The sequence below is a fragment of the Labrus mixtus genome, chromosome 13 (genome assembly GCF_963584025.1).
Source record: "Labrus mixtus chromosome 13, fLabMix1.1, whole genome shotgun sequence".
In the NCBI taxonomy this organism is placed as follows: domain Eukaryota; kingdom Metazoa; phylum Chordata; class Actinopteri; order Labriformes; family Labridae; genus Labrus; species Labrus mixtus.
Genome location: NC_083624.1, coordinates 8,612,228 through 8,756,406, shown reverse-complemented (window position 1 = coordinate 8,756,406; position 144,179 = coordinate 8,612,228). Strand labels below are relative to the sequence as shown.

The 144,179-nt window shown below is 41.1% G+C and overlaps 3 protein-coding genes across 4 annotated transcripts; 1 reads left to right on the top strand and 2 right to left on the bottom strand.

Annotated features, from left to right (window-relative positions):
• Positions 1-5,332: 5,332 nt before the first annotated feature.
• Positions 5,333-7,039, top strand: LOC132987551 (zona pellucida-like domain-containing protein 1). Its single transcript, XM_061054664.1, has one exon. It carries the CDS (start codon positions 5,427-5,429, stop codon positions 6,582-6,584), a length of 1,158 nt encoding a protein of 385 aa, XP_060910647.1. The 5' UTR covers positions 5,333-5,426; the 3' UTR covers positions 6,585-7,039.
• A 66,628-nt stretch (positions 7,040-73,667) lies between these two features.
• Positions 73,668-110,554, bottom strand: tbx15 (T-box transcription factor 15). 2 transcript variants are annotated; one of them, XM_061053544.1, is made up of 8 exons: positions 109,636-110,554; positions 101,738-101,945; positions 98,202-98,303; positions 90,165-90,336; positions 83,611-83,778; positions 83,002-83,066; positions 77,558-77,655; positions 73,668-75,512 (listed from the first exon to the last, which is right to left on the bottom strand). In XM_061053544.1, exons 2-8 carry the CDS (start codon positions 101,827-101,829, stop codon positions 74,680-74,682), a joined length of 1,530 nt encoding a protein of 509 aa, XP_060909527.1. In that variant the 5' UTR covers positions 101,830-101,945; positions 109,636-110,554; the 3' UTR covers positions 73,668-74,679. The 2 variants fall into 2 exon arrangements, with proteins under 2 accessions (XP_060909527.1, XP_060909526.1); XM_061053543.1 differs by having other exon boundaries at positions 109,329-110,553.
• Positions 110,555-114,976: 4,422 nt separating this feature from the next.
• Positions 114,977-141,106, bottom strand: wars2 (tryptophanyl tRNA synthetase 2, mitochondrial). The gene is made up of 6 exons (XM_061053542.1): positions 140,984-141,106; positions 127,311-127,571; positions 123,549-123,629; positions 122,379-122,461; positions 121,837-121,955; positions 114,977-118,152 (listed from the first exon to the last, which is right to left on the bottom strand). Exons 1-6 carry the CDS (start codon positions 141,086-141,088, stop codon positions 117,704-117,706), a joined length of 1,098 nt encoding a protein of 365 aa, XP_060909525.1. The 5' UTR covers positions 141,089-141,106; the 3' UTR covers positions 114,977-117,703.
• Between the last annotated feature and the right edge of the window lie 3,073 nt (positions 141,107-144,179).

The window sequence follows — 144,179 nt, the reverse complement described above, 5'->3', positions numbered from 1 at the left end:
ACTTACACACCCAAGTTTGAAAAAAAAAAAGATTGAATTTTGCCATAAGAAGCATTACTGCTATTAAGTCAATCCTCTGACTGGTTTTCCTGCTACCATATAATATGCAGAGAAATCACTGTGGGCCTATCAACCAGCTCTATACTCCAGGAGATTTAAGACGTCACACAAAAACTAATTTATCTTATTTTTCTTTATGCAACTTTTCCAAATAAATGTATTTTCCAGAGAATCATGCTAATAAACATTCAGCATGTTGCACCTCTGTGCATTAACACTTGTTCATGTGTGACTTTTCATTTCCTTAGCATAACAGTTGGCTGCTGCGTTGACTTCTATGGAGGCTTGCTTTACAGTGCGCTATATTATCTGGTGTGAACCAGGTCAGTGGATATAATGGCAAGGCAGCAGCCAGGAAATGTCAGAGTATGAAAAAGAGGAGCTTTCAATTAGCACAGAGCCATGCATTGGGAGAAGGGGTGTGGTATGTGGGCTTCAATACATCAGACCTTTGACAGAAACACCACTACTTTGGAATTGTGGGCTTGTAGTTTGTTGTTCTTGCTGAATTGTTTTATTATCATTTTACCCAAGTGGAAGGCAAATTCTCGTTGTACTGACTCTCTTTTATGTCATTATCAACATTTATTTCAATCCTTAGACAAACCCATTGAGGGAGAATTTACAATGGCACAGACAAGCACAGAGAAGATACAAATAAAAACACATTTTCACCAGCGCTATCGATGTGGATCTTTGTCACACACACACACACACACGAGAAGATACGAAACTTGACTTGACCATCTTTACTTACAAAAGACTTGGGGGGATTTTTTTTTTCCTTAAGGCGTTAAAATTGTTAAAGATCAAACTTGAGATTCAAGTTTGGTTGCTCACTCGTGGCTCAACTGAAGGATTTTCACTACAACTCAGTTCAGTTTTGGTAAGGGGTAACGCCTTACAGAAGGAGGTGTAGGAGGACTCGCCTCCAATAATAGCGGTTTTGGGGCTGATTAAATGCTAAAAGTATTTATTTGTATCTTTAATATAATCAAGAGCTGAAAAAGATGCATTCAGACTGACAGGAAAGAGTACAAAGCATCTGCACTCCATGCAACATATACATACATTGCATCAAAACACCTTCACTTGCAGTTAATACTTGGGACATTACCTGCTGTGATCACACACCTGCTCACTCTGTGACTAAATCTATTTTGTACGAAGGGGCTTACAGGTTAAGTCCATTTAATGTTCAGTACATTTAGACTATCACATGTAGCAGACATGCTTAGGGGTGCAGAAGAAGTCTGTAAGCGGCTCTCGTTGAACCCATACTATTTACTGTACTTAGGCTGAGTTCTGACCATGCTGGTCTGGGTTTTCTTTTGTTCGTGGCCCTTTGCTGCATGAGGACATAATGCCACACTTGCAAGTCGGTTATGACAGTTAGGGGCCGACCTGCATCCCGTAATAGCTCTGACTCCATCTTAAAACAATAGAAGCTTTGGTCAGAGCAACAGATTAACACTCAGCTTGTATTCCCTGCACAGTACAACTGACAGAAGGGCACTTCACATCCTCTGTCTTGAAAGCTATCATCACCTAACTGCTCCTCGCCGCCAGACAAAATAACCCATAAGGCCCAATCATAACAGAGAGCCGTTTTGTTGCAGCCTGTGCAGTAAAACTGCGACCCAAGGTTGTTTTTTCCCTGGAAAACTATATTCCCACCTTGTTTTTTCTCACTCCATGTTTCCGCTCCTGCTTCTCCTCAACACCACAGAGCCGCCGCTACATTTCGAGGCTCTGACCGTTAATCACAAAGCCAGAGCAGAGATGAGAGGTGAGCAGGAGAGCAGGTGACCCACCCTCGCCACTTTCCTGACCCTGTCACCCCCCCAAATCCAACTCTGTTTTTTAATAAATTCACAACAGGACCAAGTCTGAATCTGTCAGCCTTCCTTGCATTTCTTATCCATAAAGGACAACAAGGGATCTAACGGGACTGTGATCAGTGTGCAAGAAATACAAATCATTTTTCATTCAAACATATCTGCATTCATCTACAAAAAAGCTTCGGTCATTTTTTTAAAAACATTTTTATATCCTAAATCTTTAGAGACTATATCTCAATCAATGTTTTTTTGAACAACACCAATCATACGAATGTTATCTCAAGACACTTTACAATAACATCTGGTCCAGGTGGTACTCTTAAGTCCTGTATCTACCAAGTGGTCAGGTTCAGTTTGGAAGGGTACCATAATAACTGATCCGTATTGTCTGTTTTTGGTGCCCTTCTGTTGGGGGTGCCAAGCGTATCGATCCGACCCTAAAGGTCTACGTCCTAAAAAAAATACTTTATTGGATATTGAGCTTAATCTGAGTAGCTGTCTTATGTAACTTAACCTCCAACACATTCTTTCATACTTCTTTTTAAAGATATTGTCTTTAAAAAAAAACTTTTGCTTGATTCCATAACATAGCTTTACATTAAACATGAGTACACCGAAAGATGGGGAGAGGGGATGTCATGCAGCCAGGGGCCTGGGTTGGAGTCACTGTACTAGGTCAGTTTCCAGGGCGCGGTGTGTATCACTCTTATATCCTGTTATATCCTTTCAGTGTCTACTGTACTTACATAAAGGTAGAAGGTGTGCTATGACAGGGGGGACCTTTCAAAAAGGTCAAAATGATCGATGTCCTCATATGTAACAAGTGATGAGTAACATTTTCAATGCACTGCATCTACTGTATCTATCAATCTATCTATCTATCTATCTATATATCTATGATTTGAAATGATCATTTTGAACATGCAGTAAATGGGAAATGATCCTACAAACCAGCAGAGAGATAAAGTCATATTTACAAGTGATGAAACTTATTATGCTGAAGACACTTTCACAAAACAGGAGTGGGAACAAGTACAAAGTTATTCAATCACACCCCAAATATACCCGATTTTCTTTTATCATAAACTAAATTAAAAATGAATCTTAAAATTGTGTCAATATATATTTGATCTATTAACAATTGTCTTTGTCATGTAAAAACATATATTTCATGACTTATGTTTATCTCAATCAAATATATAATGTAATATCATATGAGCCGTTCTTAAAATGTATTGTAATATTACTCAAATCTGAAAATTTATTATTGCCTTTGTGTTCCACGTCTGCTCTCACAAAAAGTCATTTTTACAAGGTAGTATCGAGTGAGTAATTTCCATGTTGAAAATGATATTTAATAGACAATCTGGAGGTCTGTATAACATTGTTGTTATAATGTTTGACACAGCCATGGGTTTGTTTGTCCCATGTTTGGAATGATAGTCCTATATTTACTATCCATCACCTGATTAATGCCTAAAACGGCCAATTAGAAAACTAGACACATTTTTCATCAGTATCAGTGGACTTAAAATGGAAAAGAGTGGCCAGAATACAGGACGCACATGTTTGTAGTGCCATTGTCAAAAAAAATCACTATCTACGCTGACTGCATTAAAACCTTCAGCTTTATAAGATTAGAAAATGTTTACAAAGTGTGTCTCCCTTTGTGTGTTATCTCTGTCTGTCTAATTGTACTCAGGTTTGTTTATGTAAGTTTCTTCAATGAACGTTTGTAGGTTGTTTATAGTTCACTGCAGTGCTATTTAAGCCTAGCCTGGTCCTTGTCATAGTTCAAGTAAAGAGCCGCTTCCTTTGTCTCTGCTGACACTGCTTGGATTCTGTTACCTTAATGATACCCTGCAGGATCAGCTTGCCCTTTCATCACTTCAGTCTCTGAATATACGCTGGCGACAAAAGTTGACCAACATGTGTTTAACAACAACATAATAGGCTAATGCACCTCCCATATGTGACACAAATATGGAGCCTAAATCTGCCATTAACCCTTTGAAACTAGATGATAAATTACTATTAGGACAATAAGCACTAATTTGCTGAGATTGTATCCCCCTTAAAAGATTGGAGGAACCCACTTTAAGGTGGATTCATAAGTGCTCTTCTAATGCTTTGAGTTAAAAATGAAAGAGGACAATCAACCACCTAATATCACTGAGTGTTTAAGAGTTACATGATTAGCTGCATCCTGTCAATAAAGGTGAGTATACATCTTAAAATTATGAGACATTTCATCTTTTTCTTTGTATGGAGTACTTGTCAGGAAGCAAAAGACTTGATACAGTGACTAGTCAGAAATTAAAGTCTGGGGTGCTGGTTGTCTAGTGGTTGTACGGATGCCATAGTCCTCCAATTGGGCGGCCCGGGTTCAAATCCGACCTGTGGCTCCTTTCCTGCATGTGGTTCCCTACTCTCTCTCTCCCCAATTTCTGACTCTATCGGCTGGGTAAATAAAAGCATAGAAAGCCCAAAAACAAACCTTAAACAAACAAAAAAAGAATACTACCAAGATGTGTTTATGAAGAAATTAGGTGTCTATATCTAAATATTTTGTACATCTCATTTCAAGACCCTCAAGTAAAATGTGCTTGCTTTTTTTTTTTTTTTTTTACTTATAACTATCAATTCAGGCCTCATTTCCTGCTTTATATATCTTGAAATAAGAACTGAACTTGTCAGGTGAATGTGACAAATTAGATTTTTTTTTTTTACAAGAATTTAGACCAATACACCAATACAGATTTGTGTTCTTCCAGTGTGGCTGTCTTTCGTTTTATCCTTTTCTGTATGCATGTTCAAAAAAGCACATCAAACTCACTTAATTTGTTCTCGTCCCTTTTCATTTAACAACCATCTCATTGTGCATTAATAAACAACTCAAATGTCACAATTTAACACAGACATCATAGCATTACTATGAAGTTCCATTCCGCTCCACGTTGTTTTTGATAACGATTATTTATGTCAAGGAAATGCAAGAATTGTTCAGAGAATCCTGGACTGGATCCTCCAGTGGGTCAGTACCTTGCTTCTTGAATCCTAAGTAGGTCATTACTGGAGCTGCTAGGGCTCCAACCGGATAGAAAATCCTTCAAAGTATTGTGTGTATTATGCAGAATCCATACTATGTAGTGTTATGTTCACTTACTTCATATGGACATGGAAGACTATATTTTAAAGCAAACTCAACAAAGGAACACAGCCATTGTCCCTGTATTTCAAGACTGAAAGATGCTTCGAGTTTCAGTTGCTGCCCTTAGGATATGGTCCAGTCTTGAGCTCTCATACTTAATACAATGCAGTTGTTCACAAATAGCGAGGTGCTTGACCTTCTTTTGGACCAATCCCAGAGAACACAAATACCTATAAAGACCCCTAAATACAGCCTGAAGACTTCAAACAAACAGAGAAGATCTACCAAACCTCAGCAGCAGCAGTACAGAGAGCAGAGTTAAGATTTTTTTTGCAGAGAAGTTAATACATCTACGGCAAAGCTGAAGAAATACCATGAAGATCATTTTAATTTTACTATCCATTATAGCGAGAAGTACTCAACTTACGCTGAGTGACTGTGGCACAGAAGCAAGGCGGCCACAGGTGAGCGACATCGCGGTGCAGTGTGGCACCGCATCCATTGGTCTGGCCATTCAGATCTGCCCAGTCGTCTACACTGGCTACAATGATACTCTTCTGATCCTGAACCATATGTTGGACCTGCCCTGTAGAGCAACCCTTGACGAGTCTGTGAGTCCGCCTGTTGCTCGCTTTAACTTCCCTCTCAATATGACCCATGCCTGTGGAAGCACATTCAGGACCAGCAGTGCTGCTGGGACGGGTATATTCTCAGACTTTTCCAACATTCAGACAGTGAACATCAGCGGTGTTATTCGCTCTGTCGATCCTACAACAGGTGCGATCACTTACAATGCTGAGCTGAAGTACTACTACTCCTGTGCCTATCCCCTTGAATACCTAGTCAACAACACCCAGGTTGATGTGTCAGCCTCCTCCATTGCAATCAAGGACAACAATGGGAGTTTCATCAGCACCTTAAGCATGGAGCTCTTCAAGGATGCCAACTATACCAAACCACTGACCATTCCAAGGCTGGGGATTGAGCTGAGGACCAGCGTGTATGTCGAAGTCAAGGCCACCAACTTGACTGGGCAGTACAACGTCCTCCTTGACCGGTGCTACGCCTCTGTCTCCGCACTGCCTACCAACTCCAGCTACTTCAACCTCTTTGTCCCCTGCTCAAAAGATCGTTTCACCACCATGGTCGAGAACGGCGACAGCCAGAGTGCCAGATTCCGCTTCCCGGCCTTCCGTTTCATCGAGCAGCAGAACGAGACCGTGTCCACCTACTACCTCCACTGCATCACCCGGCTGTGTGAAATCAGCACCTGCAGCACCTTCAAGCAGTGCAGCAAAAGACGGAAGAGGAGCTCCCTGGACACATCTGTCGATGGCATAAGCAAGACGTACACCATCACCTCTAATGAGATCATCACCAAAGCTGACACCAATGAATCTAAAGAGAAGCCCCTTGTTGCTGAAGAAGAGGACTCTGCCGTTGGGCTTGGAGTTGCTGTTGGCATCCTTGCCTTTGCTTGCATTATTGCCCTTTGTGTTTCAGCTGTGTTTTACAAAAGGCTCAGGACCTAAGGAGGCATTCATGTGCTTAATGCAGAGTACTTGCCACAGGCCTTTGGGTAGAATACTTTTTGAGGGGTACTGTGTTTGCTCATTGATTTTACTTTTCTAGTGGAGGATAGGGGTCAGCTCATCACTGCTGTGAGATCTTTGTATGTCTGTAACTATAGCCCTACCTGTGTATCACTCCTGGAGAGATAGTTGGGAGAATGGTCTGTCTTTTGAAGATTCAGTAGATCTATTTGTTAGTGTTTAAAATTACTAAACCTCCAAATTGTCAGATAAAAGCTATAGGTGTTATTGCATGTCTGCACTTTATATGCTTTGACAAAAAAAATATAAAAAAGAAATGGTAACTGGAGGAAGAAAAAATATCCAAAAACATTACAGGGATCCCAGACTGTTTATGTGGAATGACAGGTGTGTGGGGTGTTTTGAAAGAGAAGTCAAAGTACCTTTCAAAGTATTATCTCTTTAATTTATTGAAATCCTCTCATTAATGGGGAGCAAATTAAGCTATTACATGACAATGTAACCTTGCCTAAATGGAGAATCAAATTGTGTTTGTCATTCACTTACAACAGATATATTTAGTATTTAATGCAAAACCATTCATCAAGTCCATAAAGCACCTTAGGCCCCACCACCCTGATGCATATCTCCTGCAAACACTCCAAAGTCTTAAAATACTGAAGTGTGGAAACGGCTCCATTATGATGTATCAATGTTTTAACCAGTGACTGTAGAACAAACCTTCCTTTGTTCGGTAATTCTCTGAAGTAATTTACTGCTGTAAAATAATAACTAGTAACAATTAAAGTGGAAAATAAATCGATGAAATCCAAGAGTCTGTGTCTTCTCTGTGCATGTTTTTTCATAAAAAATAACCATCAAGACCGAGGTTTCCATATTAAATGTGGATGTATTAAATGTGAAGGTGTCCTAACCTTGTAATACTTCAAATGGCCTGCAGGTGGCAAAGCCATTAGTTATACACAGAAGTCAAAATGTAGAGAATACTATGAGAAAAAGATGCTACTTTTCAAATGATGAATTACTTATATAAATGCTGATCTAATGATTCTATTGTGTCAACCTCATGATGATGATTCATCATGTATATATCATCATCATGTATATATATATATGTGTGTGTGTGTGTGTGTGTGTGTGTGTGTGTGTGTGTGTGTGTGTGTGTGTGTGTGTGTGTATGTGTGTGTGTGTGTGTGTGTGTGTGTGTGTGTGTGTGTGTGTGTGCAACATCTGTTTAAACAGACCTGTATTGAAACCAAAACAAAGATATTGCTAATAAAAACTTACAAATGATTCTGATAAACCATACATACATGGATAATGTGTGGTTAAGGATTAACAGTTAAACATTTTACGGGTTTTGCAGCTTTTTTTTTTAAGATCTCATTCCAATAAGGTGACATCTTACTCAAAAACTAAGACCCACCTGACAAAATGCTAAACTTAAACTTCTCAAAAACAAGTCTCAGATAAACAGCTGGTGATGTAATGGCGGCTCCTACCACTATTTATATATAGGGAGGGGTCGATGGCCCTGCTTTAAGACGATATTAATGAATGAATTTTCTAACCTTGTATATCCCTGGACTGTGGGGTAGATCGTAGTACCTGAAGAGAATTACATTTGATAAACTATGATAAACATTTATTTAATCCTTTAAACGTTTCTGTACATATCAAAGCTCAACATTTGCTCTGGTACATTAAACTATAAAGTACTCCCTCCTCATGCTCCTGTGTGAAAGTCTCCAGAGTTTTGTCCCCCCCCCCCCCCCCCCCCCCACCAAGGCCTGTGTGTATGTCAGAGGAGGAAACTGGCTGCCTATGTGGACACTCTGGGCTGTATATCTCTGACCCCACTGGGCCACAAACTGCCCTGTCTGTCTGTGATGAACTACGGAGGTGGAGGTTGATGAATGGAAAGAGGATGCTGAGCCCTCTCGTGAGGGTTATTTGACCACTAAAGTTTTCTTCTTGGTGCTTGTTTTAGTCCTCTCAAAGCAGAACAAAGACAGCTAGTTTCCTACTTCAGATGACAAAGATGAACATTGTTGAAAGATTGAAAGATTGTTCCTGAATCAGCTTTTTTTTCCATGCATCTAACAAGAATTCATGAAAAAAGTTACAATAACATGCCTGCTGAACGACTAAAACATTTGTCAAACAGGACTGTACTAACCGTCTCAGACCGTTTGAGGAACTTTTTTATTGCTCAGGAATGTAAAATGCCAAAAGTAGCTACTGAAAATAAAAGATTTCTTAAATTTTCAGACTTAGCAAACCCAGGAAATAATCTAATAGTGATAAATAATCATTATGTGTAGAACACTCGTATACATTCATGTTACAAAGGTTTGGAATCGATTATCAGAAAACAGAAATCATGACGAGGAATTCATTTAAAAACAAATTTAACACTAAGACAAAATACTTGTATGTGTATATCTACTTGGCAATAAACCTGATTCTGACTCTGATTGGAAAGTTTGCATTCATTTCAGCTGGCAGGAAACTGGTTATACTGAAGTAAAAAAAACAAGATATTTAACATATATATCTATATCTATATCTATATCTATATATTTACTATTAAACTACCTAGCTACCCGCCACAAAAGAGAATAATCTATTAGTGTATGATATGCTAGGCGGCAGCAGCTCAGTCCTTAGGGACTTGAGTTAGGAACCGGAGGGTCGTCGGTTTAAATCCCGATGCGGACCATATATGGATGTTGGTCTGGTAGCTGGACAGGTGCCAGGGCTGAGAACTGCTGAAGTGCACTTGACCAAGGCACCAAACCCCCAAACATCTTTCCACTAGTGCATGTCCACAGGTCCTGTTTGTGCATGTCTGTGTCTATGTGTGAGAGAAGCATGTCTCTCAATAACAGAGTGTAAAAAAAAACAGAACTTCCCTCAGGGATTATATAAAGTATGTAAGATAAAAAAAATAGAAAATGGTTTGGAAAACACACTAAAATCATGCAAACTCTTTTTTTTTTTTAATTCTCTCTAATGTGCTTTCTGATGGTCTTTGATGTATCTTTTGTGGCAAAGCCCGCCATCTTGTTCTCCAGAGAAGTACCTTAGTAGTTATTAGCAAATACAACACAGTATCACCTAGCTCTGTAGAGAGTAAGTCCTCTCCTAGCCTCACTTTAAAGAGTCACACTGAAAGGTAAAGACATACAGGAATAATGAGTTTCAGAAGAAACATTTGGCTTTGTTGAACATCTCACTGTAAATCGACCCACACACAAAGGTGATCTTCACATACAGCACATGGAGCAACTTATACACGGGTGTCATACTGCACCCATAACCCGATCAGATCATTATTCGTTGTAACGACGAGCTGATCTGGAATTGAACCGTTTCCCAGCGTCACGCCGGATTTGATCTATGGAAAGTAAGCATCCAGCGAGGTTTGGCAAAGAAAATGATAAGAGGAGATGGAGAGAGAGGCAGAGGGAAAGAGGCCCATTTTTTGATTGCTCTCCTGTGTTTAAGCGTTATATATTCTACGAGATGTATTCTCCAAGGCTTTCTTCAGGGGGTTTAGTTTAATGGGAAGTCTATTTGTCATCCTGACTGTCCCTGACTCCAGCTGGCATGTGTATGAGTGAACGCAGCAGATTGAATTTCATTTACGCTCAGATTGGAACTTTAGTCCAACCTTGCAAAGCAGAGCTCATCTGAAGGCAGAAAATCTCATCGGCAGAGTTGAACCACAAAGACTCACTGGCAGAGGTCAGAGGAAATATTATGAAGGGAGCAAAAGCTGCTTGGGTTGTGGTCAGAGAGAACGCATGGGTCCACTGACCAGTATGACCAGTTGACTACCCTGGCAGAACAAAATGTCAAAGATGACTTTTTGAGAAGTTGACTTATTTTTAAGTTTTGTTATGTTTGTTAGTGTTGAAGTGTACTTACTTTGGTTGCCTACACATACTGGTTACACAACCTACAAATGTACATTATACTATTTAATTCAGTGGTTCTCAACTCATCTAGCCTCAGGACCCACCACTAACTCAAATGTCAGATATAGATCAACCAATCAGATTTAATTGATTCAAAAATGTGCAGTTTGCAGCTTTCGTCCAATTTTTTGTAACTCAGACGATGCCAAACATCTGATGGAAGAAAAAAATAAACTGAACAAAACAAACATGTTTCAAAAAGCACTCTACAAACTTTGACAACATGCAGGTTTTGCTTGCGACCAACTTAAAACAGCTCCGCGACCCACTTTTGGGTCCGTATCCACCAGTTGAGAATCACTGATTTAAATCATACATTTTCCAAACCCTAAGATAGATTTTTTATCAAGTCTAAAATGAGACCTCCTTTATTTTCAGATTCATTCATACTTTCATTCAACTCCTCTCTCTCTGCCTTGATTTCATTGGATTATTTCTATCTGGACTTTTAAAATGACATGTGAGAGGACGAGACCTTTTTCCTGTAGCATGTTTGTAAAAGTAAATGCGTTATGTCAAGGTTCAAGTCAACTGGCTGATAGTTTCAGTCACAGAACATTTGAGAAAGAATAAACAACAGGAGATGTAGCATCAAAATCTACGATAATAGTCAGTAATGAAATCAGAAACCACCTGGCTTTGCCGACATTTCAGCACACATACTTTATATCAGTGTCATGTATCCTGTGATGGCCTTACAGACCTCATCGTGCTGATATGAGAACAGCGAGCGGCCTTGAGCAGCGGTAGTGAGATGATGGCGGGGCATGCTAAACATATTATGTGAGTTTACGAGTGAGCAGCAGGAGGTTGGCAGTCTGGAAGACGGAGGAAACAGGAGGAGGAAGACCCGCTGTCCATAAACATAGGAGGGTGTGCACGTGGGAGTCTGTGTGGGAAAACCCTTAAATTAATCTACCGTATCAGATGTAGTTCTGGTAACTTAACTGTTACTCTTTACATTTCTTATCTTCTGCTCCTACTATATTTTTAACTGTGTATCTGTGATGCAGATTTTCTCCCCCATGTTGCTTGATTTCTCTCAGCTTTTTTAACTATATTTACTCTTCTCATTGGGTGCAGATAAGTGAAAGTTTAAAGTATATATACAGGCATACAGTTTCACTCTATAAATCTGCTCCTCCCTGCAGCGAGAGATGAAACTACCTCCTACTGGGTTGGCATGGGCAGACAGAGGGAGCCTCATTCATCATATCAGCACCACATGGACGCCTGCTGTTCAAGCTACAGATTGAAAACCTTTACAACTTATCTCTGTATGTTCATTTATTGCGGTCTCAATATTCCAAATGTTCCCCCTGTCCCTCTGGCATTTCATCAGGCTATTCAATTAAAACTTTAGGTAACAGATTCACCAAAGTAGGGGTCAATCTGAAATGCTTTATTAACATAGATTGGATACTTTCTCTCAGAATCAGTTAAGACGATGATGGTTAGTTTGAATGTATTTTAAGTTTGTTGTATAGTAACAAAGGCTGTTTTTGACCACCGGCCCCGACTTAAGTAATGAATGAATGATTGAGTCCAACATGTGGCTCCTTTCCCACTCTCTCTTAAGATTGCCTACTCTATCCTGTCCTATCTAAATAAAGGCATAAAAGCCACCCACTTAGGAAGAGCAGCAATTTTCGTCCTCTTAAATCAGACAAAACTGAAGTTATCAAGCTTGACCCCTAAACACCTAAGAGACTTGTTATAGATAGATAGATAGATAGATAGATAGATAGATAGATAGATAGATAGATAGATAGATTGATAGATAGATACTTTATTACAGGAAATTACACCATCACAGCAGCAACTGCAATCACAGTCCAAACACTAGCTGGCAGCAAGCACCACTGTAAGGATTTACGTGGATTATATTATATCAGGATATGTCCTAAAACTTCCAGAATAACCAAAATCTGAAGGTGAGACTTTTTTTTTTTTGCACATGCAACATCTAAACGTTAGGCACCTCCTGTCTCAAAAGATGCAGAAAAACAAGTCCATGCATTACTTCTAAGTAGGTTAATTGCAATTCTCTATTCTCCATGAGAACCAAAATCTTGCAGCACATGTTCTGACGATAACTACTTGTCTCTCCGCCTGTCTTTATTCATCTCTCCATTCTGCGTCTTTCTACACATCAGTGTTTCCTTGCCACTGTTGCAAAGTGCTTGCTCAAGGTGAGTTAATGTAGGTGGTTGCTGGTATTAAATTCAACATATTTTTATAAAAACAATGACATTTCTCAGTTTCAATATTTGATATGTTTTCTTTTTGCTATTTTTAATTAAACATATGTTTTCAGTCTTCTGAAAATTTACAGACCTTAACAGTCTTCATTCTGTTTTCATTAAGATTTCAGACAACTGAATCAGAAATTGGGTGGGTAAATTAAATAAATGACAGATTGAATGAATATTAAAGGACAAAGGAAATACAAAGTACATACATGCATTAAACCCACATGGCAGTGATTGAGCCAAGCTGTCTGTTGGTCTCACAGTCTGCCAACATGCCAAGTCATCAAGCGTCTCACTTTGACCGTGGACTCCATGAACGTGACCCTCCAAACTGCAGAGAGATTTACGGTTCAGCTCAAAGCTTAGATCTTGGATCATGTGCTTTGGATTTCAATCTGAAAGAGGTTTTCATTATTATGATCATTAAAGAAAACGGGAAACGTTTCGATACTAAATGCTGCTGACCCCCGGCCCTGATCATGCACCGAACACAAAGAGAAATCAGGCCTAGGGTCTGAAATTTCACCCACTGGTATTCTCCAGCTGTGTGGGTTTGTGTGTGTGTGTGTACCGAGAGTTTTCTTAATTTCTGAGACCTTTTTGAGACCCATTACTGGCACTCTTTTCAAGATAATTTATATGATGATCACCGTATCTTTTACTTTTACGGATCGTGTCGCGTACCCACATCCTCCTTGCTCCATGTCCAATCGGGGTTATGATAGCGAGGCGTCATTATTATTAAGCTAATTATCCAGAGGAGGAGGGCAAGAATACTCCATTTGATGCTCATAGTGAAGGGAAAAAAAGTATCTTGAATATAATAAATTCAGTGACAAAGCAACGGAGCAGTGTTGTTTGGTGTCACAGAGACAAGACACACATGCACAGCTTTTATTCTCTGTTCTAAAAGTGCTTCATCCAAACGCTCCCGAGCACACAGTCAGCGATTTACTACCTGAAAAAAAAAAAGGCAGGTGGACACAGGCCCTAAATTATTATGATCTGAGGCTCAATACTGATACTGAAAAAGGACTGGAAACAAATCAACCGTGCAGTCTGACAACTCATCTTAATATTTAACACACTACAGCAGCACAGTGGAGCAGTAGTTAGCACTGTCAGTTCAGCAGTAAGGCACCTGGCTTGAACTCCTAGCCAGCTTGGGCCCTTCTGTGGGGAGTTTGCATGTTTCCCACTATATGCGGGGGTTCTCTATGGGTATTCTTGCTCGCTCTCACAGTCCAAAGACAAACTAGTTGGGTTAATTGGTGTACATGTAGGTGTAAATGTGAGATGTGAGTGGACCATTGTTTGTCTCTACATGTCAACCCTGTGATTGAAAGGCTGGGATTGGCTTGGCCCATTACAACCCTTTTATCGGATGGATGGATGGATGGATGGATGGGTGGGTGGATGGATGGATAGATGAATGGATGGATGGATGGGTGGATGGATGGATGGATGGATGGATGGATGGGTGGATGGATGGATGGGTGGGTGGATGGATGGGTGGGTGGATGGGTGGATGGATGGGTGGATTGATGGATGGATGATGGATGGATGGATGGATGGATGGATGGATGGGTGGGTGGATGGATAGATAGATGAATGGATGGATGGATGGATGGGTGGGTGGGTGGATGGATGGATAGATGGATGATGGATGGATGGATAGATGGATGGATGGATGGGTGGATGGATGAGTGGATTGATGGATGGATGATGGATGGATGGATGGATGGATGGGTGGGTGGATGGGTGGGTGGATGGATGGATAGATAGATGAATGGATGGATAGATGGATGGATGGATGGATGGATGGGTGGATGGATGGGTGGGTGGATGGATGGATAGATAGATGAATGGATGGATGGATGGATGGATGGATGGATGGATGGATGGACAAACAACTTGTAAAACAACTTCACTGTAAGGTTATCCAATAATCCAAACCACATTTAAACATCAGTGGGAATTTCCTAACATTCATTCAGACAAAATAAGTCTGGAACATTTCTCGGCAAAATTACCCATCAATACTAGGCCATCATTTGTACATATGATGCATTGTCTTGTTCAGCATCATTGAGTTCTGGTGCCACATAGATGTTGCTGCAACATCAATTTAACAGGACAGTTTATAAATTGCAGATGTCACAGAAAACCCATTCATGGCTTATTCACTTCTCTGAATAAAGAACAAGACAACAACTTCAAGGTCATGGGTGGCATGTTTGTGTCTGGGGCTTTTCATTTTGGAAGTCAGAAAAAGCCCCTAGGATGTTTCACATGTCAGTTTCATACCAACATGAAATATGGACAAATACTTGTGTGAAAGATCTGTTAACCATGTCTGGAAACACAGAGGTCAACTAAAGGATTTAAGAGGCAGAACTGAACTAAAATGGTTTTTTTTTTAAACAGTATCCATTTATTCTGATGTTAGTTTTGCTAGGTGGACAAATAACAGTAATCATTTTTAGTTTCCATAGATGTAACAGAGAACAGGAACAATGGTTGGCTTGTGTAAACATCTGATGGATCAGTAATGAAAGGATCTGTAACCAATTCAAACAAGCCGGATTATGTTCTCAACAATGCTTGTTCTTTGCTGTGAAATCAGCTGTTTATGTTGTAGTCCCTGTTGTCAGAGAACAGTAGACTTCCACCAAGATTTGGTATTCATAGTGTAGCTTTGTGCTCTGATTTGAAACTTTCAGGTTTGCTCATAAGGTATGCAGCTCACTGAAAATACGAGAGTATGTTGGCTTTTTTCAAAAGCTTTTGCTTGGCACAAAGACCTCACATTGTGATAACGTGAGGATTTTTGAGGATGAGGATCCACTTCTTAGTAATACATCCATGACTTTACATTTAGGCCTTTACCAAAACTCAAATTGCAGCAGACATATCACCAAACTTAAGAGTTTTAAATAGTGGTTCCATACCAATGGTTGGTGTGCAAGAGTCTCTGTCCACTTCTTATGCATAATTTATGTTGCAATACAATTTAAATTTGAGGGCTTTAATCTTACTTAAAGGATGATAATCAGCTTCCTCCCTTATTCTGTGATGGCAGGTAAGAGTTTGGATATCTATGAGCTGAAAATGTAATATGCAGAAAGGTTGCTTTGTAATCTTAGAGCAGGTTTGTGTTCTCTAAGTAAGTAGTGATGCATAGTGGGACCCTACAAAGATACAGGTGCTGACCGGAGCAGCTCTGCCCCCATTTTGACCCAACCATCAGCCGTTAAACCTACAGTATTACACCTATGAAAACAAGAGCAGACTACAGTATGTAATGAGGTGCTACTTGGGAGACACAGTTCAGGACGAAACAGCACTAATGTTTGGATTACTCAACAAATCCTTATAGGAGACGGGACACAGCTCACACTCGCACTGCAGGTGTTTCTGGCTTGTGTTGAGGTGAATAAACACTGTTCCATGAAAGTGTCTTGAAAACATATTAAGCAGCTGACACGAGACAACAGAGGTGATTTGGGCCCGTGTTGGGATTTGTATTCATTTGTTTTTAAAGATCGATTTACGAGGATGTAAAATATTTCCCAGCTCCAACAGGAAAACAAGAAGGAAGTCCAAATGTGTGAGAAATTTCAAGCTAACCAAAATGAAAACATCCAACTTAGAGCGAAAGGGCAGACAATACAGCTTGACCACAAAAACTGCCAGTTTCACCTCCTGGTCTGTGTTTACCCCCAAACACATCTCCTGCTGTCAGCACACACCTTCAGCAGAGCTAATATCTGTATGTGGGAGAGAGCGGACGTGTCAGAGCTGAGGGTGAAGAAGTGTGAGCGCACTGAGACGTGGTGAGTGAGGACTCCATGTTTATTCCTCCATGGGGAGAGGGCTGTCATTGCTGAATTCCAGTGAATGAAGTACGACGGCCGATTCCTGTGAGCGGGATAATTCGCTGTTATAGGGCTGATGTGTCCAACGTGAGCGTGTCGCCGCCACAATAGTGTTGAGAATTCCCGCAAGGCCCTGGCAATGCGAACCCCCCGTGGAGATCCTAACACCGGCACTTTTACGAGCGACAATCAGCAGCACGTATGACGGCTGGCTGCGAAAGGTGTTGAGATATTTAGATGACCAATTTAAAGTGTGACATTTGCAGATAAGTTTGAGGATGAGTTGTCTCACTGGGGAGCTCTCAGTAATAATTAAACAAGAGGTGAACAAGTGTGCAACTGCCAGAAAACCAACAGAGAAGTTGCAGTAGTCCATGACGACTACACAATGCGAACAAACTGTTGAGAATTTCTACTACTTTTTTTTATTTTAGGCATGGGTTTTCCATATTCTGTTGATGATATTTTAAATATGCAGCGTATCGAAGCATATTTAAAGGAGGACATTTTCAATTGCTTGGTGCATTTTGCATCATCCTGTATTTTGTCCCATGCAGACGATGCATAAGGAAACTGTTTTCTCAAGACTGTCTTTTAGACTTTAAAGGGCCCATATTATTCTTTTTCTGGTTTTATAGGCTCTTTAGTGTGTTTTCCATGTGTCCTGTGCATGTTTAGGCACATCTATTTGCAAAAATTCAAAGTCCGCAGAAACGCAGCTTCTCCTACCTCCTCCTGTTAGCTGCAGCATTAGCTGCATGTAACGCTCGGTTCTAGCCCCCCTCGAAAAAAAATTGCCAGTGTGACGTCTTGTCAGTGTGATATCACTGATCTAAGCTCCATTGGCTCGTTGTGGCAAGCCCAGCAGCTCATGTTGCACGCCCGTTAACTTCTGTAGCACGCCCACGATATGCCGCAGCCTGTGGTAGCATAGTAGTGCTAAGGTGCTAATGTTTTTGCTCCTCGGCCCTCAGAGCGGCTGAGCGACTGACCAATTACGGCAGAGCCGACAGGCCGACCAATCAGATCAGACTTGGCACACGTGGGGGCTCTGAACGTGGGCACTTCAGAGCCTTAGAGAGAGAGTCAACCCCAAAAAGGGCATAATATGGGCTCTTTATAACAATTTTAAACAATGAAGACCATCACAAGTGACTGTTGCACTGTCCTATGTCTGTTTGTCTGTTGTGTTTTTGTGTCCACTGCTGCAAATCAAATTTCCCTTCCAGGGACAATAAAGATCTGATCTGAACTGAACTGAAATAATGTGTTTGTGTACAGTTTATAATATGTCATCATGAAAATGTATTTTACGCCACCTAATCGCACTGAATGAGGATGTTAACAGGCACCTATAACTAGATTAGTTTTCATGCTGGATGTAAAGAGTGTGCTGGATAGACATTGATTGGAGTCGGGTATGGATAATAACTTTTTTAATTCTTTTTACAGGAGCCCTAAGCGAACATGCATCCATATGTTTTAATCACTCTGTTTTCTGGTGATAAGATTTTTGTTTTTTCTCAGACATCTTGAAAATTGGTATCCTCAAAATTGCAAAAGCAAACATAGAAAAAGGGTTCACTTACCTCATTGGTGTTGGCAATGGATTTCCTGGCCTATCAGAGTGACCGGCCTATTATTTAGTTTTATAGATTGCCAGTAAATTATCCTGTTATCACGAGAAAACCGCTAGGCCACAGGCACACCTAGAGCTTGGTGGTATACCATATACATTGTACCCAACATATTATGATATTTCATATCAAACAACTGCATGTTAAATGTAGCTTTAGCAAAAGTTCAGTCAAGCAGACTATTTTCTGCATGCTGGTTTTATTGTTCATTCTCATACTATGATGCATGCTCTCCTCTTACTTTTATTTACATTCTCAAACAAATGACCAGTGAAAGGTTGATGAACGTTTGAACCAGTTATTGTAAGGAACAAACTCTTCAGAGTAGGACAGACGTGTAGACAAACAGATTCCCTGACATGTTGACAGCCTGCTCACCACATGAGGCTTCCTCCTAATTTACTGTCTGCTGACAGCCAAGGTCGTCTCAAGGTCGCCCGGGCCGTCCTCATGAGCCCAAAACAAACAACTTCTCCCATTAAAGGCTTGTTATTGTTGTTCTAACAAATCAGTATGCTGTTTCCCAAAGACATCTTTACATATACACTTCTGAAAATGTTTAGAGAATTTCAGGAGGACCAAATACCAGATCAGGAGGACTGCCCCTGAAATCCTCATGATCTGGTTGTTCACACATGCACATCACAGCGGGAGACTACCCCAATTTCCACATACCCTGTGAGCGCCAGTGGGGCAGTCAGAGACCATCAATATTGGATCACTTCTTTTAATTAACAAAATGGCGAGGGAAAACTCCTTCACATTGTCTAAATTGCAGAAATATGCTGGCAACTTTCAAAAAGGTTGCAAACAGATTTAGACAATGTATCGGATTCTGGTTGCAATTTTTTAATGAATTCATTCCTCTCCCATACAACTGTCTTGTGTTGAAGTCAAAGTTTTTTTAAAGCATTGGTAATTTCCGATACTGTCATTCATTAAAATAAAAGAGACTGGATTGTTTATAAACACGGGGTTTGAAAAAGTAGGAAAGATTTTTTAGATTTTGCCAGTCTTAACTATTGGTTAAAGTCTCTTTGTAAAACGAGACCAACCCTGGGGGTTTCTATCTGCCCTGCTCTCAGTCCTCCAAAGTGATTATAAACCTGCTCAGGTTTTCACCTGCTGTGGCCATGAAACCCAAACTGGCTGTAAAAGTCAAAAAGAGAGAAGGGAAATTATTTGGCCTCTGTTTTCCCTGCCTGAGCACAGAGCAGATTAGACCCTGGTTCTGAGTGATATACTGTACACTCTGAATGTCCTGCCTTGCTTGTGGGAGGCCGTTTGGAGCGGAAGTGAAGGCTGAGCACAGGGGAACAAGAAATGAGCATGTTTCCAGTCATCTTCCTCTGCCTCACTCAACCTCTGGATCTCTATCAGTGTTATTCTGGTTTACGAGGAGAGAGAAAGATAGAGCTGTTCTCTATGAAAGTTATTTTAAAGGTCTACACCCCCATTTCCCACACACACACACACACACACACACACACGCACACACACACACACACACACACACACACACACACGCACCATCACCCCTTCATCCGTGGTATGTCGGACCTGCAGTGAAGCGTGTAATCGTAACACCATGTCCAATGTAGGAGAGAACTCACAGGCCAAATTGTCCATGTCATCGCCCGCTTCTGGCTGTGAAATACTGGATCTGACATCATCACAACTCATGAAGGGGTACGGAGTAAGGGGGGGTGGGGGGGTGGGGGTGCATGAGAAACAAGATGGAGTGGGGGACAAGCTGCTCAGAGTTTTGTATCTGTGGAAGTCATTTGCATTGAATTCCCCAGGTAGACCTCTAAAATTATTACCTGGTTCCCCTTTCCCTTTAAATGTTTCTTCCGCTCTCTTTTTCTTTTTTTCTCTTCCCACCACTTTGCTTCTCTCCATCATTCGGCCCCTCTTTCAACTTTATTTGTCACTTCCTGACCTTTTTTTTTTTTTTAGCAGGACGACACATCTGGACCATCTTGTCCAACCCGAGGGTGAGGATTTATCAAAGTCATTAGCACTTGTACTTCTCACGTCCTTTTAGTACACATCTGGCAGATACTTCTGTCCAAACTGCACACAGTGTGCAAGTAAGGGTTTTACTCAGGATACCACCAACCGCTGTATATGAAGGGTTCAACTCACTCTGAACTACGGTGGCCCTGGGGGTCAACACACATACAAATTTCTGAATATAACACATAAATGTAATCCAGGAAACAACACATGACATTTCAAAATAAATTTTATTTGTAAGTGACTTAACAAAACCTTTTTAGACTCTTTAAAAGACACCAAAAAATATCCAAAGAACATATTTGAAAAGCCAATATTTGAAAAAGCACAACAAAGTGTCACAAAGACAATATGTCCTGAACAAACAAAATAAACAAGGCTTGACACATGATGAGATACTGTATCACTTCACACATCAAACCAAAAACTTCAAACTTACAGTTTTACAAAACCAGGGATTTTCCAAATGTACAAACTGTAAACTTTCCTAAAACACATTACACAGAAAAACAAAAAGTTAATTTCATAACACATAGCATACACAAGTCTCAAACCATAAAAGAAAACAATACACACAACACTTTGTAAAAAGTCAAACATTTTTGTGAACATATCTTCTGTTTAAATTGGAGCATACAGGGGGCGCCGCATGGCATGGCTGTCATGCGCTCCAGGATATAGTCCATGTTGCAGCGGCTGTGGGTTCTAGTCGGGCATCAGCCGTTGGCTACATGACGTTCCCCCACTCTCTCCTTCCTGTGAATCCTGTCTCTCTTCAGGTGTCCTACTAGTTTTTCTTTTCTTTATCTGATTAACAGATATTTAATTTAGTTCATATTAAGTTATTATTGGCTGAAGGAACCCAACAGAAAGCAGTGTTGTTGTTTTGTTGTCCTCTCTAGATAAAGGATGGGGTCAGATTGTGTGGAGTCAGATTTTAGTTTTGTTGTATCCATAACCACACTCAATGATGATGTCATTGAATCCTTAGGTGCACCTGTTTTTACGACACAAAGGTGAAAGTTCATCCACTGTAGGTCAACGAAAACAACATTTCTCAAGGTGTTAAGTTACTCTATCAGCATAACAGAATCAAAGGTTAACTTGTACTAAAACACTTAAAAGTCAGAGTCAGACTCAAACCTCAGAATCATCAGGATATTTTTAAATGTAAGGATCAGTATCAAACAATAAACATAATAAATCAAATATTGTTGTGCACATGGTTGCACAAGGACAGATTCTTATTCACTGCATTCACCAGGTGTTAACGGGTGGGAAGCCAGTGAGGGATACGTCCTTGATGCTACATTTACAACTCCTACTCTTACCACGAATACATATCTAATAAATATCATGAAGGATGTGAGATTGTCCGAAGTGGCGGCATGCTTGTTTAAAAGGTCGGTCCGTATCATATTCATCATATTGGCAAATATAGTGTTATATTCATAGACTGTATAAACATGGACACAGTCTCAGTGACATCACACATTAGTGTCTGAAGGGGCTTTATGGAGCCCAATAATGGCGGTCCCCATTTAGGAAATGCTCACCCCAAATAATTTTCAATCAATCTAGAAATAGGCAACCAGGTGAAGCTGAGGGAGGTCTTGAGCCTCTTGGGGAACAGCTGCAATGTGCCCACCATGGAAACTTGTGCATAATCAGGTTTTACAAATACTGAAATTAGCAAATGAGAACAAAAATGGCGGTAAACAGGATTTCTCCTTCTGAAAACCTGCATGGGAAATAATGGGGATTCCATATCTTTTGCAGTCAGCCTCATGTGGACACTTGAGGAACTGCAGTTTTTTGCACCGCTGCATTGGCTTCATTTTTTAACACTGGAGGTTGCCGCTTGATTTTAACTCTGCAGTGATGTACGTAAACCTGCCCCCCTCCCTTTGGGGTTCCTGTGACAGAGGTTGTGGACAGGCAGCTTTGACCTCAGGAGACCCACCAGCTCGCAGGCATCTCTAACTGGCTCTCACCGGTTTGTTTTAAATGTGACAGGTGAAATACGACAAGGTAATCTCTGTGCCCCCCTCAGGGACACGGACAGAGAGAAAAACATTAGTCCTGACCTTGGAGTTTCAGATGCAAATACATTCTGAAGGAGACAACCAGTCGACCCACCCGTGACCCCCATAGTTTACTACGGACAAGCACACACACACACACACACACACCCACATGCAATTTTTTACCAGCAAACAATCAGTCACTTCTGTTGAAAAAAAAAAACACATGCTAATAAAACATCCCCAACACTCACAAAAACCCACATGTTGAAAACATAACCTGCACGGCTTCTTATTCATCCAACAAATGATAAAACAAATGATACTCGTAGAAATGGCGTCTAAATTTAGTTCATGTACAATTGTGAAGTGAAACCTTGTCTTCACATAAACACCTGAAATGTGAAACCAGCGCCGTTAAACAGCCAAGAACACGATGCTGAATAAATACTCACATCACTCTCCTATTTATATGACAGTTATTTTATTATAGTGGAATAGAGTCTGACTCACAGGAACTGAACAGGAGCTTCTCAGCTTTCAAGTTTATATTCAGCCACTGAAAGGGACACCTGACAACAGGGAATAAAAGCCACACTACAGCTCTAAGATAGACTCGATATAGTTCCGCGATATGAAACACAGAATCGCCACAGACGGCTTCAAGCCTCCACATACTGTCAACCGTTGAAACTAACTAAGGCCCTCTTCTTCCTTCTCTGGAGAGTAGCTCTTCCCTGGCAGCCCTGCAGCATTCTGACCCTTGGAAGACTTCCAGAGAGCTGGCCAATCAGAAGAGAGTGGGCAGAGGGGCAGGGATTCTTAAAGAGACAGTAACTGAAACAAACCGTTTCAGGCAGAGGCTGTAGTGAGGGTTTTTACTGACGTCAGAATCAGATAAATACGGAGCTTTTTGAGCTGCAAATAATGGAAAGCTACTCTTAAGGTTTCACAGACTGACAACATAAAAGGTTAAAATTAGGAATCTTTAATGTTCTTAAATATAGATGTAAACAATTTAATGATTTGTATTCATCACTGCTGATTTAATTTTACACTTGTAACATGAAGCAGGATGTATATTGTTGTAGATGTTCATGGGAAAAGCTGTCAGTAGAGGAGGTTTCTCCTCTATTTATTGAAGATTTAGAGAAAGATTCTTCTTAGGCAATCAATCATACTGTACCTGCCATATGGTTATTTGGCTAAATACAGTTTAATGTCAGATAATGAAAGGGTTAACATTGTCAGTGGGGGAAAATTAGGGCTTTAACCTATTAAACCCCCCACCATAACATCTCCCCCCCCGCTGCCCTCCCACACAGTTCAGTTTTGTGGGTCTGTAAAGTCCATTGACAAGAGTTGAGGGAAAGAAGGGCCGCTGGCTGACTCAGCTCAGGGCTTGTTAACACAATTTTCATTTAACCCACGACATGAAATCATGTTATTAAAGTCCAGATACATGACCTAAAACCAAAGACTGTAAATATTAAAGGATGAAGCCTGAGTGACATAACCCATCAGTTCCTGCAGGGGGCTTTGGAGTCCCATCGGTGGCAGCCGCCGCCATGCTGGAAATGCTGTCTCAGCCTAACTTTCAGTCAACCTAACAACAGGCTGAGAGCTGGAGCTGAGGCTGTTTTAAGCCTCTTGACAAACCATTACATCACACCCACCTGTCAATAATGTCAGCTTCATGCCTAACTATAGATAACACGTATGGTTCAACCTAACAAAAATACCAAACTATCCCATAAACACCAATCACCAGTCATCAATTAGGCTAAGTATTTGTCCCTATGTTAGTGGGTGGATGGAGCCAAAGAATGCAAATCAAGGAGATTATCTGATAAAAGAGTTCAAAACCGGCTCTGCTGTTGTTATGGTTTGATTTTTCAAGACAGAAAGAAATAATAGGCCCAGTAAAATGTATGCAAAGCGGGTACAGGCCCCTTTTTCTTAAGCAAAAAAATACTATCCTTGTATCATGTTGCCTTTAGTGATATCAGTCAGCACCAATCACAAATGTCATGCATTATTCGCTGAAAGAGTCCAGGAATAATGTGTTTGACAGCGCAGGGTGTGATTGTGTTACACCGAGTCTGCTGCTCTTTCTGTTCGGCTGACACAAAGAGGCCTTTTAGTAAAGAGTGTGTTACTTCAGGTCTGTTACAGAGAACAGGTGGTGGACACGTGCTGCAGCCGGCCTCAGATGCTCACATTCCTTATTATACGAACATCTCTGTCATCAAAGGACTTTTTTTTATAAATCGGGGTGTTTCCTCCTTTTTAGTTTCAGAAAAAAAAAGCCTGGACAAGGAAGGAGCCGAAGGAAGTTCTGCTATCGAATGTCTGCTTTTATCCTCTCTGGAAGTACAATCTGTCAGGATGAATATTGCAAACATGTCTGTTGTGTCTTTATAAAAAAAATGGAAACGAGTGAAGGAGGTATACAAAGGGAGAATAAAATCTAAATCAGGAACATGAGGAACAACGGGGAAGCTGCACACAGGAGAGAAACAGAAGAGGACGAAGATATCCAGCGACTGATAAAAATGAAGAAATCTTCACTGTCCTCTTGTTCGAACAAAGAGTAAAAGGTTGTTATCTTAGAGGACAGAAAGAAAGAAATAATAGCAAAAGGTTAGGACCACACAAAACCTGCACACAGCTCATGCTTGCTCTGAATCTCAGGGGACCTCTAAGCCATACAGTGAGCTAATTCAGACCATCTGCAGGGAGACTCGGCTGAAGAGGGGCCCTCCATTTTAGCAGGGCTCCAATAAAACCAGTTTGGTGGAGGGATTGAATCCATGCAGAAGTGATATTTACAAACTGGCTCTCAGAGAATTTCAAGCTCCATCCACTGGATAGTTTAGAACTGAAGAAGTCTTTCAGAGGAGAGGTGAAACGTCTTCAAGATCTTCAACCAAGTCCAGTTAACAGATGCCATCTAAACCCCTCCTCAAGGAGAGAACGTTTTGCCTTGCGAGGTGCATGAATGAATCATCTATGAGTACATCTGTGAAAAAGGCTTCAGGGTCACAATTGTTTGTAATGAAAAAAGAAAAGCTGTTAGGCTTTTTGACTTGTTGTTAAATATTAATTGAGAAAATGTAGCCGGATTGCAACTCAGTTGTAGTGCTTTCACACTTACACAAAACTCCAGAAAAACATTTTTGGAGTGAGGCGCATGTGTGAACGCAAACAGACACATTTTTTGCGCTGCCTTAATTTTAAGTATCAGCTGCCATTCTGGTTGTTCACTCATGAGGTGCATGTGTGAACAACCAGATCAGGAGGATTTCAGGGGCAATTCTCCTGAAATTCTCTGGAAATTTTCAGGAGAGTATCTGTGAAGACGGCTTCAGTGTCAATTGTGGAACACCACTTACATCTAATCAGGTTTCATTCAGACCGATTATAAATGTATGTATTAGAATGGTGGAGTTGTTAAAACATAATTATAAGAATTTGATGAAATACTGACAAAAATAATCCCAATTTAATTGAGTGAATACCTGACTGACTGACCAGACTGTGGAATTATACAGGATTTGTTTCAGATTTCTGGTAAAAAAGCTCATCAGCATCAAACCTTTGCCTTCTGTAGGTATACGTCATGGTTCCTTAAGTGTGAATGTCACACTTTTGAGCTCATTAACTCCTGTAAATTTCAAACACATAAGTCAGATATATCTGTGTCACTTTACTCTGTCAGTCGTCCTAAATGTGCGTACAGACACTTGCTCATTCTTGCATGAACACATGCATCTGTACAGAAAGAACAGAGACGCATGCAGTCACGCTCACTAGTTCTCAGAGCCAATCAGTGCCCCTCATATAGAGTGTCCCACACCACGGCCAGAAGTCACATTCAATTTGCTAGTGATCTGCTGCGGGGTATTCTTGGAAAAGAACATATAGTGAATATGTGCATACAAAGTGAAATGCTAGAGGAAAACTTAATCTCATTTTCAGGGGGAAAGGATTAGTGGTAAGGTCAGTCATGTTAAATTAGCGGTCAGTAAGTCCTTTAAGGCATCACTTTGGAGGATTGATGACGTCTGAAAGGCGGTTGGATCGGGACAGAAAGTTCTCAGGAGGAGTCAGGAGGCTTCCTCTGTCAAACAAACAAAGCTAAGACAGATATAAATACTCATAATGGGTCGCTTTGTTGAGGAAAGGCAACATTTGGTGCAAAGACATGGTGGAGTAAAGCCAGAGAAACTTAAATTTGGGCAAAACATTAATATACTTCGGTCTGGCATTTTAATCAAACAGCTTTTAATATCTGAAAGTTAATTTAATTCTAATTAAGTTAGATCATGTATCAGCTCTGGATGATTGACGTTAGCTCAGTTTACATGTTCTATTTTCAGCTTTGGTGCAAGCCAGCATATTAAGCTTAATTCAACATTAAAATGCTCTGGCAGTTCACCATGTTTAATCACCCAGAGCACCAGATGGACTGAGTTCAGATAGGGTTACAAGATTTAGAAGCTGACTTACAATATTAACTCTCAGAAATAACTCTGGGAATTTTCTCACACCTACATCATGTACCGGTACCTCGCTGACAAATTCAGAACAACTGATACTAAAATCATCATGGGTTTCTAAATACATTTAAGGGAATCTCTCATTAATTGATTTAAAAGTCGTTTGAACGATAACACAAATAACTTATTTTCCATAGACGCTATATGTGTGACAACATAACATTTGCAAAACAGCCACCACAACAGCAACTGTTCAATGGTTCTGATAAAAGCCACATTTTTGTAAGCAAAGATGAACACGTTCCCTGTACATTTAGAGACAGAGCAACTCCTCAGCTTTCTATCGAGCATGTGGGCAGACAGCCAAAGGGATGGTACCCATAGGGGCAAAAAACACTATTTTCCCACAAACTCCAGGGTTTGTTCCATATGAACCAAATATCAACATCCATTTAATTTAAATAGTGGCATACATTTAAATGTATCTAAATAGTTTCCATGTCTAAACTTAACCAAACATATAGAGTTGTAAAATAATAAAGCATAACTTTGAAGGGATGCTAAACGGTATCTTAGGTTTGTTTGTTTGCTTTGGTCCCAATCTTGGACCGATTTGTTGCATTGTTGTATAATTGCTTCCAAGGTTGGTATGTTTTCACGCAGAGTCATTTACATGCCGACCAAAATGTGGAGCGCGCAAGTAAAACGTTCTCTAATTGGCCTGGATTTTCTTGTGGGAAGGCAAACGATTCATTTTGAAAATGAGGCAACTGGGGCTCGAGAAAAATATGTTGATGTACTGATTTTGTAAGTTGTGAGCCAATAAAAATACCCAACCAAATCTCTACGAGAACCTTCAGCTCCTCATGACTCCACGTCTGTCCACCATTCATCATGTTGCTATTGTACTAGTGAAAGGCTAACAATCTTACCCACAATGCACTGCTCGACTGGCTACTGTAGCTGTTTGGTTTTTTTTTAAGCGCAATGCTTCCTGCAGTTGGGTCGGATCGAGGTCGGTTCCTGTTTTTACTACAAACAAATCATACCAGAGTCCCAAAAAGGCAGACCAAGATCAACCTTTACAAGCTGTCTCGGTACGGTTCTTTGGTGCGCACCAGGGTTCGACTGAAAGCTTTCACACCAGCACAGATGAACCACACAAACTTGACAAATGCAGTTCGTCCAAATCGAACCAAACAGGTCAGGTTAGAAACCTTGACACGGACTATGAACAAAAGTTTTCTTGTGTCTGAAACAAAGGCTCGGGAAAAATACACATTTTTGGGAGGTTGAGGTTAAAAAAGCAGTCGAGATTTATAGAAACCTGCAATAAAAAAAATGTGCATTCCTTTTTCGTATATCACACAACTGTTTTGAGAGACACACACATTAGCATGAAGTTGACTGCTTGTTTCTCTTTCTGATAAAACTACTAACATCCAACAATTTATAGGCTTTAGTGGTATTGACAGAAACAAAAAGGACTGAATTAATGTATAAAGACTAAAGTAATGTCAGTAACACAGCGATAGCCATGCAGAAACATGCTCATGCTAGCACATTAGCTTCTTCTTTGCTGTATGTATTGCATCACTGATTGCACATTTTTAAATGCTTATTGTCTTTTTTTTTATCAGTGAGCCTGCAAACACATGATGTTACTGCAGGAGATAAAGTCTCCTTTGAAGGAGCTTACCTTCCCCTGACTCCCCCCATCACTTTCAGACTGCGCTAAAGTCCCTTCTTATTCTCCGTTCCCACACTGATTCACATGAACCCGACAATGCACCTCACAGGAGACTGAACTCTTTTTTACAACAACAATGAATAAAGACAAAAGCATCAACTATGATCCAAGCGCTTTAACACCTGAACCCCAGCGAGAACAGTAAACGTCACAGGGTTATTTATAGCGCAGTATATGGAGGATGTCCAATTCCCCGCTCCGCAATAACACACTGCATCTGCTAACAGCATCAGAGGAAAAACCCCTCAGCTTCATCTGAGAGGTCTGACTGGGGGGTTTTGTGAAGTGAAAATAGAAAAGTGCATCGTGTCAGCTCATCTCTGTGCCACTGTACACTTTCTATTAACTTACACTTTAAGCCCCTCGTAACCCAAACCCCAGCCAACTGCAGGCCCCGCTGCCCTCCGGGGCCCCGGGACTCAGAGTTATTTATATCTAACACTCACCTTTATAAGTGCCAAGAGAGCACACCACACAGCTAGCTGTAACTCCATCACACCATACATGAGCTGTATGGACAGAGATCACTGACCTCAGGAAAACAACTGCCAGAAACGGCACAATACACAAATATGGACTTGAGCGATGACACATGGAGGGAGGGAGTGCTGCTTTGCCCGATATTAACACGACTGAGTTATTCATAGATACAATCAAAGCTATGCTGACATATAGTACAGACCAACATGAGGGGGGGTGATACTGCTTTTAGGTCCTGTGTGTTCTTCAATTGCAACTTGCAAAAAAAAAAAAATACTGGTGTGTTTTCAAATCTTATGCAACCAAGAATCTTTTGACAGTTCCCTTGCTGGTCGGTGTTTTGTCGAGATGTGCTGCCTTGTTGAAAAATGCTTACATAGCGCAAAAATGACAGCAGAGGCTCTTCATATCCCCTATCAAATAGTACTATACCAGCACAAAATAATAATATATTAATTCACTATTCCCTTCATATGCATTGTCACAATATTGGGAGTTTTGGTTCTCTGTTGTTGATGATTTCGGGGGAAGCGAATCTCCTATCAAATAATGCTCCCAGTACAGAATCACTTTAAAACATCGCTGCTCACTGCAGTGAAAAGCCCTTTTGTCAAATTATGCTCCCTGTACTGTACAAAGCTGAAAACAGACTTTGTTAGATGTGTGATTTCGACAAAGTTGAAACTGAGTCCCATTTTCTTTTGCATTGTAAAAAATATGATGATTTAAGAGAATTATTGTTTCATGAAGTAGCCCGTCAAAAAACTGAAATATTGGGGTGGACAGATGTGCAAATCTGGAATGGCTGTTTTAGTTTGATGTGTTTAAGCTAATTTTGTTTCAAAAGCTTGGAAAAGAAGACAGGATATTCTGTTTGATTAGCTTTTGCGTTCTCTTTTTGTTTCTTGACAATGGATATAGTTTACCGAGTGCACTCTGATCCTGGAACGATTTTAATTTATTGTGTCATACATACATATTAATGTATGTGACACCATAATAAGATTAAAAACTTAAAAACTGCATGGCAGCATATCTTGACGGGTAGCATAAACACTTGATCAATCTATGGTTAATTCATGGTTCATTATCAGCATTCAGAACATCTGAGGCAGAGTTATATAAGTTTAAGGTCCCTGCTGTCGTACTCTACTGTATATGAGCACTCTTTGACTGACTCTCATCAACTTAATCTATGTCAATCACAACTAACTGTTGTAAAATGTACACATTTACGACAAAGGTTTTATGTTAGTTCATAGAAAAGGTTTCAGGAGATTTAATATAAAAGCAGTGGGTAGAGTTTGTTTGGTGCGTCTGTGAAAGAAAGCAAGCTGATGAAAGGCCTCTCTCAAAATGGCGTCTGGGTATCTGAGAAAGTGTGGATGTGGTGTGAAAGTGACAGATCTGTGTCGCTGACAGCATCACACACAGATCCGTCTGTGCTCTTCCTCACTCGTCTCTGGCAGACTGACTGCTGTTCAGACCTTGTATCCTGAACTGACAAGCTATGTGCTAGATCAGTGGTTCTCAACTGGCGGGTCAGGACCAAAATAGGGTCGAGGAGCGGTTTTCAGTGGGTTGTAAATGTGTACCTGGTAAGAAAACTATCAAAAAGTTGATAAAGCACTTTTATAAAGAAGTTTGTTTTGTTCCTTCTCTTTGTTCTGTCATGTTTTACACCATGTGAGGTCCAAACTGCACACATTTTACTTACTTAAAAAATTTCTGGGTTGAAAAATATCAGAATTTTGGGTTGTGATTTTTCACAAATGCGTCGGTGGTAGGTGCTGATGCTAGTCCATTTGAGAACCCCTGTGCTAGATGGTGTCTTGATTCAAACAAATGCATTAAGAGTATGTCGACCAAGCTGTAAGCTGAGGTCCGTTCTCTAAACACTCGCTACACCCCTCTCCCTGCATACTTCTGCTCGCTAACGAACGGGTGAAACCGAACTGACGAAGAGAATATGTTACCGACGAGGTATCCAAGTTTAATTTACATGGTGTTTTTTTCATCACAGCAGCACATGCAGCAACAGTACGGAAGCTTTCAGTAGACATTTTCCTTAAGTAGCGTTTTTTGACGTAACATCTGGTGTTTCCACGGCAACAATAAACATTCTGTCAACACCACAACGAGACACGTCCCACTACAACTATGAAAGTTAGGATTTTTTCCTGGTTTTGATAAGTACTCAACGAAGTAAAATATATGACATGGGTTTAGTCTATTTTTTATTCATTCAGATATTTTATTGTCATAAATTTCACATATTGTACATTTGAAGTCCTGAGCACTGAACATCTGCAGAATAAGGAGCACACTGTAAATGCAAACTGTGACTAAACAAAGGTTATAATCTACTTACATCATTTAGGCTCTGTCACACACAAATGTGCAAATTGATTTTACAGTAAAGTATTCGTGTCATGTGCAGTTCCACTCCCATAACATGCACTTGTGTTTCACACACATTCACCCGTCTGTTGGTATTCCAGCTTCAAAAAGTGTGTGTGTGTATGTTTGTGCTGATGTAAATCATTTCAGCACAGCTGCAGTCTGCTGCTCCATCTATCCTCAGATAAGCCTTCTCAAATCTCCCTCCAACCATCATGTGGCCTCACGGCGCTCACAGGCTGGCTGCCTCTCAAACCTCTCACGTCTGGGTGTTGGTGTGTGTGTGTGTGTCAGTAAGTGTTTGCCCCTGTGTGTTTAAGAGAATGTGCAAGTGCACAGAATGCTTGAGAGCAAATGTGGGTTTGAGGGAACGTGTTAGTGTGAGTGTGTGTGTGATTATGGGTGATACAGGTAATCTGCTAATCCTGCAGGCTTTTAAAGAATCATCTCCTCCTTTTCTCTTAACATCAGCAGCTAATTTAAAGGCACTAACACTAAAGTCTGCGTATGACCACATGAAATAATAGACAAGAACTATGTCCTCCAACCATTGTAGGAGTATGCCATTACCCTTTCCTTGTGACGTCTTGAGAGAAAATGACAAACATAAGAATATACAGGTTATTTTGCGTATAAAGCAAACTTTACACTTACTGCTGCTATCTTTCTTAAGGTACTTAAGGTACCATGCCACATCTGCTAATGACCTTAGCTGTCATGGTTTTGATGATGTATGACTCACCTAAAACGACCACATCTGTGCCCTTCAGCCGCTGAATGGCCTTTGACCTTGTCTCCATCAGAAACTCTGTGATGGTGTCGATGGAGTCTTGGATTCTGTAGAAGGTACCTGGATGTACAACTCCCATGTTCATGAACATGAACAGGAGGGCCACTTTTGCGTAGCTTTCTCCACTCAAAAGGATGTTTGTTGCTAGCATGAAGTCAGTGACCATGAGGACGAACCTGAATTTTGTTTTGTGTCCAACCAGACCAATTACCAAACTTTGTCTGAACTGAGACTTGAACCTGCAACCCAATAAGTCCCAACACAAATGAGCTTGATGAGTTAAAACCGACAACTCGACTTGTGGAAAAGTGAAGAGGGAGGTTTGTGGAAGAAGGAAAGTAAGACTGGGAAGAAACTGGATGGGAAAGCACTGTTGAGAAATGGGAGTGGGAGTACTGTGTGTGTGTGTTGTGTGCAAAGGGGCCATTATAGCAGATGGAGTTTGGATTTAGGTTCCTGTAGACCGACCCGTCACTTTTCATTCTTCACTGCTGCTGAGTGGCTCTCTGGTGCACATCAGCGGACATTGTGCTCAAAGCCACAAATACACTCTCTCACATGCCAGTACTAAATACATATGCAAACATGTAAACCTATAGATGCAATCAACGGCTTAAGACTTGTCATGTGGATTTAGATGAAGATTTTTGCAAGTAATCAACCCAAACAGCCTAAGTGCACATTTTCTCGTCGCTTCTGACAACTAGTTGTTGATTCCTTTGCAGCATCTTTGGGTTCTTGCATTAGAATAATGTCTTAAGTTGGGTAAGAATAAGTGCTTGCTCTGTCTTTGATAAAAGAGATTTGAATGTTTTTGCTCCATCATCTTGGTTTGAGCTACAGGGTCACCCTAAACCTGGTTGACCCTGTAGCAACCTTAGCATTGTTTAGTTCAGAGGGTTCTAAAACCAGGATTAAGGAACAGTGTATGGACATGTTTAACAGCTTTACACTTGACAAGTGTACAACAACAATTGACTGATGTCATTGCCTTTTGTTGGTCTTGTTGTGTGAAACCTTTTGTACTGTTGTCTTAGCCATGATTCCTTGTAAAATAGATTTTCTTCTGGAATAATAAAGGTTAAATAAGATGAATTAAGTGAAACAGCTAATCTCTGTCAAAAGGCATTTATACATGCAATACTTTTACAAAGGTGAATTAAGAGCAGTTGAAAAATATTTAAACATTTTCTAACAGTGTCTCTATATTTTAGCAGATTTTACAAGTATGATAAATTGTTGTAATTAAGTCAATGTGCTTCTGTAAATACAAAAATAACATTGAGGTTAAATGAAGTAATAAAGGGTCATGATGTCATAAAGATTTCCTGGTGAGAAAATGCTGTTTGTGGACCATCACTCGTTAAGTGACAGATGTTCCTCCAGCTCACACAGAGCAACACTGCACTGTGAATCAGGCGACATTATCAGTTGTGCAGAAGAGACACACACTCAAACTCATATATAGCAAGTTGCCATATGCTTCTAGTTGAGGCGTTGTGGGTTAGAGCGAGTGGTTTTTGCATGAAGCCTTTTGCACGCGCCATATAGCTGAATGAAGATACATTAGCCGTTCCTTTCCCAGCCCAGACTCCCTAATGATCTGGAGAGAGAGCTCAGCACCACAATGTACAAGTAACACTTTCTGAACACAAACATATGCAGTAACACATTCAGGAATGCATGTGCATCTGCACATTCACACTTCGTTTAGTCCTGTGGGATTTGTGAGGTAGAAAGTGGAAACATGCTTGAGGCAGGGAAACTGATTCCACACTGTTTTTTGGTCAAATATACTGATGTAATTCTCCATAATCTAATAACCTAATCAACAGCAAGGGGTCTAGTTTATTCAGGCTCTAGTAATGACACCAGTTTTCTGTAAGGAGAGAAACAGACCCACAAGGGGAAATATGTGAGAATATAACATAGAGCCTCATGAGGAAAATGAAGAAAGTTCAGACCAAACGTTAAATGTTAAAAAACAAAGTAAGATATATTCCCTCCATCTTCAAAAAGGCTTATCCTTTAGATGTGTAGGTAAGGGTTGTCATGTTTTGATTGAAGTCATTGATTTTGGAGTTCCTCAGGGATCAATTTTAGGTCCTCAGCTTTTTTCACCTTTACAATCTTCCACATGGAAGCAGCATCTGTAGCTTTGCTGATGACACAGTTTGTTATTGTGATGTCTGCTGATGAATGGTATAGAGACTTTTATAAAGCTCAACCAGTAAAATCTGAAATTTAGTTAGCCCTTTTTAAGTTGAAGTAAGATGACTTTAAAAATTCTAAAAAGCTCATGGAAATGATTTATATTCACTTGAACAGGTCATTTTACATCGCACAGAACACATGTATGAGGCAGAGAATTCAACTGATCAGCACAAAGTCAAAAGACTTATCGCCCCTCATATTTAACCACTGCAGGCTGAGAGGCTATTTTGTTCCTTCCCACAGGTGTTAGGAGTTAATGCCGCCGGTCATGTGACGGTCGCTCGGCTCTGCTCCTTCAGGATGCCTCGAAGGCTTCGTGGCTGTGAACAACCAGCACGGCGGCCTTCATCTGAGTTAGGAATAACAGTGTTAACAACTTCTCACACAGCGCAGCCATACAGCAGCACTGGCTGCAAACAACAAGGGAGACGCTGAAGCTGTAGGTATTTAAAAAAGAAACTTGAGACATACAAAAGTGTTTCAAATAAGACCAAAGGCATGTAAGATGTCAGAGTTATGCGGTGTGTCACTCAATAAATGAGAAATGTGAAGACAGCAAACAGTTATTTTTACCTCTGAGAAAAGAAAAGGGGCTTTGCTCAAACAGAAGAAATATTTTCTAATGCTTTTTATATAAAAGTATAATATACCAGACTTTATAATACATGTACATGCAATGTATTGTTTTAACCTCATAGAGCTGCACAGCGATGCTGATGATACACTGACAAGACATTACAAGGCTACAATGCAAAAGGTCAACAGATCAAATCTTATCTTAAGAAGTCTCTTTATTACTTTGTATCCTGTCAGTGTTTAAGTATTAAGTATCACCAATTTAGTAGGAAAAATCAGGACATTTCGGTCCCTCTGAACCTTTGTCAGGTGTGTACAGAGGGACTGAAACGTTGTGATTTTTTCTAATAAATTGGTAATACTTAGCAAATGTTGTGTGTGGACTTTTACTCTTTCAAATGATAGTGTGTCGTCCTACACATCTACATCATGATATAGTTGGATGTGCTAACACCCTGTCATCCTCTATAAAAAGCAAAAATTAGGCCTAAATTGCTAGTAGTAAGTGAAAAACGCTGACAATGCAGCCAGCAAAAGTTACTTGTGTACGTTGAAATGAGATGTGATATTGAAATGAGTCATCACATATTCGCCGTGTGTGAATGTGTGACGAATCATGTTACAAAAGCAGAATTTCCAGTTAAATGTGATCCACATAGACATTTCATTAACGTCCTCAAATATGCAAGACAATCATTTTAACATTTGATCCAGTTTTAAACGTCTTTTCAACCAAGGGGCCAACGACTTCTTGTCTTTTCAACAAAAAAATGCTCCATGGGATGTCTCATTTAACAGCCTTTTAAAGATACATGATGTCTGCATATACATGATCTCATTATGTCTGTACATGCAAACTGCAGACCCACAACAACACCAATGACTGATACATACAAACAGCTCAATATATTTATTTTACACACTAAACTGAAACACACACACAGAGTCGAATGCAGATTGACCTTCTGCTGAGGTATCCAGCTCGTCTCATTGGTGAAGCCTCTCTCGGTTCGGGGTCATAATGGTGTTTCCAGGCTGAATCACATAACATGCTCTCAGCAGAGACGCAGGAAAAGGTAGATGAGGACAAAAGAAGAGAAATGGAACAAGAAACAGAGGGAGTGAAATCAAAATATGAAATGGAGTGATTAAAAACCGATAACAACTCAGAATACTCATACTATACTATTGTATGCTGTCATCTGGAAACAAAAACTCAAGGATTTAACAACACAAGTCTCCAAGTCTTATGTAAGTGGGAGATTGTGGCATCCAGCCCTTCTTTTTTAATCAACAAAACAAGTCAGCAGGAGGCCTGGGTGTTGGGAGTTTTTAAGTTTGCTTCAGGACAACAACACAACTCAGTGGCTGGAAACTATCAGAAAGTTGTTGTTTTTTTCAAAACAGAAACATACACTACTTTTGTGTGTGTGTTATATGTGCTACAGAAAAAAAGTATCTTAAGTGTCAGATGTGTAAATTTCTCAAATCCAGGGCTGGGTAGAGATGTTAATTCCACAAACTGTGGAATAGATTACATTTTAGAGCACATAATTAAACAAAAAAGATTAAAAATGACCAATTCAATTGTGATAAAAAGGTTTTGATAAAAGTATGTTATGTGACATGCTTATCTATGTATTTGTACACAATTCTCTTCCTACATACTGTGTCTGAAAAGATTGAGTTGTTTTAAAGGGTGCTTGTACAGAGGCAGCCACTAGGGGGGAGTTGTGAGTCTTCTCCTGGAGTCTGCAGGGCTGCAGAAAGCAGGATGCATTTGACTCAGTTTGAAGGAACCTGTCAGTCTGCAGTGTGTCCTGTTTTAAGGTTTTTTATGCCAGACTAAAAAAGTACAACTTCTGTCTTGTTTCAGAGCACAGGCCACACATATCCCCGTGTTCCCATGCAGGCCGGGGTGCATTGGTAAAGGTTTCCACCTCTGCTGGTAATAGCAACCCCAGCTAATTAACCACAGGCATTTAATTTGAGCCTGAGGAGACCTGAGCCTCGCTCCTAATGTCCCTGGAGGAAACACACATGAGGGGAAAGGCAGGAGGACCAATAAAAACGGGCAGGATTTAGGTCTGAGGGGCCTGAGCACCTGTCACGCGCAGCTTGGGAGCAATGAATGCTATTGATGAGCCGGGCAAGGTCAGACCAGACCGCACCGGGGGGGCCTCCGTCCAGCCTCTTCGGATCTCCGGCGCAAAGCCAGGGGGATTGTTGGACACCTGTCAATCAGAGACGGGAGGGAAACAATCTGCGCTTGGCTACTGTGCCTCAGCTGCAAGACGGTTAAGCTGTTCCGAGGCGAGCTCAGGACATTCTCACGGAAACCCCAGTAACAAGATAATGATCTTACAATATTACACCGACATGGAAGAACATTTTGCACACTGGCACGTTATGAAGGGGGGAGATGAGTAACATACCCCCCCAACACTTAACACACTTTTAATTGTTTGTTTCTGTGGTTTTTTGTGAGGAGGAGGAATCATTTTAAAAACAAGTGTTTGATGGAAGAGGAAACATACACAAGAAGATTTTTTGGAGGGTAAACTGTGTATTTATAGATCATCAAAATCAATCCAAAAATGTGTGTTTGCATTTTTGACAAGACAGTAATTCACACATCACAAACTAAATCTAAAGCCTGTTTTTTTTTTTGATCTGTTCCATTATGATTTTGACAATAAAAACATTTTACTACAGCTCTTTCTTTTATTTAGAGTGATGCATTTTACTAATGCGAGCTTTTTGAAGACCCACCCAGCACCCAGTTGGTTATTTTTGTTTATTTATCTTTAGGTCCAGTGTGCAAGATTACACATATGAGCTTTAAAATGTGAAGTAAATTCATATATTTGAGTTCATTCATGTTTTTAAAAATAAGTATACAACATTTATTCAGTGAACTTTTAACATATTTGAGTTTACAAAGCTAACATATATTTACATGTTTCAATATTTTCAGTAGCATCTGTAATTGAGATGTCGTTGTCATATAACGTTTAATCATCGTTGCCTCTGATTGGCTAAGGGACATGAGGACGTGAGGAGTAACGAGGAAGTGTTGTGGTTGTGAAGCTGAATCAATGTGGCTGACAGTGAAGTCCCCCTGTGAAAGTTATCCATCTCCATCCTGCAGTTCTTCTTAGGTAGAGTGATCCATCCAGCAATCACCAAACCCTCTCGTTACACAGAGAACTATCAGTAGAAAAAGAGAACATTAAGCCAAGCTGCGCCCAACTTTGACCTGAGCTGATCTGAATTAAACACCTGAACTCTGTCCGTTTCTCAGCCCTTTAAAACAATATTCCAGCAGTGTTACTCATGGCTGCGTTGACCTTCAGTGGGGCCAAGATTCAAAAACAGTTTGGACCTTTTTGACCCCTTGAAGACTCTTTGCTGTTTTCTCTCCTCAGTGGCTATTGTTTTTGGACACATCTTTTCCCCTTTTTTCATTTTTGAACTTATGGGAAACTGATGTTGGATGCTTGTAAACCTCTTTCACATTATGTTATGATAGTTTCAGAAGCTAAAGGTGACATTATTGTTACCTTTCCTCCCTGGTGAAATCCAGTCTCACTCATTTACTGAAACTTTCCTGGTTTTCTTGGACTACAGTTAGCTTTTAGCTTAGCCTTGCAAACAAAGTTCCTCCACTGGGGAAGACGATACAGTATAAATATGATGTCCCTAAAGTGCGGGAAAATCTTTGAGCATTTATATGTCTATGAGAGGATGTTGCAGCTTGAAAAGACGATTCAAACGCTGCATGAGTGTGAGCCGTTCATAGACTGTATAGCAGCCGCTGTAAAAGTTACACCCTTAGAAATATAAAAGTCCATGTAAGAGACTGACGAGTGAAAGACATTTTTAAACACTCACACATTTTAGTGTTGCAAGGCATGATCTGACTGACTCATGGATACTAAATTTGAATATTTTTAATTGATCACATATTAAATCAAACCAAAAACCATGATATACAAGAGTCATTTGGGGCCTGAGAGAATCCGAGCTGCAGCGACTCTCACCTGCTTTGATAATGAAATCCTGATCGGTTCTACCAATTATTCTGTGATGACCTTATTGTTGCAGTTGTTATGTAAAATATAGCATGTCTTTATTTTGAAACAAACCAACTGATGTATTGAATATTTAAGATTATTCGAGACTTTTGTTGTATTTGGTTAAATTTTTTCTTAAAATGTTGGCCTCATCTTTTATGGACCTTTGATAATGACATCATGCATCATGTGTGCACCTTAGTTAGTGTGTGGGTTGCTGATGTGGCCACATTCAATAGGGGGTCTCAGGGTTCTAGCCCTGGCTGCTGGCAAAGCCCCCCCCCCCCCCCCCCCCCCCCCCCCTCCCTCCTTAGGAAGCAGCATTAGTTCAGGGAAAAGTTGGGACGTCCTGTGAAACCCCAGTGATCCCCTCTGGGACTGACCTTTGACCTCTTGTCTGACCGGACGAGGGAGGTGGTGGGGGTTGTGTTGAGACGGGGATAAGAGAGCAAGGAGGACACAAAGATGATTGAATTTTGTTTTTAGGTTTAAGAAAGGGGGTTTGAGGATTTAGAGAGAAATCAAAACCCCCTCCTCTTCTTTCTCCTCTTCCCTCCGTCGTTGCTGCAGCTGTCCCTTTTCCCTCTAATTTTTCTCCGTCAGATTTCAGCCTATAATTAGCAGAAAGACCTCAGTGACTCTCCACACACATGTGAGTGTGTGCCCGGGCAGCCCAGAACTAATGGTCTAAATCCTCCCCCCTGCACAGACCCCCTCCACCCCTCACTGCCTCCAGATTGTGAGAGTGACAGGTTCACATGTAGAGACTTCAAGCTGAACTTGGTTCTCACTGGTCTTGTAGCCTTAAAGGGCAACCCCGCAGAGGTCTCCTGCACGGTGCCAAGGGGCATCTTTAAGCCCCCACAGAGTCCTTCCCATCACCCGACATTCCTCTGGAAGGCATGGAGCCCCCACCTGCTGCCCATCGTGTTTAAAGACTGGTTTTATAGAAGCGGCTGAGATTCAGGCTCTGTGAAGCTACAAAGAGAAGCTGAGCCGCCGACAGCGCACCGGCCGTGCCTTCAGTGGAAACAGGGGACGCAGAAAACACCCAGAACTTTTCCATTACAACCTCCAGCCTGAGCCCATCCGTGTCCAGTCCGGGTTGTGTAATGTAAGAGCAAGGTCATGTTGTCACAGGTCAGCGGTTTGTAGATGATGAGTGGAGGTACTCGTGCTGCTGCTGCTGTGACAGGGTCTTCCCAGAAATCCATCAATGTCACTGTGACTTAGACACCTGTTACTTTCTGCCTCCTTCGGCCAGAGAACACGTCAAGATGAAAAAAACAAATCCTGAACATCATCTGTGCTTCACTGATTGTGACCATTAGTCACTATGAGCTTCTCTTAAGTCCCTCTTCAACCGAAGTAATCCACATCAAATACTACTCACATTAAATTAAAGGCATACTATAAAAACTGAGATTTTGTGAAGTTAGAGGAAGTTTTCTGGATTGTTAGAGTTAGAAATCTCTTATAACTCTCACATAACTGAAAGAGCCAAGGATTGTAATATAGTTTACAACGATTTTGATTGAAGATATCTGGAACTGATTAATTGTGATTGTGTATTTCACTTGTAGGGTCTTAACAATGTGACTATACATTCAACTCACGAGACAATATGTGTCAAGGTTCTGTGTCACAGATTGATTGAATTCTGCACCGCCATGATGGTGGAGAAACCAACACTGTTGTGGCAGGAGTGTTTTTTTTTTTGTTGGTGCCAGTTTGGTGGCCAACATGGGAAATGCTGGTCCTCTTATTAAAGATACAGCAGGTTTACTATTAAAAAAAAAATACATATATATATATACATATATATACATATATATATATATAAAGAGTTAAAACCACCCATGTCATGTTCGGTAAAAGTGCAAAGGTTTGCCAAGTAGTTTTTTAAATTGCAGAAAATTCCTCACTTATATAAAATACAAACAACAAACAATTTAGTTTGTTACCTAATTTATCTTAAATTCAATATTGATATAAAAAAATATTCTTATTGACTGAATGCAACTGAATTACACAAAATAAAATACATTGAATCCAAGTAAAGATTTTTAGTTTTTTTATTTGTTGTTGCATATGCTTATTTTTATAACTGCATGTTTCTGTTGTTGCATAGCTAAATCTACTGCATGACAATGATTTATATTTTATAAGATTGTTAAAGGTGTTTATGTATTAAGGCTATATCTACAAAGTAGTCATAACAGTAGATTGTGGACAGTGTCATAAAATATAAATACTGTGTGTTTAAGTCGTAATCATGTCCTGTAGTTTAAGGTTCCAGCTGCACAATGTGAACAGAAGTGTCCTTGGTATGCATGTTGTAATTTATGAAATATTGTCATCAGGACATCAGACAAATGCTCTGAGCTGGGACACGTCTCAAATTCCATCCATCCATCCATTTTCTTCCGCTTATCCGAAGTCGGGTCGCGGTGGTAGCAGGCGCAGTAAGCAGGCGTCTCAAATAAAACTAGCAACTGCTCCTCGGAAACCCTCCCCCCTGCCAATGGGAATGCAGTATATATTTTTTTTATGGAAGTGGATGAAGGTCAGCGCGATGGTGCACCGGCTTGAAATCCAAGCAGAACTATTTCCAGTGTAATACCGAAGCGTAAGTCAGCGTGCAAAATGAGACAAATGCCGACCCACAATTTCGGACGCAGCGATATTTCCGCGGAAACACGACACTCATCCCTGAGTAAACCGTGTCGTTAAAGGTATTACAAAGTCGTTCTTTTCCCCCTTTTTCTCACACTTCATTTGGGCATTACTCTAGTTTACCAAGGCTTTCTGTGGTTATGGTGGATTTGTGTGGTTTATCAAGTTTTCCTGGCTTTTCTCCCCCTTAAACCCTCAACACTAAATCACACATTGGTCCAAACAGATGTGGTCTCACCCACCATGATGTGCGACTTGTACTGAGCACCTTTTTTTAAGGCAACCTTTCACCAACTGAGTAGTGTGACACTTCTCACTGGCAGCGATGGGAAGTGCTCACCGTATCTGTTGTCATATTTTAGACCAAAACTATAAATCATTCAGAGACTTTATAAAAGCCTGCAGGCCTTTGCTTTATAAACATGAAGCTCTCCCGCTTGGCTTTCACTCCCTCAGCACTGACTCACAGGCATCTAAAGCAGAGGACGCCTGTTAGCATAAGGAGAAAAAAACAAAACTTTGACCTGATGAGGCACCGAAACCAAAATGTCGTGACACAAAAAAAATTCAAATGAGGCTTGGAAGACAAGTAGAGGGGAAAACAAAACAATAAAAACATCAAGTTGCTGCAGCCTGACTGACAAGTTCATGTGGGGAGATCTTTACCATAGCAACACAACTTTGGTTGCTAGGAATAACACAAGCAGATGGATGGAGTGTCTGATTTTCCGCACTGACCCACAGTAAGAGACGACATCTGCGAGTGTGTGCGTCAGTGTGTGTCTGTCCATATGAGCGTGTGTATGCGCGGGGATCTTGATTCTCCATGCTCGGAGTTTTGGCACCGGGGGAAAAAAGTATTAGATTCAGGGGACAAATAATTAACTGACATCAGCTGGTGAGGTCCAGCAAAAGGTTGCCGCTACAAATATAGACGCTTTTTTTCCCAATAAATCGTTGAGTGTAGTCAGAGGCCTCCAGATTGACAGAAAACCCTGCGTGGCATCCACTGCAGCCCTGATTAATGTGACAGAGAGGTCTTTCAAGTGTGAGCAGAAATAGAACATCAAACGGTTCGGACAACAGCAAAACAACGCTGACTCAACCAGCCAGCCGGCCGGCCTGATATAACACCAGAGTCCTGACACACTGGAGGACACTATAGCAGTTTCACAATCACCTGCTTTTTCTCTCTACACATGGCTTCATTAATCTGACACTTGAATCAAGGATTACGCCGACTGTTTACTCTTCATATATGAGGAACAAGACACAGGTGACACTAATGAGTGCAATCAAAAAGGAGGGAAAAACTCAAAGGAAGGAAGGACTGGAAACACAGGGGACGAGAACTACAAAATATAACAGGAAACACTGAACTTCAGAATATTACAGTAAATAAAACCACAAGGAATCTAGGAACACAGGGAGGGTGAAGTGACAAAATAAAACAGGAAAACTTAAAGAACTAAACTTTTAAATAAAGCAAAAAAATACACAATATAGGAAACAAGCAACACTAACAGAGAAAACTACCGAATAAGAGGAAGTGACAGCTCAGTAACAAAACAAAGAATAACCTAACTAAGCAGGGGTAAAACATGAAGTGTGAGTCTCGCTAGTGTTTGAATTTCTTTATCATTGCCACAACATGGTAGCACCTTTTACTTTTTTATATACTAATCAAAGTATGGCAAGCTAAAGCAGAGAATTGTGATTTATTCTTTAACTGAACACTTTATAAAGGAATGAACATTATTACATTAACAATTCCTGAAGCCTCCAGAGAGTGCAGTCTGTAGGGCTTATGTTTGTAAAAGAAAATGGGCAAAACCGTTGCCAATGGATTTCATTCACTTCAAATTGATTTGATTGATTGACAATGCAAATCCTGCAGACATTGGGGCGTTTCTTTAGTCCTCCAAGCGGGCAGCCCGGGTTCAAATCTGACTTGTAGCTCCTTTCCCACATGTCATTCCCCACTCTCTCTCCTTGATTTCAGACTCTATCCACTGTCCTATCTCTACAATAAAAGCATAAAAAGCTCAAAATGAGTATTACAAAAAAAAGAATCATACTATGTATATTTTACTTTAAGTTAACACCTGTTTACTAAAGTTACAAAATCTTTATTCTACACCTTTGCTTCAACTTATCCGGTCTAATCAGGAAGCTGCAGATAAAGTTGGGTGCATACACCTTAAGAGATTATCAGCTGTAAAATCTGTGGTGTGCTCGTAGTAAGAGTGTTGTTAGAGTGGGCTGCCACAGCAGTGTGACCTCCTGTAATACACGTGTGAAGACTGTCAGTAAACACCTCAGTGGATGAAGGTGTTGAGAGACAGTGCTGAGGTGGTCCGGGCGCTGAGTTATCAGTCGGTAACAGGGTGATATGTGGAAAGCTGCTCAGGCACCCATGTCAGCATCACCGGCACTACAACTGCCACGAGCTGGGAAATGACCAGCACCCAGCTTTCCAATCAGGTGAATCCGGCGCTGAACTGTTTATCGTATCTGCAGGTTTTAGCGTCATAAACTTAGCACCTTTCTTAGAGGACAGCAGGCAGTGATGTTTGGAGAGGATATTTTTGCAGCTGCCAGCGCCGTGGTTAATGACGAAGCTGATGATATTTCTGCTTTTATTGACCTGTCAGTTTCTATCAGAGTCCTTAACTGTCCCCTCTGGTTGGGCTGCTGCGGGGCTCAGTGGGGGGATTTGTAGCTTTAGACTCTGATGGCCCCGCCTGACCTCGCTCCTCATGGCTGGATAAATGCAATAGTTATTCCAATATTTCATCACATTGTATTGTACGTAATCATTCTGTTGTGTTATATCTTTATTATAAAATCTCTGTGCTGCCCTATTATTAGGATACCAATATTGCATTAAGCCTTATGATTATTATTATGTCTGATGTCATGACCACTGTATAACTTTATTATTTTTAAACTATGGCATTATAGAAAAAATCCTGCACACTACTCTTCCTAAGCATCACCAATTAATTAGAAAATATCCAAAAAGTAAACCACAACTGAACCTTTGTCAAGTGTCACATGTGTGTACTCACTTGTTCAGAGGGATGTAAGAAGTTACTTTTGAAAGTTAACAAGCAGGAAGCATGGCAGCATATTAAATTCCTTTAGGTGAGAAAATAGTAATTTCACCTCCTGAAAAGGAAAAACCAAACTGCTGTGGTAATACGTTTAACTTGGGAGGCAGCTCACCCTGAATACATTTAGATCACAGTTGGATGTTTTAGTCAAATATTGGCCGCTCCTGTTGGCTTAAAATACACAACTACTGCAGTCACTACTGAATTACTCTTACTAAGCATTCTGCAATCGTATCAACTGGAGGCCTTTTCTGTTCCGCTTCAGAAACACATCCATCATCCAAGCAGCGTCGTGCCAGAAAGGCGCTTTCTTCTCTAAACTTACCTTTAAAAATATCTCAGTTACATTTCATAAAGTACAATCTGTATCCACAAGTTCAAGTGGTACAAGCTACTGTAGCTACACACTATGCACACCCACACAGACAGGTTCACAAACGGGTTATGCTCTGTAAACAAGGTACAAATCCTGACAACTTTGCACACAAAGTTGAGCTCAATTTTGGGGTCCAAAGTAAACTATCGTTCCTGGGCCAGCACTTGGCGCTCACAAAGGCCCACTGTAGTTATCACCTAAAGTGTGAACGGACTGCTCTCTCTGCTTTTTATAAACAATGTGGACGGCCAAGGAAAACATCATAATTCCATTTATTTACTTTGAAAAAGATGTAATCTCTGGCGCTGGATATCTCTGAGGGTATCTTTGGCCAAAAAAATGAGTGAACTTTGGTGCTGCACTTTTTTTTTTTATACGCCTCCTCCTACAACGCGGACCTCTCTGATTCCTCAGCACTTTTATTTGACTTTCACATTCCTGTCCTGTGGCTGGCTGAGATTGAAGGGTTTTTTTTTTTCGGGGGGGGGGGTGATAGGTATAGCCTAAAGGTTAGAGAAGTAGGCTTGATACCAAAGGCCAACAGTTCAAATACCTAGAAATGTGGATGGATAACAGCAAGTTGGAGAGGCCAACAGAGGAGGACTGTGGCGGCATCAGGCAGAGCTCCAGTATGAATGAGTATATCTGTGTGAATGTAAAGAAGACTAAGAAGTAGACGCTCCAATAGGTAACTTGACACTCCAGCAACTTGGTAAACAAGCAGTTAAGATTAATAACACATGCCCAAAATACTATGCTAGCATTAGCACATGTCTAAAGTCATCTTCCCTATGCTTTCTTATACTCTGATTACATCATTTAATAATTCAAGCTTTGCTCCATAATTGAAGTCTGGAAGTCATGCAAATGTTAGCTGCTATGAGGAAATTTCTGGTAAGTCCTGATTTTGGTACAAAGTAGGACAATTTATCTCTTCACTGAATTAAGTAGTGTTATCTGATGAAAACATGTCCTTTGAATGTCTAGTGTACAACTCACGATGCAGCTTTGGCGTGGAAAATAAAGCTGCAAAGTCTTCTGCAAAGTGCTGTTAATCGACACCTACCCTGCAGCAGAGGATACAAGCATTTAAAAATGGTAAATGGACTTGTGCTTGTATAGCGCTTTTCTAGTCTTCTGACTACTCAAAGTGCTTCTACACCGCAGGACAAACCTTAACATTCACACACTGATGGTAGAGGCTGCTGAGTAAAGTGTCCATCAGAAGTAACTAATCCCATTCATACACATTCATATGCCGCTCACAAAGCAGCGGGAGCAATTTGGGGTTAATTGTCTCACCCAAGGACACATTGGACATGTTGCTGCAGGAGCTGGGGATCGAACCCTCGACCTTCCTGTTGAGAGACGACCGACTCTACCACTGAACCACAGACGCCCCAAAATAACTAAATAGAAATAATGAATTTTCTTCCTGATTGTTTCTTTTGCTTCTGTGGGTCATATAGAGGTATCAGTAGTCATTCGGTTTTATACCAAGCTAAAAACAAATAATGGCACAGGAGATTTAATATCCAAATTTATAAGATCCCTTACTTTGTAGAGTAAAATCTGAAAATTTGGGCTGCACCAGTCTGTTAACATTTTTTATTTAAATTACATTTATTTCAGCTGTAAAATAAGGAATTATAACATGGGAACCCTACTGACATTGGCTTTTGCAGCCAGCCTCAAGTAGACACTCAAGGAACAGCACTTTTTGTACTTCCCCATTGGCTTTATTTTTCAACCCTGGAGGTTGCCATTTGGGAAAAAAAACGAGAGATGTATTTACTTGTTTAACAGTCAGCCATGTATCTGACACCCTCAGACACACTCCTTCTGATATACCCTGTACCACATGTAGTTGCACACACTGCTGGACTCCTGCTGAGAGATTAATGCATGCAATGAGGAATCTTCATGTGATGTGACAATATCTGGAACATGAGGCGGCTGCCCACCCACATGCCGGCAGCCACTCTCTCTCTCTCTCTCTCTCTCTCTCTCTCTCTCTCTCTCTCTCTCTCTCTCGGTCCTGCTTTTAGATTTCCACTGGCCTTTAATGTGAAAAGCCCACCCTGCTGTAATTTGCACTCCAGTAAAACTGAGAAGTGAGGCAATGACGGGAAAGGTTGCAGTGACCGTGTGAATGGCCCGACAGCGCAGTATTTCAATGCAACTGACCGAGGATGTAGTAACATAAACTTTATTGCGACCGCAAGTGTTCCCGTCCAGGAATACGCTAAGACCGGACAGTTAATCTTTCATCAGCTGACATGTTGCTTCACTCAAAACTGTAATAAAAATATGCAGATTTATTGTTTTAATATTGATTTTAGGGAACAATTGATTTGAAAAAAATTAACTTCAATGGACAGTCAGCCTATAAAAAGTTGGTTTAAAATGGAATAAAACTTTATTTAAAATTAATTACAATTCAAATAAAGCGGATACCTGATGGTGTTGCAAACATATTTTCTGCATGTTGAATGCACAGAAGTAACTTTTGATGAAATTATCATTTCAACAGCAAGCCGTATTACTATGCAGACTTTCTATTTATATAGAGTGTACATTGTACATATGCCCCTTTACCTTTTGGGCTATCTATATTTCCATCTGTCCCAACAGGTGCAACCTTACATGCAGTCAAAGCGTTCTGGAAATGTATCCCCGTAAATCAATTTAGATATAATTACAGACAACACTATTCATCAGTCAGCATGGGCTCAGATTATGTCTTCTGAAATGATTAGCATGCAGCGATCAGATCATCAACTACTTTGGTCTTCTCCTCTTTCACCCATGTTCAAACTTGTAACAACATTAAGACAACTTTTCATTCACATTTGCAGATGTCCTTAGGTAGATATGTGAAGTAGCAAGCCACCATGAACTATGTGTGAGATACTGATATTAGAGGTATCAGAAAACAGATCCGCACAAGTCAGATAATTGGCAGGCTATAAAATACCTGCATTACAAAACTGTAACAACATCTTGTAAGTATTTACATGACAACACATCCTTACTTACCTGATTCAGCCTTATACAGCAGCGTCTATAGGTTCAGATTTTTAACTTCAAGCTCCCTGACTTGCATGTAGTGGTACGTATAACATGTGAACTCTGTGGACAGAAAGTGCTCATTCTAATGTCACAAGATTCAAGTATTGTGCAAGACAATGAAATAGTGAAGCATCTCCCCGAGCAGCACAGTGCAAACACATTTGAACATTTTCTTTATTAATCCCCAGGATCAGATGGTCAGGCATTAATGGTTTGATAAGAGTGTGGGGCTGAACATGAGCAGTTGGGGGGTGGTGCCTTGCTTAAAGACTCCTCGGCCATACTCAGGAAGTTAGCTGGCACCTCTCAGCAAACAGTCGCTATTCCATACTTTGGTCTGGGCCTGCGACCCTCCGGATCCTAACCCAAGTCTTGACTGATTCAAAGCTGAAAAATAAATATATACTGTATAAAAAAACGTTTTTGTGGTTTAAAAACTGGCTAAATTAGGAAAGGTAAAAAATCTGCACTGAGGTTACTTATTTGGAAGTTACAGACCAATTAAAACATGTTTAGATAATACTTTTCTTGTTAAAGGTCGTAGGGAGCTGGAGACGATTCTGGATATCATTCAGTTATTGGAGGGAAATCTATGAATGCACAGAGAAAACATGCAAACACAGAAAGACTCTTGGATCAAACTAGAATCAACCAGCAAAAACTTCTTGCTGTGACGCAGCTTGCTGGCCGCTATACCTACAGTATGTTCAAATTCTGCCATAAACTTCTTTAAAGGATCCCCAGACTAGCACACTAGACTGTGTAGATGTGGAAAACAAACTTGATCGTATTTGCTGCTGTGTCATTCAATAACTAAAAAGTATATTTTGTAAAGAATACTTCAGGCTGGTGACCAATAAAATATAAAATGCTGTCATGTTTAGACCAACCGTAAAAGAAAGAATAGCACTGCTGTTCAGCCAATCCTATTAGGGTTAGGGTTAGCCAAGACCAAATGAAGAAAGATGGATCTCTCCCTCATTAGTGGACAATCATTGGACCGATGGTCTGGCTCTGTGGTGGTGACTGACAGATATTGTATGACACGTGGAATCAGGGAAAGTGCTGATTAATTAGAAGCCAACTAATTGGTGTTCGTCTGAAATAAACGTAACGACCTGGTGACACTCAGTATGAGCTGTGTAAACGATCAGGCACATGGCTCCCTGACAGGGGGGTGAGGGACGGTGGGTAGCTTAGGGGGAGGGAAAGTGTATAATATTACATTAGATGCACAGTTTACTAGTTGAACAGCAACAACAGGCACACTGTCCACCAGAGATGGAGGAAATCTCTCCTTAAATCTTAGAGGGGGGCTCTTGTAGATTAGTTTTAGGTTTAGCGCTTTGGCTGAGCTAGCTTAAATGCTCCTCATATCATAGAGCGTCTTCCCTGGAAAAAATATAAAGTTTCCAGCTCCAGATCAGCAGATAATACAATAATGAAGCTAATTTTGTGGGCATTTACAAACGTGTCATAGACTTAAAAACAATTTTCTTGATTAATTGTAAATACGTCTATGTTGGTTTTCCAAAAGGTCACCTTTGGTTTGGTGAATATAGGAAAACAAAAATGTCTTCTTAGCGCCAGAAATCTCTCAAAGATAAATTTGACTTTGACATTGGAAAACATGGTTTGCCTCTAATCTACATCCACAGACTTTTAACATTGGTGTCTTTAAACAACAAGCTCGACTAGTAAAGAACCCACCAGAAAAGTCCTGTGACTCTACTGTTTTATACATACCAATTTTGTACCTTCCAGAAGATTTTCTTGGTTTGTTTTAGACCTAGCTAGCTGCCACAAGAATCTTGTAAACCTAAAAGCTTGATACTTAAACTTCTCTCTAAATTTCCAGCACAAAACAGCTGACGGAAAAAGTGTTTGACTTGGAGAGACTCATGTATTTACCTCAGGGTTGGCGGAAACCAAACAAAGCTAAAAGAAAAGTCAGTACTAAGCTGTTTTCAAAAGTTAAAATGTCTTTTGTCTGCTGGCTTTTTAGCTAACAAATATGACTGTATTGTTCAGCTGCCCCAAAGTGGTGAAAATAACCGATTTAACGAAGACAAGGTTTAAAAGAAAACGCATCATAATGGATCATAATTGGTATAGTTTTGAAAGGCAATCCCTTACAATTTTCCTGATAATAGTGGCATCAGATAAAAGAGGTCTCAGGTGCATTGATTGAAAAACACAATCACAAACCACCAATTGGTGCAATGATGGAAAAGTAATTCTGCGGCCCTCACTCTCTCTCTCTCTCTCACTCTCTCTTTCCCTGATACTGTAACTCTATATCTGCGTCTCAGCCATCGCTGAGGTGATTAAAGCAGATCTGAGCCAACCGAATGAAATGCAGTATGCGGGAATGTTCCACTTGACTATCCAGAGCATACCAAGAGAGAACGATAGATGGAGGTGTAAGTTACACTAGACCTTCTAATGTTGTAGCAGTCAACCAAACATTCAAGCTCATAAAAAGCAAGATGGGCCCAGCGTCGGCCAAGATAGTCATTTGATGTGTGAACTGTCATTGTCATATAAATAACACTCTCCTGGCATTATACCATCAGACAACAATATCTTAAAATTAGCTCTATTTGCTCTGTTATGAATTATACTTACGCTAAGTGCTAAAGTCAGGCCTAGATTGGCATCCTTCTATGGCACTGAGGCCAAGTTTACTCAACATCGATTTTAGCCGAGAAAATAAACATCCAGTTTTCAGTGGATCTTTTGGTGTATACGCGACCTGAATTTAGTATATACGTTCCCATGTTCTTGAGTTTATTCAAAATAGAAACTGTCTGTGGATCAGAATCAGAAATCAAGCTCTTTCTACAATTCTACAATTCACTTAGCAGACGCTTTTATCCAAAGTGACGTACATCAGAGATTAAGTACAACACAAGCAAGGATCTAGAAAAAAGGGAACAATGTCAGTAAGAGCAAACGATCAGCTTTGAGTCCGACTGGACACACAGGTGCTGACAGGCATTGCACAGAGGCAAAGCACAACATTGAGGGCAGTTCTTGAGAGCTCTAATAAGTATAGAAACCATCTTATAAGTCGTCGTTTATCAAATAAAAACCATCATCACAACCATCATCATAATCCATAATATCGAGACCATCATCATTAAGTTAGTAGGTATTCATGAAAGAGCTGGGTCTTTAGCTTTTTCTTAAAGGTGCAGAGGGACTCTGCAGATCGAATGGAGTTTGGCAGCCTGTTCCACCACCGGGGGGCGACAGAGGAGAAGAGTCTAGTCAGCGTCTTAGGACCCTGTTGTGAAGGTTGGATCAAATGCCTTTCATTGGCAGAGGGTAGTGGGGCGGGAGGGAATGTAGACCTGGATGAGAGAGTTAAAGTAAGGAGGAGACGTTTTTGTCGCTGTTTTGTAAGCGAGCAGCAGAGTTTTAAATTTGATGCGAGCAGTAACTGGGAGCCAGTGTAAGGAGATGAACAGCGGAGTGACATGCTCTTTTAGGAAGGTTGAAGACCAGTCGTGATCTTTGTCAATGAAGGAACAACCAGGCAACAATTGTTTCCCAAAGCTTTGATTGTATAGCTTGTTCCAACCCAACATCTGATATTTCCTTTCACCATGGTTTTGGTTTGATTTTCATGGGAAAACTAGGGGCACACTTTTCATGAAACTGGGTACACGGTAAAGTAGGGGCCGAGAAGAAACCCATCTATTTTGGAGCCAATCCAGTTCCCACTCACAAACCAGAAAAAATGCACATGCAGATAACATCATGAGAACTGGACTACTGGACTTTGTGGAAGTATATTCCCTTTGAGTTTTCTTCAGTTTAGGCTGGAATGAAAGCACAACATGTGGCCATTAATTAGCATGTATGAAAGCTGATCAACTAAGAACCCATTGTTTTCATTGGTATTTTCCCTTATTCCAAAAGCCTCCAAACTCAACAGTTGTCTTGACCTTCATATACAATCAAATCTGTAATCAAACTATTTGTCTCTCTTTCCTGTACCTGGTACTAAGCTCCCAAACTCAAGACAGTTATTCCATTAGCACTGTATTGTAATGTCATCCGGCCTCTGTCATTGCTAATCACCTAATAGGGCTCAACACTACACTAGAACTGCCTCTGAAAAGTCATGACTTACTGTCTGTCATTATAGTGAACAATAACTGAGCACCTGCTTCTGTGCACTGACAAACACTCACACATTACACACTCTCCTTCATCTCGGGGTCACTGTCACATTCTTTGTCCAGAGGCAGATTGCTTGTTGCACAGGTGGTCTTCACGACCCCCTTTCTGGCACAAACACACACACGCATTCACATGCCATATACATAAGTCCTTGTGCTAGCTACAAAAGAGCATTCATCGTTTGAGAAACATACCATATCTACATGAAGTCATAAAACAGGCTCTAACAACTCTCTAGTTTGCTTTGTCATGAAAGAGAAGTTGTTATGATTAGAGGTATTTCTGTGAGCAACAAAGTGTGGCTGAAAAAACGCATTAAACCATCAAGAGGAATTTCTAAAATGGTTTCTGCATCATAATAGCTCAAATTATTTAGAGCACACTGAGCAGAAGGGGGACAAATTTGGCTAAAAACTCATTATGGAATCATCTTCCAACGATATTTGTGTTTCAGGTTAAAGGTTAAAGTATCTAATCAACCCAGTTGCACTAAGCTGTTCATAATGATAAAAAAAAAGAAATATTTTTATAATTTTCTTCAATTGTCCCTTCAAATTCCAACAGTCCTGAGACTTTCATTCAGCCAGAATCCACTTAGTGTTCCTGCCAACACGCCGGAACAGTTAATTAGCAAAGAAGACATCTCCAACCAAGACATCACCACACCCTGCAGACACCCCTCGCTGTGGAGAATCAAGGTGTTAAAACGGGGAACAGATTTATTAAGTTCTAATTGTTGGTGTGGATGTCTCTCCGTCAGACAGGGGCTGAGGTTACTGACAGACTCCGCTGAGTGCTAACTTTTGTCAGCTGGCAGATTCATGACGGACTGGAACCTCCCGCTGGGGCAAGAATATTTTTGAAAAGTCGCAAAGTTGTTGCCACCACTTGAAAATTGCCCCTTGTGTCCTGGAGGGGGTACTGTTTGTTTTTTTCACCTCCAGCGGGCAGATGATTAATGACGAAGGGGAATCACAGAAGAGGGAGGGAGGCAGCATGAACAGGGAGGAGGAGAGAGGAGGACAGTGAGGGGAAGAGCAGAGAGGGGTTGTGGGACTAAAATATCCTGGTGTGGGGGGGGTCGTCAAGGGCAGCATCGGGGGTCGCCGTGCTCCCCAGCGGGCCGAGTGTGTTCGCAGACCAGCATACATAATGCATGACTTTCTGTAGATAGCAGGAGATCTCAGAGGCTCAAAAAAGTGAGGCTTGTCTGGCTGGGCTATTTGTGGAGCTGAAATTCAGCTACAGACACACTCTGTCATCCAATGATGGATCAGCTGGAGAGGAGCAGATCAGATGGAGGGGAATGGAGTACATCTTGTTGCAACACAGCGGTTCTGAGGAAAACAAACCTCAGCCACCGAGTCATGTGCCTGAACATCAAGCCCTGGACAATCCCAAACCCTCTGTTGGGGTCTGATCGCAGCGATAGTTTGTTTACTTTGGTCTGAACCATAGATGGAAGGCTTAACTTGTGTATTCAGTTCCACATGGATTCCCTAGCAGCTTGTTCATTGGCTGGAGCTGTATTTAACTTGCATCTTGCCAAGTCACAGATTCAAAACAAATCTGACTCCAGACCTGTAACTTTATCTACATGTGACAGCTTTGTCAGCCCACATATTCTAAGGTGACCATTTCTGTTCTTGTTTTTTAATTCTAAGAACCATCTTTTTCACAAAATCTGGGGATTTCTTGACTGCGTGACACAGACACCACTCTCACGGGGCCTGATGATCCAGGGCCTGAATGGTTTATAGCATCAACCACGGACACAATCATGAGCCTTTTTGCAGACCACAGATCCGAGACAAATTTCCCCAAGGGAACAACAAAGTGTTCCATATAACATCGTAAGAGGTCATTTAGGGGGAGAATCTACCCACAAAGGATTGCGCCCACTGATGGCAACAGAAATTGGGCATTATTTGTTTCTGCGCCGTCTCAAGGTTTAATTCACAAAGCATATTGCTCTTATGATATCCAGTGCAAACACACCTATAAAGATGTCCAGCTCTGTGCAGTTTGCACTTTTTTTCACTCTGTCTGGCTTTTAGAGCCATGGTTTGTGAATCTGACATTGCTGATTTGCATTGAAAGGGAACAATTATAGCAGTTAGCCCTTTGCTTGTGTTTTGTGAATTCGACTGACCGTGTCTTTTTGATTTGTTTGCCCAAGCAATCCTTTTGTGAATCAGGCCCTATGTATTTACCTGTGGGGTGGAATTGACTCCCCCTAAGTACAGTGACACTCTCCTCCTCCTCCTCCTCCTCCTCTTCCTCCTCCATCTCTCCCTCAACTCTCCTTGTCTTCCCATCAGTTGTGGAAGAGCTGGACTGGGTTTGGAATAGCACCAGTGACCCCTGGGGCAGAAGTCTGCAGATCCTGTCATTGGGCCCCTCCAAGCTGTGCTCTCTGTGATTTATATATCTGCTCTGAATTTACAGCTTGAGTCGAGCAGGACCAGAGAGAATGGAGAAACAGGGTGGTGTTAGCTGGAGGAACAAGGGGCTCGTCCACTATGAAACAGAAGAAGTTAGTTCCATATGTTTAAAGAAAATGTGTGTAAGTTCATTGGGGGTCTATCTATATTTGTGCTTGCATTTTAAGTGCAATGTGCAAACACACATCAGAGGCTGTACTTATATGTTTCAAAATGCGGGTTTCTGTGAATGGCAAATGTCTGCAATGTCTGTGTGTGATTTTGTTTGTGTGTGCAAACTCAGACCACATGGCATGTAGGACGAGAGCTTATAAATTCCCATGATAAGGAGAGGGGAAGGGTCACATAGCTGGTTGTCCTTTTTTAAAGATGTGAGGAAATGCCGCCCAGCTTTATTTCCTTTTGAAATACAGAAAGGGTGAAAATAGCGATGAGTTGGCAAATCAAATCAAATCCTAACTCCACAGGTACATATATCCACCAGTATGTACAGAAAAGTATACACTACTGTAGAACATGCATGATCATATATAAATCTAAGCTAGTGATTTAGAGTTGGATACATACATTGTAAGGCTTGCTATGTTGCATAGATCAAGCAAACCTTAATCCACCTGATGACTTGACATGACTTGACATGATGTTAGTCTTGCAGAAACTGTATACTGATCCTAGCCTTGACTTTGTATTGTGAAACCAAAAATGTCACAGTTATTTCCCAAATGCATCTTCCTAAAATAACCTCATCAAATCAGCCGGTCATAATGGACTGACACGTGCAGAGTAAAGTGCACAACAACAGACTCACAGTTGGCAGTTCAGTTTCTTCTGTTCATGCCTATTGACTAAAGGGATGGTATTGCTTAGTCATCTATCCTCAGCACAAAACATGTGCTGTATCTAAGGCCCCATTGCCAATTTTGAATGAAGCTAAACCTTTGAAAAATAGTTTTGATTTACCAATCAGCCATGACATAGTGTCCAAGTGAAAGGTCAAGTGAGTAACATTAATGATTTTTCTTCACATGGGGACCTGTTAGTGGTTGGGATATGTCAACTAGCAAAGTTGGAATTCTTACATAAATGCACAGTACATACATAATTGGTGGATTGTGAGATGCAGTTGCATCAGGTAGTAATCAACAGTTGTTTGTTTTAGTGGACCTTTTTCCGAACCACACTTAGTTTTGCTGATAACCCTGTCCGCAGCATACACACCTGAGCTTCTATGTCTTTACTAAGGCTGCCATCTCCAATCAGGATTGGAGCTCATTTCTATCTACTGAAGGTTATGTACTCAGGACAATCTTAAAGATCATCATGAGCATGGGATCTTTGACATTCGTCTTGTGTTTGCATTTGAAAACCGTTGCATTCAAGCAATGTGCTGCAACTCATCCAAAAAGAAACCCTTTTAAGGACATTATAGTTAATCTTACTTTTCCTCGTCCCGTCTTGTCTTCTTATCTCTCTTATTACATGTAAGTTGGACTGTGCACAGTTCCAGAAAAGTTTAAATATGTGTTTTCATCAAGTTAATCCGTCGTTTTTTAAATTCATAACCTAATCTACTAACCAAATCTACATTAATAATCAGTACCAGGGCATATGAGAGATGACTGGATCTCTAAAGAGTCTTCATCTTGGTCTGCATACACCACTGAGGAAAACGTGACTCGTAAAAATGTCCTGCATCTGGTCACACTGACTTTCTGACACTGAGACGATGTTAAATCCTCCACTCAGAAATACTTGTCCTCTAATTTGCAAAGAAGGGCAATAAGGATTCCTCCAATATTTGCTTACTATATTTTTAGACACAAAACAATATTGTGATGCAGAAGTGATTTACAAAGTGAGTTTGGCCCCAATCCGATCTTTTAAATAATTGCTTTCATATAAAAGAAAATAAAACGTGGCCTCTTCCCTCTTTTTTGAAGCTGTAGGTTGAAAGTGTAAAAATATCAAAGCAACTTGATCGCCACAGTGGACGTGTACACCATGGCAGCTGGAGAAAAAGCCAGTGGTGATGCTAAGCAGAGCCAGACCTCATGCTGATTTTACTCTTTCCCTTCAAATGCAGTTTACTTTCATTAACCCACTCATGGTGAGGAAAGTCTCAATTAGTTTTCTATTATGGCTGAAATATAGCAGAACTGCTGTTGGGAAAGGTATTTGTCTGAGACTTGAACATAAATGTTGGTATGTTTTATAGAACTTTAGATATAAAGTCATACATCAGTAACCTCAATGTTTGAGTCAACAATCAGGGGATTAAATTGTTGTTTTTTTTTTTTCCAAATAAACGATTTAGCAAATCTTTGGGTTCAGACTGCTTTAACGTTTGGACGTGTTCAGCGATCAAAGGTTGGGTGGTATATGGGAGGTTTTAGAATATTACATTTTTGTCATTGTTTCTTTTTTAACTTGCTCGTCATGTTTTGTACAGTTTACCCAACAGAAGAATTAGTTAACTTTTAATTCAAATCGTGAAACCTCTAAGGCCGTACAATACGTGTTTCATAGATAAATTGTCCACATGGTGCAAAAGTAATTGTGGTTGGTTTTAAAACGAACCTAAACAGGTGAGAAACGTCTTTAATCAAGTTCACTTCAACAAGTCAGAACTCTGAAGAACACTTGGCTGAAATGGTTTCCAAAGTGTAATCAGTCAAAGGGTGATTAGCTTTTTGAACATTTTACAAATGCAGAGCAGCAAAATGTGCTGTTGGTGTTGTAGCGTGAGGCTCGTGGGTGTGGGCGGGAAATCTATCCATTGCGGTGAAAGTAAGAAGTAAACAAACAAACAATTCTGCTGAAAGTCATCGTCTCCCCGCTGGGCGTTTGTCGGTGGGGGTCAAAGGGGTATGAGGGAAAACAGGAGTGGAAACGTCATAAATCATTAGGATTTTAGAATCTGATGACAAACCTAATTCCTGTCTGAAAAGAGCCGAGCCGTCCCCCGCTGACTGTCATCGAAGCCGGCCTATAAACATCGCAGCTGTCACACAAGCTCGCCCGGCCTGCGAAGGACATGCCATCGTGCCTCTCACATGCTCTTTCCCCTGCGCCAATTCTGGACCGGAGAGGGCCGGCGAATTCCACTTTGCATTTTGTCACATTCGGCCGCAGTGGGTGCTGAACCGAAACCCCAACTGTAAACCACCTCCACCACCCGCTATCCCCTCTCGTGTGTGACCATCTGTTGAAGGGCATTTACTCCTGCAAACCCACTTTATCCTTTTATCACTCCAAAAACAGGTTGTGAAGCCTCAAAAAGGGAAATCTGAATAAAGAGGGGGGGGGGGGGGGGGGGGGGGGGGGGTAAGAATCACAGGGTGCTGACGGGTGAGAGAGGGGAGTCGGGGGTCGGTGCACCGTGCTAAATGTTGTCACTGCGAAAGGTGAGTAGAGGAGCTTTAGAGGCCATTTTCCACTCAACAAATGCCCCGCCTGCACACACACACACACACACACACACACACACACACACACACACACACACACACACACACACACACACACACACACACACACACACACACAGGCAGTGGTAAGAAGATAGCTCCCAGCGTGCCTGCTCTGTAACCTATACAACTAAAGCTGGCAACTCACTGACTAAAGATAAAAAAAAGAGAAATATAAAATTACACTGAGACATCCAGGCATCTGATGAGCATGTCTCACTGTTCCAAAACTGTTGCATTAACTTTAACCCACAGCGAGATCAGACCAATCGCTGCAGTAAAGCTCAGGACACGGTGGGTATAACGACACCTGTGAAGTCTCTGCAGAGTCCTGCTGATACTAAAACAAGTAAAAACATGTGAATTATATTTTACAGATGGTTTTCACCAACATTTAAAAGGTTCATAAACATTAGAGTATTACCACACAGTTAAGATTTTTACTCCTGCATCAAAGCAGCTGATGGTAAGTACTGTTGTTCTCATCCACAGAAGAATAGTTTGCAGCTGTTTTCAGGATATGAGTGCTTTGATTAGCCAAATGTTCTGCTCATATTTGTCCATAACAACAAGCAGAGTTTATTATAGGCCCTGTTTATGCAACGATATCAGCCAAAAACAGTAACCTTTTTGTTGTGTTTTTTTGCTGTTGGTTTACATGGCAACAGCGCTTTGGGCGACTGAAAACGCAGAGTTTTGAAAACGGCACCATCGTCGTGTAAACTGGCCAGTTCGAGTTGGTGGACTACAACAGCAATGGCTCACTCACCTGAGTTCTGTTAGTGAAAATGTCGACTTACATGACATATTCTACAGCGTTTGTCGTTTTGGATCTGCATGCACAGTGATTTTTTTAGACTTATTTTTGGCCATTTTGTGCCTTTATTGGAGAGATAGGACGGTGGATAGAGTCGGAAATGAGGGAGACAGAGAGAATGACATGCAGGAAAGGAGCCACAGGTCGGATTTGAACCTGGGCCGCCCACTTGGAGGACTACAGCCTCCAAACCGGTGGCGCGCTCTAACCACTGCGTCACCAGCGCCCGAGAGAAGTTGAACTTCTGCTGATAAATACAATTTATGGAAATGCAAAGAAGTCTCACTTCACTCCTTCAACATGTAAACCCACTCTCCGTGTCAGGTCCGTCAAACTCTCTGTCAGGTCCTACAAAGAATGTACTGATTGATGTTCCTGCACGATGTGATCCTTCACTGCAGTATGGAGTTTTGTTAGCGCTCAGTGCACCTGTAGTCACAAGTTGAGAGAATGAGGCAGAAATAAAGACCTGACACCCAACCAGCTGTCATCCATCTGAGCAGCTCTACGGATCTTAGTGCATTCTTTTTAAAAACTGGTCAGCTACCCTGTGCGGTTTGAAACAGCAAGCCGCCTCACTCTCTCTTTAATAGGAAGATGCAGAAAGCAGGTATGCACGAGGAGCATATGGATGTTTATTTTGTGTACACATTTCCCATTATTTTTTACAACCATTTCTTCTTCTTTTAATGTAATTCAATGCAAATCTGTTTGCATCTATGTTTTACTGGTTTCCTCCATCAATGCTGTTTTTTATATCAACAGTCTGCACCACACATCTTTGGGAGATGCTTCAGATGTTTCTTTGTTTTTGCACAATGACAATAAAGACTTTATATCTTGCATTTTTTAAAGAATCTATGCAGATGATGAGGCAACATGTGAAAGGAAGGACTAATAAAAAGGTACAACAAAGAACTTCAAGAAATGCATTTTTCTTAATGCCTGTGGCTAATAGACTTAGTATAAGCACAATAATGCACTCTCAAAGGTGTGCTGGTAGACGAGAATAATGGACAAGGAAACAGATCCTCCTTCTTTGAGTAAGATATTTTCTTTTATCAAGACATCTTGTACTGCTAACTTAAAAAAAATAAAATAAAATCAATCACACTTTTAGAAAGCAAGTCAGCTTCCTGTTCCTGAAATTAAAATCACTGCATTTGTTTTGATAGCCTTCACAGTGACTGAATGTTTTCCCCACACAAGTGGTTTAAATTCCTGACTAACTGCTGCCCTGGGTTTCCCCCTCTTGGTTGCTTTTCAGACGTATTTGACTGCAACACATCATAAATAAGAAGAAGAATGCCACAGGCCCGCTTCCTGTCTAATTAAAATGGTGTGTTGGACACTACGTGATGCTGAGATCGCCTGTGTGTGTGCTCACCATATGCTGGATGACACACAATCCCTCCGCTTTTGTCCTGTCTACTGTACTTCACACAACACACACACGAGTGAACGTAAAACCGTTTGTGTATCTCTTAATAAAGACGGCTGAAGGTTTTATTGCCCACCATCAGCAGGTTTAGGAAAAGTATCCTCGGCGGGCGCAGCTGGGTGTCAGATGGAGATAGGAAGGAAAATATACATCGACTTCCTTCAAGATTGTGTTGGGTAAGAGATGGGTGTCGTTACTTTTGAACAAAACTGACTAGCTTGCTAACATTTAGCATTATTTGACTCAATGATGGAAAGTTGTCCTCACAAAGTCAAGTAAAATCATAATTTAATCAGTTTCTTTCAGCTCATAGATTTTTAAAGGACTGTCACTATTAACTAGTTATTCACGATTAATTAAGGTCCCAAAAAATGCATTCATTGTTTTGAATCACTATTAATCACATGCTATTTTGTGCCTTCAGGCGCACCGTAGATAGTCTTCCTCAGTGTCTCCCTGTAGTCACAGTGATGTAAAAGGACACAAACAGAGCAAAAAAAAAATATAAGACTTTATTGTTATAGTTAGAAAAGTAATGCTATGCTATTTAAAGCTCAGAGGTTTTTAGTTATTTTAAGACGTGCAAGCCACTTTTGCAGTCTGGACATTTTATTGCCTTTCTTTCATATCTGTGTTGTCTGAGTTTTTTTCTGTTTTTTAGGAACTTATGTTTAGTCATTTGTGTATTTCTTATGGGCCTAGATTTAGTGTTGGATGTGGGGTCTTAAATGTGATCATAGCTGCTGTGACATTTCAGTTTCCCTTTAAAGGATCTCGTTGAGCTTGACGCTGGTTTAGAGATTAGGAGTCTTTTTGTGGCAAACTGCAGCATTTTTTTTTTTTATTATTGTAACTTTATTGTTGTTGGGTTAACATTTACCAATGCATTTAAAATATCTTAAATATATCTTAAAAACATTCTCATCCACAAACAAGTGTCGAGATAGTTAGAGATGATCACTTGAGATCAGCTATAATGGAGTGACCAACAACCGTACACGTTTACTTCTTTGCTTTGTTAAGGCTGCCGTCTCGAGCTTTTGGTTGTGTTTGTGAATCGGGGCAAATTGTAAGGAACTTTAGGTAAAGAAAAGCTTAAAAATAAACATGAACTCCAACCATTTTCAGAGCTTTGACTCTTCAATATGAGCATACAGAAGCTCACTAGACAATCAGGATCCTTCAGACCCCTCACCCAACATTCAATGGCAGTAGAAGGTTTGTTTCATTAAGTCTGGTTTTGATTTTAAAGTACTAAATGTCCTTCTGACTGCTCTAAAGTTATATATCTATCCTGTGACAGCAGGTTAAAACTACCTAAAGACTTTCAGACACGTGTTTTAAAAATCAATCAAAGTGTTTAAGTGTGGCAGATGTTGATGTGTCTAACCATCTGCTCTTTAACCTTCAAGCAGCTCTGCAAAACGATTTCTAAATCTCAGTTTGCCAAATAGAAATCCACCTGTCAACACCTCTTTGTAGACTAAACAGTGATTATATCAATCGCACTGCTGCCTCTAATTGAGATAACAGCAACACAGCAGAGGGAGTACAGAGCTGCTGGACACGGAGCTCGTCCTGCTCTCTCGCTCCCTCCAACAGCGGCTGCGTTGTCATTTTCAGGAGGACGATCACAGTAATGGTCGTGTAATTGGCTTTTAGTGGATTAGGAGCCATGCAGGGCCGAGCAGCTCTGGCCCGAGATGTGAAGAGTCCAAACACAACCTGTTGCCCAGGCCGAGGCTGAGCATGAGGTCTCAATCTGGACAACAGACGTGTCTGCTCACTGCAGCGTCACACTCGCCGAGCATTACACAACGCAACGCTCCAGTCCTCACTTCTGATTGGCTTAGTCACATTTCTAGACTGGTGAAGTACTCGTTAGTTCACACCCGTGACCACAAAACTGTAATTTCACTCATACCACCACTGAGGTGTCACATGAGACGTTGTCACATACGCACTCCTGTATGGTCTCCTGAGGTAAGACATGACGTTAAAATAAGACGCAGAAGTAGTGGACGTAGCAACAGAGTCCGTTATATGATTCTATAATGAGAAGATTTGCCTTTATATTAATGCTACATGGAGTCCATCGGAATGACAACATCAACAAATGAGTGGAGAACAACATACTGGAGAACCGAAAACGTAATGCAGCCGTTTACAGAGATTGTAGCGGTCGGGTGCAGACAGTCAATGTACTGCACTAACGTCACCGTCCCCTGCACCTGGCTCCAGGTGAATCCTCTGGAGAATATTCTGCTGCGTTCTCACATCAACTCACTCGGACTTGCAGCGGAAAAATTCCGAGGGGTCTGGCAGGAGAAACTCCGGGTGAAGTCAGCGTAAGAGACTGGCTGTTTGCTTTCACACATACAGCTCCTCCTGGAAATATCCAGGAGTTTTCTAGAACGTGTGAAAGCGCTAAGAGAAACCACTTTGTTTAGCTTCCAGTGAGGTGCTACAATGGGACCAAGAGGACATTTTAAAGTCTGTGTGAAGCAACAAAATAACTATGTATTTAAGTTAGTTATACAACAGAAGACTAATTATTACGTAAAACAACATTAAGGTTTAAAATCATAAAAAAAAAATTATGATGCTGTGGGTGTGTCCTTTTGAATGTGGAGAGACCACTGCCACTTACTGCAGAGCCCCTCTCTCAACTGTCAAAAACTCTGACAATCAGAGAATGGAGGGTTCATCTTGCGGCTCTAATGGGTCTGTCCAGCCCCGATGTCTTTGAGCAACCAGAGCACTTAAACTTTAGATGTTATATGCCCTTTTTCAAATAGAAAGATATATATATATTTTTTTTAAATGGAGCTCAGCGTAAGTTCAAGCAGGAAGACTTAACATCTGATTTGTTAACCCATACTTGTGTAATTATGGCATGACCACCTGCAGATTGTTTTTGAAGCACTGAAAACATTCACTCACTTGTTTAAAAGTTGGAAATGTTGAAGCCACAGCATCCTGACACCGTTATTTATCGCTCTGTTGAATCTGGCTCAAAATGAAAAGACTAGATTTGAAATAAGAAAGCGAGTAATAACACAATGCTACACACACACACACACACACACTCGAGTGTGTTGTGCAGTCCAAACGTCACAGAGCCATCCTCAATTAAAATCTTCTTTCCACTCGGTCTTTACTCTGGGTTGTAAATTTAACTTGGCGTTCCTTTATGGAGCAGGTGTGAGGGATTAGGCTCAGATGTCTCACAAACTGTACATGTTGTGAGACATCTGAACTTGAACTCTCACATGCAGATTGTTCCACACACTGATGTTAGCGAGCGGCAGAAGAAGCTTTTCATAAATTATAGTTTACACAGAAATGAAAACTGGGTGGTTCAAACGTTTGTATGTTTTCCAGGGTTTACATTTTAGAGTCTCTGGAGTCTTTGCTCTTTCAACACCTGCCGTCATTACAAGAAGGCAAGTGCTTCTGCTGAAGAGCGTCCGCCTGTTGAAACCTTTACAGTTTCCTTTAAAAGCTCTTTAACTAATAAGGACGAGCTGCAGATGGATGTCGGCCTGTCTGAAGATCCACATATTGAACATCTCAGACTCTGAGCAGTGTGTCTTTATAATTCCAGATTAAAGCTTTTAATGCTTTAAAAGTTGATTTTATAAAGTAATTTAATTCAAAATGATCAGATAGTGATATTCATTTGAGCTCACAGACTAAGAAAGCTGCTTGTCAACAGTAAAGCTAATGGCTGACGACGTAATAATCGTAAATGTGCCAAACAACCAACAAGGAGACAAAAAAAGTAGTTTAATAATTGAGACCGAGTAGAGGTGAGTCTCTCCCTTTTCTCCAACAACTGTGCCCTTGCCAACACCTGTGACAGGCTTCATCATAAACGAAGCATTCACTAATACTTAGCCTCCTCTTACCTTGCTAGCCTTATGGCCAAAATAACCATATGGCTCTTACAGACTGCATCGGACATGTGACTGCAGGAGATGGGGATCGAACCCTTTACATTCTGGTTGAGAGAATACCGACTCTACAAACTGAGCCACAGCAGTTCATTATGTGACATCAGAACCAACAAGTCAGAACAGCGCTGTGTTTGCATGTGGAGCAATGCCTCTCACGCTCCTTTGGAGTTTCACAATGTGACACACTGGGACACCAATATTACACCTTGCTACAGCACTGTTGCAGAAGCACAGTCTTAGCTGCTGTAGACTGCAGGTTTCTTAAAGCTAACTGACTTAGCTTTGCAACTAGTGGCTGCAAAATAGCTAGCTAACTTGGTCAAGAAGAACTTTTGTTTTGATGTTATGATCACATTGTTATAAACACATTACAAGTAAAAGCTGCACTGTGATTGGTCTGGGAGATTTCTAACCATCCTGGTTAATGTTTGCCCAACAGATGTCATGATTCCTTGATATGGTTATTTTGTTGTTGCTGTTTATTCTTCATATAACATGATTTAACAATCAAGTTTCTGCATCGTGGAGATAACTAATTAGTCTGGAAACTTTGGTTTGGGATTCAGATTTTATTCATGCAAGTTTAAATTCATTGGCTTTGTCAGTCCAAGGACACCTCAACATGCAGACTGCAGAAACTCGGATCAAACTGCAAACCTTCCGGTTGAAAGATGTCTGACTCAGCTACTGCTGCATAATGTCCATTTAACATACTGACTCAAGAATACAGACATGAAATGACCAAAAGCTTGGAATTCTGAATAGGTGAACATGATGTCCTCATCTCAATGTTCTGTTTTTGCTTTTCCCCCCCACACTAAAGCCGCTCACATACAGCGAACACATCCACAGCCCGCCTTTGTCCTCCAGCTGTGCCTTTCAGGGACTTAAAAGAGGGTTTGGCAGAGTTCAAGCAGTTGGTCAGAGTTTTTGACGCACAGGTTTCAGGAGCTTGATGAACATGTGCAGACATTTCAAATTCCACCGAGGGAAAGCGAGAGGACCCCAGCTTCCTGTTTTCCCCTCTCAGCGCACGTCGCAATGCAGAACAATGAGCGCGGGTGTGAGTCAGCTTTCAGCAGGCCTGTTACCACGGATTACCCCCGCGTTGTTTAATACTGTGATCCTGACTACAATAGAATGTTGTTTTATCAGAGTAATAAGTCACACACTTTGCTCGCTGAAATGTCACCGTGAAATCTCCCTGAATCTGTCCCTGGCGTCCGCCCAGCCAGTGCAGGTGAGGTCCATGAGACAAGTGCAGCTGCCACTCTCAAACTCACATTCAGACACGCACCAGCCGGCATGTATGGCCCCCATAGATAGATTGATGGTGGCGGGGGGGAGGGGGGGCGAGCATTCTGGCCAGCTTTAATACAGCGGACACGCTCTCTCAGGCCCAGAGTCGTAGTAACATTTTATGTGACAAGCATTATAAAGGTGATTTATAGAACGCATGTGGGTTAGTTTTTTTACCCCTAATATATCCAGTGTAGGGCATTAGGTCTGCTTTTTCAAATCTATCTGGTTTGACTGTTAAACAAACTTCCTGTGACAATAATGAGCATGGCGAATGGAAAACTCTGGATGCCCTCTCAGAAGGCCTGACGAGGACAATTCACACACATATTTATAAGTATTATTGTTTTTGTAGAGCGGCCTTTTCGTAAGGCACTGACCTCTCTAGTTGTTATATGCAATTTTGCAAGTGCAATGACTTTATTCATCTTAATAGTGAGGGCCTGCTTAACATCCAAATACTGTCTTTTAAATGTGGTTCAAAAAACACGGTTGTTTGTAATCTGGGAATTAAAAAAAGAAAAATCTTGATTTCGAAAATAATGATGCAGGCTTGACGTTTTTTTACCTGATAATCAAGAATTTATGTTTCTTAAGAAGTCAGAAGTCATTTTTTATCAGCTGATATAAAAACAACAACAGAGGATGTTTGGTGTTACGGCTTTCTACCAGAAGGTTAAAGAGTTCTTAGAATTCAGTCAATACAAGTTACAGGTGTTTAAATCAAAAATATGTCGGAATTTGAGTGGTGCGCTTTATCGCCCATCAACACTTTCTACATGGGGTGCTTATATTCTAGTGGTTATGTCGCAACATTTCCTCTCTTCAGCTGTCCTAACCAATAAAGGCAACAAAAATAACTTGACGAGTGCAGTAATATTACTGACTTCTGCGCAAATGTGACTCTGCAAGCGTCTTCAGTCCATTGTTTGCAAACTGTTTACATGTGGAGTATGAGTATTCAGCTGTTACCATGACGTCTATGGGCTGTGGCTAAGCGGCTACACTGGAGAGGGTCATTTAGTGAATGGTCATTGAGGTAGGTTTGTAAGGTTACAAACTTAGAAGGCTGAGTTGAAGAACTTGAAGCTAACTTACAGGGCTAACTTGAAGACAATGAAGGGACAAGTTTTTGGCATGAAATGGATTCTTTTTATTTGTGTGTCTGCAAACCTGAGACAAAACTTGGGTCAAAAATGTTTTTGCAGCCGGTAAAACTGCTACACATGATACAACGATATGATACAGCCTAAAGTTATGTCCCAATCTGTTATGAGTAATATCTACAGCAATGCTCCGTGACTCTCTCTTTTCTCTTCTTAGCTTTATCCATCACTCTCCTCTTCCTCTTAGCCTCAGCCTTTGTATCAAACAGTACAGAGACGGGCTAACCGGCTGCTTTTTATGACTGAAGGCTGCTGTGTGAAGATGACCTCAACCTGCCGCCAAAGTTACATAGTGCTGTAAAGAGGTGATCAGGCCGCTCTGTGGACATAAGAGAGACGCCATTCTCCCAGTTGAAAGCTATCGCGCTATTGAATCAACCTTTGAATCTTCTGTTTAAAGGTGGAAACGTGACATATTGTTGCTTTAAGGTACAGCCTGAAATGAAAGCAGCTACATTTCAGCACACATGTTCGACTGTGCTTACCTTGACTACATCACAACCTTCTCACACTCCACCAGTCCAGTTCTCACACTCTCAAGTCAACCCTCCGCGGGGGTTTCAGTATCCAGGTCACCTGCCCGGTCAGTCACACTATCCGCTGGATCTCTGAGGACCTGCCTGCAAAGCGCCACACGGCACCGGACCTCTCTCATTTAGACTCGGGGGGCTTCCCTGTGGGGCGTCTTTGTACTCTGCAGGCACAGCATCATGGGACATTCTGGGTTGAGGGGTTTTATCAGAACCACCTGCCTTGCACTGGTCGACCGTATCTCCAACATCTCCTTCCCCTCCTGAGAAGGAAGAAGAAAATCATTTAGACCGTTTCCTGTTGACCTGCATGCCATCACTGAAGTGTGAGAAAATGTGTGTGTTTGATTTCACCTCTGTGTGTGTGTGTCTGTGTCTCTAAACCAACTGAAGACGTTTAATGCTTTCTTGTTTGGGCGCTGTTTTGTTTTGTGTTGGTGAATCTACAGATCAAGGTTAAATTCCAAATGGATAAATTATAGAAGTAAGAGTTGTCTTTAATATCTTCATGCTTAGATCTTATGCTGATATATCTTTGTGCCCAAATATCCCCTCAGGAATTTATGAAGTATTTCTGATTCTGAGTCTGATTTTGATGATACAGACTGAGGTTTAGCAGTAGCAGTGGGTATAACAGTGGTTAAGTAATGGAGGCTATAGTCCTCCAAGCAGGCGGCTCAGGTTCAAGTCTGACCTGAGGCTTCTTTCCCTCCTGTCATTCTCCACTCTCTCCACGATTTCCTACTCTATCCACTGTCCTGTCCAAATGAAGGCATACAAAGCCCCAAAATAGAGACTTTTCATTTAACACCAAACTAGGTCCAAACACTGTTCAACTTTATTATCAATCAATCAATCAATCAATCAATATTTGTAAAGCACCAATTCATTACAAATTTCTTCCTTGGCTCTGAGTTAGAGGTCGGAGCAGGCCGTGCATGAATGATGACAGCAGTGGTTTAGGGGACGACACAGTCCGATGGTGGAGGCTGGGCGTCAGGGACTTTGGGTGGTAGTAGTGCCAGATCACCTGGCTGAAGGTTGGGGGAGTTCCATCTCGAGAGCATGGCTTCTGCTACCGGGGTAAAGGCCTCCTGGGCTTCTAACACACTGACACAGAAGACGGAGGTGGGGAGTCCATAGCAGCAGGCCGCCCTCACTAATAATCCTGAGGAACCTTCAAGACATGGGAGCTCAGGAGCTCCCAGGAAAACAATATTTTTACTACATTATATAGAGCTGAAGTTGTGATAAATGAAAGGTCTGTTGGGATCACAAAAGGGAGCTTGAATCCTCATCACTAAGAATCAGCAGACAGCATCTGTTAAAGACTCCCTCTCCAAAAGTAAACTGTTTTATGTTGAATATTCCCACCTTGTGATTAATTATATGTTTAGGTTTCCCCACCTTTTATCAGTAATAATACTGATGTCAGAACTGTGTTGAGTGTTTCATGTAGTTCATGTTAAGACTTATCAGGTAGAGTCATCACATCTGTAGCAGTATATGTTCATCTCCACTTTCTGAGTCATCATAGCTTTAGATATTACACAACCTGCCTTCAGAGACCTGTTCCTCCGTGACTGTAAAAACATTGGCCACATCACCAGAGTCTCTATGTTTTTCCTTTTTTAAGCCTGACATCTGTATCATGACTTTATCAATCCTAAAATAGTTTCAAGATGTTCTTCCGAGGACAAAAAAAAAAAAAAAAACCCGGCGGCTGAAGGTATGTGAAAGCCCTTTAGTGAAACAGCAGTGATTTAGTGCTTCAATACACGTGTCAGGCGCACTGTAACACCTCAGAAAAGTGGGTCTCCGTCTGCTGTTGGCCGTAATTTACTGTGAAGATGAGTCAGGCCAAGGAATCCCGAGTACAGGAGAGGGATAAACACAAGAGGGCAACAGCTAACCAGGAATTTCTGATTGGCGTTTGTGATCTAAAAATGTGAATTATCAAAAGCAGACGTTTATGTCCAAGAAATTAAAGTTCCTTCCCCCTTTTTGCATTTGGTCACTGCCCCCTCTGGATCTGATTTGCGTCCCGTTGAGCTCCACAGAAAGCGATTCTATCTATTAAAATGTCTTGAAATGTGTTCTGAAGGAAAGATCAATGTCTGTGACAGGGGGATTATGGGATACCCTGCAGTTACTGTGCTGTCATTCAAAATGGGCTCAAAGCAGCAGATTGGGCGCCAGATCTCTCTCAACTCTGTTGTTGAAAACTCACTTCTGGATGTATAATGCTCTAGTTTTATGTTTGAGATCAAGCTGGGCCCGCTCTGCCATTAATCAATCAATCAATCAATCAATCCTCTTCGACTAAATTTATATGGATGTAAGTCAAGTGTGGAGGCCAACAGCAGACAGGTAACACCTTCAGCACATGTTGCTATCTTCCTTTTGTTAAACCCTCTGGAAACCCAGCTGCATAAACGTCCTCTAACTATGTAATTTATAGACTTTTAAATAATAATGGTATTGTGAAAGTATTGAAAATACATTTCTATGAAAACTGGTATAATATACTTTAAGTTTCTGTAAGCCTTCACGATCATGCGTTTGATTAGAGGGTGATCATGTTGGAATTATTATGACAATAATTACACAGGAAAAGGAAACAATACGAAATGCAAAATTTCTGTCCTAGAATTTATTTTATTTTGATAACAGACAAAGTTCCATCTACATACATATAAAACATTGGCGTAGGGTCACACTTTCTTTTATCTAGAGTAAAGTCAAGACCTGCTGTTTTTGTGTCTTGAGATAACATGTTATCAATCAATCAGTCAGACTCTTTTTTTTAGTATAGCACCAATTCATTTCTCACTGGAAGTTTTGACTTCAGATTATTCTGCAAAGACGAGGTTTGCACAAGATTTTCAATGCAAATCCATGTGCACAGTTGATGAATCTGGGCCAAACATTTGCAAAATGGAGCCCTCATGAGCTCAGCAGAGATTGTATTTTCTTCACTTAATGTCTTTTAAATAATTGAATAGAAATGTTTATTCTAAAAAATGTACATAGGTATTCCTAAAGCCTGGCGTACACTGTATGATTGTATAAAATGTCTGGTGCAATGCAAACTCACATTGTATTACTGAATCGTTTACGGCAAAGCTCAAGATGCTCCCACTGAGCAAAGCGATTGTTGGGCACGACCTGAGAGTCACACTGTACACTGAGTTAAATTGTGATGGAAGATTCACAATTGTCAAAAGATATAATGTGTATTTAGGTTGTCTCATATGCCTGACTCCAAATACACGCACATGCCGAAATGTCTCTCTCTCTCTCTCTCTCGCACACACAAACAATCTGCATCACCAATAAACACAAGATTAGATGCTAAATCATATAAATATTCCCTGTCAGTTGGAGGTCCTCAGATATTTCCTGCCAGCGCTTCGAGGGGAAACACAAAATAAACAGGCATGCCTGCTGTTGCCACGGTGATTTTGGACACTATCTGTCAGTTTGTGAAAGTACAATCAGGAAGAAAAAAAGTCCTAAAGTCTGGGAATCGGCTCTTGGCTCTGCTCGCCATGTGTAAGTGTGTGCAGTCCTATTATGTGACTAAAATTTCAAACATGCCAGAAAATCATCTGACCCGCCAGCCGCTGAGCAGCTGATCGGCCGTCAGGGCCAGAATATTTACTGAAAAACTAACCATACACGATCAGGCTTAATTCCCCCCCGACATCAAACTCAAACATCAGGATGAAATCGTGCAGTGTACGCCCGGCTTTAGTTGAACAGTTTCCCTATCACCACAGTTGGTTTAACATTATCAGACTGACTGAAACGATGTGAATGCAGCATCGATCAGTGGATTTTTTTTGCATATTTATTTTCATATTAAGAACGCCATGATGAAAAGCAGAGAGGCTTGCTCCAGCTTGTCCATTTTTTCCACTTAAGAACCTGATGGATAGTTTTTGATATACAAACAGACATGCTGTGCATTATGTCATGCTGCTCCTCTTTACAAATACCAAATACATCTCCTAATTCCACAGACCCTGAGGTAAATTTGCGGTGAAGTATGGGGGGGGGGGGGGTCAGGGTGATTCTGAATGCTGCTGGAAGGAGAGAGGGGCGCGTATATCAGACAAATAATGTGAATAATTATTGGAAATAATGTCTAGATAGATGGAGCAAAGCCAAATTGTGAAATCATGCGCTTCTCTCCGGTACATCACTGTGCTCATTATTTGAAGTCATGCTTGGAAAAACAGGTGTTTCCAATACGGAGGCCTTCATTTTCTGATGATGGTTCAGATATGATATTTCATGGCCGGGGCTGTACACATGATAGGAAGTGATTGGGGAGAGCCGTTCAGAAAGACATGCGTGTAATGGACGCTGATTGGCCCCCGGCTAAATCCCCGGAGCCTGAGCCTGTGGAAAAAGAAGGGGAACCACAAATCTGGAGCAGTAATGAACCCGAATGCTGCATGTTTCCCCTTTCTTTTCCTGGAGGTTGAAATGATTAAAGGATGATTTCTTGTCGTCGTTAAGCAGGTGCCATTTTTATGTGCATCAAATACACCAACAGGGCAGCTGAGTGCAGTTGGCACATGAGCTTTATTCTTCTTTTTCTTAATAAACAGAACCAGCAGGGAGAACATTTGTGTTTTTTTGGGTCTTTTTCCCCCAGTTTGGTTTATGATCGATGCATTGCGTCAGCGTTTGAAGCCCAGGCCTGTGATGTGGTGCAGAGCAGATGTGTGTTTTATAAGCAGAGACACTCTCTTGTGTGATTAATAATCTGCTCATTTATTGTTATTGTAGCCTGAAGCTTTTGACTGAGTGTGGCTGCTGAGTCATCGATTTCGTACTGTTTTTCAAGTGTTTCAAATAACACTTTCTTGGTCATTTTGTAAATAAGGTAATAGCTGCAACACTTAGAAAACCCGGCACATGTTTAAACAATCATTTTGTTGAGTTTCTCCAGTAAACACTTTAATTATATTTGTTTACTAATTTGCTCAAAAGTCGTTTTTATGAGTGGCTCCTGTTTCCTTTAAGTTAGACGGGAGAAAAAGGAACTTGCTGTGGATGTTGTTTGGCTAATAAGGCTGTTAGATATCACAGATAAAGCGTCTCAGTGATGTCACCTTTTGGCTTCTGAAGAGGAGTTTTGAAGTCAAACAACGGTGGATGCCATATTGCAAACGATGTCACTCTTAGGCGCAATAAAATCCATAAAGTCTGTTTTTTATTTTTCTGCTTGTTTCTGCTTGTGATGCATCAGGCTAATGTTGCTGCTCGCCCCAAGAATCACAGAGAAAATGTACCTGTCAACGAGCTGCTCTGCCTCTCTGAACTTCTCATCAGACGTATTTGTTTTTGAGAGTATGTGGCTTCTTTGACTTTCTCTCTCTGTCTCCTAAGACAGGGCTGACATATTTCCAATATGGTAATTATTCCACAAATGTATCATGACGAGTCTATAGTGAACGGACAGATTTTGATCTTACAGGAAAGAAACGATGGGAAGTTAAACTCCAGAGTAAATGGCAGAAAACTCACAAGGGTGAGCGAGCAAGAGAGGTTAATTTCCAGCTAGATTATACATCCTGCACCCAGGGAAGCTTGTACAATTTTAAGTGATGATGAGGTTAAAACTCTTTAAAGTGATTCCTGTTGTTAAAAATAAGTACAAAACCCGAGGACAGGATGAATCATGAAGGTTTTAGTTGTTAATAAGAACATCAAATAATTAAAAAAAACACCTTTTGTAGATGTTAAAGGTTAAATCCAGGCATTAAGGTGCAATATATGCAGGGCATATGTGATGAAGAAATTCAACATCTGTCTTGATGTCATGGGGCCAAAAACTCTTGCATGAAGTCGTCTTATACGTCCAATTCATTTTGAACACCATCTGATTGACAAGAGGAAGAAACAAAACCTCGTACATGAATTAAAACCTTTATTGAGCTTTTTTACGTGCTTGGCACCTGTATTTACATTTTTTCAAAATGTCTCAAAAAGTTTTCCATTTCCCTTTTTTTTTCACACATTTTTTATACCAGATTGGCTGTAAAATTGATATACTGCTCAGCACTTAAATACACAACCTCTACAACACACCAAAACATACTTTATTTACTTTGCTTTGCTATTGCTTCTTTAATAACTTTTCACACAACAACTTTTAAGCTTATGTTATTGATTGCATTCGCCATCTTTATATATATGCCTAAAAAACTTAATCCACTCTAAAATAGGGAAGCTTGTCCAGTCTGTGAGGATAACGGGGTGGAGGAAGTCGTGTTCACTTGTATTTAACCCTGTTTGGCACATTATGTGAAACCACATCTTTGTGAAACTCCTTCTCCTGGGTGTTTGTGGAGCTATGATCTTGTCCATGTTGTTCCTTTCTTTCCAGCCACAGCTTCAGACCGTATCAGCACACTGTTGACCCTCTGACACTTGTAAAACGACAAGGCACAAGTTCTGTGTGGAGTCCGGACTTCTGGATCGCAGTGAAGATTCTTTGGTTTCACCATGTCCCGACCGGTTTGAGTTTAAAAACAAAAACAAGAATGAGTCTCTTGAAATGAGTGTTGTATATTGCACCATATTCAAAACTGATAATCCCACCTCCTATGACTCACAGTTACAGTTTGAGTTTGTTGTCTCTCTCCTGTCGGAGACTTTAAGAGAGTGAAGTTACCGTCACAATGTTTCGCTTTAGTCATACAAAGATACTTAAATAATAGTTTTGACTCCCTGTATAAGGCTTTGTAAGTGGTGGAGTGTCTTTAAAAAACAAAAAACATGAGATGATTTCCTTTTCTGAAAGGCTTGTTTTGCACCTCAGTTCATCAACACTTCTGGTAAAAACACTAAACCTGCTTTGTAGATTTGCTTTTCAGCTGAAAGACTTTAGAGGACTGTGAGGTTCGATGCCCGTTTTCTACCTCACACCATGTGCATGGACATCTGAGAGGATGAGCCGTACTGACGTCCATCACAGGAGCTGCTGCCCTGCTGGCCGCCAGAGGAGTTGCCGATCATGTGCATAGTGTCCATGCCTCCGTTGGACAGGTACTGACGCTCAGCGAAGGCCCCGGCAGGAGTCGAGGAGCACAGCAGACCTCCCTGAGGCTTCTCGGGGCTGGCGGCCAGGCGGGGGGAGGTGGGGAAGTTGTATCCGTACAGGTTGTAAGGGTTGTGCAGGGAGAAAGCGTTGTAGGAGCCCTGCTGCACGTGGTGGTGGCTCCCGCTGAACATGTGGGCAGAGGAAGGGGAGGATCCAGAGGAGGAGGAGGAGCCAGAGTTGGAGCCTCCTCCCGCCTGCATCACATACTGAAGCTGCGACGCCGGAAAGGAGCCAAGCTGACCGCTGTAGGCATCCATCTTCCCTCCAGCGCTCCCACCGCCCCCACCGCCAGTCAGGGAGGGGTGCGCACCGCCCTGCATGCCAGCAGCAATCAAAGAGGAAGTCCTCTGCGGCAGGAAGGATTCAGAGGGCTGAGCGGAGGCTACGGCGCCCCCTGCAGCCTGGAGACGTCCGTAAGAGCTGTCAGCCAGGCCACCGTAGCCCTGCAGGGCGGCCATGTTGCTGCGAGCACAGGCTGGGTACTCAGACAGGCCCAGGTTACAGAGCTGACTCTCCCTGCAGCCCACATTGAAGGTGTTGGGGGCGAGGTGGAAGGTGGGTGGGGAGCAGGAGGGAGAGAGGAGGTGAGCCGCGCCAGAAGGGGAGGGAGTTCCTGTGCTGGAGGTGGTGGGAGAAGTGCCGGTGCTTCCACCTGCAGAACACACACACAGAGAGAAAAAATGAAATAAAGGACCACTCCATATGTTCCTTTTTATTTCTGCATTGACCTGAATTCTTATAAATGCTCATGAGAGCATTTATAAGAATTCAGGTGAATGCAGAAATAAAAAAAGTACTAAAACAATTGGATGAGACAAAAACAATGACACAGGAAGTTTAAGTTTTCTTTAAATCTTTTGTGAGTAATTCCTAATGATACAAGTTTCAACGCATTCAATTTGATACTTTAAATCTCGGGAAGGGGAATCCCTCCATGCATCCTCCTGTTGCTCTCTGCCATTACTGCATCCTTCTTTTTACGTCATATCTTTCCTCCTGAGACTGTGACGCTCTGACGTGCATGTGTGCACAACTGACTCTTGAAGATTTCAGGGGCCGCCTGCATGAAATTCTCCAGAAATATTCAGGAGTGAATATTTGAAAAACAGCTTTGGGTTGGTTAAATGCAAAGAAAAGGTAAAGCCATAACCCCTGACAGTCTTTATACTATGTCACCTTCCTCTACCTCAGGTAAGGCCTCCACATTGGCTCATGATTACATGAGTTATAAAGTACTTATAGTGGATTACTTTTTGTAGGATACCCCCCTTAAAGCGAATTAGCATGTTGACAATTCCATTTATGATCCGCTGATCCAAATGGACTTTTTCAAACTCCATCTGTCAAACTAATTTTATGACCTTTTCCTCTGAATCTGCTGGAAACAACATCGTGAATCATACTGAACTTTATATTGCTGGTATGTGGAGATAAATATGGATTCAGTTTTTGACCACGTCTGGTCAACAGAGCCCACATCCCCAATCCTTCCCTCAATAAAAGCCACTGACTCCGAGTTCCTACACTGTATACTGTACCAATTCAGCCAGAGGGGGGAAGAGAGAGGCTTTATATATCAGAGAAAAAATAAATTGGTGTGCATTGTTGGCACAAATTGTATCCTTTCAAAGTCGAGAGTGAAATGATAGCTGTGGGATATCAATCGCATATTTCTCTATTAATGAGAATTTGGCCGGGGTTCATCTTGCCGTTGGAGAAATTCAGTTTGAACCAAGAACGGGGAGGAGGCATAACTAAATAATCCAGGGCTTGCTTGGCTGGGGTTCTGTTTTTTTTTTGCACCATATGCCTTCGATAATATGGCTGCAGAAGAAGACGGGGGGGGGGGGGATACAGAGAAAGGGTTTGAGGGAGAGGGAGAGAGCAAGGTGGACATATATGAGAAGAAAATAAAAGAAAGGAGGAGAAGATGAGAGTTTGGTGATGTCATGTTTTCCTGCAGTCAGAAAGGCTCGAGGGGGAAGAGTTGATTACTTGGAGGGAAAAGGGCGCCTGGTGCTTTAAGGGAAAATGTACACACACACACACACACACACACACACATAAAATCACACACATGTACAGCAGTGTCCTTTTAGGGTGATACAGGGTTCACCAGCGACGCAAGGACTTTCATTAAATCCTCATCACTTGAAGAGTTTAATGATAACAAACACGTGTGCCTGCTCGGACAGAGTCGCAGCGTCACGTCATGCTGACCCTGCTGAGGTAACCGAGATGGAGTCAGCGAGGAAACAGGGCTCCTTTAAAGCACAGTGGCCCTTGATATGAGCCATGACTAAGACCCTGAGCCGACCCTGGAGCCGAGACAAAGGGAGGTGGCCACGACTCGTGTCGCTGAGCCGTCCAAAGGCCACAGGGTTTGTTTAAACGCTTTTATTTTGAAGGGCTGAGCGCGATGTGAAAAGTTCAGCAGACGCCGGGCCGACGTGCCAGAGGAGCAGCGAATGGCCAAGCTCAAACGAAGGACAAGCAGGGCCGATGCAGCGTGTGCTGATGGACGCAGGGAAAGCATGCAGAGGGAGAGTTCAGGTTGGGACAGAACACACACCAAGGTCATGATGATAACCTACAGAGACCACTCCCACTTTTATAGGTTGTCATACAGTGATGAATCAGTGTTTGAAATGCTACAAAAGTCCATTAAAACCATTGTGACGTTGTGTTTTCACTCACCTTGCTGTTTCTGCATGTTGGTGAAGTCTTCAAAGGTGAGGGTCCTCACTGGAGGTCTCCAGAAAGCATAAGTCTCCATGATCGCCTCCAGCCCAGTCCTGACAGAAACACACACACACACACACACACACACGTTTCAGAACACAAACACACAACACAATAGAAACTGAAAAGAGACCATGATGAACGCTGCATGTGTTCGACCAGACGACATGAATTAAAAGAGTTTAGGGGGAAGTTTATTATTACTACTTAAATAGATTCAGATTATTTTTTATATTTTTAAAGTTTTTTTTATTTATTTTGCCTTTATTTGAGAGGACAGTGGATAGAGCAGGAAATTGGGAGAGTGGGTGCGGAATTACAAGCGAGGACGCAGCCACATGCGGGACTTGAAACGGGGGCGTCCTTGTGGAGGACGATAGCCTCCGTACAAGGGGCACTACCTAACCACTAGGCCATCAGTGCCCCGTTCCGATTCCTCCTAATACTCTATTGCTTTTCTTTTAAGCCTGAATGGTCGGATCCGTGTGTGTATATCTGTTGTGATCTGGTCATTCTCCTCGCAGCTGATCTCTGTTTGAGCAAACTGGGCAACGACTTATCTCAGCTCTTCACACAGGTGAGCAATATTTAACCTGGGAGAGTCGTGTTCTTTGATCTGATTTGTTTATTGATGTTTGTTTTCCACAAAGAACAAAATCGAAACGTGAAAAGTGACAAGCTTTCAAAGCTGCAGATAACGGCGCCCATGTTTCATGTTCATGCCTGAATAGTTTACTCCACTATTTATATTCTACTGTTTATATGCTATTTTTTTGTATTGATCTTATCTACTCTGTTTTGATTTTGATTTTGTATTACCCACTCCTACTTGTCTTTGAGTTGCTGCAACACCTGAATTTCCCCTCTGGGGATCAATGAAGTATTATCTTATCATTCTTCTGAAGCTGTTGCACCATCTGATGAATTCACAAATATACTGACATCTTATATGTTAAGATGAATACAACAACACTTAATTTGAGGCTGTATTATATTGTATTATTAGATGAGGGTCAAAACTTGCTTCACATGTGAAAGTTATAAGGAAACTTTTGTTGTCAATTGTCACTTTACAAATAAAAGTAACTTAACTAAAATCTTTATTAGCATGAAAACTAAAACATTCAATTATATCTTTACTTAAAACAAAATACTTTTATTGGATAAATATCCATTCTCTCCATCATTTGTATTATTTTTTTTTTGTCAGACCTTGACTTGAAGTTTCTCTGATGTCAAATGTTGTCATTTTTCTTCCTGGTTGTTAACAGCTTTGTCCGATTTTCTGTCATCCTTGTTCTAAATTAATATCTGTTTTTGTCTGGGCTATTTAAGTAGAAGCACATTTTATATTAATTGTATTAAAATATATGACCATATGTCATGTGACTAACAAAAGAGCAGGGAGGGATACAGTGAAAATATAAGTAAGAGCAAAAGTATTGAAAAGTTGGGAGGTGATATGATAGAGTGAGAGAGAGTGAATCAGAGCCCAGATCGAATAAGAGTGTATGAAAGAGAGAGAGAGAGGGAGGGAGAGAGAGAGAAGGAGGGGAGAAACTAGAGTCCCGTTTGGAGGAAACTGGAGCCATTAAAAAGGAGCAGGTTTTTACTGTGCACATAAATCTGGGTGACGTTTCATCTTGAATCTGTACACGGTTCTCCTTCCTGCTTGATTTACTTCCCCGCTCGGCCCTGTCCCGGTGAAACCAGCGCCCGTCACTGCTCACCGTGTTATTTTAGGGCCACTAACTCCCCCGGCCGTGGCAGCTCGTTAGTGCGCCACGCTAATCGGCAGGGCCCTCGCCATCACTGCACTCATTCATACAGCCACACTGCTGCGGGACCAAAACCCAACAAATGAGCTGTATCCCTCCGCCAGGCCATAAAGGCTGCTCAGCAGACAGAGCTGACGACTGCACCATAACTTAGAGCCTGGGATAGTTCTATATTAAGACGCCATTAAAGTCAGAAAAAGGAAAACAAGCTGGCACTTAATTTGAGAATTAGCAGAGCAGGTTTGCCCTTTTCTATTAATTTTAAATTTCCCCTCAGTGTGGAATTAGCCGGTAATTTTCCACAGCCTTACCGCTCCAGTCCAAAGAAAAGTGTGTCAGTGTTGTTTGATGGCTGTTAATGTCGCTCATATCCGATAATAATATAAACTGAGTAATGTTTATAAGACACACATTGCCGAGAAACCAAAACAAAAGATGTCACACCTGGTTTTAATGTCTGCGGCTTCTTGTTTCCAACTGCAGCTGCTCCTTTTGACTTTGAGCAGTTTGGCTCATTGGACAAAAAAAGGGCAAATCTGGGAAAATCCCGCTATACAGTATTACTCCAGGAAAGACTATCTAGAGTTTAAAATGGGTACTGCAGTCCAAATTCAAAACATTTGAGAGAGCTGTCTCCCCCCGGTCCCCTTCCTCTCTAGAGTCGAAGCACTTGGAAAACAGATTGCGATGTCACAGACAGGGAAGCTTCAGTGTTTAGCCAGCTCTGCATCAGTCTGTAAACCTTTCTGCACTATAAGTAACTGCTCTCATATCTGGTAAACTGAGGGGCGTCTAAAACGGCCGTGTGGGGGTGTCTTAAAACCGCCTACCTTCTCTGGTCCAAACAAATCCAGAGCATTCAGGAGCAGAATCTAAAGTTAGAAGGAGGACATACTGGCTGCTGCATTGTTGTCAGAGAAGCCAGCACTTCAACATAGCATGTTTCCTTAATGTCTGATCATATAGTAAGGTCACTTTATCATTTCACTCAGTAGATGGTTAGTCATTTGTTGTAATTTCTCTCTGATTTAATGTTAACCTAGTTGATCCTGGTTCAACATTATAGTTTTTAAATCACAACAGGCATTGATCATTCCCAACAAACTTTGCTTTAATTTGGATTAAGATGAAAACAAATCCCAAAACGGGAGATTCGTTTTCTAGTTGTGAGCCTTCAGCAGACTATGCAGGTTTGGAAAATGACTTGTAACACTGTCAAACAGGGTGGACAAATATTTGATCCAACTTCTAATCCATCCAAATGAAGATTGATATAGAATTAAACCCCTTTAAGACTGCAGAAGTGTGAAGATGTTTCTTAATTGAGGATTTTATGCACGTTAAGTCCAAGGATATAAAGAGATTTACGTCTCTTTAAAGGAGATTTTAAAAAATGTAAACTAGTTTAGCAAACAATAACGTCATTCTGTCAGCTCATGCAGACCCCTTGTTGCTTCTCTGATGAGCAAAAACAATCACTGAATAAAGAGGTATGTTCAGCAGATACACTCGCACAGAGAGACTTGCAGTAAGGGACAAATTAAACTTGTAAATCAGCATAATTATGCAAAACAGCAGCAGAAGGGTAGAGGCTCGGCGGTGCAGCTCACTAACAACATTCATGACAGATCAAAGAGAAAAAGCAGCACCAGACACGCAGCGTTCAGTTTGATTTACCACTGAGGGAAGGCTTTTTAAGGTGACAGAAGACGAGTTCTTGCACCAAGTTATCTGCAGCTTCTTTTTGAATCTGAACCTGGAGGGGAGGAACCCCGATCAGGACGTGAGGATAGATTCATTTTCTCTCTCTCTCTCTCTCTCTCTCTGGACAAATATCTCACTCCCCGTTATCTTTTCATCTGTAGCTTTTCTGCAATGAAATTCTAACGCCAGTTCGTAAATCAAACAGTCCATTGTTTGAAAAACGAAAAAAGATGTCTCAAATATCTGTGTGCCAATAATGCGGACCAGATGAGGGGGCTGCTTTCATGTGCAGAGGGGCACAACCCCCCTTCTTCTTCCTCCTCCATCCCCAAATGTTATATATGATAATTCAGACAGTTAGAGAGGGAGAGAGAGAGAGAGGGAGAGAGAGAGAGAGAGAGATAGGGGCAGAAGGAAAGAGAGGCAGGGAGAAAGACACAGTGAGAGCTTTTTCTTTTCCTACATTAATTAATCTAATGACTGACAGACGATGCAGCTGTGTGTGAGCTCTGTGCTGTCACACATTGGACACAGTGGACACCGCAGGGTCGATGGCTGAGTCCTCTTTATGTGATGTTAGTGACAGGTTTAAGTTTCAGTGCATCTTTAGGACTGCTGTTTGAAATGAGCAATAATCAATGCTGCATGACTCTCCTGCTTCAGAGAAATGTGCAGAGTGGTATCAAACTTGCAATTAAAAAAAAAAACAGCTATTAACCTTGTACGCGTGTCCTTTTTGCAGAGGTCAAAGATGTCTACATGTAAAGGTTGAAGTGGGAGTGACTGGATTGAAAGCATTGATTTAATTGATTTAACAGCATTTGAATGGATTAATTAGAAGCTGGGAGAAATATAAGTAAAGTATTTACAGGTGGCTATATGACTAAAATCTTCTCTTTTTATCTTGTATCTTTATTACCTATTTAGTACAAGGGGTAGTAATATATGACCCTGTATGCATATTCCTGTGCATATCTCATATTTCTTGTATTGGATGTGCATTTTACCCCTAATAAATGAAATATTTCAAAATCGCTTGTTAAATATAATTTTTTTTTTTTTTTTTTACCTGTACGAGGTCAGGGATTATTTACATAAATATTGCTCTCACACACACACACACGTAATGACTCCTCATGTCAGGGGCAAAAGGTGCGGGCCGAGGCCTCACTCAGTTAGTAACAAAGTTACAAAGTAACAAAGTCTTTTAGATCTAGTTTAGAATCCCATTTTTGTCATACTTTTATTGGTTCTAGTTCGCCTCACGTTTCTTTCTTTTTTGTTATGAAAGCCTTCGTTAGATTGTGAGTCGATATCATTTCACCTCTGTACTTTTATATTGATTGTAGAACAGCTTAATATCAGTGTCCCAGTATGTGATTTCCCATTGCGTTACAGCATCATGGAGGCTCGATGTGCAATGACTACAGAGATACTAAACGATGAGAGTTCAGCGCGAGATTGTAAAGACTGTTTCTACTTTTTCAAGCCTGAAGAGCAAAGTTTGCATTTTGAGAGTTCATGCACATGTCATGAGATGAACGAGACCATGGGAGGAATATGGAGAGGTGTGTTTGGTGCTCAATTGACTCCATCTACATCCACTGACTCTGTGTGTGTGTGTGTGTGTGTGTGTGTGTGTGTGTGTGTGTGTGTGTGTGTGTGTGTGTGTGTGTGTGTGTGTGTGTGTGTGTGTGTGTGTTGCAGATCTGAAGGCTTTCCTCTTGGCAACAGACAAGCAGCTGTTTTTATAAGGAGCAGCATCTGGAGCTAAGTGCAAATCTTCAGAGGATTATTTCCATATTAAAGAGCACTCAGAAAAAAATCGGATTCTTTGTGGGGCAGAATAAGAAAACACAGAAACAGGCTGAATATTTCAGCGTCTCAGTTGGTAAACAGATTTTTGTAATGATGTACCTGTTTCTGCCAGAGTCCCTGAACCCTTTGGCGAACGGGTTGCGGTCGATCTTTAGTCTGGTGATCTGCAGACAAGAAGAACATGGAGAGGACATTTTTAGCTAATATTTCAAAATAAAGCACATTTACAACCTTGATAGTAAATACACCAACATTTTCTGTGCAGCTTCAAAATAAATTCTTGTAATATCAAAGCTGCACATCATTATTTTAACGTTGGTTATTACAGTACAAAGCCAAACGCTATTATCCAATTACCTCCCTTTTTCTGAATGTTTTTTTGGGGTCATGTATAAGAAACGTTTGCTGTTTGGAAAGTTTAATAAAAACGGACAATTTGAGAAGCAAAATGTTGGAAGAAAAGTTTGACAAAATGGCATTCGCTGTTTATTGAACTCTGTCCTACAAGAGAGCTTGTAAAAGTTCAACCAATTTTTTATATTTACATAAAAATGTGCATGGGAAAGATTCTTTGCAGGCGGAGAAATCAAGCTTTTAAAATAAAATTGCAATGTGCTGCAATCATTTGGAAGGATTTTTTAAATTAGCATCCATCCTACTGAGTGATATTTTGAAGGGTGGATGATTAAGGCAGAGAGCTGCATGTACCTGTTGGTTCTGGTAGGCGGTGACGGTGGTGAAGACGGTCTCGGGGAAGCTGAAGGTCTTGACGCCCTCTCCGCTGGGGACTGACTTGTTGGGGGACAGTTCGCTGCTGAAGTCCTTCCTGATGACGTGAACACGAGGCTGATACTTGTGCATGGAGTGCAGGATGATCTGAAAATGGAAAAGCAGAGGAAGTGAAGTTGGTTTGATGTCTGAGGAAAATGTGATCCAAAGGGGGGGGGGGGGGAGCACAACAAAGCGAAACATGCGTGTCTCTTTATCTGCATCTGCAACTGTGTGTGAGTGTGTGTGAGGGTTTTATGCTTTCTAGAAGACTTTTAAAAATAAGCACAATTATGAGGGACGTGTTCCAAATTGAGAACATTCGTCCTGTCGTCACCATCTTTAATCCCTTTGAATTTGTTTTCACTGCAGGCAGAATCAAATAGTCTCAATTTGTATGAATCTGTTTTTGCTTTTCATAAATAATCAACCAGAAAAGGCATGAAGAGAGTGGAAAATGGTATTCCTTTTTAAAGAAAACAGAAAGACGTCAGAGGATCAGGTTTCATTGATGACTCAGGGTAAAGATGTAAATAATTAGGAGTTATGACATAATTTGATAAACGACCCCTCCACGACTTTACTCTTCATCACAAGTCTTTATGTGAATCTGTGAAGTTTGCGTCTAAACTTATACATTCATGATAAATAGCCCTGCTGCTGCTGTGCAACATAATTTAGCTTGCCTCATTCTGTGCTACATGACATAAAGCGGAAACCGAGTTCACACTCGGAGCTGAGGATTATTTCAGAGCAGAGCCGAGGCGTCAGACGCTGTCGGCCCCTGCATCGCCTCGGGGCTTCGGCCTGCTCTTGATTAATCCGAGAGTGAGAAAAACCGACACAGAGCCAAACACGCTCAACCTCTCCCCTAAATCTGCTACAACAGAGGAGGTCATTTCAAACCAGGGCTGCAGGGCTGCAGGGAGAACAGAGAAGATAATGTGAAATAAATAAATACAAATTATGACTGGGTGGCTGAACGGACGCACACAGACGCATCATGCAGATGTAAATCACTGTATATTTGAGAGATGTTATTTGCAGGTAAAATGATGCCTAGATTTGACTTTCTTCCCGATTGTGTCTGCACAAAAAGTGACACACAGTGTCCACAATCACCATGGCAACAACAGGCATGCCTGTTAAATCTGTGCTCCCCCGTGTATGATAAAAGAAACGTTGGCAGGAAATATCTGCAGACCTCAGAATATTTGTTGTGTTTTAGCTTTGAGTGTGTGTGTGTGTGTGTGTGTGTGTGTGTGTGTGTGTGTGTGTATGAGCCGTGTATATGAGACAACTGAAATATACATAAGATCTGACTTCAAAAGTTCCATCTCAATGTAACTCATACACGAGTGTGAGCACATAAATCGTCATCTTCGGTAGTGCGTCGTAAATGTGTCAGTCGTGCAGCGTGAGCACACATTCCACCACTCCTTTTATACAATCTTACAGCGCACAGGGCACCGGTAGCCTAGTGGTTAGTGCACATGTCAATTGTCAGAGGCTATAGTCCTCCGAGCGGGCGGCCTGGGTTTGAATCTGACCTGTGGCTGCTTTCCCGCATGTCATTCTCTCTCTCTCTCTCTCTCTCTCTCTGCATATAAAGACAGCACATTGTTATGAGGATCATCTTTTTGTGATTTCATTACACACACACACACACACACACACACACACACGCTGCCTCAGGACCCAGAGGACTCGTGCTTCTCGTCCCCGCTCGTCCTGTGGTGATGTAACAAAGCAGATCGCACATCAACACGCTGATCTCAGAACAAAGGACCGAGAGAGCAGCCAGAGGACTTCAGCTGACCGCTGTTCACACTCAAATACAAATTAGGCTAAATAAGCGATGTTTTCATTTTCACGGTGGGTAATGACATTCTTTTCATTGACATTTCCGCCCAAGAGACACAAACACATCCTGCGTGTACGCCAACAGATGTCCAGTTGATCTTTACAAAGTCAAATCAAACCACACAGACTGAAAAACCGCCAAAAACAACGAGGATAATGCATCACAAAACATGCTGATGTGATGTGAAAACCGTTCATCTCTCAAAGGCCAAAGTAATGAGATTGAATACAAGAGGGTAAACATTTAAAACAGACTCTTTGCTCTGAACGATTTCACACAACAGCAAAAAGTTTGTTCCAAAGAAACGGCTCATTAGTAACAAAGGAAAAGAGGGTCCAAATAAGAAAAGAAAAATCTCTTGGCTGGTCCAAGCGAGCTTCAATGTTTTATTAGCTTTTCCCAGAGACCAGCGAGGAGAGACGGGAAGAAAACGACAGACGAGAGTGACAGCGCGAGGCGGGTCTGAAACCTCAAGGCCGATGAGTCCAGACGGGCAGTGAGGCGTCCTGAAGACTCAAACGCTCTTAAAGCTTTGGAGAAATGTTTCCTGTACACATCAAACCATTTGATTTGGTTCAAAGCTTCTTCTGAGAAAATGTTTCCTGCAGCGAAACAAATCACAATCTTCTTAAATATCAGACCAAAGCAGCTGGGTTGGTATTCAACAGAAGCCTGGCTGCTGCATTGTTTTCAGAGAAGCCAGCACTTCAACATAGCATGTTTCCTTAATGTCTGAATATGTAGTAAGGTCATTTTATCAGAAAAATTAGAAACCTGCGAGTCTAATCGCTAAATTACAAATGCTGTGGAGGCTGTGTTTGTTTACCAGTCTGGATGACATTTTGTAATACATTTTCTCTTTTTTTTTATTTCCGACTCTGCTTCTGTTGTGCGCCCTGACATCTGATGTTTTATGACATGTATGTAGTCTGCTTCTGATGAGGCAGATACTTTATGACACCACAAGTCAGGAGGACGAGGGAGACGAGGCGACGTCAAACACACAGGAAGCTCCGAAATTAACTTTCCTTTGGCCTCTAAAGTCCCTCGAGGGAAACAAAGTCTTTAAAGAAAGTAGAGCAGCAGGAGAGGAACGACAACCTCCCTGTTTCAGTTACAGAGAGTCCTCGCTCCACTTACACCCATGGGTGATTATATTTGTCACCACCGAGCTGATGTGATCATCTGCAGAGCTGTGACAGAGTATGAACCTGCCGTAACTGGTCGCTGCCCTTCTTTGTTACAGCATAGGAATCATCACTAAAAAACCATCACACCACCTGGCAGCTCGGCAGTAATGGTGAACCTCGGAGCAGAAATTGATTTGTAACAGCTCCTCAAAGTCTTTCATCAGCCTCCCAGACCACAGCCGTCAAATGAGCCTCCGCTGAAGCGCTCTGACAGTCATAACAGGAGGCACTGAGCCGTCTCCAGCTGATTCCACGTTCAGATTATGTGACTTTAAAAAAGAGAGCGGATCATCTGCTGTTTGAAGCAACTCCACATCAGCTAATCAGAGGACACAGAGTTCTCACTGGCCTGGATTTGAATTCAATCTGCTCTGATTTCCATAAAGACTAAATAAAATGATATTCAAAGGGAGCTTTAATTTATGAGGAGGATGGAGTTGTAGTTTTTAAAAGCTATTTTTGCACACATTCAGGGTTTTTCTCGCCGCTTGAGATGAAATATTTAAAGACGCTTCAGAGAGCACATTCTTTTCTCATTATGAAAATCAGCATTATCACATAATTCATGTCCACTTTAGTCAGAGTAAGGAGTAAAAATAACTTGATTATGAGCTAACATAAGCTTTGCAATTCATTTTTTCCAAAGATTTATTTTGTATGTCTTTATAGAGAGACAGGACAGTTGATAGAAACCCTGAAATCATGGAGCTGTATTCACAAAAACACGGAAAAGTTTTATGTTTTTGTGCAATTTTCGGTCTTTAAAAACAAGTAATTACTCAATATTTGTTACCTAGGACTTCCATTTTTCTTGCCGTTGTATAGAAACAGGTATCAACGTTTGGTATTCCCTCGTATTGTTTCAAGGTTTCAAACTTCGGTATGGTGACAACCTCAGTCGTCACTGTTCAGTTTCGCGTTTGAAAATAAGAAAAGTTGGGTGATTACTTTCAGAGCAGTCGTTGCAGGTTCATCCCTACGGGTCAAATAAAGCTCATAATGAAAAGTTAACACAGTTTTCCTTCCACCTAAAATTGTCCCTTTCCCATGAAACCCATTAAAAGTGCAAATGAGGGACTCACTTTAGCGTGCCGCCCGCTTGCTGATTAAACATAAGGGAAGGCAGTAAATCAGACAAATTGTGGTCAAACTTGTTGCATTACAGTTAAATATTTCACCTATGAAAGCCACATTAAACATGCAGCGCAGCCAAGAACCAATAAGAGACTTACTTTAGCTAACCACCTCTGTTACCGACCGGCTACGAGCGAGGCAGTAAATCAGGCAGATTGTGGTCAGACGTGAGTTTTAGCCCTGTGGTGTGGCTGCTGGAGCGTACTACAAATCAAATCCAATCATTAAGTGCCTTTAACGAAACCGTTTCATTACAAAATGCTTCACGGAGCCATGAAGGGAAATGAATATAATACATTAAAACTAAGGGCCAGAGGTTCAAATCCCAGGCCTCCAATTTCTCCACAGTAATCCTCAAACCTAATAATCCTCAGTCGGGATGAGTCGTCTTCAAAAGTGAAGCGCTCACAGTGTGGGAGGGCAGCGTTTGGCAGAGCAGGACCGGCAAGTTCTGCAGAAAATCAATTCTGAGCAAGTCTCACGGCTCCATGAGAGCATCGAGTCCACCAAGAGCTGTGTCAAATTTCACCCTTTCAAGGAGACGCTTCAGGAACATTTCTGTCCAAAGACTTCCTCGCAGATCCAGAAGTGAAGCGTAAGAAGGCCGTGAAAACAGAGAATATAGGGAGACTAATGAGCCGCAGCTTGAAACATTTAAACCTAAACTGTTTTTATCATCTCTGTTGGATTCTCGTCCGTCTCTTGAAACAGAATGTGGGTTGAAAATGTGTCATGATCAAGTGCATAAACCCAGCGACACCAATTTAAACCATCACATCATGATGACCTTTTTATTTCATATGGTACATGAGCGATAGTTTAATAATCCCATCGTCCCAAACGCTTTGCTACACTGAATTTAATTTTCTAACGTCATCTAACTTCCCCCTTCAGTCCAATCAGAATATATAAGTCTGCAAGAGGCCGTCGCAAAACATGTCTTTTTTGGAGAACAGTCTGTAAATATGAATGGATGAAGCCTGAGTGATGTCAGCCATCTTTTACTGCAGGGGGCTCCAGAGGCTCATCGGCAGCAGCCGCCATGTTGGAAATGCTGTCTCAGCCCAACTTTAAGTCAACCTAATGACAGGCTGAGAGCTGGAGCTGAGGCGGGTTTGAAGCCTCTTGACAAACCGTTATATCGCTCCCACCTGTCAATCATGTCAGCTACGCGCCTTACTATGGATAACACGTATCGTTTATAAAATAAAAACAGAGCAATTTTTTTTTTTTAAGTCACCCCCCGTACAGTGTCTGCCCATGAGGACAATAAATAATCAGACCTGTTTTGTTTTTTGAACCAGGCTGTAAACATGTTTATTTAAGCTGTAAAAACTGTTTTTTTTGCCTGTCATGTGTGTGTGACTTAGGCTGGCTGGGGTATTCCTGCAACCAGCCTCAAGCGGACACAGGATTTTGCACTTTTGCACCGCATTAGCTTCATTATTGAAGACCCGAGGATGCTGCTTAGTTTGCATGCACAGTTAAATCCAGCTACAGTTACAGCTGGAGTGATGTGACGACCCCTGACTGTTGCTTTCAGGGAGAGGGGCGGAGCCAGTTAATTTGATTTCATGCACCTGGGAGAGCTGGACCTTGGTTTCTAAGGTGTCCTCTCTCTCTCACTTTCTCTCTCTCTCTCTCTCTTTCTCTCTCGTCATGCCCAACTTTGGTTTGTCGTCTTCGTTTTGCCTCAACAACACCACACACACACACACATTCAGCATTGTAATAAACACTGATTTATAGACCACATATTCTTTTATTAGGATGTTTTCCCTCCTCTCAATAAATTATTGTTTGGGTTGTGACAACATTTAATTGGAGTACTGTTCTTGTCCCAGTATACAAGCACCGGGGGAGAGAATTAATTTAGTATTTCTGACTCCGCTACAGTAGGTGGCGATCTGCCCTCTTTCAGATGGTCACTACTGGTCCTTCTGATTCACCTGATTCACCAAGAAACATACCATTAAGTACGCACTCTATGCTTTACATGCTAACCCTCAAGCTAATTTAGATATCTGAAGGCAGAGGACAGTGGAGGATGCTTTGAATCTGAACACGGTCTTAAATCTTCTCTAGAATAATATTTACTATGGGTGAAACTGTACGATGATTAGCATGTGTAGTCGATGTATGAATGTGTTGTTGTTGTTTTTTTTTACTGTATCTGAGAACTGTGTGGCCCCCTGAGACAATAAAACAACTTTTAATCTGATGGATTCGCTGTAATAAAACGTGTGGGCATCAGTTTCTGTGCAAACATTCAGCAGCAACGTGACGAGGAGTAAAAGGTCTCTTACGTGTCCCTGGTCGTCCAGCTCGTTGTTGGTCAGTTTGAGTTTGTCGAAGCTGACCACCTGTCTCATCCAGGTGTCTCCTGAGGCCAGAGAGTCCGGGTGGATGTAAGCCCGAGGAGGCACCGGGGAGTCAGCGTTTCCTGCCACCATCCATTTGGAGCTGTGATACACGTACCTGAAAGACGAGACGAGGGGAAACTAGTTTGAGCACCAACAAGAACTGAAGCGGGGTAATGTAACCTTTAAACCTGAAGATACTCTGAGAACGGCACGGGGAGTGACGAGTAGTCGTAGTAATAAAACAAGTTAAACATGCAACAAGATTCTTCCTGCACATTTTGTTGAGTTAAGATCTACATTTTGAGTAATGACAATTTCTTAAAAAAATAAAAATGCACCAGAAACATATGCAAAACACAAAGGACGGGACTTCCTCGTGCTTCAAATCAAAATGACAAAACTTTTCATTCCACACATTTTGTCAGTTTTTATTTGTGTTTTGTGGGTTCAGTTGAGGAACCGGAGGGTGATTTTTTCATAAGCATACACAGTGGTTAGGATTTCTCATAGCTAACACATATTCTAATGACTGATTATGGAGATCTGGGTCACACCTCCTTTTCCGTCTTTTTGACATTTTTTACAGTCAGTAAAACTTTAAGACGGGAGAAATGCGTTGGAGTTGATCAACAGTCTGCAGCCGGAGTGTAATCTGCATCCACACAGATGAATTACAAGCGGAGTCATCGTCAACTGATGGCCAATGAGTTCACTGATTGCACTGTGGCCAAAGCCCTCCCCTCCCGTTCGTGCAGCACACAGGAGGTGACCCTGTGTGCAACCAGAGCCTGCTCAGTTGAGATAATTAACTTTGTACGGACGAAAACCAGTTCTGACATCTAGTCTTGACCCTACAGATTGTGTATTCAATTTTTTCAGATAAAATATTTTGGGGCTTTTATGTCTTTATTTGATAGGACGGTGGATAGATTAGGAAACCAGGCAGAGACTGGGGAATGACACGCAGGAAAGGAGCTGCAGCTCGCATTTGAACCCGGGTCCCCCGCCCGGAAAAGGATAGCTTCCATGCATGGGGCGCAACCTAACCGCTAGGCCATCTGCGCCCAGTGCATTGTGCATTGAAATGCATATACTGTATCTGTTGATATAAATTAAAAACCTGCATGCATTTGTCAGCACAGAATTTATTTGATTCATAATTTATTCTCAAAAGGACATCGAGGTTTCCAATGCCATCGAGATTTCATTTAAATCAAAAGCTCTGAGGGTTCCTTAAAGAGAAGATCAGGTTCATCTTTCTTATTCATTATCCAGAAGAACTGTGCTGATGCTAATTTGCAACAGCACGATGCATTCGTGCTCACTCGTGTGATTCTGCTCACCATGTTTTGATTCCACAGCAGTTTAGAGCAATCTCCTGGATTAATGTTCCCTCATCCCTCCTCTCTGTTTTTGAAAACTCATTTTGAGTCTCTGAGGTTACTTCAGGGTTCAATGGGTCATTATAAAAGCTGTTTGGATTTCAGAAAAGCTGGAGCGCCTCTGCGCTGCAAAACAAACTCCAAACACTCTGCCGCGTTGCCACAACACGGCCTTTTTAAACTCATCCGTTGTTTTTTCATTGTGCTTGAAATTTCTAACAAGGGCAACATAAATTATTCCATATGCAGTCACACTCACTCGGCTGCATAGTTTCAATTAAACCCAGCCATAATATTTGATGATGTTGTGTGTGAGTTTGGGTACGCCGATATGTCCCACTCATTAAACAGCAGGGGGTGGGGGAGAAGAAAGAAAGACATCGACTTTTATACCCTCCCTTTAAAAAATAAGTCCACAAACCACCAGCCAAAAAAATGTATGCAGCGTTATAAAAATAAAAGAAACTAAAAATAAAGAAAGGGAGGGGGGGGGGGGGGGGGAAACGGGGAAATAAAAACTGAAGAAAAGAAAGAACAAAGAGGAGACGAAAAGGGCGGGCAGAGAAAGTCAGTACGAGAGATCAAGACGGAGATAATAAGTGATATAAAGTCAGTGAACGAGAGGTACAGTGTGAGGAAGAGGAGAATGGGAGGACGAGCGAGGTTGAGAATAAGTGAAGGAGAGCGAGTGTGAAGCACAGCTGTTTGCCTTTAGTTCTGGCCTGCGCGCTCACTTGAAAGTGTTTTATCTGCCGCGTCTCTGCCAAAGTCATCACTCACTCCTGAAACATGGACAAAACTCTCATTTGGTCCTTTTGTTATTGCCTCCAAGCAAGAGCTGCACCGCCCCATTTCACACTCTCTCTCTGACACACACTATACGGTGTGTATAATTACATTCAAATAAAAAGCAAAAAATACACACAGCACAAACCCCGCCTTTCTGTGCCACAAAAAATACAGCTCGCACAATTACACATATGTAATTAAAAAGAATGAGGGGTGCTTGAAGGGATGTTGGCGGAAACACAAAGCCATATTGAATGTAAAGGCAGTTCTATATGACTGAACAGTTTGGCATGTTTGTCATTTGGCGTTTCATTACAGATCTACCTCGTTTAACCATTTATTTTTGCTGAATATTTGCTCAAGTCCTTCCCCTTGCCCAGGCTGACTTTATGCAACAATGAAACCTGAAATATCGTCTCAAAAATCATTTGGAGGTCGACCAACTTCCCTTCTCATAGGGAAGCTGGAACTCCTTTCCCACCAAAACATCTGCTTGAAAACTTTACAACAAGGGTTGAGGGGGGTACACATTTTTGCAAAACTGGGAAGTGTTTTGTGGCACAGGTTTCAAGATGGTCACTCAGGACATCATGATGAAACTAGAAGGTGGTCGACCGAGGAAGCCAACAAGAAAGACGAGCGAAAGCAGAGCAAGAGAGTAACTCTCAAGTGTGGCAAGGAGCTAGAAGAGAGACATTTCTGGGATGTTGAAAGGTGGAAATAAATAACTAAAGCTTTTTTTCACGAACGCACTCCTGGAAGTTTCTAGAAAATTTCAGTATTGGCTGCCCCTGAAATCTTCCTGACTTGCTTGTCTCCTGGGTGAACGTCCTAAATGATTCAACTCTTTCCCCCTCCTTAAACCACACTTCCTGTCTCACTCCCTCTGCCTCAAACCTTGAAAGTGTCTCATATTAACATTGGTTATGTACAAACTACATTGCGTTACTCGTCAGATTTCTAAGCTGCAGGAAGACGGCTGTAATCTTCAGATTCTCTTTCTCTATGACCAAAAAACTTCACACAGCAGCTTTGACTACCTGTTCCTGATTACTGTATCTAACGCCAAGCAAACACCTCCACACACCGCCCTTTTGACCTCGACACATCCACCCACAAAGGGGGTGCCAGGCGTTTGTGTAATTTCCTGTTTGGAGTGCTGTTTAGGGTTACGCTCTGTGTAGCGGGGAAAGTGTTAAAGAACGAGGAAACTTTAGCCCCAAACAGGACTGGAAATCTGATTAGTCCCCCCCCCCAGCTTTCATCTTCTATAAATCTGCCATCTGGCTCCGGCACGATCAATAAAGACTGGACTTTATGTGACACTCTGACTGGACAGACGGGGGCGAGAGGAGGAGGGGTGGGGGTGGGGGGGGGGGGGACTTTTCCCTCCTCAGCCAACAACAAAACACACAGCTGACAAACCCAGAGTGCAACACACTCATTCCTTTTTTATCACAATTTGAAAACAAGGAATTAACACAAATGATCCAAAACTCAGAGAGAGACACACATAGAGGTCACAGGTCGTCGATTCATGTTTGAGTGTGTGCGCGTAGGTGTGTGTAGGTGTGCTCATCACACATATAGTATACACAGACGGGGAATGCACACATAAACACACACACACACACACACACACACGTTTACACACTTGCCAAACCCAGGATGAATATTAGGTTACTGTACTGACAGAGTAAATATCGTGATTGAATTACAATCAGTGTGTGTGTGTGTGTGTGTGTGTGTGTGTGTGTGTGTGTGTGTGTGTGTGCGTGTGTGTGTGTGTGTGTGTGTGTGTGTGTGTGTGTGAATGTCCATGTTAGCATGTGTATTTTGTCAAATTCCTATACTTATGAGGACCAAATGTCTTCAAGGAATTATGACGCGTCCTCTCCTCTACACGTAACAAGCGTAATAAGAAGGTGAGAATCAGTGAAAGTATGTTGGTTTAAAACACGTTCAGGTTAATCAACCATACTTAATGATTTTCCTCACAGGGATAGTAACATACATACTTTTAGGCTTGTTTTTTTTTTATCATTTAAAGGCCTACCAGGTGACTTTCAGAGCAGGTTTTCAGATGAAATCAACTGCTCTCTTCCGAGCTCCTCACGTCTTGTTTCACTATCAGGGACAGAGACAGCAGCAGATTTCTGCCAACGAACATCGAAACAAGATTCTGCACGCAATCTCAAGAAATGACGTGCATCTCAAAGTTTTGATTCTGTTGTTGCGTTTATCTTTTTAGGCTTGAGAAAGACTTTTCTTCGGTGTGAACGTTTGCCGTACTCTTGCAATGACTCTCTGTTTTACCCGAGTACCAAGACTCAGTTTACCTGAGTGAGTGGGGTTTATCTCTCTTCTCCAACGTGGTGGCAGAGCTGACAGTTGGAGAGGGAGGGGTTCACAATACAGTACGACTTAGTTTAAGAGTTTGAGTTTGATTTAGTGCGTCTGAGCTCCATTTGTATTCAGAGTTTACGGCTACATTTCCAGACTTAAAGTCAGGTTAGACGGAGAGGCTTCAGGAATAACCATAGCATTGTGTATTCAGATTATCTTTACTCGGCCACAAGGGGGATTTGTTTTGCAGCAGGAGCAGACAGAATGACACAATTAAAACCTCAAGAGTGAAATCAGGCCCAATTAAAATCATATTAAAAACCTGACGCAACACAGACGAGACAATATGAATATGATACATCATTTTCCAGCCCATACTTCTTCAACGTTAAAATTTTAAATCAAATTCTTTAGATTAAGGTATACATACATGAAACACCAGCATTAATGCTTACAAAGGTGTGTGTGTTTTCACACTTTTGAAGGTGTGGTAACCTGAAAGTGTGTGTTGGAGAAGAGCTGCAGACTCGGGCGAGGAACTGAGGTTTAGGGAGGCAGACTCGCTCCACACTCAGAGAGCCACTGTCCACATAAAAGAACGAGTGAAATATGGAGGTTTAATAAGTGTGGTACCAGCGAGACGTTCCTAAACAGAGGCAGGCAGCCCGAGTAAAGAGAAGTCGACTCCAATAAAGAGCTTGTTTCCAGACCCCCAAACTCCCCAAGACTGTGACACACACACCAGTGACAGATCCCAGATCAGTCTGCAAAGCCCTGCGGTAAACTCCCCAGCCAGGAAGAAAATCCTATTTAATTTTACAAGACCTTCTGGCCTCTAAAAAGCCGCCATGATGTGCTGGTTCACTGGTGGGGGAGCAGGAAAAGGCGGTAACGTACACGTCTGCTACACTCGGGTGGAACGTTTTACAGTAATGAAGTCTGATGTGAGAAGAAGGACAGAGGAGGCTTAGGTCGAACCGCAGGAGTCACAGACTTTATTTACTGTTTGTTTTTATGCACGATTTATTTCTTCTTCCACTTTTTGTTTTCATAATCAGATGTGACTAAACTTGACTTGAAGGGAGGAGTTTTTATGCTCCTCTCTCAGCGATGAACGGTTTTGTTTTGCACAGGATCAGGGTATAAATCTTTGGCTCGTTTAGAGTTTAATCAAAAATCTGCTCTGCAAAATAAACAACATCTCTCTCACTAAGTTAGTGCCTAATATTTATTTATGTTTAGTTCCAAGTCCATGCACATTGGTTGTCACTGTTGTCTTGAATGCACCTCTTTTTGCACATTGTCTTTGTACTTGTATTTGATACATTTTGTATTTTTTATACTTCTAGTTTTTGCACCGTGGTTCGTAGGGATAAAATATTTTTCTGTATCTCCAGTATGTATGACAAAAAAATCAACAATAAAGTTGACTTTGACTTTGAAAAGAAATGCATGCAGACTAAACTAACTCATAGCAAACATGAATGTGTGATTAGAATTTCTGCTTTAAAATACTAATTTATACCATGTAGGCCTTTAAAACTGCTGATTCTTTACTGAGAACACAAACAACTCGACTATATGCAGATATTTATGGTGAATTATATTTCTTGTATTTTTAAGACAAACATGTCATTACTTGGCTAAATTATTGAAACAAATGCACTCTTTCATCCTGTTAGACAAACTTTAATGTGCCTGCTGATTGATAGATAACAGAGCCTTTAAGAAATTAATATTTAAATGTGTAAGCTGCCTGTAAAGGTTTTCATCACACATGCGTAGACAGCTGAAGAGTTTTTCATGGATGCACACACTTCAATTAACTCTACAAATCAGGGGCCTGTGTATGCAGTCATGTTCTTGTAGAGAGTCAGGCGGAGAGCGAGGGACTTTGTTCAGTCTTGTAATGGCCAATTTTGTTTCCTTTGGATTCAGGACCGCTCCTGTGGACACAGTCCCGACGCCTCCTCTTGAGCCACACTCTGTGCATGTCTCCAACTGGATTACATCATGATACTTTCACAGTGTTGATGCATCGCCTGGACCTGCTCGAGAATTTTAAAAGACAAGGAAATCTCACTTCCTGCAACATGGGACCTCGTATTCATCTCCCTCACTCTCCTGTGATTGTCTAAATAGTTCTTCCCAGACTTTTTGAGTCAAATCAGAAAGATCGGTCAGAAGAATTTCAGCCACCAGAGAACAAAAGTAGTCAACAAGCAGCTTTGATTACACAAACAGCAGCATACACTAACTGGTAAGACTCCTTTTTTAAATGCACCGAGGCTGGCTCTGTGCTATTTACATAATCACCACTTCATCTCACAGCCTGTGTTCACATCAGAATCCATAAAACAAGATGCAGAAGGTAGATAAAAACTGAAAAGGTAGATAAACTTCATGTATGTCTCTAATCGTCTTCATCCCTCTTCCTTATTTCTGTCATAATACCAGTAAACCTTCTGTTGGGCCATAAAAGAAACTCTATAAAACTTCCCCTGCAGCCACATCTCACATTTTCTTTCCATCTCTACCTCTTTTTTTTCATATTTCCAGCATCAGACCTGAATGTTGAGAGTTATCCTATTTGCAGGCGGCCTCAGTGGGATGATGAATACATTTCAATCTCCTCTCTCTGGCTCTGACTTCAGGGACTGGTTTTTTGGAGGGCCAGGATGTCGGTCTTATTGCATATCCAGAGAGATCCATCACAAACGAGGCGGCCTCCAGCTCATGCACGCTCTAATCACTTTCACTTCTCTTCACTCATGCAAATGACGGGAGGAACTACCCTTCCAAAAGCAAAGAAGAAGACAGAAACATGTCTCGCAGCAGTTATGAGAAAAATGACAAAAGAGGGCTGGAATATTTTTTTGCTTTAGTCCAAATCCTGTCTGGAAGACTCAAAGGTGAGAAATGACACCGAGATAAAACCGATCCAACTAAGTCAATATGTTTGTACTCGGGTCGATTTTTTTAGATGCATCCAGGAAAATGAAGTTCTGTGTCCAGCTGTAGAGGGATACGACTGTGCTTGTGCATATTATGTTCAGCTGTGTTCTCGCTCAAATGATTTTTCTGCACAAAGCTGAAGTGGCTGAAAGCTGTTCCTCTGTGCAGCATCTGTCGGTGTATGTGACATTCCTTCATTCCTTTTCGAAAAGCAACACGATTACTCAGCGATCTCGTCGCTATTTCATTCCTGTCATGTCTGAAAAGCATCAGAAACAGCATTTAAACCGCCGTGGGACATTTATCTCCCCGCTGAAACCCGGAGGAATGAAGTCATTTTGGTCTCGCAGCAGCTTGAAGGAAACTCTGGAAGCTTTTCTTTTTTGCATTTGGAAAGGAAGCAAAATGCAAATAACATGTGCAAAGACAGCAGATCAAATGCTGAGTTGTTCTGCTTTTTTGAGTGCTAGGGCAGCTGTTCATGTGTTAAAGTGTGTGAGGAGGGTACCTGTATCTCTTGTTGTCCACGGGCACGATGTCCATGGCGATGTAATACTGCTGATGAGGGTCCAGACCTGCGATCTTCACTCTCATGGCAGGAAACATCCTCCTGAAAGTGGACAAACACATACTGATGAATGGAGCTGAATCTCTTTTGTCCCTTTCTTTGTTTTAAGTCAATTAAGAAATGACAGAAGTAAAAGTTCTGAGGTAGCAGTGGGATAAAGTTCACCATTGGGGTGATGCAATAACACCTTTATAACATGCTGACTAAGATGTCATGTTGGTTTTCTGCAGCTGTGACCAAGGAGAAAACTTCTCTAGACGTCTCCTGTGAGGGATTTATTTCTCATCAACATATTTGACATACGAGCACTAAATCCTTAAAAAGTTACTTAAAGGGACAGCAGTAGCCTGGTGGTCAGTGTGTGTGTCCCGTGTACAGAGGCCAGGGTCCTCCAAGCAGGCATCCCACGGTTCGAATCCGACCCGTGGCTCCTTTCCCCGTATCGTTACCCACTCTCTCTCTCTCTCTCCCCAGTTTCTGACTCTATCCACTGTCCTATCTCTAAATCAAAGGCATAAAAAGCCCCAAAATAAACTTTAAAAAAAGTTCAATTTAAATTGAATATCTGATTTTTTTTTCATAATTGTACAATAATTTAAAATATGTGTTCATCTACTTTGAAATGACTGTCGGACAAGACTCCCATCTTGCTGCTGTACAGTTCTTTGATTTGAGTAAACACAAGCAGACATATGCTGTTTAAAAAAATAATAATTGGCACAATAAGAATGTATCTCCAGCTCTTGAACTTTGAAAGGGTAAATAACTAAACGGCAGACGGGTTGCACATGGCTGATGTTTTCAATAAAAATGAATTCGTAAAGTTCATAACAAAATAATTTGTACTGCTTAAAAATACTTCCATGTAGACGCTCTGCATGAGGTGACTTAATTTAAAGGATGCTGCCCGGCCTACAGACTCACTCCTCTGAGTTGATCATGATGAATGTCTGTACGATCAACAGAAAAGCACATCCACATACTGTCACTAACAGGTGATGTGTTTTTCTGTGTCAAATGTGTCTCAATAACAGAAGACACAACGGTCAGTTATTTAAAATCTAACTTGGATTTTGAAATCAGTCGTGTACATCATCTGCATGTTTTTCCTACTCGAGCAAAAATCTCTTAAATAGTCCTCGTCTTTCACTCAAACGGCCCCCAAAGGATGTGAACACTGTGACGTTTGTGCGGCATCGAGTAAACCAAACAGCAAACACACGCACAGTTCAATAAAAGAGAGGTTTCTACAGACATTAACGAACTTATTCAAAACTTTCAACTCATAGATTCTGCATCAGTGGTTGTTTTTTAGATGCATGTTTTTTATTCCTTCAATTGTTTGGCCTGCAGTTTCACACTTACTGCTCCTGATTGGCTCTTTTAACAACAACTACATCCAATCATGTCACTCCTAAAGTCAAAGCCTCCTCTTACCTTGTTTTTCCTTAATTTGATTTCAGGGAGATGGATTTATTTTTTGGAGAATCAGAATTCAATCGTTTAGAGACATAGGGTCAGATGTGTTTTGTTAAAATCAGATATATCCCTTTTTGTCATTGTTCTGGATGTTTTGACGTTGCTATGGCATTTAAAAAATGTCCATTTGTCCCTGAATGTTGCTTTTCATCTTGTGGAAACAGTGTTCCAGTTGTGACCTGTGAGCTTTGCATTCAAGACATTGTGGGATTTTCCTCCGTTTTTCTTCTCTTCTTTTTTTTATCAGTAAGGGCCCACTTTTAATATTCAGACTGGAAAATATTTATATGTCATTATTTTTTATCATTGACATATTTATAGCAACCAGCTCCACCCATTCCGAAACCTCAGCTCTAAACTCCAGACTTGAATTAAAGTCTAAAAAAGGGGGATTCTGCATGAAATGACGAGGGAGACATTTTGACTTAATTCCTCGTCTTGCACATCAAACGCAGCATTTTTCGCTTTTCATTTAAAAGTCGTAAATCTAATAAAAACAGAAGGCTGTTCTCCTGCTTCCCTCCGCTTCTCGATCTATGGTTTTATTACGAGCAGGCCGTGAAGTACACACACGGTCACGGTCGCGTCCGCCTCAACTCTGCTCCAGCGCAGAAATGACCGTTTATGGGCCGATTACCAATTTAGAGCCAATTCATAAAAAGCAGCAGAGTGGAGTCCATCAGGAGAAGAGGACAGAGGCAAGAGAGCTGACTGCAATCTGAAGGTGGAGCAGAGACGAAGGGGGAACGTAAAAAAATAATAATAACAAAAAAAAGCCATGGTTTCTGAAGTCTATTAAAACACAATGTCTTTTATATGGTGTTAATCTACCAAGCATTTTTTAGATTACAAACCAAGCTGTCCTGGTTGAAAAAATATATGTATATGTTTAAATACATTTAATTCTTACTTACGTTTTTATGGAACTAAAAATAACTTACTTTTTGATCTCACTTATTATTTTTCTGTCATTTTTTCATAAAGGTCATTGCACTTTCAAAAGTAAAGGAAAAGTCAATTTAAAAATATGTATTTGTATTATTGTAGGTGCCTTAACTTGCCTTATTATTGACCAGAAAGTTTGTTTAGATGACATTAATTATTCATGACTTCAGACTGCAGTACAACACGTTTGAAAAGGTTGCTGCACTGCGTTTGCACTACTCCACGTTTTCTCTTCAAAAAGATCACTTTAATTTGAAAGATAATCTCTGATCACAAATACTTTTTATTCTATTTATAAAAGAAATAACCGCTTTGAAGACTATAAACGATGATAAAGTTCTTGTCACGAGGGGGTCTTTGCCGTAAAGATGAAGCAAAGCTGAATACAAGCCATGCGGACAGATGTGAGCAGAGGAGGGAAATGTAAATCGCGGGGAGCGCAGCTGAGCGCGGGGAAAGGTCTTTCCTGTAGGATCCACAGGTCAACTTCTGCTCTCGCTCTCTTAGTTTGGACTGTTGGCTCGAGAGACCGAGTGAGGAAAAACCCCGGAACAGAGAGATTGATTAAATCCAGCTCTCCTTATTCTCAGACATCGTCAGGAATAACCTGCCGCGTCACGACGGCCTGAACACGACACAGCGGCCTGCATGTGCAACACATTAACACCCTCCATCACAGCACAGAGGTGAGTGTGACTGTGTGTGTGCATGTAGCTGTAACTGAATTGTGTTTCCTTTAAAATTACGCATGTGCGTTTGAAGGTCAGCGCGTTTGACTTTGTGTCTGCATATTCCGTAAAGTTGTTCATTGTTGTGTGATGACTTGTCTCTAAATTGTCTTAACTCACCTCATATTTTTGTATTTCGACTTAATGAAAATGATAAGTAACTATTGTTGATGTTTGGAACTGTTTTTTGGCGCTTAAAAGTTCACAAACGGACTTTTACGCACAGTCTGTCTGCGCCATGTGCCCTTTACAGAGCTGCACGTAGGCCTTCAGCTGATGGAGGGTGTGAGTGTTTGTATGTGTGTGACTGTGTTTCCGGCCTACCTGCCCGCCTTCGTGATGATCATCTCTGTCCCGATGTCATGGAAACGCTTCCAAAGGTCTGCGCACTGCAGCTCCACCTGGATCTCCTCCATGGAGGCCGGGGGCGAAGGCTCGCAGGGGCCGGGAGCCAGGTCGTCAGGTGAGCCGAAGGAGCACGACGTTCTCTCGGCCAGACCTTCTCCGTCCGAGCCGGGACTCGCCTCGGAGTCTGAGAGGGAAATGAGGAAGATGATGAGAAGGCAGCTCTGAAAACAGTGGAATTAATTCGCGCTTGGATTTTTACGCAGGAAACTTGGCGCAGTGAGGAGGTACAGCGGTTCTCTCCGCTGACTCCAAATCACCTGCCGTCTGCAGCTCAGAGAGAAGCGGCCGAGTTTGGCTGGTTGACTCGGCTAGTCATGGAGCCTTGGGTTGATGTCAAAAGCAGAATAAATGCTGCGTAACGCCTTTGAACCGAGCTGTAGAAAATATTAAATTTTAAATTGAGGCCACACAATGAAGAATTCCGATGGGAAACGTTCAGAAAAAAAGAAGTTTCCCTTCAATTCTCCTTCTGGACCGAGTTTAATGGACTGACCATCAACACCGTCACGATGTCATAGCAGATAAAACTATTTCCTGCATCCTGAAACTCATCCAGACCTACAGGGAAGCTTTCCATCCGCCTGAGACTCAAACTCCCAGACACCAACAAGGGTGACCTCAGAATCCTTCACATGAGCTTCATCGACAAATCCACTCTTAAAGTCCACACCAAGATGGACAAACTAAAAGAGACATTGCATCAAAATGCATCAGGAGCTTTTCCTTTCATTCTGTACATTTTAAAGACATTATTTCAGTATTTAATATCGAAAAAAAAACAAATTACTAACCCCCTTTTTCGGCTATTTATTAACACTTTTTATTCCCCCAAATTACCTGAAAGAAAGTTGCTCAGAAAGTGTCTCAACAAATGAATTGACCTTGTCCGGTTCAAATTTAAAAAGCATTATAGTTTTCCAGCTGCGAGGACAAATCTTTAATACTAGCCACTTCAAAAACGGCAGTTTACCCAGATTCAACTCTCCCAAGATCCACACACACTCTTTGACTTTTCTCAGAAGTAGCTTATTGTTAAATATCCTTCATCCCCTCCAACACCACCACCACCACCCAAAAAAGAAATCTAATAATGTATTATTTATTGAACGCCCTGACACGAGGAGGTGGACTTGGCAGACTGACAGGCGCACAAATATGGTTATGCAAATGCAGAGCTGCTGAGAGACTGGACGGAGTCCCAGGCCAAACCGCTGCAGCCGAGGCCGAGCCAAGCCGGCTGGAAACACGAGCACAGAGAGGAGAGAGGAGAGAGGAGAGGAGGAGGGATGGAGATAGGAAGAGCAGAAGGAGGAGGAGGGGTGGAGGTGTGGAGGGGCTGTAATGACCACAGAGAGACACAGACACACTTTCCATCATCTTCTTGGGAGATCCTTTCAGTGTCACTGCAGCCAATGAGTCTGTCACACATGATTACTCTCCTGTTTTTCTCCTTTAACTGTTCACACACACACACACTGATACACTCAAACAGCTGCCCCCTCGCTCCGTATTAAAACTCATATAGAAACTGATGATGGTCTTTAAAGAAGAGGACTGAAGAAAGTTCACTATCGTCCTGATCTGCTGTAATTTAATCTTAAAAATGAGGATTACAAATTAAATCAGGCTATAGCACGTTATATCAAACAGTGAGATCATAGCTTGGGGATTCTGTCAGTTCATGTGTATAATGCGTGCAGACAGATTATGCTGTGTAATTATTCGACTGTGTTGGAGAAATATTGCAACCAACAAAAAAGTGTTTCCTTCAGTCAGCAGCCCATCATCCAGCCGTCATAGTCACTTAGCGCTACATTAGCATTACATCCATGTTAAGCCTCTACATCTGACTCTATGTGTGACACAAACACACGATTAGATCATGATGGACTCTTTTTTTCAAACATGGAGAATGAGCCTTTAGTTTCTGTGGTTGTAGTTTTTTTTTCTTTATAATTCCTGGTGTGCTGAGTGATGGACGCTGCGTGCTTGATCTATTGATTTCAGTTCTATATATTATGCATGAGTGCAGAAGCAATTTTTAATTTTAGTTTTCCTATGTTTTTATCCCCAAGTTATAGCTCATTGAGATTATCTGTAATAAAATGTGATTTATAAACACATTCTCTGTTGTTATTTTGCACGTTCCCAAGCTGGCAATATTAAAAAAAAAAAAAAACGAGACTTCATATTACATTATTATCTTAAATCTATTTGTTGTTAATATTATTCTATTTAAGTTTGACATTAGGAGTACTTCTGTTTCTTTCTTCTTTTTTCTCCTATATTCTATCTTTTTTAAGCGGCACCAAAAAACAACAAAGACAAATTCCTCGCGTTAACCTTCTTGACAATGAACCTGAGGAGTTCCTCAGTTTTTTTTATCCCCCAGATGATTCCCAAATAATTATGTCGTGCTTATTTTCCTAACTTTGTCCTCCATATGAATGCTGCACTGACATGCTAAACACACTCAGATTATTTTATTTTCAAGCTGCTTCGCTCAAACTGACAACCACAAAGTCTTGTTAGTTTGAAGACAGATACTGCTGTTTGTTTTTCTTACTTTCAGGCTCTAATAAAAAAAACACTTTCAGTTTGTTCGTCAGAAATGAGATACAGATGACAAGATGTTTTTTCCACAGTGTCATTTATTTTCTCTTTATATAAAGTTCTGTGTTTGAATCATTTCTAATTTTAAGGCTTTAAATTAGTCTCACCACCTACATTAGGTGACAAATCTAAAATAAAGCCATCAGTCTGGAGAGTTTTGGATGTGGGTGTTTGTTTTTTTCCAACAGGATTCAAAACGACCTCAAACTGAAATCTGCTGAAGTATTTGCCAAAAACACAGCCTGAAAAGCCTCAGTGAGCTGCACCCGTATCTACACGAAGCATCTAAACCTGGAAGTTGGTGTGTGAGGCCGAGACGTTCAGAGGAAACACACACACATTCCAGAGAGCTAACGGCTCGACTACATAAGATAATTTCAGCAGGGACGCCTGTGAGATGCAGAGGAGGAGAAACACAGGCCAAAGCAGAGCATAACATCTGTGTCTGGACGCCCTGCATGCATGCTGAAGGATGTGTCCCTTATCACAAACCAACCATACACATACACACATACACACACACACACACACACACACACACACACACACACACACACAGATCAACTAAAAGCAACAAAATAAGAGCTGTGTGCAGAAAAAAAACACACAATTGAGCCGCTAAATGTTGGCATCTCTAGCTGGCCTGAAGACACCAATTTCTCAACTTTAAAATCGTCTGAGAAACGATTCAGAAACTAATAACAGCCTTTAATAAATTATCACACAGCAGCGAGTTTATGTGACAGTTTTCTTTTAGTCTTTAGGTCGAAGCTTCAGTTTAGTTTTTTGGTTTAAGAGCTGAATGAATGAAAAGTGACATTTATTGATGAACAAAAACTCGTCCAGTCAGCACAACGCTGCCCTGACATCTGCTGTGGTAAGCCCCTCACTCTCTATCACACACACACACACACACACACACACACACACATAGAGTCAGGGGCTGTATCTTGTGGTTGATGGCTCCCAATCAGCTCATGCAGGCCTCATTAAAATGAAGCTAACATCCATAGCAGGCCACTAATTGGTTTAAATTTAATCAAGGCAGTGCTGTACATCACATTACACTCACAGTTCACATGCAGTCTCACACACACACACACACACACACACACACACACACACACACACACACACACACACTCTGTCTCTCTCTCACACACACAGTCACACACTTATATCAACACAGGAGCAGCTATAATAGGGCTGAACTTAACAGAAAGAATAAAGCACTTATACCATATACTTAACGAGAATAATACTGAAACATAAACTTTTTAATTGAGTGTCACATCCACACAGCTCAGAAGATGTTTTTTTAAATAAAAATATAATTTTATAAAATTGTGATTATCATTAATTTAAGAGAAATCCCTAAACAGTTTAATAGTAATTTTGACATAATATTTAGATATATATTTTTAAACATTAGGATAGTTTTAGTAATATACTGAGAGCATTAGCTCGCCATGCGGGAATCATCTTTCCAATTATGGCTGACGTGAAGTTTTGACCTTTTTTTATTTCAGTAGCAGTTAAAAATTGTGCACCTGATTAAATATTTTAAATTTTGTGTTTATGATGTCTCAAACAGAGAAGGTTTAATTCTTTAATGTAGCTGTTTTTTCATCTCTTTTCTTAAATGTGCAGCCGGGCACATTTAGCACAGTTTCTAAACATACAAAATATTGAATAAGGAACATTTTAAAGCTTGTAAAAAAATATCACACATCATATGCAATATCTCTAATGTGATTCTGATGTACAGACATTGTTTTTAAAGTATCAGATTTGAACTTAAGAACATACAGAGAGTACAATGTATGGGTGACACTGTTCTTACTTATTAAAATATGTGTTTCTTTGTAGATAAAGGGGAAACTTTGAGATATCAAACATTTCAGGAGATTTACAAGCAAGAGAGTGAAGAGGTTCTCCAAGAGACAAAGGTTGGAATCAGAGTTACTACCATCTTTAGTTTATAGCAAAATAGGCTTTTTGCATATGTTGCATTGAATGAAGTTCCAGCAGATTTTCAGTGGACAGAAGCAAACTTTCAAACCATGAAATCACCAAGTAACCAAATATACACACAGAAAGCACCTGTCCTGTCTGTGATGGAGGCTCAGGCACGAAGGAAGGAGTAAACACTTCTGTCCCGCTCATACACACATCTCTTATCAGATTTTCATTTGGAGGGACGCACCGAAAACAATTAAGCATTTTTCATATTGGTATTAGTAGCAGCGAGGGTTGTGCAGAAATCTTTAAATGTTTTAATTTACGGATACCCGGGAGATTTCAGGAGTTGTTTTTTATCGCGTTCTGTGCGTAAATCTGTGCGTCAAAGTGTTAGCTTGTAAACCACTTGGTTTTGGCTCAGTGACATTTAATATTAGGTTATACTAGGTGTAGTTCATCTTGTTAATTACTGAATTAAAGGGGTTAATATTGTGGATGTGGTTGTCGTACTTTTGTGAGGTCTAACTAGCTGAACCGTTCCGCTCTTACAGGCAGACCGTTAAATGTGAGCCTGGTTCAGTTCCTGTGCCTCCCTCAGTCCTGCCCTTGTCTCTGAGGCTAATAAACGTGTTATACGACCAACCGGCTTCCAGCCTCGCCTGCAGCTGAGTAAAAAAATAAAATCACTCCGTTAAGGATTCCTTCAGACCACATAATCTGACCACAGAGACTCGCTGTTCTCGGTCACCGTCCAAAGCGGAGGTTTTTAGGACCCGAGCAGAGAGCGACCCGCGGAACCTGGCAGGAACCCGCCTGCTAATGAGCGGCACCGGGGGGGGGGGGGGGCCGAGAGACCGGGAGCTTGATAATTCATTCAGTCACAAATCCCAAAACTCCATGGGACAAACCCTTAGGAGATGAACAGAAAGACCTTTCTGCCCCCACAGAACCAGAGGTGATTAGAAAATGACTGCAGGATGTTTAATGAAGTCTGGAGGAATCTGATTCCCTTAAAAAAACACAACTAACAACAAGCTGTTCACCATCAGCAGCGTTGTAATCGATGCTTAATTTAATGTCCCCCGTTTGACAACACTGCAGACAGCTCCACGCTTCAATATCAGGCACCAAAGTCAATCTAAGAGTTAAGAAGGGAAAGAAATACATATTGAAATCCTCAAGTTCTGGCTCGCTTTCAGTGCACCGAGGAGCCGTGCGTAAAGACGCCGTAAGAGGTCAGCCTGCAGCCCGCCTGAGCAGCAGAGAAGAGTCAGCATCATTTCTCTTAGTATCTGCCTTCTTACAAAATATTTGACTGTAATTCATTAATCAGTATTTTAGACGTGTAAATGTTAAAGCCAAATTAAACCCACAATAACAAAAACAGGCCTCCACTGGATCTATAATCATCACGAAGCTCATTTCTACCAAATCAACAGCGAGAAGACAACTACACTCTCACGTTCCTCTAAACACCGTTTGAACTGAATGACCTTGAATTTTCAGAGCAAACACAACAACATTTTTAGCTTCATGGCTCATGCAAACACGCAACTCACTCTCTGTTTGCCTCAGCTCATAGCGACGCCTAAAGGTTAAAAGTCACTTCAGGTCTGATGCAGAAGAAATCTCCTCAGCGGTGCAGCATGTTTATCTCTGTTTGATCAGGTCGCCAATAAACGAAACACTTCTTTGGATGTAATTCAAACGCTTAATTCTTTGAAGAGCGCCTCTTTTTTTTCGGGGAGATCGTTATGAACGTGCAATCAACAAGACAGAAGAATTATTTTTGCCCGTGAGCTCAAAATTTAAATTAACGCAAATTTCTGTTACGCAAAATTGACGTAAATTACATTAAAAAAAATAGCCGAAATGTAAACAGTTGCTGCAAACAACTTTGTCTTTTCTAAAACGCCTCGTCTAAATACAATCAATGAAAACGTATTATTAACACATTATTTTAATTTTCACACAGGTCATCACTCGTAATCTAACAACTCTCCTAACTCTAATATTTTAATCTCACATTGCTGTTTAATTTATCAAATGTATTTCAGCTTTTTTTCATGTTTTGTTTCTTACACGTCGGCTCTACTGTAGGTCATAATCCATATTCATTTCTCGGCTGTGTTTACATTTCACGCTTTGGTTGATTTCTTTTAAAACATGTTTAAAACGACCAATCAAGTGTTTCATTTATCCTGAAAGTCTCGTCCTGCGCTTTCTCACACCTGGGTATATTATATTTGTGTGTGCATGTGGCGCAGTTTAGACGCTTTCAATGCAAAGTAATTAGACTATTTGCACCAGGTAGAGTCTGGGTAAAAGCTTCCAGCAGTGTGAAATCTAACAAATTCAAGTGCAAAATCCAGACAGCGCAGTGTGTTCGTTCATCTCGTCGCAGAGGCCTCAAAGCGTCAAAACAGACACAGCTTTACGCTTTGGTCAATTTTGGCTCACATTTTCTTTTAAAGTCAGTTCTATATGTTGTGGTGGATTCCACCAGTTCAATTAAAAGGGTTTTTTTTTAATTATTTTTTTTACAATTGTTTGATAGTTTGATTTGTTGCTGGTGTAAATTAGCTGACTGAAGACTTTCTTGTTGCATTTCTTGTCATATCCCTGACAGCACACCAACATGACTGACATTCTCTACAGGCCTGCTGGATTACAAGCTGATTCTACAATTAGAAACGTTTTCTTTTCTTTGTGTAACAGCGCTGCAGCACAGCTGAATCTCTCTCACCCTGAGGTTTAAAGAGAAAAACACGCTACGTCCACACCGAGGCCGTGGATGTTACAGCCTAATGCTCTGTCGTGGGGTTGGCTCATTGAAACTGGAGCCATGTTTTGACTCGGGACTCGTCGCTCTGTGATATAACGGAGCTCCGGACATTTAAACGGTGTGCATGGTGCATGTCTGCGCACTGACCCGGGTCCATATCCAGACAGTGCGCCGGGTCCTCTCCGTCCGCGGCGAGGCTCTCCATGGACAACTCCAGCTCCTTCTCCTCCCAGCCTCGCAGCTTCCTCTTCTTGTTGGAGCCGATCAGGGCTTCCACGGAAAAAGCGTGGGCTCTCGAGCTCAGAGCTGCGGCAGATCGCCTCCTCTCACTCATTTCTCTCAAATCCACCCAAGTGGGGGGAGGACGCGGCAAAAACCCTCTCCGTCCGTCCAACGCAGTGATCGAAACAGAAAAAAAACGCACGTCAGTGTTTACAGCGGGAGGCAAACTCACCAAGTGTCCAAAGTAATCCCAACTGTGACTAGAAACGTCGCGTCAAACTTTGGAGGGCTGACTGTGCCATCATGGCTGCACGTGAGCTCGAGTCCGGGAGAATTGATCGTTTGGATGCGGTGTGCCGCTTTGCGCGTCTCTCCGTCCTTCTACTCTGTGTCTTTCTTTTTCTCTTTCTGTCCCCCCCCAACTTCTCGCTGATTGATACTCACTTCTGGAGGAGTTTTTTTTTTCTGGCTCAGAGGGGCGGGGCTCCTGCGCGCTGTCAAACCAGAACAGCCAATGAGGAGTGAGGAAAGCGAGTGAGGCAAAGTGTTTTGTCCAATGGCAGCATGAGAGACACGCGCGTCCTGCAAGAAGAGCCTGCATCAGAACTGCAGAATTCTGATGAACTGATTGTAAATGTTTGAAGAAAAATACACAAGCTTGGTGCTTTTACTTTAAACCAATGTAAGCTTCACGTGCGGATTTATCTGCGAAACATGTCAATAAAATCACAAAATGTTGTCATTTAAAGTCAAATTATTTATTCATTGACCTCACCAGTCCTGTTGTCTTTCCTCTCTGACACTCAGATCCTGCTGCTTCACTTCTCTTGACTTTGGTTGATTCACCGGCGTCTGAATCCGACGACCTTGGATGAAATTGTGTCGAGGGCCTCGCGTGCGGCCTCTCCTCTCCCTATGGCAAACAACCCAAAGTCATTCTAATATCTTGTGTCTTTTCACCGCGTGTGTTTTGAGCCGCTGACTGTATCATTACTGTGGTTGTAGGAAAAGTCACATTTGCAGCTTCATTGTGTCCCTAACAGCTGAGGAGAGGAGCTGCAGCAAGGACAGGTGGGCACAGAAATAAAGGAACGAGAGGATTAGCGAGTGAAATAGTTTCTCTGTCCGGTGCACTGAGCGCTTATTCCAGCGGATCTGCAGGTCAGTGACTGACAGTGTGTGTGCGCGCACACACACACACACACACACACACACACACACACACACACACACACACACACACACACACACACACGATGGATTCAAAACGACACGTTTTAGAGGCATATAATTTAAAAGAAGTAAAGATTTTAAATGAAGACTTCCATCATTTTTTTTTTAAAGTATTTTCATTACGTTCGTCAAGTTGGCCAAAAGCACGTTCCACTTGTTATAGTTGCACAATTAAAGTCTCAATTATTTCCGAACTTCAGGACAATTATTCGATTAGTCAATTATACATTTAAAAAAAAATTTGCATTAAATATAGAAGAAGAAAAAATATTGTATTTCACACACAGAAGTAGTGTATAAAAATGTAGATGACTTGGACAATAAAATATAAACGGTACGACTAAAATATACACAGTTAAATCTCTCTCTCTCTCTCTCTGTGTGTGTGTGTGTGTGTGTGTGTGTGTGTGTGTGTGTGTGTGTGTGTGTGTGTGTGTGTGCTTATTATTATTACTTATTAAGTCAGTTTGACAACAATCAAAACAGCAAAAACAACTATAATGCAACAAAACATATAAAAACATTAGTTTAATTATAAGCATTATAATATCAAAAGAACAACAGCAGCAACACATTATTATTATTATTACTAGTAGTAGTAGTAGTAGTAGTAGTATTACCCTTTTTTTAAATAGGATCCAGTTTCCAAAGATAGTTCTTCTCCTTTCAGTGTTTCTCCTCACCCCTGACGTTCAGCAGAAAACGCTCCGACCAGAGAAAAGTTTCCTCCTGCGAGGTGAAAATAAGTCACACATCTCCTGTCAGCGGCTAAACGAAGCGATCCTTCACGACAGACGGAGCTGAGGACCGGCCTGGTTTGATCCGTCACGAGCTGAAGGCGGCCTGAAGTCAAACGTGTGGGTCCTGAAAGACTCCCAGAAGGGCCACCGCTGTGCTCTCTGTCGTCTTGAGATAAACATTAAAGTGAGGAATATTTCTTGATTAGAATTTTAAGGAAATAGAAACGGTGAAATTTAAAGGCAGAATATTCAAAGAAAAAGACAAAGCTGGAACTGAAACTAGAGTGTGTACAAAAAAAAAAATTATATCGTAGCAAAATTTTCTGACACTAAAATATCAAACGCGTAAAGGTCACACAAATTAATCGTTCAATCAAGTTACGTCACCATGCGCAAAATCTGCGCGTTTCTGACACTTTGGTGTAAATAACGTGCGCGCTAACACGACCTGCTACGAGCTACGGAATACTTCTTGATTAAGCCTACCTATTCGTGAATCAGACACCGTTTGCCATATTTTCATCCGGGATTTTTCTCAACCATAAGACGCAAATATATCCTACTTTTGTATGTTTATATATAACTTTGTAGACTAAATGCTGGCGCGTAAAGTTGTGGCAGAAGAAATATCGTGAGAGTGGATTTAAATCCCTGTGGGAGGAAACTCGTTAAACACGAGCAGTAAAACCTAAAACCAACTGTTTTCTGTTTAGATCCCTCCTCTCACAAACCCAAACCTGAAGCACGAAGGCCACATCTGAACGCCTTATTCTATCTTCTATTCAACCCAATCTGATAAATATCCTCTGGGGTTTTATGCAATTTTTTTTAAAGGTTGGTTGGATGCAAATATTTGCTGCCACACACTTTCTGAATTCATCTGGTAGTCATTTTTACATTTAAACTCCTAGGCGCTATTCTTGCCTTGTTGGTTTTTTACCAAACTGTGGGATTCTCAGATTCTTTGCTCAAAACAGGCACTCATAAAACTGAGAACTTCTCAGAAGCAGCTTTGTTTTCTCACTTTTTTTCCCACCAGACGGACACGTGTGAGGGTGGGCGGTGACGGTCAAACGTGCCGTTAATATTCAATTAGGAAAAGAAAGCGTTTGACCCCGTCTGACCCCGGGGATGGAAGCACGCAGAAAGCAGTAAAGCATCCAAACTGACAGCAGCTCACGGCTCGTTTCAGCACCTTTTAACCCGGGCCACAGACCAAGACTCGGCGCGCAGGACTGGAGCCTGTAACTATGGTGTGGAGAGCTGCTGCACGAGCCGAACACCGTGAAGAAGAAGATGAAGATGTGAGGATGGAGACTGGTCGATTTGAGGCCTAGTTTGCAGTGATCGTTGAAGCTCGTCTTAAAGCGTGAAACAAGCTGTATCCGCTACCTGCGAGAAGGTTGAGCAGCTGTGAAATTTCGCTTTCAGTAATTATTTGCGTAACTTCGATGCGCAATGACGTAGAGTCAAGGTCAAATATTTCAGGCCCTGACAGATTAAGAGCTTCTTTGTTCAACACCTTCCTCAAAATAGTTATAAAGTAAAGTGAGTGAGTAAAAAGTCTGAGCAAGAGAAAAACAAACATGAAAGTAGGAACAAGAGTTAGATGTGTTATGATCATTTGTGCGTAAAAGCAAGACGGAATCAGTCAGTGGTTGTTGTGTTCATAACCGTTTAAAATGTTTAAACATGAAAGCGTTTCTTTTTAAAGATAGGGATGATGTATGTAGAGAACATATCTAATCAAAGTGTCCAGCCAATTAATATTCAAACGCTTTATTTGAATAGGACAAATAATACTGATCTCAATCGTTATTTTTAAATAATGTTAATTTTGAGAAAAAAAAACATATTTTAGCTGCATAAATTACTATGCCACTAAAATAATGTAAAATTTGTGAAAATATGATGTTAGCTCTAATATACAAATAACACAAAAATTATGGTTTTAAACAGAAAATAACAAGAATTTGCTGCATAAATTGTTACGCAATAATATTTTTAGAATTCAGCAGAAAACTGATTTCCTGAAGTGATTTATAAATATAATTACATTCTTGAATGGCCTTTGTATTTGCGTGTTTCTCCACTTTTTTCCACAGTTAAACAGAACTGTGTTTGAATTTATCATGGACTTTAACGTCACGCAGTTCCGGGTGACAAACATATCATTAGGGTATTTATTTATTTTATTTGTAAAAGGACCATGAACCATATTACACATAACTGCCCCTCGGCAGGTCACAAGTCAATAAATAAATAATAAATCTTTAATCAACTGACGGACGTTTGTATCTCTGCTGAACGAGGATTATTCACGAGGTTTTATCCGGATATTAGATCCTAAAATAGCCCGGTGTTAGAAAAACTCTCGGACTCTGAAGTCTGGAGAAGAAAACGCTCTGAATAAAAGTATTAATACAAATTTATAATCGCATTTTACACTTCATGCTGTATGTGTTAATTATTGTTTTCAGACGCGGATGTTATTGCTTTACAATCGTTTACATTGATAAATATTTGTCAGTATTTTTCCTGCTGGGTGACTTCTTAAGTTTTTATCTCTCCGTCTCCATGTTTGTTCTTTGTATCTAATTTCAACATATTTACGAATAAAAGTCCCAAAATCACATTACACATTATGTCCATTGCTTCGCATTGAGCTGCATAACGAACTTAAAAACTGGAAATGTTGTCTTACTTATCATCGTTAATGTGAGGTGTATTTTGTGCGCTCGTGAGCTTTAAGGAGGCTTTTTAGTTTACGGTCTCTGCACGCGCACACCTCAAACATCAGTACAAATATGTCTAATTTTAATATTTATTCTCTTTATATCATTTATTTATTTGTATGCACTGAAGCCCAGATTTTGTTAATAAGTCATGTTTATTACGACCTTGTTAAAGTTTTTACTCGTGCGTATTAAACGGTTCAGTGACGGTGTCGCTTTCACACTAAAAACAGGGTTACGGTATCACTGCAGGCGTGTGTGTTTGTCAGGTCGATGTGATTTACAGTCTGCTGCTCTGTGTGTGTGTGTGTGTGTGTGTGTGTGTGTGTGTGTGTGTGTGTGTGTGTGTGTGTGTGTGTGTGTGTGTGTGTGTGTTTGTGTGTAGTGTATATATTTATATTTACACACCGTTAGCTGCTCGTGCCAACAGAAGAAAAAAAAACGGAGCTAAAGGAAACAAACCGAGCGAGGACACGATCTGTTCCCAGGTAAATATCAGGTTGGAAAATACACCACATGGTCCAGCTCCTTAGTGTGTGTGTGTGTGTGTGTGTGTGTGTGTGTGTGTGTGTGTGTGTGTGTGTTTTCTGAGTCCCTGTAGAAACATTTAGGACCAGAGAGGTGCATTTTCAATTAGAGAAAGTGTGATGGCAGAAAGTTAGAGCAATAAGAGCAGAAACAGCAGGAGGAGAATGAACTGTGAAGGAGTATATTCAAGGAAGAATGACACGGGGTGACAGGGAGAAATAGGGAGATACATTAAACCCAAATTAAAGTAAGAATCAAGAGAAACACACAACCAAGAGAGACAATGGAGCAGATAAACTGATCGGAAGAAAGAGGGAGATAATTGAAGAAACAAAGGAGAAATTCAGAAGATTTATTCCTCGTTTGATTCAGATGCTCTCAGGCTGCAGAAGATCTCTACAAAGCTGCCATTATGGTAATAAATGAATGTGTATCATCGGAGAGAATGACACCCTCTGTGTGACCTACTCTGAGTAAAGTTTGAGTCTGATCGTGTCAAAGTGTTTTTTCTTTAAGTCGCTGAAATAAGCGCATACACAGCCGTATCTGTTTTAAGTGCTGTCTGCAATTTGAGCTGCAAACAGAAATTCAAATCATCAATTTAGCTCCAGAATATTTTCATGATTCATCAATTTATCTTTTTTTTTTTTTAGATAGTGGAAAATCTCACTGCAATTTCCCAGAGTCCAAAGTGAGGCTTTAAATTGTTCCCTTTTGTAAAGTTTGTGTTTCAAATGTAATCAGCTATAGGTGTGTGTGTGTGTGTGTGTGTGTTCAATAAGAGTTGATACCGTCAAGACAAGGTTTAGCATCCATACACTATGAGGAAGGTTTGAGTTTTGTCAGCATACATCAGTGTGTCTCAAGTTTAAAAAAAAAATCAGTGTTGATTGAATTGAAATTGAAGTTTTGAATGTAAATGCTGAGCTGCACATTAAAAAAAGTATCCTCTCATTTTTTAATAGTATTTTTAAAGAGACAAAAACAACACCAACAAGCAGAAAATTCCCTGTGACTCCCCCCCCCCCCCCCCCCACCACACACCTTTTATCCCCTTCATGTCAGTGCTGAATCTGAAATCTTTACCTGCAAAATCTTCAGGGTGTAATGCTCGGTGTTTAAGAGCTGGCGTTCTGACGTTTTCTCTGCAGCTGAAGAGACATTACTTCAGTGTCTGAGGCAGAAATACATCAATTGTCTTTTCCCCTCTGCTGTGTGTTGTTGTGCATGATTTACACTGACTTTTCAAATGGTAAAAGATGCTGTATGGAAATGTATTTAGTGAGAATGCAATAAAATACCCCTATACAGTTCATTACGGATAAGAGCACGTCCCATCAGAGGCAAACATGAGTAACTTACCTTTTCATATATGTCGATTAAAACATGTCGGATGCCTTGTCTTGATTTATTTCATTCAATAATCTTTCCATTAATGTCCAACTGTCGCAACACAAAACCTCTCGAGTCGTGTTTCTGCTCTCCAGAAAGTGCACAACATGAAGACGTCTCCTTCAGGCTCATAAATATAATTCATCTTTTAACTGCCTCTGACTTTTATGTCTTCAGAATTTATTTGAGACCAAATGTTGCATTGTGCACATCTGTAGAGGCATTTTCTTCAATTGGTACTTTTGGTATTTTCACACTCCTCTAATTTCTCTCGTTTCTTTGTCTCTGAAAAACACGTTGGATGAAATGTTTTGTGTTTGCATGAATCTGTTTTGAAGTATTTAAATGTGTAGAACAGCTCTCCAGCTGCATTTACCCAACCTGACTCTTATCTGCAAACATGTGTGTTTTGTTTTGTATTTCTGTTTTTTCTCTTTGTCAAAGCAGATTGCAGGTTCGTGTGAAGAACGTAAGATCTCACTCCTCGTGACTGAGAGCCTGTTCACACTTGGTCCTGAAACATCTCAGACATAATAAAAAAAAAAAAAGAAAAAACACAAGCAGTGAGTCCAGAAACATTAGCGCCCACGCCTGTGTCTCACAAGTCTCTCTACAGGTAATGTATATGTTTTTTCACAGGCTACCTATGGAAAGAAAAGGTTGCCATGACTAATATCCACATAACTAATCACACTGTTGAGGTTGCAGGACAAAGTCATGAGCTTCCTGCATCAGATGATTCGATATTTTCCTGCAGTGTCATTGGTCGGGATGCTTCAAGTTCAATCAGTATGACTAAAAGTGGTATGAGGGTTTGTTTACGTCTGTGTTTAGCACCGTGCAGATTTGATCCTGTAGCCACACATTCACACATATCACCTCTTTGGATCTGAGATTTGTTCAGGTGTTTTTCTGAAGTTCTTATTTTTTTAGCAACATATGGCTGAGGACTAAAGCATCAAGACAAGACTTCATACTAAAAACACTCCTGGTGTTGTAAACTGCAGAACAGCCTTAACCCCTTTCCTCAGGTCTGCCCTCTCTGTCTGACTCCTATATTTAATAATTGTATGTTTTTGTGATTTTAAAATTTTCCATTTTAATGTTTCTTTTTTCCTCTGTCATGATGCTTTTGATGTTTTGTGTAAAGCGCAACATTGTTGTTGAAATGTGCTATATAAATAGACTGCCTTGCCTTTAAGTCCCGCCTCAAAACTTATTTTTATATGTTAGCATTTGAGTCCTCTGGTCCTGAACACACCATTTCTATCAGGTTCTCTTAACTGCCTTCTTTGTTGTTGTTTCTTTATCCTTATAAATGTTGTAAAGTCCTGTATGTTGTTTCTTTAATGCATCGTATAGCACTCTGGTCAGCTGCTGCTCTTTTTAAATGTGCTGTGTGACTTGCCTTGACTTGTATTTGGGGAAACAAACAGCCAACAAAAGAAGGTAAATAAATAAACATCATAATAAACAGACTCCTCGTTCATTTCAAGGAGACAAACTCAGAAGGCGAAATAACAAAGCTGCTCCATCCATCAGTTTGTAGTCTGTTGATCTGTTTTCATCTGATCTGTGAGGTCATGTTTGAGAAACGTGAACAGTCATGGGAATAAAAGTTGTTACCAGCAGCATGTGAGCACTGAGCTCAGCCTGTGGTATTAATGCAGGCTCAGCAGAATCCCACCCTGTGTCGCACCTCCCTGAGGACCGGAGCAGCCAGTTCTCGAGCCCTGCGTGCCCCCTGATCCAGCACCTCCTCCAGGTGAGCCCTGTCCCCCCTCAGCCTCTCGATCTCCTCTCTGATGGGCGTTAACCTCTGGATCACAGCCTCCGTAACCAGCTTCTTGTACTCTCCCGTGTCCAGCCCTCTGGCCTGCTGCACCGCCTCCTCCACGCCGATCAGCGCCATGGCGGCGTGGATCGTCACCAGGTTGGACACGCCCGGCCGCGTCTCGGGGTCAAAGGTGACTTCGGAGGTGAAGTCGGTGACGGCGCGGCGGATCTTGAGGGCGATGTCGTCAGGAGAGTCTGTGACGGTGACGGTCGCCATCGCTTGAGGGTCAGATTTTGACATTTTTGCAGAAGGATCCCGAAGAGACTTGACTTTTCGTGTGGAGCCTGCGGACGGAAATGAGAATGAGAGATTAAATCGTTTGATGTGAAAAACAAAATGATGCAGCAGCAGATTGATGAGTTTACCAAATCCAGAGTTTCTCAAAGCCTCACAGGAAAAATGTAGTCTGTTAAAAAACATGCAACAATCCAATATGGCCATCACTTAAATATGATTCAAATATAGATTGAAGCAACTCCTTAAAAAAAAGAAGAAAAAAGCTCAGTCCTTCAGTGGTTTGTCCATGACTGATGTTCAATCAGAGCGTCTTTACGTTCAGACCTTTTTTGTCCCTGGAAGGGAAATTTGATTTACAGCAGAGGGTCAAAACCTGGATTGTAGTTTTTCCTTCTCTTGCAGAATTCAGCATTTTGATTTCTATCCAATTTGTTTAAATTGATCTCAGTTGTTTTAGTAATTGATTAAAAGTGTATTTAATGTGCTTGTAATCTCATCTGCATTGGAAATGAGGAAATGTCCTTTTGAGAATAAATAAAGGTTTGAAAATTGAATTGAAAAACACATTTGAATTTATTTATTTAATAGGGACAATTCAATTTAATATAGTTTCAATACAAAGCACGAAACTCATTTGCTGCATAAAGAGTATATAGCTAATTTCCAACTCGTGTACATATAAAAAGACAGACAGACAGACAGAGCAACACGACCTGAGGGAATACAACCAAGAAAATAAAACGTAACCGGTAGAAATATAAATAAAGTGCTACAGCGCTGAAGGAAAGTGTGGTCAAGGTTTAAAGAAGATTACGTTCATTTTTTTTTTGCATGAGACCACGACTGCTAGTCACAACTCACGCAGCGCCGTGTTTGTCAGAGTCTTTGTTTATGGAAAGAAGAGATGCAGATCCTGAGTTTAGCGTGAGAAGTGAAGAGCAGGACAAGAAAAACAACATTAAATCATAACGGCATACAATGAAGTTTGGGGCTATATGTAAGAAAATGGATATTAAATTACTTTATTATCTAAACATTTTAAATCACAATCTGTTCCGTGACCTCGTGCTCGACTGTGCACACAACTTGTTCTCTCTTTATTCTCATAATATTCAGACTTTATCCTCTCAATCTCTCGGGTTATTCTTCTATAACATGGCTCTATCCTCTGTAGTAATGAAGAGAATAAATCACTGAAACTGTAAAAGGAGATGACAACCTTTAAAATCTGATTAAAACCTTCAACATACCCTTCAATCTGTCCATTCATTTTGTGCAGATCATATTATTGTGATATTTAAAATGGTGAAAGTATTAGCTAGCGGAGTCTTAAAAAGACTTTTCTTTGGAAAGAAGTTGAAATATAAGGAGTTTTCTGTAAGAGTGAAAAGCATGTTTGCCCTATTTGAGTTTTTTCCTTTTTTAAAAATGCATTGTTGGATTTCAGCTGGTGAACTTGAGTTTTTATTAAAAGTGAGACGATAACTGGGATGAGAGAGTGAGGAATGACATGCAGCAAAGTGCCAGGGGTCGGAGTTCAACCGGGGTCGCTCACTTCGAGGACTGTAGCGTCTGTACATGGTGTATACAACATAACCGCTAGGCTAACAGACGCCGCGATTAAGAATAACATTATCTTTACATGAAGTCTTTAAACTCATATGAGCAGCTGGTGTAAAAAGCTAAAGACACACAGTCTGCATGCAGGGACAAAAGAAGTGTGTGTGTGTGTGTGTGTGTGTGTGTGTGTGTGTGTGTCAAACATCCCAGTGTGAAGCAGACGTATCTCGGTGTGAAGTGATGAAACAGACTGCAGGAGCCTGGATTTCCTTTCCTGTCTGATTTATCAACCTCATCCTTCCACCATGTTGCCAGACTGAACTTTTTCACATCTTCTTCTACTCTTCCACATCCTCCCACATACTCCGACCCACAACCTCATACTCATCATCGTCTTTGAGAAGTCTTGTTTCATTCAAATACAAATAAAAAAAATCTTTGGTTGGTGGTGACTGGCAACTCTTTGGTTTCCAAAGACAAGAAATAAGGACACACACACACGCACACACGCACGCACGCACGCACGCACACACGCACGCACGCGCGCGCACACACACACACACACACACACACACCAAGACAAAAAGCCTCTCAGAAGTCATCACGAGGACATCGCCCCCTGATCTATTATCACTCTATTATTGTGATCGGAGAGGAAGACGATATCTCTTTAATCAAAGCTGCACTGCACACATGACTGACTCCATCTTGTGCTTTCATGATGCTGATAATCAGCGAGGATGAAACCCCGAGCATGTCCACCATGTGTGTGTGTAAAACTGTCGGTACAAACTGGAGGACAGAGTCATTTCAAATATAAATAATGTCAGCCTGTAGGAGGACAACTGTGTCCTCTAGTTTACCACTGGATGGGTAAAAAAAACAAACAGGACTTTCACCAAGCTGGTGAACTGTTGAACTGGCTAATGTAACTTTCTGCTGATAAATAAGAATGCAAACTCAACTTGAATAAAATGAACGAGGACAAAACTTTAACACGCTCCCTCGTATGTGTGAAGATGTTTGTGGCATGAGACAGGTGGGATCTATCTTAGAACTGCCGTCGATGTTGTGCTCGGCCTCTGGTCACTTCCTGTCAGCACCTGTGTGTCCAATAAGACTTAACGCGGTTTGCTTGCACTTCCTGACGTTGTTTCCTCCTCTCTGGATCCTCACTTGTGTTGTACTTACTCTCTGATTCCTCATCATTTGGGATAAAAACGTCTGACAAATGAATTGTAGGAAAATGATTTCAGACTTTACAAGCCACCCGTGCACACTGAATGTTTTACGACGCATGACAGATATTTTTTTCTTGAAACTTGTTTTATTTCTAGGTTCTTATTTCAAAAAGGAGCACACTCAACAGTGAGACAGTTTTTAAGGTGCACGACCGCAACTCGACTAAAGAGAGACAGAAGAGTGTGCACACTGAATGTCCTTCAGACGATCTGTTATCTGGTGGAGCAGCAGCGTACAGAACAGCAACGGACGCCTTTCAGCACAAAGCCTTCATCAACACCGCAGTGTGCTGACTTTTTCTGTCTCTTTAGACTTTTGATTTGTCTAAATGTATTTATGTTCGGAATGAGACGAGGTGACACGGCTCTGATGTACCAAAGGAACTTCCTGTAGAGGATCATTAAAGTATTAACCAAACTTTGTCTGAAATTGTTCTAATAAATAAAATTTGAGGCAATCTGATACAGATGAAAAAGGATAAAAGAATGATGGAGATTTAATTTAGGAATCACAGCGACCCTCTCTGAACTAATATGTGGAAAAAAAGCTTCAATACAACGTGTTATAGTCCAGATGAAACATGTCATTACTCGAGTTAAATGAATGTGATCGAAATGGAAAAAAATAAATAAACTTAACTTCTACTGAAGCTGTTTCTTCAGGGAGTTTTAAAGGAGATTAGATTGTTTCGGAGGATTTTGCATGTATAAAAAATACATTTGAATATTTTGAATGCAGAAAAAAACAGAAAATAGAGCAACAAAATACTGGACCTAATCCTTAACTCCCGTAGATTTAATTTATTTTATATTCTGTAGCTGGAATTTAAAAGTCCGTACTTGCTAAAAACGGATCGTGCGCACGTGTGCTGTCTGGCATGAACACGTGTGTGTGTGTGTTTGTGTGTGTGTGTGTGTGTGTGTTCTTACTGAGCAGGGCGGCGGGTTCAGGGAACAGATCTCCGTAGCGGTTGTTGAAGATTCGAGCGAGATCCTGAGCCAGCTCTAAATGTTGGACCTGATCCTCTCCGACGGGGACGTGAGTGGACCTGCGAGACGAGACCCGAGAAACACGACGTGAGCGTCATCTCCTCGACGAGAGGAGGCGGCACACACTGACAGCACCGGAGATAAAACACACAACAGGATGCGAGCATAAAATTGGACACACTTGGAGCAGACTGTTTCGGCGTGGGGTTGGAACCCCTGCGACTGTCAGTGTGGAGGAAGAGCGCCATTAATTCAAGCTTTAATAAAACCCAGAGAGCGTTAGAGATGAGCCTCTCTGCTGCTCTGACCTTTATTCACAGGAAATTAAGTGTCGGTTGTTTTATGGTTCAAAAAAAGACATCAGTCATGTCGGTCATTTTTAATGTGGAGTCATGAAACCATCCACTTCAGTTATTAGAAGTTTAAGAAACACTGAGCACCAGAAACATGGACGCTACAAACACGGCGTGCTGACATCTTACTTGTAGAGCAGAATATCGGCGGCCTGCAGGACAGGATATGTGAAGAGACCAACGCTGCCCTCGTTCTTCTGTTTGCTCTTCATCTGCAGGAAAAATACAGAAGAAGGAAAAAAAAAGTACGAGTTCAGAGAGAAGAGATAATAAAAGAAGAAAAACTGAATACAAAATAAATAGAAACACACACACAGGGGGATAGACTGACTGGAGTTGACCCCCCCCCCCCCTCTGAGGGAGCCATTCTCACTCGTACGAGCTATAGCTTTCCAGACAAACGTTGCACGGGTGAGTTCACGTGCCATGTTTCCACCATGTTTAAGATCCACTCGTGTGTTGGGTAAACTAAAGGTGTTTTCTATGAAGCAGTGGGGAACCTTTCTGGCTCCCTCTCTCTGCCTTAGCATGTATTAAAACGGCATGACGCCAGGGGAAAAAAGAGCCCTAATTGTTGACTTTTTGAGAAGTCTGGCAGGTGAAAAAGAGAAACTAAATGATAAAAACAGACAACAGGGATGCTGGATGGATGCCGGAGAGACAGAGGGAGTGGAAAAAATGGAACATTATTTACAACTATTAAAGTGAAGTCGAGCGCAGTCTTTGAGTTTATAGCAGCTTGATTGTGAAGCAGTGAGGGCACGAGGGACGTGTGATGCTTCAAATCAATAATAAAGTATAAAAGGAGCCGGTTTCCGCCTCTCAGAATACTTCTCAAACGTTTTAATTCACATGTACAAAAAGTCGATTTTAAAGCTAGTCTAAAAAAGTGTTTTATTTCTTTGTTTGTTTCTGCCTTGAATCTTAGACTATTTCGAAGTTGTTGTTGTTTCTGGTAAATGCATGACTGTGTCGTCCCCACAACCACCGCCGTCCTCGTTCATGCACGGCCTGCTCCGACCTCCACCTCAGAACACAGAGGAGAAATCATTCCTGTATCTTATCACATCTCCCTCTATCCCATTTTTCTGGGGTCTTTTTTCATGCTTTTTGTAAAGCGGCTCAAGCTATTTGTTATGAGTTGGTTTTGTAATAAAGATTGATTGACTGTAAATGTTAGTTAATCGCAATAATCCCAACATGCCGTCATTCGTCTCCTTTTAATTTCATGAATATAAAGTTAAAAAAAACTAAAAAAAAACAATATTGAATCCGTCCTGTGTGAATCTTTTATCTGACCTTCCACTGGGGCAGGTGTCGGAGGCGGGGCATGCTGGTCAGACAGCTGAGGATCCAGGAGAGCTCTGCGTGCTCCGACACCTGCAGGACGAGAGAGAGGAGGGAGGGGGCGGAGACTTTCAATGTCACTGTCAGGAAAGAATTACCTGTCAAAATACGAATGGAAAAAACAAAGACACACACTATATGTTAACAGTGCACTTCATACTCCTTACATGTTTCACGGTGATTTTGTTTTTTGAGGTCTACTCCTGGTTTACATAATGATGCATTTTAATTCTGACTCTTACTTGTGTTAACGCGTTTTCTGATTTCTAACCTGCCATTTTTGATCAATGTGATCAGTGTCCACACGTATTTAAGATCATCAGTTAGGAACTCAAACCTGTTCCGTCTAAATTCACTCACAGGAAGTGAAGTTTATCTACAGCTACACAAACACTTTTTGTTGCAGACCCGGCATTTTTAATTAAGAGAGGCAGACATTGTTGCTGTGTGGTTTGTAATTTGTAGTTTATTTTTGACTTTCTCATTTATATACGTCATTCTGCTCGGCTGTGCATTCATTTAATTGTCAGTTGTGAAGGCTGGGTGGGACTGGATTACAGAAAGTATTCAGAAAGCAATAAAAAACAAACATACATAGTATATACATGCCTATCTATACACAGACATCCTATAACGGAGCTGTCCTTAATTCAGCCCAGACACAAAGATAAATGCTCCACCACAGAGGAGAGATGGATCCTAGGAATCAATTAAGACAACACATTAAACAAACACAGATGAGGGGATGAGGGGATGAGGGGCCTGCTAAGGAGACAGCTGTAGGGCAGGAAGAGGGTGACTCCCTAACTCCTCCAAGTGGCAGAGAAGAGAACTGCAATCCAGTCTTTGCTTCTCCTCATCTCAGTCACTCCTCTTACAGAGACAGGTGCGTCTGTGTACACGTCTGTGTTCACTGTCCACACAGACAGCTTTAATGGCAATAGGAGAGACACACATGCATTGTCAGTGTAGATCTGTTGTTTCATTTTCAGTTTGTATGTTTTTCTTAATTTGATACACCTTGAAATGAATTTGCTGTTGAACACACTGTTAACTACCTGCTGCATTATGACAGCTTTAATAAGATAAGAGATAAGGAGTTCAAAATAACATCTCTGTTGGGGTGGGGAGAGAGGGGGGATTATAGAAGGAAATATACCGTCACTTTCTTTGTAACCACAAGGGACTCCTGCTGATGACTAATTTTGACTTTTTCTTTGATTGTTTTTGGACTTTTAACGCCTTTATTGTAGAGACAGGACAGTGGATAGAGTCAGGAATCTGGGCATGAGAGAGAGTGGGGAATGACATGCAGGAAATGAGGAACAGGTCGGATTCGAAACCTGGGCCGCCCGCTTGGAGGACTACAGCCTCCGTACATGGAGTGCGTGCACTAACCACTAACCATCACCTCATATTAACTGATTTTTAACAGACAAATAAATAAATAGTATTTTACATACAATGACAGCTTTAATAAAAGTACAAAAAACAACAGGAGTTACATATAACATCTCTGTGTCAGCATTTTGTGTGTGTGTGTGTGTGTGTGGGGGGGGGATTATTCAAGGAAATCTACCGTCAAGTGAATCCTACTGATGACTAATGTTGACTCATTTAACAGACAAATAAAAGTATTTTATATAAAATATCTTCTACACATTAGAGTGATTTATTAAGCCATTAAACATATTTTTACATTTTAAATGTATTTTTAACCAGCTGTGGTCACTTTGGTGGTTATAAATTAAGTCACAGGGGGCGCATTAACCCGTAAAGCTCAGGGGTCACTGCTCTGTAAGTTTTGTGTTACACTGTACATCAATGTTCTTTCATTTGCGTTGTTGTTGTTCTTTTCTGTTACTCTCTGTTGTGTGTAAAGTGCTTTCGAAATAAAGAACTATTTAGCGATAGTCAGCTAATAAGACAGTAACAACTCTTACTGATGGATTAGAGTTTTAGTTTAGCTGGAGGTGATTGATTTGTTTATTGAATTAAATTAATTTTAAAGTATTCCCTGTTGGATTGAAATAATTTAACAATAGCAGCATGTTGTGGGGTGGTGGATAAATGAATCTGGATGCAGCGCTGCTTGTGCATCTGGCGGCAGTAAATAACCAGCGACATATCCGCTTTCATGGAGTGAAATGTGTGTGAGGATGCAGGAAATATCCTTCTGCTCAGCAAATTAAAGTTTATGGACGCTGGTTATACTGCCATCCCTTCTCTCTCTCTCTCTTTTTTTTTTTCTCTCTTGTTGCTTGAAAAGCATTCTGGGGAGCGTGACGTCAGCGGCAGAGAGCGGGGACATAAAGAAGGATTTCTGGAGAACACGTAGGGGGTCGGTGTTCATTACATACTGCGGACAGACAAGAGATGGGACAGATGTCGATGACAGCGCCCAAAGGGATGGATGTGGTTTTGAGGTGCAATAAAACTTGAATATTTAAAAGCTTGGGAAGAATGCATCACAGCGATAAATATGCTAATGTTACGGATGATACGCGAGAAATCCTCCTCCTTCTTTCAGGATAATTCCATAAAACCAAGAAGATTTGTGGATCTGCCGTTTCATTCACTTCCTTTTTTTGTGCAGCCGAGTTCAGCTCAGCATCAGATCTTCTCTTTTTTTTTTTCAATGAAGTTGAGTATTTTCTTTGGGCAGTCGTCGTATTTTTACATGTGGAGCAGGCGTGTTCGACAGGAGGGTCGCCCTCGCTGCCAAGTTATGTGGCATGAAGTTAAACGGGAATAAAAATAGGACTGTGAGTGAGTGAGAGTGTGTGTAGGGGAGGGGCGTTTGGCAGAGAAATTCAGATGGACTGAACTTAACTCACACACAGACGTTCACAGCTTGTGAGAAAAGAAAGAAAAGAAAACACACATTTTATGGAGGGATAAGCAAACAGCTGTTCTGATTCCCTCTCCGTCCTCACAGTGAATGTAAAGAAATCCTGAAGAAATCTGAGGTCTGTTCTTCCTCGTCCTTCATGTGGCCAGAGCCAAAGGCTTCTTAGTGGTCTTGAGGCTTAGTATATTTTTATAGCCCCTGTGAATTTGCAGAGCGTACAGAGCAGATAAGAATCAGGAGCGATCAAATAAGCGGTTTCGGGGGGCCGTCCCGCATGTCAGCAGGTAAACATAACCGAGTCGACAGAAGTAAAAATAAACAGCCAAAGATGGCCGACCGTCTCCGTGGAAAAACTTGGAAAGAGACAAGAAGCTGCATTTGAAAAGAAAAAGACATATTGATTCATAACACTTTCCTGCTTTAAAGCTTGTCCACTGCAGCTCTGATCATTTTAAGATCTCTGTTAATTTGAACTATGTTAATGTGTGAAAAAAGGCGCTTACATCAGCTGAATATGAGTGCACAAGCATATAGTATGTTACAAATGAGTGTTTCATACTTGATCTTGTATAAAGATAATGCTTTTCTACTCTAGAAATGAGGATAATTCAGTTTTCTTTGTCACTTATCTGCAACTTAAAGTTATTGTCATTGTAAGGCGATCATTTCCTTCATTAAAGAATTGATTGGTTGGCCTATAAAATGTCTGAAAATGGAAATCAGTGTTTCCAAAACTGAGTTGCTGTACTCACTTTTTCCCATTTCAATGATGAGTGAGCTATTGGATTCACTGTTGCAGATCTACTCAATTGTAATCGTTATAGGGGCTCATGTTTATGGCTTGACCAGCTGGTCCTGCTCACCCGAGACTGCTGGAACAGAATGGCCCTCTCCGGGTCGATGCCACAGGCCAGCAGGCTGGCGGCCATGTCCAGTATGTTGCTCCTGAGCTGGGCCGGGTCCTGAGGCTGGGTGATGGAGTGCAGGTCCACGATGCTGTACAGGACTGAGGGATACTGGTTCTGCAGGGCCACCCAGTTCTCCAGGGCACCCAGGTAGTTACCCAGGTGGGGAACCCCCGTCGGCTGGATCCCAGAAAACACCCGTCCACCTCCTGGAGATTCCTGATAAAGAAGGTGAATATATCCAGGGTAGATTAATTTTCAGATTTTAGATATATGACATTTGTCTGTGAAAAGTGCTGTATAAATACATTTTCCTTACAGAGGAGGAGAGGAGAGGAGAGGAGAGGAGAGGAGAGGAGAGGAGAGGAGAGTTAGTTTTCTGGAGTGGAGGGTGGAGGTGAAAAGGTGAGAAAGTCACAACTGGAGAGAAGCCTGCAGGGACTAAAGTGTCAGTGTTAAACTCTTGGCAGGTTGGAGGCCAGCAGTCGTCATGCTTGTGTTACCGTGATGCTAACTTTCATGGCTAGCACCTCTGTTCTCTCCCAAACACATCCAGCACAAAGAATGCATCACCTCAACGGCCAACAATAACCATTAACATCCATTCAGACGACATCAAGGCCTCCGTAACCGAAACAGGAAAAAACACTGAAAGGCAGAACCACAAAAGTAGATCAAATTTACGACTGAACCTACGGCCCATCACAGCACCAACATTGTACCTGTAGATTGGATAGCAGCTGCTTTTTTGACCCCTCTGAAAGAAAAAGTATGAAGACTAGTTCTGTTTGACTCTTTGGACAAACATTGTGTTTCTCTTTCTGCACAGCGCTGCCGGCCAGACCGCCTCATTTCTTCTGGCATCGACCCACTCCACTGAACATTGGCTCTTGAATGGCCCTGCTGGAACACAGCTTTAACCACCGCTTGTGGCACCAAGCACCACATGATACAATTAGAGGGCAAGCGGAGCGGCACCTGTCATGAGACATGAAACCGCAACTGCATAGAAAATGTTGGGCTTCTTCACCGAGGAGGTTACACAGTAGATTGGAGTTTAGCAGAGCAGGAAAAACACAACGCGTACAATGTAACTTGGTGTTTTGTTGGGCAGCTACAAAGACAAAGTGCTTGGCGCAGAATGAACTGCTGGCCATGGAGAACAGAGTTAAGTTCCCGGTAGAGGCTTGGCAGGGCACTTTGACTCACAGGTGAGAAGGTGGTGAGGGATCATGTTGTACGTACATCTTAAACCTCCACATGCACAAAGGTAGAAGTAATAATATCCACAAAAATCTAGGATAAAAAATGGGCCAGCACAAACCATGACCCATCAAAAAAGTGTTGGTATAAAAGTAAAACCTTTTGGAGGGGAAAATGGGTTGTTGTCAGAGAAACCATTGAGGAAAGATTCGAGTCAATCAAGGAAAGTTGTGTACAGAATATCAGATGTAAAAAGTGAAGATTGTGCTTCAATTTAGCAACTGCACTCAGGCACAGGGATGCTTTCGTTTAGTTCCAACAAAGGCATAACAAAACACGCAGACACATTGGTTGCAAACCGAACATTTTCACAAATCAACATTTCTTTACCAATGCTTGCCCTAGATTGAAAAGTACAGAGAAGGTTATTTTGGGGAACATGAATGTCTGTACAAAGTTTCATGGCAATCCATTCAATAGTTGATGAGTTATTTCAGTCTTGACCAAAGTGCCCATTGACCAATGAAAACTGCCATCCCAGCACTACTCTGTACATGACTGGCAGTGCAGTGTGCAGTTTGATGAATCAAAGGTATAGTTGAGTTGAACATTTTGCCAACCCAAACATGTCGGCCATATCTTTCTGTCAGAGCCACAAGGTACCAATGAAATGGTGCCATGAAGAGGGATAAGGAGGTCGCACTTCTTGTTCCATTTCAGACTGAACAGGCTACTAATAACTTGTTCAGACCAGAGCAAAATGGCAAAAGTTTGAGATTCTGAATGATTCACATAATCCTGTTCAGTAATTTAACTTTGACCAGCTGAACTGGAAATGCAAATGCTAACTTTTTTATGTTGACTTTAACCTTATTGTCAATTTAAAAAAAAAAAAAGAGAGAAGAGGTCGACAAAAGCTTCAAAAAGTTATATCCATCAACTACAAACTTTTGATTCTCTGACATAAAAAAAATATACAGTAAGTCTTGAAGCAGATACTGTTACTATCAGTTGATCACTTTGAAAGAAAACGACCGGCCACTCGAATGAGGTTAAGTTGGTTTTAGCCGGACAGGAGAAGTGTTGAAGGGTTGTAAACAACACCAGCTGGACAGAGGAGCCCATTTTAAAAACGTTCCCCCTGGAAACCCATGGGATCTCAGTGTTATCACCTCAGATCTGACTGCCGATTATATGTTCCCCGGCTGCACTCCTCAAGGTTATCATAACTAATCATTAAAACCTGAAGCTTTCAGAGGATATCCTCTTCAGTCACTGCTGAGAAAGCGGTTATCTTGACAGCTAGCTGAGCTACATCACATTCAATCTGGCTGAGGGACAGGCTGTGCACCGCCTGAAGATCAGATAACAGCTGCTCTCTCACCAGTGTGGCAGAGAGCGTCCCCATCTCTTGGCCCTGAGAGATCAAATAACAACTGTTCTGAGGCCAGCATGGTCCACAAAGTCTCCATCTACTGGCCTGAGGGAGCCGATCACTGCCCTGTAAGAGAGAGGCAGGAAGGAACTGGGTGCTTATGTCATTACCGACGGGGTAATTGCACTGGAGTGCCATTGATGCTGAGAGCCTCTTAAGAGGTGTCAGGATTGATTTGGGTGTGGACGGGGCCCCGAGTCTGGCTCATGTGTGTTCTCACCTCGAGCTGACACGCCAAACGCATGTTCCCCTTCTGCTGCAGCCCCCAGGGGAAGCCATTAGCCATGCAGACATGGTAATAGTGTCATTTGAGCCAATCGAGTGTCAAATGAGAGTCAACGCCACGGCTAACTAGCCACTGGGCAATTGCACCAGCGTGCATAATGCTGCTTCACCACACACCTCCATGTTACTGTTGGTCAGAGGAAGGTGTCTTTAAACATGTGCCTGTTTGGTTGGTCTGGAAGGTAACCCGTGGAACTATATCAACTGCTGCACGATGACAGAGGAGACGGGAAATGTTGTAAAGCAATTAATGTCGGTAATGAATACTGCAGTGTAAGGCCAAGAGTAATAAAATATTATCATCAAGCATACTTCGGCGATGGATGAACAGTATATCTAACCGGTGAGTTGTTTATTTTAGGGCACAGAACTGTTGACACACTGTTCTCTGACGGTTGAAATATCCCAAGCATGTCGTGATTCTGGCCACACACCAATTGCTTGTGATGTCACAGCAGGTGTTTGCCTTTGATAACTAGTGATGGACCCCTGCTGCGACATGAACGATAAGGTGTTGGCCAACTGGACAAACCAGGACACTAAAAACTCTTCTTGCTCAGTGATGGTAAGACACTTTGAATTTGAAAGTTTTGGCAGCAATGGAACTAACTGTACCATATAACGTACAATCTCATAATTTTGAGGCACATCAACAAAGTCTGTGTACTTTTTAAGAATAGTTTATAGAATCTATAAAAAAAAAATATATGGAAGAATCTAGCAAAATTCTAGCACTTATAGGGGCTGTATTTAGGTAAAGTGGGGCTTAACTAGCATCAGCAAGCGTACATGCTGATCTGGAGTCAGTGTACGCATGGTGAATGTCTATAAATGATGATTAGCCCTAAAATGAAAGTTATTCTGAGTCTGTGAAAGATTAAGTCTTCCAGGCGTGTGGTCATAAACTAAAGATTGGGATGAATGAAATGGTGAACCTATAATTGCTCTAGGTTCATAGTTGACCAAACTTAAAACAATTGACTTGTCTTACACAATTTCATGGCGATTAGAGATGCACCGATTCTGAAAAATCAAGACCACTAGCAAAACGTGTATAAAATAATTTAGCTGATTATTGGTTTTGGTAGAGATGTTTTATTGGCTCTTTATTATTCTCCATGTCTGTTTTCAAATGAGCTTTGTGATAGCCAATGTTCAACTGATACATTGGAGCTTCCTTAATGGCAATCCATGACATTTTAGAGACAATAACTGAAACATATTAATCTACCAGAGAAAGGACCAAAACCTTAAATATTCAACTTCTTGGAAACAGGAACGTTTGTACAAAATTTTCTGCCAATCCAGAGAAAAAAAGTTGAGATATGAGGAGTGAAAATTTGAGATCAATTTCATGACAATCAAGTAGTTCAGTTAATTCACTCTCAAGTAAAACGGTGGACCTCAGGCTGACCAACCAGCTTCCAGGACAACATTGCGACCTCTTGCATATGGCCTAAAGCAGAAATTGGCTAGGTTTTCTTACCAAATTTTAGCAACAGCAGGCTGGACTGGATACTCAAAAATACCTAGTTAAAAACTTAGAAAATACTTTGTCCCCCATGTCAAATTTGAGATAATTATCAGAGTAAAGTCCTTGTGAGCAACATCATCTGCCTTCTCCTATCATCCTCTTACTTCCATCTCATTCGGGGGACGATGACATAAGGCAGACACGGCTTGCTCTTTCCTCATATTTTACATTGACAGAAGCAGAGAAGTCGTATTACATCGTCGCAAAGGTGACGAAAGATTGTTTCATCCACGTCTGCCATGTGCTGCATGCATTACAAACCATGTGTGTGTGACATTAACGCCAACAGCTAGAAGGTTACATACACTAAAAGGCCATGTTTTCACACTTGCGGTACCTTTCCGGGAATATGTGTTCATTTGTCTGCGTGTGTATGTGTGTGGTAATCTCCATAGGGATAGAGGTCATGTACAAACACAGACGTTCTTATTTCCACACGTGTTATAGTCTTTGCCTACATCAACATCAGTAAATCTATGAAGGTGTCCGTCCATATGATTTGGACAGCTCACATCAAGGATCAACACTGGTGGAAAGAAAACTACCAGACAGCAAAACAAAAAAAAAACTACACTGCTGCATCTCAACAGGAAGCAGTATAATCAAAAGGAAAAGATTCACTTCATCTGAGAATAAATGGACTCTTTCCGTTTTGAAGTCAACACTAGATTCCACAAAATCTGGTGCAGGGTCATCATGAAAACACCTTTCCCCAAGTCCATCCTTATTTTAGAACTACTTAATTGCTGGAACTGAAGGACAAGTGTTTCAACTATTATCTAGACAATCTAAGTGAGCGCAAGATATAAAAAAAATGACATCCACGCAGAAGAATCCGTAACAACAACAAATAACAAAAGTGCTTGGACTCGATTTGTTCATAGTTTAGGAGTTTTGTCTTGAATCTATACAAGACACAACAATACATGTATACATTATTAATTATGAGACCGGGTGGAGAATGATCAGACTGAATATGCCAGTATAAAAAGATGTGTTTTGAGATGAGATTTAAAAATGGAGAGAGAGTCAATATTACCGATGTGTGGTGGGAGGGAGTTCCAGAGGTGGGGACCAGAGCGGCTGAAGGCTCTGGACCCCATGGCGGACAAGTGTGAGGGTGGTGCAGTGAGTTGAATGGAAAAAGAAGACCTTAGGTTATGCATAACTTAAATTGCTATGAATCTTCAATTAACATCATAAACTTGTAGAAGTTTATGGTGAGACCATCTTACAAATGGCGGCGGGAGGTGAGGTAGTTGAAAAATGATGTTGTCATAACCCGGTTGGATAACTGTTATGAGATCAAACAGTGCAGCACTTTGGTCCACGAGATCTGGGGGTTACTTGGCTAAATAGGGGCTATGAAGAATCATTGATAGTCTGACCACCAGAGAGGAGAAGCTCTTGGGCATTTGTCCATTAATGTACCAAAAATGCATAGCCTTTTTTAAGGCATCACAGGATGAAATAGTTTTATAAGGCTGTTAATGAATACCATTGACAGTTTTATCATATTCCACATCGACCATATTACTTTGGTTTGTACCTTCATGAACTACATGTACAATAGATTTGAAGCCCCCACAAGCTGCACAAATCTGACTTTTCCCCAGTTCTTATAAAGTGGGTCACTTTGGGTTCCAAGAAAAACATGTTTCCCATGTCTGGCCCTAAAAACTGAATATGACACTCTTCCTGATTAAAGTCTTCATAGGTTGTTCTTTGCTGCCTTCTTTCAGTAGTTCAGTGGTTTTGCTCATTGGACTTCAATGCAGTTTGTGTCACTTTAAGAAATGGTTGTTCTCAACTGTTGGAAAAGAATGTGATGCGAGGGGGTCCTCCATTATAATTATAAAGCAGTTGCAGTTTCCAGCATGTTCCAGCCTTCGGTCTCGCTATATTTGGCGTTATTAATCACAGTTTTGGTTGAGTTAGGACTTCCAAAACAGTCCATTTCTTTTCTCTGATTTGTTCTGGGCTTCTTTTTTGGGGGGGCTAATTCATCATATCAGAGCCAGGGAGTCCTGGAGTGGCCCACTGACATCTCTCTCACCAAGACTCTGATGAGCCGGGGCCAACAGTCACCAACATTTCACCGCGCCAATTTCAACACATCTTGAAACCCGCCTCTTGGAGCATCGCCGCCTGCCCTGCTGTGAATTACCATCAGCTCTTTGTCGGTCGGGGATGAAGTTCAGATCCGACCTTGGCTGCACCGAGATAGGCATGCACATGGAGGATTTTCACGGCTTTCCCGCTGGGTGTCAGACATACAGGATCCAGTGTTCCTCTTCTGTCCTCGGCGCCCCACGCACCCCATTAGCACCGGCATCATGCTGAAATGCACCTTGACACACCTTCCCCCAAACTTCTCTCTATCTTTCTTCATCTCTGTCTTTCTCTTGCTTTGGGACCTGTTAACGCTGGCGACCAACAGAGCTGCACTTCAGTCAGGTACCAAAAAGGAAATGGGGTTTACTGTATTACCCCCCTTTTATCCCTTAAAGCATGTGAGTATCCCGCGTGGGAACACACCACAGCTTGAAACAAAGTGCGTATGACCACAGAGAAAACATGCACGTGCAAAATTTATATAAATTAAAACAAGCAAAAAAAACTAAGATATGGAGAAAAAAAAGTGATGAAGAAGGCGATGTGGTAAAGAAAAAATAAATACAAATCAAAGTGAGACTAAAGTCAAGACTTGTGCTTTTTCTTTTTTTCCTCCCGATGAGTGTGTCAAAGGGGGAGCAGAGGGGAAGGCCCAAAAGGAGCGTTTGATTAAATCTGCGGTTGACGTGTGGGACAGGTGAGATTGATGAGGTTCCTCTGAGTTTCACACTGTGCGGAGAGCAGGGGTACAGGAACAGAACGCTGCAGTGTGGCGGGCCAGGGCTCGGGGCCCGCTCGCGCCGTGGGGTCCCTCGGCTGATTAATGGGACTGGAGGCCCTTCAAAAACAGCACTCCCCGCAGACAGGGCCCGACGGTGCTCCAAAAATAACCAGGCAGGGGGAGGCAGTCAGAGCCTCCAGCACTAACAGGCTGCAGCTTCTGAAGGAACCAGACTTCAATGTGACCTGGGGGCAGATAACCAGGAGGAGTTACTTGAGACAGGAAGCTGTAATATGGCTCATTAGGAACTAAACGTTTAATGGCTCTTTAGCTTTAAGAGAAGTGTAAAACACAAGTGATATGGCATCAACTCTGGTGTCTTATTTCCATATTTCATGAATCTCAGAATTACTTGGTTTGGTCTGAAAAATGTCAGAAATCAGTGAACAATGAAGCTCAATGTTTCCAAAGTCCTCAAGTGTATTGTTATCCACTAGCCAAAAGTTTTCAGTTCAGAGGAGTGACAAAAACAGAAAATGTTCACTTCGACTCCCACAGCCCATAGTGAGCCCAAAGAAATATGAACATTAACGCATGACAAGCTTGTGCTGTGATTTACTGAATTATGTTGCAGAATTAAAACTTGGGCTAAAGATCAACTTTATGCAGACGATCCTGTGATTTCTGTGTTAAAACCCTCTCGGTGTCTTTTGCAATGACAAAGATGAAAACACAGTGTTTTCTCTTGAGTTGATGCTGAGGTCAAAAACAAACGCAAAACATTCCTGTAGTTGAAAATAATTTACAAATCATTCCAGCTACCTAGACCAGCCAAATGTGCCTGAGGAACAGCAGTAATATTAACAGCAGTTTTATAATCTTTCTCCCACATGACCACTGACTTCTCTGTTTAAAGCAGCTTTTCTAACAATATGTCTTTGCAGCTGTGTGCAGCTGGAAAAGCAACGACTAGGCTAACTCATTTTTACTTTTCTCTCTGTTAAATAAACACATTCATGTCAGAGCTACTTGTTTCTGTTCAGTGGGTCCTTCCAAAATTGGTTCAAATAGTTTCATTATACCACTTCCTTCTCCTGTGTTGACAATAGACATGTTTCATTTGATTTCACTAGCAGGAAACAAATGACTGACAGGAGAGCTAATGATACCTGAAAAACCCATAAAAGTCACAACACAGCAAAAAATAACCGGCACACACTTCATAAATTTATCAATATGTAATTATGGTAACACTCAGGGCAAACCTCCATCGGCACTTTGTCTGTAATTTCCCTTTGCAAAGGAAAGTCTCTGTTGACCTGAGTGCAGCTCAATGGCAAAACACCAGATACTCGGTACGTTTTAATTAAAAATGTCAGACGCTCAGGAAAAAGCGCTGGATCAGGCACGGACTAAAAAGGTAGGAAAACTAGCGAGATTCCCCAGGCAGCACTATGAGCACAGCTACAGGTTGATACTGTAATTCAACAAAGCCAGATTTGTCATTTAAAAAAAAAAGAATATGTTGACGTATAGTTTTAAGAAATGGGTAATGTGCAAAGCGCCTGAGTGAGGGCCCTGCCTGGAGAACAACTACGACAAACCTAATTACACAGAGGGGGCTGCTGAGAATTAGCGGGCTTTTCTGACAGTTGAAAATAAATAGGGCAGTTAATGAACGTCCTCAAAGGGGAGGCCATGTTTCCTCGCTCTGGCCGGGCTCTCTCATGTGGTGCAGCAGCCGCTCTAATGGTTTTAACTGACACCCGAGTAAGTGAATTTAGAGCAGAGCAGAACAGAGAGGCAAATTACAAGTCACTTCCTCTTTCCTGGAGTCAACGGCTGACATGACTGATATCAGTCAATAACAGGACCACAGGCGAGGGAGGGCTGGACCGGGAACGCTGTGTTTACAGCTGACATGAGGCTGGATGTGGATGTGAGGCAGCAAGGCAGCAGGACGTATAACTTTCTATTCTAACACTAAATGATGAACATGAAACACTCCAAAGTTATTGGTTGATTCATCAAATATTAGTCAATATTTTCTTAATCAAACAATAAAAGTCAGGGGGACAGGATGTTCACACATGCAGCTTACCCAACCATTTTCAGGAGTTTTGTGGACGTCTAAATAGGGCTTCAAAGTCATTCTATAGTACCTTATACGTTATAGTCATAATAGTAAAGATGTAAAGTGTCTGTTTCTTTGGATGTGAATTAGGGTTAGCCGACTAGTCTAAAAGTTAAGAAAACGCTCAGAAAACCGTAAAAATTAAGCACAATGTATTAAAAAAAAAAAAAAACACTGGATGACAGTGTCTGAAGGTAAAAAAATATATATTTTGTTTGCTGAGTGTAGGTAACGTTAGCGGTGCTAGCACAACCAGCCCTTGCAGGTTAACGCCCACACACCTGGGCTGGTTACAAATTTTTCTGGTAATGTTGTTCAATGACCTCACAGAGCCTTCTTACAACTTTATCGCCATTTTCTCGATCGAAATACTACCAAACAGCGCTGTTCTAATGAGATGCTATCCCCTCTCTGTGCTTGTTTACATCCAGGCTGTAGAGCACGGACAGAAGGCCCAATCACTGGTGCTGGAGTAGAGCCGGGTGGCTGTGTCACAGCTGAGAGTATTGATAATATTATAATTCTGGTGCATGACTAGCAAGAAAGACGGTTAGTCAGCTGGTTGCACATCCCTCATCTTGATGAATTCAAACTGTTAAAAAAATGGCACACACATAAAAACCCACAATAAAATCACTCTTACTGACATTTTCTTGAGATGTGAAAATCATTTATCGACTCTTCATGTGAAAACAGTTTATAAAGCATTTTCACAGCCGTCTCACAAACATGTCAGTCAGGATTCAAAGCACGGTACACAGGTCACACTTCATCTTTGTGTCAGTCCGCTGAGGTTCGGTGACTTTTTAAACACATTTTCCAGTGCAGAAAAACGTCTGACAAGCGTCTTGTTTGACGCACATCACACCTCAGGGCATTGTGAGCGCGCCGCTGTTTGCACTTGGCCTTCCACATTTGGAGAAAATTAAAACAAATGAAAACCAACACTTCATTTCTGATGTTATTGCTGGTAATGAAGCACTGCTGTGATGCTTTTTTCAGCTCCCCCCCCCCCCTCCCCCCCAAACCTCCAAACTTCCTCCCCTCTCGTCGCACACCTCTCCAGCCTCTCCAGAGACGTCCTCTTAACAAAATACAGACGGGACGGCGGTGAACGTGCATACTGTATTACAGCTCATACATCAACCAGCAACGGGGCTTCGGGCAGATGTTTGAGGTTTTTAACTGCAGAGTAATGCAAGAACAGCTCAATAATTAGCACGGTTGTTGTACTGAAACGCACAAGTTATTCTTACGCGTGCCAGGGGACTCGTTGTTTGCCGTAACACCTCATTTGTCCCTCCAAAGCCGCCGTGCAATGATAGAAAGCCCTCAGCTGAGTAACAAAATGTGTTTCTCCGCTCCACTAAAGTCAAAAGGCAAACACAGGGAGTGCTGCTGAGGATGTGACGTCACATGACAGGAAAAGAAATAAACTTCGGACGAGAAAGAACGAAAGTTTTAGTCACGAATTGAAACTTTTTTAGTCCATCATTAAGACACTGACAATGTTCAAAACAGAAAAAGGAGGGATTCAGACTCATGGGGGGACTGTATTACATTTAATGGATTCAACTTTTTTTAATGGAGAAGGGCATTTTACTTCGCCGTGCCTTGTTTAGCTCAACTTCACTTTATGATTTCCTCTACTTCCCAGAATGCATTTCCCCTAGGGATCGGGCAAAACCATGTTCTCTTTCATCTCTTCTGAAACCTTCACACTTTTTGATTTTGAGGTTTGAAGTCTTTGAAAACCCTTTCTGCTGTCAAACTAAAGGCAGATGCTCTAAATACAGCAAACTTCCTGCCACAAATATTCCCGATGTTTGTAACAGTGAGTCAGTTTGAAGAGACTGTAACACTTGAAGGCAATCGACAAATCCTAAAAGTATTACTTTTTCCCTTGCAGATTTGACCAGAAGAGCTGCACTTTGAATCGCCGCCGAAGGGAACCTTTGTAAGATTAAAGCCATGGAAACCTCCTGCTGGTGATTTCCATAAATTTAAGACTTGCATTTAAAATAAGATACATTTTAAAGGAAAATATCATCAGGACAAACAACTGTAACAATACAAAAAGATCAGAACTTGCTAAACCATTCACCAGCATGCCTCTGCTCTGCGTGAGGTTTTTCTTTATAAAAAACTGGCACCACCATGAGTGTTGTCACAACACCAAACAAAAAAATATAGATTCATGAATCTAAGAAAATTCTTGATTTAATAACTTACTAAACTTGTCATAGTTTCTGTGTTAATGTATCTTCATTAAACACAACCACACCAGAGTTCTCTCTAAATGTAATACAGCCTTAAATGAGTCATCATTTATATAAATATTTGATCAATGAATAAAGAACAAAACTTATCATCTTAACAAACATTCAGAGCTAGATTTGAATATTTCACTGTTTAAATAATCAGCATGAGGGACGATGGAGCACAATAGTAAATTAAAGCGTGCATTTTAATAGAAGAGCCATGACAATTATTAATCTGAGGTAAAGGTTCTGTTGATGTTTGAGATGGTTTTAACTCACTAAAACCCTTAAAAAGAAATTAGGAGTGTACATGACACAGACTAATCCTGACATTTTTAAGGCAACACAGTAGGGATGTAAAGAAAAAATCTTGATAAATCGATTCAAAGGTGTCAAAGGTTCACATCGGTACTCTGAAGAAAGAAGCTCAATAATATGGTGAGCGTCCGCAGCTGCAGAGCGAGATTTAGAAACTGAGGACGCACCACCGTCTTTTAAATCGGCGGTGTGGAAACATTTTGGCTTCCCCAAGACAGAAGATAAAAGAGGTGAGAAGATCACAGACGAGACAAAAACTGTGAGCAAATATTAAAAGAAGACAGAGAACTACACAAATAGCACAACCAACATGATGCAGCATTTAATAAATACCAAAACGAGAAGCTCCAATCACCTCCTCTTGTTGAGAGAAAAAAAAACAGACTGACAAGCGGGTTAGCAGCCCCTAAAGGAATATTTTCCAGTCATCATTTATCTACAGTTTCATTTTGTAAAATAAATTGTGAGAGAATCGTATCGTGAGTTGAGTGAATCGTCACATCCCTACAACGCAGATATTAGTGTAATAATTGTGTAGCGTAATAGAATGGGTTTGTACTCATTTTCATGATCAAGGACACACAAAAACAAACTTTTTGATGTTTTGAATTATTAAATTTGGTCATTTGCAGATTAAAGAATAATAGCTGAAAAATGTATTGAAGCTCAGTTTGGTCTGAATCTTCTTGTGTGTGTGCACTCTTGACGTTAGAAAGAAGAAGAATATTGTAAACAAGATATTTGTTATTGACATACAAACTTGTCAGTGCGGTTTGGAGAACAAACTATGTAACTGAGACAACCCTGCCTTAAACATACGGCTTTAAAGACTACAATTATTCTTTATTCATCTAGGTTAGCACACACAGATATGTAAAAAATCAGAATAAAGTAGTACTGAGCCAGCTTTAAATATAGAGTACTACATTTGATGAAAGAATACGTAATACACACCTGATTTATGGCAAAACTCTCCTCTAAATACAGCTCAAACTTGTTGGCTTGCTTGCTATTCTTATGATTCTAGCGACCAACACTATTATGAAACTTGTTTATTAAACCAAATGAATCTCAAACAAGTCATCAACCTGTCACATCACACTTGTATATATAATTACACCAAATACAGCAAGTGTCATCTTATTTGAGTGCCTGCTAGTAAGTCAGGGAGCATCAGCATGTCTTGTAAACATCCTTAGCTAAACAATGGACATGAAGCTAATATATTTAAATATAAGTTTTAAATCGAAGTTGACCTGTTTGCATGATTGTTAATAGTCAACAAGTCAGATTTAACATGTGTTTTTAAGGTTCAAACTACTTCAAGAAGTGTGTGGATGTAAAGACTTTTAAACAGGATGACGTCACGTTGGGTTTTCTTGGGGATAAAAACACAAAAAAGCGGGAGTTTTAATTAAATTGAATTAGTTTCTTGTCATATTTAAAGTTCAAACTATATTAAACTCGTAACCAGGTGTTTAACAGGGAGGGGAGTGAGTAAATAAAGACACTAATCCAGCTTGGTTTCAGTCTGTTTGTTTCAGTCATGCAGACAGACTGAAATCTTATCCAAGCGGAGACATTAAGTATCACACATTGAGGCTGTTTCTGTCCGCAGCTCGTACCTTGTTTCCCGCACATGTCCCAGCGCTCAGTAACCTCTTCGGAGAGTTAAACTTCTGAATTGTCCTGAAGAGGTGTTTGAAATTTGTCCGCACGGAGAGCGCCATCTTGGTTTGTGACGTCGTACTACGGGAGCTCTGAAAGGACAAGAGGCAGAGAATCGCATGTCATTTAGGCAACGCGTTAGTAACTGCGAACAGTATCATCGTGAGATCAGATGTAAAAAGATACATTTCTTAAATAAGCTATGAAATAAAATATTATATAAATAAATGCAGGGACTTTATAATATGAGCATTCAAAAGATCTTCCAATAAACATTTTTAAAACGTATCTCGGTGTTATTAAATGCTTATTTGTAAATGCTTATTCTTGAATTTTGGGAAACAAACATTTTACAATTAGAAAAAGAACATTTAAGATTTTCTTGAGATGGATGACCCTAAGACACAAGCCGAAAAGAGTCGGTCTAGTTTTTTAATAAAGTTGATCTTCGTACTACAAGTGTTGCTGGAGCTTTTTTTTTTTTTTTTTTTTACCTCTAAGTGTTTCACTCTCCATGCACCTTGGTAGTTGGTGAAGTTGTGCCAGAAATTCCTTTGCTTCTTCAGTACTAAGATTTGTATTTTCACCTCCACATATATAATTTTTTTTGACAGTTTTAATCATTTTTAAAAATGACAACAAACAATGCCCTTCCCAGGAATACATGGTTTAATGATTGTACTTTATAGGTTGAGAAAATGCATCCATATTTTTAACCAAACAACTAATAAAAAAACTTCTTGAACAATCAGTAAAAGGTAAAGTCATGAAGTAGAAAACAGCGCTTTATTTATGAGGTCATAAAAGAAAATGTATTTTTTAGTTGTAGGTCATTCTGAAACAACTGCAGTGTTAGAAAGATAATCTTAAAGAATATGCATCAGTGCTGATTTATATACCCAAGAATTCATAAAGTTAAAAACAAACACAACCTTGACCACCTACAGCAGTTTTATGCAACATTCACATTGAAGCAGCAGTAATATTAATCCAAAGATGACGTCAGAATCAGTTCAAATAAATAAATCACTCTCTCTCTTTAAAATTCAGTGTAGCAGAAACACAAATGACAGTAACACCAGTTTAAAAGTGACAGAATGAACATTTCTGTTATAAATGTTGCTGTTGCTTGAACTCATATATTTGCAGGAAAATCATTCCCTCAGTCTTTTCATTTGGACCTTCCCTCTCTTTGCTAAACCATTCACCAGCTGCCTCTGCTCTGCATGCACGTCTGAGCCCTGTGCAGCCTATATGGAAGACGAAGATATACAACTCCCCTGCACCACATGTACAGTAGGCTATAGAAATGTGTCAGACATGTGCGGTTTCCTCTTGTCTGAGGTCTCCATGTTAATTGGGTGGTGTTGTGTCTAGCCTGGTTGCTTCCTTAACAACAGAAATTTCCCAGGGAGCAGCTGCAGAACGCCTCCATACCTCTCCTCATTACAAAGTGTGGATGCATAGGTATAAGTGATTATGCTACACGCTGGGTAAGGTTACAATATGTTTGCAGGGCACACTGGCCGCTCAGACCTCTTGTTTCTCAGACATCTGCTCCTGATTTTTTCCCCTCCATCTTTTGCATCTGGTTGCGTTTGCAGCAACAAAATACAGACTATCATTCCATATTCATTATTATTTCCCGAGGCGGTGAGGCTGGTGGTGCGTTAGATTTAGAGACCTGAGCCGGTATATTCTCTCACGCCTGGGTGATGGGAAGGCTGGTCCGTTGAGCTGAGACTTGAGTTTGTATGCATCCTGGTGTGTGTGTGTGTGTGTGTGCGCCGTCAGCTCCTGTTTCCTGGCCACCCAGTAAAGGTTGGTCCTCCTGTTCTTTGTCTCATCTCTCCTCTTTTTTGTACCACGCATTTCTTTCCCATAAATCAAAAGTCTTGAGATTTGCCCGCCTTTAATTCCTTTATTTATGTGTATTTGTATGTGTGTGTGTGTGTGTGTGTGTGTGTGTGTGTGTGTGTGTGTGTGTGTGTGTGTGTGTGTGTGTGTGTGTGTGTGTGTGTGTGTGTGTGTGTGTGTGTGTGTGTGTGTGTGTGTGCGTGTTGGTCTCTTGTTAAAATATGTGGGAAGCATTTTACCCTGAATATGAGTGAGATCAGCGTGATGGTGCCTCCTACTTTCATGTCTAGAACACCAGAGTTCATAAATAATTCAAAGATGAATTATTTGGTGAAGTGAAACACTCTGAATAATATCATCCACCTAAATGTAAAAAAAAATAGAAAAAAAGAATGCATTTGTAAATCTGAAAATGTTTCACATTTGGTTGATGGAAATAATTGTAAGAGTACATTTTTAAAATAGAAAACAATGTCAGGAAACAACAAGCAGAAACAATTAAGTCCAAATAATTTAAAAGAGAGAAAAAAGAAAAAAACAACAACACAACGTTCTACATTGTAGTTAACATTCACTTTATTACCTCGTGTATCACTAAAGAGGAGGTCCTGAAATTAGAGGAGCAATATGAAACTGTACAGTATCTCAGTTTATGGGGACAGGAAGCTCACTTCTGCTGCTTCCCTGTGAGCTTCAATCCTCTGAGTCAGATCATTTTGCTGACTTCTACAGTATGATGTAACTGTCACACACTGAAATACGCTTACATGGTTTTTCAGGAAGTAGATGTGGTGAGATTTCTTTCAGCCGTAGTTTCAGCGGGAGCTAAAGTGTTAAAAAGTGTCCATCACTCAGTTTGAAGCAGAGAAGAAGAAACAGAAACTCAGCAGTGTGATCTCCAGAGAGGGGCGAGAGGCCGCTCAGGTGATGAGTGAAGACGTTGTGTTTTCATCACAAACTGCTCTCCTTTCACCATCGGGGCGACGCTTTTTTTCATCCACATCAGGCTCTCTGCACCTCCTGCTGCGTCTCCTCCTCATGTTGAATGCTTTTATAACATCTATACTTGCTAATTGTTTTCATTGTCTTCTACCTTTGCCATCTCCTCCTCTTCTTCTTCTTCTTCTTCTTCTTCTTCTTCGGGCTCTCCTTACAGTAACATATTTCTCAGTCTTGATCTAATTCCTCTCACCCCTCGCTCACACTCTTTATCTCCTTACATTCTTCAGTACAAATATAATTCTTGATGAAAAGCTACTCTAAATCAAAAGCTTCAAAAAGGTGTAGTTACTTAAT

Bases quoted from the DNA above. Each gene is read 5' to 3' on its own strand.
- LOC132987551 (XM_061054664.1), top strand. From the start codon at position 5,427: ATGAAGATCATTTTAATTTTACTATCCATTATAGCGAGAAGTACTCAA.
- tbx15 (XM_061053543.1), bottom strand. From the start codon at position 109,515: ATGAGTGAGAGGAGGCGATCTGCCGCAGCTCTGAGCTCGAGAGCCCAC. The intron at 98,304-101,737 runs GTAGGCCGGAAA...GTCCACTTTCAG, and splicing joins ATCATCACGAAGGCGGGCAG to GAGGATGTTTCCTGCCATGA. The intron at 77,656-83,001 runs GTACATCATTAC...TGTTTCTGTCAG, and splicing joins AGGGACTCTGGCAGAAACAG to GACTGGGCTGGAGGCGATCA.
- wars2 (XM_061053542.1), bottom strand. From the start codon at position 141,088: ATGGCGCTCTCCGTGCGGACAAATTTCAAACACCTCTTCAGGACAATT. The intron at 122,462-123,548 runs GTCAGATAAAAG...TTTTTCCTGCAG, and splicing joins GACACCTGCCCCAGTGGAAG to ATGAAGAGCAAACAGAAGAA. The intron at 118,153-121,836 runs GTAAGAACACAC...TTCCGTCCGCAG, and splicing joins TGAACCCGCCGCCCTGCTCA to GCTCCACACGAAAAGTCAAG.